This window comes from Quercus robur, chromosome 3, assembly GCF_932294415.1.
Source record: "Quercus robur chromosome 3, dhQueRobu3.1, whole genome shotgun sequence".
Lineage (NCBI taxonomy): Eukaryota > Viridiplantae > Streptophyta > Magnoliopsida > Fagales > Fagaceae > Quercus > Quercus robur.
The window spans coordinates 62,263,562-62,378,000 of record NC_065536.1 but is presented as its reverse complement, the minus strand read 5'-3'; the positions used below and the strand labels follow the sequence as shown (position 1 = coordinate 62,378,000).

At 34.7% G+C, this 114,439-nt stretch overlaps 10 protein-coding genes and 1 non-coding gene across 22 annotated transcripts; 7 read left to right on the top strand and 4 right to left on the bottom strand.

Annotated features, from left to right (window-relative positions):
* The first annotated feature begins 3,215 nt into the window (after window positions 1-3,215).
* On the top strand, window positions 3,216-5,356 carry LOC126719909 (uncharacterized). Its single transcript, XM_050422407.1, has 3 exons — window positions 3,216-3,579; window positions 3,670-4,515; window positions 4,863-5,356. Exons 1-3 carry the CDS (start codon window positions 3,216-3,218, stop codon window positions 5,354-5,356), a joined length of 1,704 nt encoding a protein of 567 aa, XP_050278364.1.
* A 218-nt stretch (window positions 5,357-5,574) lies between these two features.
* On the top strand, window positions 5,575-6,825 carry LOC126719908 (uncharacterized). Its single transcript, XM_050422406.1, has 2 exons — window positions 5,575-6,117; window positions 6,223-6,825. The coding sequence occupies exons 1-2, from the start codon at window positions 5,575-5,577 to the stop codon at window positions 6,823-6,825; spliced, it is 1,146 nt and encodes a 381-aa protein (XP_050278363.1).
* Window positions 6,826-11,783: 4,958 nt separating this feature from the next.
* LOC126718775 (probable methyltransferase PMT2) lies at window positions 11,784-18,459 on the top strand. The gene is made up of 7 exons (XM_050421125.1): window positions 11,784-12,141; window positions 12,996-13,650; window positions 13,782-13,992; window positions 14,182-14,464; window positions 14,795-15,184; window positions 16,698-16,775; window positions 17,948-18,459. The coding sequence occupies exons 2-7, from the start codon at window positions 13,000-13,002 to the stop codon at window positions 18,177-18,179; spliced, it is 1,845 nt and encodes a 614-aa protein (XP_050277082.1). The 5' UTR covers window positions 11,784-12,141; window positions 12,996-12,999; the 3' UTR covers window positions 18,180-18,459.
* A 3,127-nt stretch (window positions 18,460-21,586) lies between these two features.
* Window positions 21,587-23,839, top strand: LOC126718774 (protein PHYTOCHROME KINASE SUBSTRATE 1-like). Its single transcript, XM_050421124.1, has one exon. The coding sequence runs from the start codon at window positions 22,093-22,095 to the stop codon at window positions 23,605-23,607; it is 1,515 nt and encodes a 504-aa protein (XP_050277081.1). The 5' UTR covers window positions 21,587-22,092; the 3' UTR covers window positions 23,608-23,839.
* Window positions 23,840-27,646: 3,807 nt separating this feature from the next.
* Window positions 27,647-31,414, bottom strand: LOC126718773 (sphinganine C4-monooxygenase 1-like). Its single transcript, XM_050421123.1, has 2 exons — window positions 30,869-31,414; window positions 27,647-28,406 (listed from the first exon to the last, which is right to left on the bottom strand). The coding sequence occupies exons 1-2, from the start codon at window positions 31,088-31,090 to the stop codon at window positions 27,852-27,854; spliced, it is 777 nt and encodes a 258-aa protein (XP_050277080.1). The 5' UTR covers window positions 31,091-31,414; the 3' UTR covers window positions 27,647-27,851.
* Window positions 31,415-41,006: 9,592 nt separating this feature from the next.
* TRNAL-CAA (transfer RNA leucine (anticodon CAA)) lies at window positions 41,007-41,090 on the top strand. The gene has a single exon. It is a non-coding gene; the product is annotated as a tRNA-Leu (tRNA).
* A 3,600-nt stretch (window positions 41,091-44,690) lies between these two features.
* Window positions 44,691-48,435, bottom strand: LOC126718772 (origin of replication complex subunit 6). Its single transcript, XM_050421121.1, has 10 exons — window positions 48,174-48,435; window positions 48,016-48,062; window positions 47,823-47,927; window positions 47,658-47,738; window positions 47,225-47,336; window positions 47,053-47,115; window positions 46,864-46,948; window positions 46,674-46,744; window positions 45,147-45,243; window positions 44,691-45,045 (listed from the first exon to the last, which is right to left on the bottom strand). Exons 1-10 carry the CDS (start codon window positions 48,291-48,293, stop codon window positions 44,966-44,968), a joined length of 861 nt encoding a protein of 286 aa, XP_050277078.1. The 5' UTR covers window positions 48,294-48,435; the 3' UTR covers window positions 44,691-44,965.
* Window positions 48,436-50,635: 2,200 nt separating this feature from the next.
* Window positions 50,636-64,785, bottom strand: LOC126718770 (uncharacterized). 7 transcript variants are annotated; one of them, XM_050421118.1, is made up of 9 exons: window positions 64,614-64,785; window positions 64,375-64,497; window positions 63,757-63,954; window positions 54,872-54,950; window positions 54,237-54,382; window positions 52,823-52,936; window positions 51,889-52,020; window positions 51,132-51,245; window positions 50,636-51,018 (listed from the first exon to the last, which is right to left on the bottom strand). In XM_050421118.1, the coding sequence occupies exons 1-9, from the start codon at window positions 64,665-64,667 to the stop codon at window positions 50,968-50,970; spliced, it is 1,011 nt and encodes a 336-aa protein (XP_050277075.1). In that variant the 5' UTR covers window positions 64,668-64,785; the 3' UTR covers window positions 50,636-50,967. The 7 variants fall into 7 exon arrangements, with proteins under 7 accessions (XP_050277075.1, XP_050277073.1, XP_050277074.1 ...); XM_050421116.1 differs by lacking the exon at window positions 63,757-63,954 and adding an exon at window positions 55,184-55,381; XM_050421117.1 differs by lacking the exons at window positions 63,757-63,954; window positions 64,375-64,497 and adding exons at window positions 55,184-55,381; window positions 55,802-55,924.
* On the top strand, window positions 62,020-80,135 carry LOC126718769 (probable hexosyltransferase MUCI70). 4 transcript variants are annotated; one of them, XM_050421108.1, is made up of 10 exons: window positions 62,020-62,187; window positions 62,423-62,512; window positions 71,097-71,270; window positions 71,358-71,465; window positions 73,233-73,585; window positions 77,114-77,325; window positions 77,571-77,827; window positions 77,934-78,112; window positions 78,535-78,640; window positions 79,661-80,135. In XM_050421108.1, the coding sequence occupies exons 2-9, from the start codon at window positions 62,461-62,463 to the stop codon at window positions 78,601-78,603; spliced, it is 1,404 nt and encodes a 467-aa protein (XP_050277065.1). In that variant the 5' UTR covers window positions 62,020-62,187; window positions 62,423-62,460; the 3' UTR covers window positions 78,604-78,640; window positions 79,661-80,135. The 4 variants fall into 4 exon arrangements, with proteins under 4 accessions (XP_050277065.1, XP_050277066.1, XP_050277068.1 ...); XM_050421109.1 differs by lacking the exon at window positions 62,423-62,512 and having other exon boundaries at window positions 71,013-71,270; XM_050421111.1 differs by lacking the exon at window positions 71,097-71,270 and having other exon boundaries at window positions 62,423-62,674.
* A 2,180-nt stretch (window positions 80,136-82,315) lies between these two features.
* On the top strand, window positions 82,316-87,219 carry LOC126718771 (uncharacterized). 2 transcript variants are annotated; one of them, XR_007653047.1, is made up of 10 exons: window positions 82,316-82,488; window positions 82,735-82,851; window positions 84,065-84,147; window positions 84,927-85,010; window positions 85,115-85,190; window positions 85,308-85,380; window positions 85,603-85,707; window positions 86,451-86,544; window positions 86,775-86,881; window positions 87,026-87,219. XR_007653047.1 is itself a non-coding variant. In XM_050421120.1 (10 exons), the coding sequence occupies exons 1-9, from the start codon at window positions 82,374-82,376 to the stop codon at window positions 86,839-86,841; spliced, it is 783 nt and encodes a 260-aa protein (XP_050277077.1). In that variant the 5' UTR covers window positions 82,317-82,373; the 3' UTR covers window positions 86,842-86,881; window positions 87,013-87,219. The 2 variants fall into 2 exon arrangements, 1 of the variants encoding a protein (XP_050277077.1); XM_050421120.1 differs by having other exon boundaries at window positions 82,317-82,488; window positions 85,603-85,676; window positions 87,013-87,219.
* Window positions 87,220-89,434: 2,215 nt separating this feature from the next.
* On the bottom strand, window positions 89,435-96,730 carry LOC126718768 (cullin-3A). Of its 2 annotated transcripts, none has more exons than XM_050421106.1 (2): window positions 96,214-96,730; window positions 89,435-91,617 (listed from the first exon to the last, which is right to left on the bottom strand). In XM_050421106.1, exons 1-2 carry the CDS (start codon window positions 96,372-96,374, stop codon window positions 89,580-89,582), a joined length of 2,199 nt encoding a protein of 732 aa, XP_050277063.1. In that variant the 5' UTR covers window positions 96,375-96,730; the 3' UTR covers window positions 89,435-89,579. The 2 variants fall into 2 exon arrangements, with proteins under 2 accessions (XP_050277063.1, XP_050277064.1); XM_050421107.1 differs by lacking the exon at window positions 96,214-96,730 and adding an exon at window positions 93,410-95,050.
* Window positions 96,731-114,439: the final 17,709 nt, after the last annotated feature.

Sequence of the window (114,439 nt, the reverse complement as noted above, 5' to 3'; positions counted from 1 at the left end):
AAGGCGAATAGGGTGGAGCTCATTAGATATGGCAGATATCTTGCTAGGTCTATGACCAAAATGGTGGCGATATTGACGAAATCTAACTGAAATCTTGCGGAGGACAACAAAGAAACCCTTATATGTGCAAAGAATAGCAAATTTTAATGATGGAGATCAACAAGATCAATTTGAATTGGGTTTGGTTGCAACAAGTTGAAACTCGACCTAGAAGTTGTCGAATTTCGAAGGATAGGATTGTTGTAGATCACTAAATTAAGTAGATTAGGCCGGACGATTCTGCCGACTTCTTAGGTGCCGGTTAGCTATGGAGTATGGACAACCCTACCAACAAGTCTTGACTACACAAGTCACAATGATTACAAATATAACAATTATATGCACAAGGAAGTGTGGCAGAGGAAGGATTTTCCTAGACCAAAAAAATGGAGAATGAAGTAGGAGAGTAGGAGAATTTACAAACAGTGTTAAGTGACATTTGTGCTTAGAATGGATATTTTTTAAAAGTTTTGAAAGTACTTAGCATTAACCCAAACCTTCAAGTGTATTTTTTTTTTAGTTTACACCCCCCCCCCCCCCCTTCAAAAAAAACTTGCAACTATAAAAAAGAAAAGAAGAAAAAAGAGAATATATTGCAAAGATGACTCTTTTCATTTAACTTTTTTATAATTAATATTAACTTTCAAGATGAATTTAAGTCACAAATTCTGTTTTCTTAAAACAAGAGCGAGAAGGAATGATTTTAATTGATTCTTCTTATAGAAAGACCAAACACTAAACAATAATACCGGATCACAAAACTTTAAATTAATACAATATTAATTTTTTTTAAATACGCCAAGCTTATTTTTAAATAAATAAAATATAAATCCAAGCAATTAAACGAAAACCCACCAATTTAAGACAAATGGCACATTTCTCATTTTAAGCAAACACACATTTGATGCAACATTAACCAATATGATTGTGGTCGCTAAGAAATTTGTAACTCAATTGGCTAGTACATCATAGTGTTTCTAACAAAAACATTAGTGGTTTAAATCCTCATACCTAACTATCAAATTATTAAAAAAATAAATTCGATCATGGCTTGCATCCAATGCACTCGATACAATACAATTATTACATATGTCTAAAATTAGTCATGCATCTGTTTTGTGTTCGATCAATGCATTGAAACACTAAATAAAATCCTTATAGATGCAATAATTTTTACAACATTTTTCATAACACTCGAATTGACCGAATGATATTACTTCTGCTCTCTCTACTGAGGGAAAAGACTGTAGAGTCTCAATTATCTTCCTCGGAATGATATTCTTCTCCCTTTAATAACAAGGTTATTAGTAGGTTTGTGGGGTTTTTTTTTTCAGGGGTGGGGAAACACTTGTCTCTTGTCTTTCTATACAGTCTTTTCTAATTGTCTACACTATTCTCATACGCTTTTGCTCCCAGCAATGGAAGATGTCCTTGAGGATTGGAAGAAACTCACTTTAACAGAAGCTGAAGGAGCAAAAGTGAGTATTAAGAAATCCAAGAATCTGAATACTAAGGAGTATGTTTTAGCAACAAAATTTTTAACCAAGAGAGCTCTAAACGTAGAAGCCATTGGCAGAACGTTTAAGCCCCTGTGGAGGTCAAGGGGTGAATTTATGATCAGAGAGGCCGAGGATCATGTCCTTCTATTCGTCTTCGAGCAAGAGAATGATGCTGAGAGAGTTCTGGCCTCAGAACCGTGGGTGTTTGACAAACAAGAAAGGTTTACTACTTCAAAGTTTTGGGTCCAATTACATGGACTGCCAATGAGCATGATGGATCCTGAAATGGCGATAGAGATTGGTGAAACATTAGGTAAGGTGTCGGTGGCAGAAAATACTAAAGAGATGGTGGGGGGGGACATTCCTTCGCGTTAGAGTCGAAGTTGATGTCTCTAATCCTCTCTGCAGAGGTAGGAAAGTAGCTATCAATGAAGAGTCAGAAATTTGGGTCTCGTTCAAGTATGAAAAACTTCGAAACTTTTGCTACTGGTGTGGTATGGTCTCTCACGCAGATAAGGAGTGTGATGTCTGGCTTAGCAGTAAAGGGAAGCTTCGACAAGATCAACAAGGGTATGGGAATTGGCTTCGAGCTCTGCCTTTCAACCCAAGAAGAACTACGGTAACCACTGTGGCTGGAATGGGTGATGAATTGGGACGTCCTTCATCCCATACTAGTGCCTCGGTAGCTCAGTCACAGTAGCACACGGTGGTAGACAAACCAACCACCCCTCACGGCGATAGGGCAGGTGTGGGCAGGGGTAGTGCATTTAATCCAGATAATCAAGGCTCAGAGGAGGAGTTACAGTCATACACGTGCCCAGAAATTAATGCAATAATTGAGGAGAGTAATACCAAATCTCCAATGTCCCAAACGGTTCTCACCGAGTTGGACATGCAATTTAATGACATTGATTCGATTTGCCACAAAAAAGGAAATGGAGGAAATGTGCATGTTATTAGCAGCGAATCCTTAATAACTCCACGCCGCACAGAATTGAATGGAGAAAAAGTAGGAGAATTTAATGAGAGTAATAACTCTAACACTGATTGTGGCCAACTCAACGACCCTCATGCACCACGTAAATGGAAAAGAATTGAACGTGAGCCTCACGTGCACAGCCAACCCTCTAATTTGCAGAATTCCTCAGAGAAGAAAAGAACACGTAGGGATGAAGAAGCTGTCCTGCCTGAGTTACAAAACAAAAAAGTCCATGGTTCGAAGGCCGAAGTCCAGGAAATTTCAATGGTGGAGGCTGCAGGGCAGCCCCGCCAAGAACAATAAGTGTGTGTTTGGGTTGGCGTTTGCTGCGTTGCGTTTGAGTTTCTACGTTTTCTCCTTCTTTTTTTTTTTTTTTTTTTTTTTTTTTAAACGCGTTTTCCCCTTACAAGTGGCTACTGTTCATGTACTGTACATAAACAGTAGCCGCAACATTTGACCAGTTTTACGTGAACAGTGCATCTGTGCACTGTTCACGGACCCACAAATTTCATTTTTTATCAATTTTTTCATTAAAAATGGGTCCCACAGTACTATTCACACATTTAAAAATTATTTTGCTACAGTGTTTTCAGTTTTCAGTTTCAGCAAAATAAGTTCTATCTAAACACACCCTAAGTCTAATAGTGTGGAACTGTCGTGGGCTTGGGAACCTACGTACAGGGAAAGAGCTTGAAAGGATGGTTCGAGCAAAAGATCCATCCGCCGTGTTTTTAGCCGAAACATGGGCGGATGAAGCAAGGCTAAAAGCAATGCAACGTGATTTGAATTTTCATAATTTATTTTTTGTTGAAAGAAATAATGAAGGTGGAGGATTGGCATTGTATTGGAGTAATTCAATAAATTTAAATGTTGAATCTTATTCTAAAAATCATTTTGATGCTATTATTAACAAGGGTGAAAGGGATGCTTGGAGATTCATAGGTTTTTATGGCGAGCCAGTGACGCATAAGCGCCATAAATCATGGGATATGCTTCGTCAGCTCAACAACAGATTCAAGCTGCCTTGGCTCTGTTCAGGAAACTTCAATGAGATAGTGAAAAGTTCTGAAAAGCTAGGAGGGAGTTGCAGAAGTCATGCCCAAATGCAACTATTCCGTGACGTCATTGATTAATGTGGATTTATTGACCTAGGTTTCATTGGGTCACAATTCACTTGGCAGAAACACTTTGCAGATAGGCACTCCATTTGGGAAAGATTAGATCGAGGCCTTGCAAATAATGACTGGTTTATGAAGTTTGCAGGAACAAAAATCCACCACCTTACCACCAATTCCTTGGACCATTGCCCATTATGGATTGTTCCGAAGGGTCTAGAAATCCCAAGCATTACAAAACCATTTAGATTTGAAGAAATGTGGTTATCTGATAGAGGATGTACAAATGTTGTGGAAGCGGTATGGGCATCTCATGAAGAAGCCGATCCTAGCATCAAGGTGATCAAGAAGATAAAAAAATGTGGAAAGGAGTTACAAGACTGGAACCGAAAGCATTTTGGGAATGTGAAAAGGGAGCTTGAGAAAAAAAGAAAATTATTGAGGGAGGCTGAAGCAGAAGCGATGAGAACAGGAGTAAATTTTCGGGTTAGAGAGCTTAAAAAAGAAATAGATGAGTTAGTAGACAAAGAATACAGTATGTGGTTTCAACGATCTAAGGTTTTGTGGGCAACCAATGGAGATAAGAATTCTAAGTACTTCCACTGTCGTGCCACCCAAAGGAAGAGAAAGAATTCAATCCTTAAAATATGCAAAGCTGATGGGGAATGGAGTTCAGATATGGGCCAAGTAACAGACACACTAACTTCCTATTTCCAGGAGCTTTATACCTCGGCAAATCTACCACCATGTGAGCCAACCACAGACTCAATCAACCAAGTGATCAATGAAGAGATGAATGAACAACTATTTCGAGAATTTCAGGCTTGGGAAGTGCAACAAGCTATAAAACAGATGGCCCCACTAAAAGCTCCAGGTCCTGATGGTATGACTCCCCTATTTTTTCAGCATTATTGGAATTTAATTGGAGATGATGTTATAGATTCAGTTCTTACTTTCCTTAATTCAGCTTCTTTACCCGAGCATCTAAACCATACGTTTATTATTCTCATCCCAAAGAAAAAAAAAACCCCAAATTTGCAGCTGATTTAAGGCCTATTAGTCTTTGTAATGTTTTATATAAGATTTTTTCGAAAGTCTTAGCAATTAGGCTTAAATGCATTTTACCAAAAATTTACACTGAAAACCAAAGTGCCTTCACCAAAAGCCGCCTCATTTTAGATAATATTTTGGTAGCATTTAAATCCCTACATAGCATGCAAAAACTTACAGGAAAAAATGGTTTTATGGCAATCAAACTTGACATGAGTAAGGCCTATGATAGGGTGGAATGGCCTTACCTTGCAGCTGTCATGAAAAAATTGGGGTTCAATGATAGATGGATTAAACTACTCATGTTATGTGTTACAACAGTATCCTACTCCATTCTTGTAAATGGGGAACCCAAAGGTTTAATCCATCCATCAAAGGGCATCAAACAAGGAGATCCCATATCTCCATTCTTGTTCCTACTTTGCACGGAAGGCTTTCTTGGCCTAATCAGTCAAGCAGCAGCTCAGGGGGATATTCGAGGCTATTCTTTTTCTAGAAATAGTCCTCGCCTAACCCACCTCTTTTTTGCAGATGACAGCCTCCTATTTTGCAGGTCCACAGTTCAAGAATGCCAAAAAATCCTAGACATTCTTGACACTTATGGCGCTCGGGTCAGCAGATTAATAGAAATAAAACCACCATCTTCTTCAACAAATCCACTGATTAGAGAATAAGGGACCACATAAAGTATGCTCTGGGCGTAGAGGAAATAAGACAATATGAGAAGTACCTTGGCCATCCCTCACTTGTTGGAAAAAACAAGAAGGCCAGCTTTAATTACATCAAAGAAAGGGTATGGAGGAAAATGCAAGGATGAAAAGAGAAGTTATTATTACAAGCAGGAAGGGAAATTCTAATCAAGACTGTGGTTCAAGCAATCCCAAGTTACACCATGAGTTGCTTCAAACTCCCCTTGGGTTTATGCTCCGAAATTGAAAGTCTTATAAGGAAGTTTTGGTGGGGTCAGAAAGGAGACAGGAGGAAGATTCATTGGGTTAAGTGGGAAACTCTATGCCTTCCAAAATTTGAAGGGGGTATGGGCTTCAAAGACTTGGCCCTCTTCAATGATGCACTATTAGCCAAACAAGCATGGAGACTTTTGCACAACCAGAATTCCCTATTTTATCAAGTCTTCAAATCAAAGTTCTTTCCGGATTACTCGTTTATGGAGGCTTCAGATTCTCATTCAGGTTCCTATGCTTGGCAAAGTATCCTAAAAGGGCCTGAAGTTTTGTTGAAAGGTGCTAAATGGAGAGTAGGAAGTGGGGAGTCCATTAATGTGTGGCTGGATGCTTGGCTGCCATCATTGGATCACCCACGGATTCAATCTCCAATTGTTGAAGGTTTTGAGGATATCAAAGTCCACGATCTCATTGATCCGGTGACACACAGTTGGGATGACTCTCTAATACATGGACTATTCAATACACAGGAGGTATGTTTGATAAAGAGTATTCCACTATTGGTTACCCTTGTAGCGGACAAACTTACATGGCCGTTTAATGCATCGGACTCATATACGGTCAAGTCATGATACAAGTTCTTAGCAAGTGAAGGGCTCAACAATTGGTCTCCTAGGCACTCAGATCGTAACAGTGAGTTGTGGAAGCTGATTTGGGGTCTTGATGTCCCAAACAAAGTCAAAAACTTTGTATGGAGGTCAGGTAAGGATGCTATTCCAGTGAAGGCAAACTTGCGGAGGAGGAAAATCTTAAATGAAGGCACATGTGATCACTGTGGGCAAGAGGCAGAATCGGTCTTACATGCAATATGGGAGTGCTCAAAGCTTAACCCAATTTGGGACGCCATTCCAAAGTTCTCTTTCCGTCAAGTTCACTCATTTGCAGATATAAAAGAGTTGATCCTCTATGTCTCAAATGTAAGTAATAAGGTGGAATTAATGGTGGTCATTATGTGGAACATTTGGTTCCGCAGAAATCAGTTGAGAGTGAGCAACAAAGATCACCCAATATCGCAGGTGATTCCAACTTCTCATCAAGCCTTACTGGACTATCAACGGTCAAGCAACATGCAGCGAACTCAGAGGGTTAACCCACCACCAAACCGAGTTGCATGGACCCTTCCACCTGATGGTTGTGTAAAAATCAATTTCGACGGAGCAACATTCAATGACATAAACTAGGCAAGACTAGGAGTAGTTATTTGGGACAGCTTTGGTCAAGTGTTGGCTTCATTATCGAAGCAGATTCATCTTCCTTTCTCTTCGGACCCGGTGGAAGCAATGGCAGCGGCGAAAGCTCTTTCCTTTGCTGCAGAACTCGGCTTCTCAAGGTTCATCTTAGAAGGAGATTCAAAACTCATAATAAAAGCTTTACACTGCAAGGAAGACTCATTGGCTCCATTTGGTCACATTCTGGAGGCAACCAAAATCACAACAGATGTCAACCATGTTTCATTTACCCACATTCGTAGACTTGGCAATGCTATTACTCATAACCTTACAAAACATACACGACATGTTGCAGGTTTACAGGTGTGGATGGAGGATGTTTCTCCACACCTCTATTCTGTTTTGTTATCAGACCATATTTTGATTTAGTTAAATGAAATTCAAGTCTTGATTCTCCCAAAAAAAAAAAAAAAACTCTTATATTAACGTTATCAAATAGGGATGGCAATGGGGCGGGGCGGGGCCGAAGGATGGAGTCTTCATCCCTGCCCTGCATAATTTTGTCTTGCCCCATCCCCGCCCTATCCCGCATGACGGGGAATACTTTCTCACCCATCCCCGCCCCTTGGGGCCCCACGAAGCCCTGCCCCACCCCGTAAAACTCTACTTTTTGTTAATTTGTCTTACAACTAGTACAATTTTTTTAATGAAACTTATTTCATTAATAAAAATATACTTGAAATTACAACTAAATTTATCCCATCAAATCAAATCAATTTTTAGATAAAAATTGAATAATATATCAAAGTGTTTAATAAGACAATCATAAAAATTAAAATAAAATAAATAAAAATTTTATAGTATAACACATAACAAAATAAAGGTAGAGAATCACATTGAGTAGAATAAAATATACTAATATTAATATGTTTGTTTAAATATTAGAGTTTTAGGGTATAAAAAATTTACAATTATAATCCTTAATAACGCGGGGCAAGGTGGGTCTAAAAAGTCTAAACCCATTCCTGCCCCATCCCGTTGTACGGGATTAAAATCTTGCTCCATCCTCGCCCCACTGCCTTTGCGGGGCGAGAAAAACCTCCATAAAGCGAAGCGGGATGGGGAAAAATTGTCATCCCTATTATCAAATGTCACAGCCGTTAAAAAAGCGCTCACTGGTTCCAAAAAAAAAAAACACTTACTGAACAGCTAGAAGCCTAGGACACACGGTCATAAAATCACACTCACACGGGCAAGGGTGTGGTGGGACCCACATGTCCAGTTTTACCCAGCTGTTTTTTTTTTTTTAAATTATTGGCGCGTGGGTCCCATTACGATCAGAATCCCAGTACGTTAGTGCGCATTGCACACCACTCCACACACCTTTAGCAGACACGGAGTCTCTCATTATTTTATCTTTTTTCCCCTCAAAAAAAAAAAGATTTAATTTTTGTTTTAGTAAACAAATGTTTTTGATGAATTATTTTACTATTAATCGATTGAAAACAGAGATCCTTGTCTCGTACTTCGTGATGCTTGGATTTGGATCTTATGAATTTTTTTTTTTTTTTTTGGGGGGGGACGGTGGGGCGGGGGGCTAATTTGCTTTCATTCAATTATTTTAGTATAGTTGGTAAGATATCTTTTTTTTTTTTTTTTTTTTTTCTTTTTAGATAAAAATGTCAGGAGTTTTTTGGGAATGTTGATTTTTAGATTATTCCTAATTTAGCTTACGTAAATTTAGCTTTTTAAAGTAAGAAAGTTTTTCTTTTTACATGACTTACAGTATTTTTTTAAAGAGTTTTAATTTATAGTGTCTATTTTTTATGATTGTTAGGAGTATTCATAAAATCGTAAAAATCGCACTAAAATTACCTGCAAAATGGTATAACTGCACCACACCACAAGTAATAGTACACTGTACCACATTGTAATCTAAGGCTACAATCTTACTCAATATCTTTTTATTGAAGGTGAATTTTGACAAATCTACCATTAGATTACATCTTTTTCTTATATCATCTGTACTTGCAAAATTTCTAGAAAATTAAATATTAATAACTATGTCATCAATAAATTGTTTAAATTGCAAGTTTTTGTAGTTTAAAATTATGTATAAAATATAAGCTTATAGATCACATAGTAAATAACATCCGATTGACACAAAATTCGACATATGTATTAAAAACATAAAGAATATGTAATTCAATGATTAAATTTTCAAAATATGTAGTAATATTTATTTTATTAAGTAAGGTTGTAATCTTAGGTTACAACTAATTTTGTAACTAAATTTTGTCCTAATAAAAAACCACACAAACCATACTCCACCGCACCATTTCTATATATTGATATATTTATTTATTTCTAATATTAAATATATTATTAATAGTTTAATAAACCTATTTTTCTAAAAAAAAAAGTTTGATAACCCTAGCAAGTGTCGATTAGGAAAGTTAGCCCAAATTAAAGAAAAACTAGCTTAATAGTTTAAAACTTAGACCAAAATAAAGGAAAAAATTAGTTTTAGGTTGGGTAGGAAAAGCCCAAAATTTGAAAAATATACTAACTTCAAATTATTCAAATTGCATCTTATACACTGCATTGCACAAAATAAGGTATAGTGTGGTTATGGTTTTGGCTAAACTCTAAACCACATTGCACCGCACATATAACTGCAAAAATAAGGTGTGGTGTAATTATAGTTTTAGCTAAACTGCATCACAAAGTATGGTGATAAAATGGTCCAAAACTACACCGACAATACCCCATTAATAGCTCTTTATCATTAAATCAATATATCAATCGGTTTTTGATGTAAGCAGGAATTGAACTCTAGATGTCTTATTCAACTATCAGATACTTTACTAGTTAAGCTAACTGGAACTTACAGTTTTTTTTTAAGATCTAATAAACCAATGAAGTCAAAAAAAAAAAAAAAAAAAGTTTGCTCGTCCAATGTTCCAAACAAACATAAGTAGCGAAAATGTCAGAAGGAGATTGAAACAAAGTTGTCAATTTTATTCAAAAAAATCATTTGTTTTATTCACTAGAATGAAATATCTTGATACGGGTGTACTCCAATAGTCCAATGTGCTATTTTGAAGTTATTACTAATTTTATAATATATATATATATATATATATATTTAAGATTTCATTACATAGTTTTATATCATATCAAATTATCAATAGAAAATCAAATAATGAAAATATTTAGAGGCTCTTAAATTTTAAAACATATATAATAATTGTAACTGAAAATAGTTATATATATGTATATTGTATTGTCGATTATGCAAATAATTATATCGTTGAATTATATGTGTTTGAATTTTCTAGGCTATTTCGATTGGAAAGGAATTAAATGTATATGGCTTTGGATTCAATTTAATATTGTTCAACAAGAGATAATTAAAAAATACATTGAATTATAAACTCACAAACATGATTTCATTGGAACCGAGAATGGCCAATTTTTTTTTTTTTTTTTTTTTTTTTTTTGCCGAATAAGAATGGTCAAATTGATTGAAACTGAATAACAACTAATCAAATCAATCATATTCTCCTATCAAAGAAAAAAAACCAACCCTATTCAACAATTGGTTTGGATTGTCGGTATGGAGTAGGAATGTAGGATAGTACTTATTTGCACCGCTTATTACAAAATTGAATAATTTTTTAATCAAAAAAATTAACTCAAGCTTCTAATTAATATACTCCTATTTTTAAATATATAATCTAATAATTTTTTAATGTAATATTGGATTATTCATTAATAATGCTTGAATAAGAGATGTAAGGTTCAATCTCCATCTATACTAAAATCGATTGGTGTCTTATTCTGATAATAAAGAATTATCATCAGGGGACAGAATTATCATCAGGGGACGCCATAAGTTAAAACTCTCTTAAAAAGAAAAAACTCAATCTTTTTAATATTATATATCTATAACTAAAACATATATTAAAATAAATATTATATTGTTTCAATATGTCAAAACATTATGAATAAATTGCTTTATTTTACAATATTTAAAAATATATATGTATAATCTATTTCAACAATCATCTAAATGATAAGTCATAAAAGAAATGAGTTTAACTTATTAAGGAACTATATATAATCAAAAGATATAGTTGTGAAATAAAACTTAAGGTAGCTACTAAGAATGTCAACACAAATATAATTAGAAATAAATAATTTAGAGAAAAATATTTTTAAAAAATTGAAACGAAACTGACTCATGCCATTCTCAAAGTTTATAATTTTCTCCACAATAATTTTACATAAAGTAAGAGATACATTTATGGAAATAAGCATAGATAATTAAATAAGTGATTTAAGTATGATTATTTTTTCATTCTTAAAAAAAAAAAAAAAGTTTTTTAGTACATCAAAAGACCCCAAACATTCTTAAGAATTCATATACTTTTAGATTGATTGAACATTTAAAAAAGAGAAATGATATGTCCACAATATTCTTACAACATTTTTACAACAAATTATAAGTGACAGGTTGTTACTAGTTGTTATTGTTGGGGAAAAAAGTAATCTTAGTATTAGTTCCAAATTTGAACTAATAACAATTAATCACCTATGATTTATTATGAAGATATTGTAAAAATATTGTGAACGTAACACCCTTCTTTAATAAAACCTAGAGTTTAACTTTATAAAATAATTAAATAAGTAATTTTAAGTACATGAAGAGCCCAAATATTCTTAAAGAATCCATTTGGATTGAACATGTTATAAACAACCTATACCCATAGAATTTTTTAACTTTAAAAATTTCCAGAGGTCGTTGAACCATAGAGATTATTATTATTATTATTCACTTTTTTTTTTTAATCCTCATTGCAATAATAATTGTACTAAAATAAAATTAAAAAAAAAAAAAAAAAAACCAGTACACACAGATTGAGTGAGAAAAAAAGGGGTCACAAAGACGTGTTCTTTCCTCACTACATTATTTATCACCAGTCCACAACATGATCACACTGTGAAACAAAAGCAAAAGACACATTAATTCTCGGGGAGACTCCAAAATCCAATCCAACTCCAACACACATACCAGAAATTCCTTTCTGGGAAAACAAAACTACTTTGATTGAAAAAGCTTTTTCAAGGTTTTCCCAGAAGAGATTTATTACCAGACAACACGTTCCACTCTCATTGGATCCCCCCATTTCCACTTCTATCTCATTACTTTTAGCTTCCATCACTGTTTTTCTCAGAAAAACAGAACCCCACAAACTATATTTTAACACTCTGTGATTGGCCTGTGAGATCTTCCACTTCTGCTTGTTCCTCTTCATGCCATTTGTAAGAGATCTCTCTCTTTTTTCTTTTTTTTGATAATTAGACTTGGATCTATTGCTTACTAGAATGATAAAGTCTTTCTTTTTAACTAGTTAATCTTTTGGCTGCTTTGGGTGGTGAGTGAACTGAACTCTAGTAGTTGAATTCAGCTGTGTGGATGGAGGGTTTTGCTTTGTTTATTGGGGGATCTCAATTGGTGAAAAGAGTTTGAAGACTGAAAAGTTGGAAAATTTTCTCTTAGCACCCAAATGTTTTTTTATTATTTAAAGTATGGATTTTTGTTTTTCATTGCTTGACTCTGGAGCAAAAAGGGTTTTCCATTTTTGGGTTGAAGTAGATCTAAAGCTAGATTTTTAATTCATACATGTATGTGATTCTGGAATACTTGCTTTACCTTGATATTTAGGAATTGTGGGACATGGTGTATGTAATTCCCTGTGATTTTGAGTGGTTTTAAGGTTTATTGCACTTTAAAGTGACAATTGACTCATTAAATTGACAGTTTATTTATAATTTTTTATACATTGGTGCTGAACTCACTAGTTCTGGTTTCATGGTTTTCTGTAGTGCTTTGGTTTGTAATTAGTGTTGGATGGAAGACACCTAATGCTGATTTTGTGTTTCCCTGATATGGGTTTTTGTCATTTCTTTAATTTTTTACAGTAAACTTCTAAAAAGTAAAAGGCCATATGTGTGTGTATTAGTGTATATATATGTGTGTGTGTATATATATATATATATTTTTTTAAAATTTAACTGTGGAAGACACACACCGATACACATATTTACTTCCATACTTGTGTGCATGAGTCTGGTTTTTTCCATGGTACTAAAAAGAATGTGGGCACTTTTTCCAGGTGCATGATGGCAACAAAAACAAATTCAGCCGATGGTAGGACTAGGAGCTCTATACAGATTTTTATTGTAGTTGGTTTGTGCTGTTTTTTCTATATACTGGGTGCATGGCAGAGAAGCGGTTTTGGGAAGGGAGATAGTATTGCTATGCAAATCACTAAAGGTGAGGCAGAGTGCAATATAGTCTCGAATTTAAATTTTGAATCGCATCATGGTGGTGAAGTTGTGGCAGTTGATGAATCTGAATCAAAACCCAAATCTTTTAAACCATGTAATCCTCGTTACACTGATTACACACCCTGCCAAGATCAGAAGCGTGCGATGACTTTCCCAAGGGAAAATATGATTTATCGAGAGAGACATTGTCCTCCTGAGGGAGAGAAGTTACATTGCCTAATCCCAGCACCCAAGGGATATGTTACTCCGTTCCCCTGGCCAAAGAGTCGTGACTATGTACCCTATGCAAATGCACCATATAAGAGCTTGACAGTTGAGAAGGCTATTCAGAACTGGATTCAATACGAGGGAAATGTATTCAGGTTCCCTGGTGGAGGAACACAGTTTCCTCAAGGTGCTGATAAATATATTGATCAGCTTGCTTCAGTAATACCGATTAAAAATGGGATGGTTAGAACTGCACTTGATACTGGTTGCGGGGTATGTTAAGTTCTCAAAATTCTCACTTATTTTGTTACCTGTTCAATCCCTTTATCTGTTTTCTGGGAGGCTGATCAACTTATTTGTTTATCTGTGATTTAAAGATTCTAACAATAGGATGTTTTGCTCAGGTTGCCAGTTGGGGGGCATACCTTATGAGTAGAAATGTTCTTGCCATGTCATTTGCACCAAGAGACTCACATGAAGCACAGGTTCAATTTGCTCTTGAAAGGGGTGTACCTGCTGTTATAGGTGTCCTGGGTACTGTAAAGCTACCATATCCATCTAGGGCCTTTGACATGGCTCACTGTTCTCGTTGCTTAATCCAATGGGGGTCAAATGGTGAGAATTATATGTTGTAACTGTTTATTTGTGCTTGAAGCATTAAGATTTTATTAGAAAGGACTTGCAGTTTTGCCAATTTGTCTTCCTTTACCTCCTGTATCCTGCCCAATATAGGATCTCCACATTGTACCAAAGTTGTGATGGCAGCAGTCCTTGAAATTGTGTCTTTTATTTTTCTCTTTGTAGATGGAATGTATCTGATGGAAGTTGACCGAGTTCTTAGACCTGGCGGTTACTGGGTTCTTTCGGGTCCTCCAATCAATTGGAGGAATAACTACAAAGCATGGCAACGTCCCAAGGAGGAACTTCAGGAGGAGCAAATAAAGATAGAAGAGATTGCTAAGCTTCTTTGCTGGGAGAAGATGTCTGAGAAGGGTGAAATTGCCATTTGGAGAAAGAGAGTAAATGCTGATTCATGCCGTGGCAGAAAGGCTACATTTTGCAACTCAGTTGAAGCAGATGATGTCTGGTATGCATGCAATTAAGGAACAAAGTGTTGCAATTTATCTAACTTACACCAATATTCTTTTTATTTCTTTGAAAACTTTTGTTAGTAACCCAGGTTTGCTATCAAGTATCAACCAGACGAATGGCCTTGGGATTATTAACCTACCAATATTGTTATGATTTCTGAAAGAAGTGGCTGAACAATATTAACATTAAACTTTTGCTTCAATGGGCTTCAGGCTTGGTCATTATGAAATTCAACAGAATCTTAAACCTGAGCCATGCTAATGTTGTTGACATACTCACTTGGCTATTCTGTCATTAAGTTTTCTTTTAATTTGATGATATTTAGGTATAAGAAAATGGAGGCATGTGTAACTCCATATCCTGATGCTGGAAGTTCAGATGAAGTTGCTGGTGGTGAACTGAAGGCATTTCCAGAAAGGCTTTATTCAGTCCCTCCTAGAGTTGCTAGTGGATCTATTCCTGGAGTTTCTGTTGAGACATACCAGGAGGACAACAGTAAATGGAAGAAGCATGTGAATGCTTATAAGAAAGTCAATAAAATTATTGACTCAGGAAGGTATCGCAACATTATGGATATGAATGCTGGTCTGGGAGGTTTTGCTGCAGCTCTTGAATCTTCCAAATTGTGGGTCATGAATGTTGTGCCCACTATAGCTGAGAAAAATACACTGGGAGTCATATATGAGCGAGGATTGATTGGCATCTATCATGACTGGTACAATTTTTTCAATTTTCTGGTGCTGTTTGATTATATTAGCTGAAATTTTGGTTTTTTTGGAAAAGGCCTTTGCTTCTTATTCAAATATCCTATGCATTTGTTCTAAAGTAGATAGCTTTTAATACTCACCATAAAATGTTTGGTTGCTTGTGGAGATTTATTTTTGCCACATGTTTATTATGCAGTGGCGACTCCAGGATTTTTTTCTAGGGGGGTCAGTAGTGGTGGAGTTAGGAATTTGTCATGGGGCGATTAAAAAATAAAATGATTAATTTTTTTTTTTTTTTATACATATACTACTTCCATATTATATACAATAATCCAAAATAAATACAATTTAGTTTAAATAAATACAACTTCCATAGTCTAAAAAATTTATTAATAGTTTAAAGATTAGTAAGACAACAACCATTAAATGCATAATAACTTATTATATTTATATGTAATATTAATTAAATGAAGATATATGATAAAGAAGAATAATTTTTTTTTTTGGGATACAATATAGAAATTCTACTCTAACTTAATGTAAGTGTATATGTGTGTGGATAAAGAAGAATTATAACAAACCTAGGAGTAGGACTAGGAGTATGTGAAACTAAGAAATAAAAACTGATATAAATTTTTGCTTTTGAAGTGTATGACTTTTTAACCATACATCTGGTCACTCTCTTGGAATTGGAGCAAACAGAGATAAAAGCCAAGAAAACTACATGATCAAACAAAGATAAAAACTAAGAAAACATAGAACGGAGAAAGAGAGATAGAGAAAATGAGGAAATAATCACAGATATAAATATAGATATGATGGTTGGAGCAATAGTGTAATTTTTTTGCTGATGAGGAAGAAAAGTGCAGGGAAAAACAACTTCATTTTGCTGTCAATGGAAAAATAAGCTGAAGTCCCAGATAGGAGGTTTATTTATTTATTTATTTATTAATGAATGAGCAAAAATTTGAAACATTTTTTTATTATAAAATTAAATATTTTAAGAGTAGTGCTGTTGACACAACACTTACACAAAAATTTCACAACAAAATATAGGTGACAAGTTGTTAAAGGTAGGTAAAAAAAAAAAAAAGTGATGTTAGCAAAAAAAGAAAGGTAAAAAAGTGATATCAGTTGTGGGTCAAAGTAAAAACTAGTTAACTTGTCACTTAACCTCCATTATGAAATTAATTATTGTGAAAATATTGTGAAAGTAGTATTAAAATGATTATATTCAAGTTTATTTTAGCTGAATTTAAACAAAATTTAAGGTGAGGGTGAGTTCAAATATTTATTTTAGGGGAGTCAAAACAATTTTTATTTATTTTTAAAAAATTTATATATATATATATAATAAAAATAAAATAAAATTGCCAGGCCAGGGGGTTCAAATGAACCCCCTGGCCAGCACGTAATGCCACCCCTGTTATTATGGCTCATCTTGTGTAGGGTTCTAAGTAACTACAATGTGCCTAATGTTGCAGAGTTGGCTTACTACTTTTAATATCTTTGCTGGTTCAGGTGTGAAGGTTTCTCCACATACCCAAGGACATACGATCTCATTCATGCACATGGTGTTTTCAGTTTGTACAAGGACAAGTATGTTACTTCCTTAAATATTTGTGCACCCAAATCCCTGAATTCAAGTTTTCTGCTCACTCTTTAAGTGTGTAGTTCCAGCCTTCATTATGTATGAAGGATGTTATACACTTGCTAATTTATAGTTAGTATGGAGAAGCTTATTCTTATTCTCCAGATCAGGTCATGCGTAAACAATTATATTTTCCTTATGTGACGAAAAATATTTGGCTTTGGCTTTGGATGTGTTACTGAGCCATAAGTGGGACAATTCAAGCCTAGTAAGGTTGAAGTTGGACTGTGCCTAATAACGTCTTGCCTAAACCCTTCCCCCCCCCCCCCCCCCCCCCACCTTTTTTCCTTTTTCTTTCCTCTTCCATGCCTCCATACACATGCCAAAAAAAAAAGGAAGAAGAAGAGCATGTTGGAATTTGATGCTCTTATTGTAATCTATTATTATCAGAATATATCTGTTGAGTTTACTCAATTATTCATCACAACTCAATAGTCAAGTGGCTTCATGTAGCTTGTCTAGCAATTCTTATGTAGTGCCTTCTTTTGGCAAGACATCTAGTGGAATTATGTCGCTCTAACTGCATAAGCAATGCCTAAACAATTTCATGAGCTTGTATGTAATCAATTTGGGCTTTTTGATTATTCAAAGCTTTAAATGTGGCCTTCCCTTGGATACTTGTCTGAAAATAATGTTGTCTGGCCTTGGATGTGCAATTGGTGAGTTCTTATTCAAGTCTTTTAGTGGGATGAAGCTCAGTTGCTCCCTCGCAGCTTTGTTTTTAGAACAGCCCTTATAATTTTCCCTGTTTGTCAGAGTCTCTTGTTTGAGCAGAAGTGGAGTAACTCCCTAGCAACTTTGTGCTTAGTGCACCGTATGTAGAGCACTTCCAATTTGGTGCTTTAGTGGCTCTATGTAAATGCATTATGGCTGAGCATTTACATCTAAGACCAATCTTTGATTAAAAAAAAAAACCATTAAAAGAATCCAATTATGATGATGCATAATTATCCTGCTTGGTTTTAGGCACCTTTCAAATTTTGTAGATGAGTTTTAACTTTCCTATTGGATGAGTATTGAGTCAGACTTGCCATCAGTAGAATTAACAATTTTCGCTTCAGATTCAGTTTATTGTTCCCTGCGCTTCTATAACTTGTATTTGATGATTATATGAATGCAGATGTGATGCGGAGGATATTCTCCTGGAGATGGACAGGATTTTGCGACCTGAAGGAGCAGTCATATTCCGTGACGAAGTTGATGTGCTAATCAAGGTGAAGAAGATAGTCAGCGGGATGAGGTGGGATACTAAAATGGTGGACCATGAGGATGGTCCCCTTGTTCCTGAGAAGATATTGGTTGCTGTGAAGCAGTATTGGGTTGCAGGTGGAAACTCCACATCTACACATTGAGTTCTGAAGAGGAAAATGTTGAAGTTGAACCATGACATGGGTTAGGCTGGCAACGCTTTTTGTTATACTAGTCCTTAAAAATTTGTTTATTTCACAATGTGCACTTCCACTGCATGAGTACTTAAGCGTAGGGAAAGGGCTACAGGACTCCTGTTCAACTAACCTTTACTTGGCCCAATGTTTTTTTTTTTTTTTTGGTAGTAATTTATAAACAGACAAGCTACAAAGCTATGCTTGTAAGGTTTATGGCTTTGGGGCATTATTCATTTTTTGGCATCCATTAACTGTGTTGTTGTACGATGTTATAGTCAAAAGGACATACAGATAATGTCTTTCTAGATGGGTGTCAACATTATCATTCACAGCCAGTCAAAGTGCTAAGGTTAAAAAAAAAACTAAATTATACATTTGACCTTAAAGTTTGAAGTTATTTTTACTTTGGTTACCTTACTTTAAGATATTTTTTGGGTGTACCAAGTTCGATTCCGTTTTTTAAAGTGGTATTTTTTTTCTTTTTCCGTGACCAATTTGGCCACCGAGAGAAGAAATGATGTAGTTTTATTGGCACTTAGACTCATGAAGATGGACGAAATCAAACTTGAAAGATTAAAATGAAAACAAACCCAAAATTTAAAAGTCAAGAGTGTAATTTAGTTCCCTCCCCCACCCCTTCTGTGGCCAGAAGATTTGTTAGTTATTTATTTCCTGCCAAAATCAAGTAATTTGGGTGTATTCTTCTGGCTGAGAAAGCCTGTGTTTTGTTCAAGTTGTAGAATTTCCTAGCCTAACTTCAAGATTTACCATTACTATTTCTCTTTGCACATGTTTTAGAATCAAGGCAACAAAAAGGTGTGCTGAGTTGCTAACTTGTTTCCTATCAAAGTAGAGGCACAGCAATGAAAGACGTGAGAAAAGATCAGAGAAAGATTAATTAGAGGAAGAAGGTATAATCTAGTATCTTCATTCTATTGACAAATTTATGTGTAGAAACTATAATTGTGCAAGTTTAAATTGAACAAGATTGTTTAAGAGTTCATGTTTTGCCATGAAATGAATGCATGAGAAGATATGGGAGGTCAAGGCTAGACTATAAATGTCGAAACCAATATAATTACTGCACAATGTATATATATGTGTGTGTGTATATATATATATATATATATTGGGTATATACATATAAGAGAGTCTTGCCTACATGAAGAAAAAATAGAGATAGTAAGGAATTACTATAACATAATTGAAGTCAAATTTAAGCTTAAGCTTTTGGATTGGTGTCCTTATATCTTATATTAAGATATTAATTGAAGCCTCAACAGTCAACAATTTATGAAGTGCATAATAATAATTGGTGTGAGGTGACAAAATGCATGGCCTTACTTGGGAAAAGAAAATAGAAAGATGAAAACTGAGAGGGTGTTTTGTTTGAGCATCACTCATAACTTAGTTCCCATAACTCAAATCATATGATTCAAACTCAATTCTCATAACTCATATCTCTAACTCTACTTTTTCACTCACTCTAGAAAATATTTGTTTGGTTTCATATCTTAGTCGCACATCTCATGTCTAAAACTCTAATAATGCATAAAGTGGTGGGGCCCACTTAAAGAAGAGAAGCTGCCTGAAAAGAAAAAAGAGAGTAAAGAGCTAGCTCCCAATAGTCACACATTACACTAATTTGATTTGATAATACACTCACGCAAGCTCCACTATAACTAAGTTATTTACAATAATGCCACTGAAACACTTAACTCAAAATTTGGAAACATTCAAATTTTGTTTTCAGTTTTTGTAACTCTAACTCAAAATTCAATTTTGAGTTTTGAGTTATGGAAACTCAACTCAAAAATCAATTCAAACAACTTGGTTTTTAGTGGGGTACACGGTTTTTGAATTTTGGGTGATTAATAATAATCTGAGTAATATAATTCAGTTTTCATTCATCCAAAGATTCACTCTTTTTTTTAATATAATAATAATAAAAAAGTAATTTGCTCAATTGAGCTAGGCATTTCAGGTAACCACGGGCCTCTCTACAAGTAGCCATCATCCACCATGGACAAGAGCAGAAGCTAATCCCCAATCCGTAATGCCAGTTTGAGCCCAAGCCCCATGGCTCAAAACTCTTTGCTTGGATCTGGGGCCAGATAACCAAGCCCTGCCTGCTGAGCTAACCAATGTTGCATAGGATTTTTGATTGTCTATGAGTTACTTGAAAATTTTGCTTTTTCTATCCCTCTTTTATTTGATTAGCTGCCTTACATTGTGAATTTTGTCGTACTAAATGAATGCTTTGGACTTATATAGTCGACAGGAAGGGTGAGTCAATGCCATTGTTGTTTATGGTAGGGTGGGTTTTGTGTGGACAACATCTCTCTAAAATGCACAAAGTAAGAAGCCTGTAGATCTATGGAACACAAATGTGATTGGATGTGATAGTTTGTGGCTTGGAAACTCAAGCATGGATAGTTGGATACAATTTACGGGTGAAATGTTCTCAGCCTCTTATTTCTTTATTTCCCAAGATGACCAAGATACAAGTACTACAGTATTGGTAATTTGGCATCTCTTGCTAAACCAGCAAGGTATTAAATAAAGGGTAAATATAAGTTACAGGTTTGGGTAATGTACGTTAAATTCTCCAATTAAATTTAATCACATAGTTTCATTGACCATTATAATAAAAAAATGCCTTATCTTTTCTAAAGTCGTCCATGTGACATATTTACGAGATTAAGTTTAATTGAAAAATCTAAGTTTTGCCTATTAATAAAACACGCTACAAATTTGTTTGCCGTCTTTTCATTTTTGTTATTAGGATTATTCACATTTCACACGTCACTTTCCAGACAGATCAACATAGATAAGGGACATATCAATGAGGATCATATGAACAGAACAAAGGTACCAGAATTTCAAAAAGTTTTGCTTGTGTGACTAAACCATATCAAATAAACTACTCAAAATATATTATTGGGACCATGACACCAATCATATATTGCAGTTGTATCTGACAGAATAAAGCATCTTCAATTAAAGGGATAGGAATGTTTTGCTTGTGTAATAACCATTTCAAATTACCAACTCAAAATCAATTATTGGGGCTGTAAGAAAATGCTTGAAAGTGTTTGTGCAGAAATGAAGAATTAAATCCACATGTGGACCACCCACTCCATTATTTCCCCTTTTGTTTAAATAGCAGACTTAAGCGTGATATGGTAATCCAATCAAGTTATTTATCTTGTCAATATCCATACTCATTGTCAAGTTATCCCCAATTGAAAAGCAACATGTCAAAGATAGTTCCATTTTCAGGAGATCCAATTTTTTTAGCATAAAATTATCATATCAAAATAGGCTGGGTTGATCTAAGGATTATCATCAGATAATGTTAAATAAACTCAAGAAAAATTTCATATTGTGTGAAATTTTACCAATTTGTTAACATTGGTAGGCCTCAAAGCATATGGGCCTACATTATTAACATTTTGCATGCTGCACATGCCTTCTTAAAGAACTAGTTGTCAATAAGCAAAGCAGCCATGAGCCTAAAAATTGATTCAGACCCTCTTCTTCTATCTAAGTCTTCTCCATCCATCTGATTTCAGGTTTGGATTTCATCAAAGCACAGATCAAGTTTCTTTCAGCTAGTTGTATCATAGGGACCTCAGGTTTCTCCAAATCTTTTTTAAGTATTTTGTCTGCAGAGAACTTGTTCCTCTAGATTCTCCTGAGATTAATTTTCTTTTCTGTTCCTAGTGTAGGGTCTTTTTCATATTGTTTTTGTAGTTTTGTGCTTCTTGTCCAGTTTGTTCCAATCCCATTGAGAAAAGAACTCCTCTTTAGTCATTTTCTCTTCTTTTTGTTTTTGTCCTGCACAAGTTCTCTTTTAGACTAAAAGAACAGCCATTCCATGTCTATGATTACTTTAACTACAGCTTGCAATCCCAGCCTCTCACAAACTTTGCCCTTTGGAAACAAAAACAATAACAACCTCCGGGATGCCTCATTTTCTTCGTATCTGAACGGCTCAGAGGAAATCTTTATTCGTAAACTTGCTGAGTCAAGTGGAAGCCTCGTGCCTGTCATTACCACTGAAGAGCAACAAACTCAAATGGGAACAAAAAAGGAAGATGAAGAAGAAATTGGAGTATTTGGTGCTGAGAAGTACTTCAATGGAGTAATGGATGATGAAAGTGCATCAACTGCTAGCATGAGTAGTGCAAGGAAGTACCAACACAAGAAAGAAGAAGGAGATGAGATAGGCACCAGGAAGTACAAAGTTCAGCCTCAAACTCCGAGTGTTCATTCTGAATCAAGTTGGAATAGCCAAAGCGCATTATTGCAGGTTGGTTTAAAAAACCCTTCAAGGACTAAGGCAGAGAAGGTACGCAGAAAAAGAATTCTTGCTATTCTTTGCAAATGCTCTGATAAAGATGCTGTTGAAATTAGAGAACAAGTTGGTGAAATCAGTTTCAACAAAAGTGCTACCCCTAGTGTAGTACAAGGAAAAGCAAATAAAAGAGAGCCTAGGAAAACAGAATTAGAACTTGTTGATGCAGTTCAAGTACATACTCCTCACCTGGACAACAAGGTCGAGGAGGAGATGCACTCCCATGAATTGGACGAGTTGGGAATTGGGTTGAACAGAGAAAACTGTTTTACTTTCCCAACTTTAAATTCTGGTGTGGGAACTATGCCTATTAAATGTCAGGTTCAAGAAGAGCTAGAGAAAATACCACGAAAGTCACTAGAAGTGTTTGGCTCGCCTGTGTTGGAAAGGAGAAACAAGTCTTTAAGCCTTGAGAGGAGGCTAACAATGTTGTCTTGGGATGCTGCCCCAAGAGTGGAGGATCATGAATTTTCTGTACCGTCTGGTGTAAACTACAATGATACTGAGAGTGATGCAAGTTCAGACTTGTTTGAGATAGAGAGCCTCACAGGCAAAGCCAACCCTTTTCTTGCAAGGCAAGCATCAGATGCCACTTCTGGCTGTGTCACCCCAACAACTTGTTATGCACCAAGTGAGGCAAGTATAGAGTGGAGTGTAGTCACTGCTAGTGCTGCAGATGTGTCAGTAATGTCTGATTGTGAAGAGCTAAGGCCAACAAAAACTGTTTCATCAGCAATTATTGATGCCAAAACTAAGACTAACAAAGAGATACAGAAGCGGCGTTCAGGCATTTTGTTGGGTTGTAAGAGTCACAAAGCTGTGAGAGTTGCAGGAGATGCCTACAAAACGATTGAGAAGGCAAATGTTTACCCACAAATGCAACGCAGCTTGGATTCCTTCACACCAGTGACAAGGTTTCAAGCTGAGACCAAGCTAACAGGTTTCAATTCCAGTGTTGCCATTGCCACACGCACACGCTCACACTCACTCCCTCGGCCACAGTCACCTCATGCTACAAATGTTTTGCACATTTAGTAATCTAAACTTTCTTTGTAGAAGTATGCTTCAGTTCTATAATCTGTATTGAGTATGATGTAAGGTTTATCTCACAATTTTTCTTCTTTAGTGAATCTGACAAGGTGCTCTATGAGCCGTATATCTTTTCTGTCATTAGAAAGTTCACAGTCCAAAAGGAATAAAGAGAGCATCCAGGGATTAAGGCCACCTCAAAAAGCAATATATACCTACATTCCTCTGTTTCATTATCTTTCTGTTTGTGTAACTTTTTCTTTTCTTTTCTACTTATTTTCTTGAGCCACAAGCATGAGTATTAGGAAATGCATTATTTGGATTTATTATATATCTTTGTGTGTTGCAAATGTCTTTGTGTGTTTAGAGGTTTCCTGCTTTGTCCATGCATGCCTAGTTGGTTTTGAAGTGCTTCCTCTTTGCAGGCATGTTAACAAGGCTACAAAACTTGCCTTTTGTTTTGTGGCTTTGTGGATCTAAACCTGAGAATTGTAACATCTAACTGACTTAGAAAGTTCAACTAACCTGAACTTAAATAGTTAATCTGTCAAGCATTTTGTGGATGTTTTATGTGCTGGACCACCAGGAGGAAACATGAGAGAGCTCTAGGAACTCTACAATTTCCTTCGAATTTTGTCGGTTGAAAACCTGTGCATTTAACCACCATTAAAGTAATTGGACCCCCTCCATAGAAAACACCTGTTAGATCCAAGAGAAATAAAATTGACTCTCTCCATTTTCTTAAATATATCTTAAGTAGAGAAGGGATTTAAACCGTAAACATCTCCGTTAGGAATACTAGGAATTACCAATTGACCTAAAGGTCATTGAAATGGAGAGGATCATTTTTTAAGTCTAAGGGTAATAACATAATAAATTTTTGAGTTTGACCTTAATTTAATCCTAAAGTTCAATCACAACAATTTACACCCTATTGTTTCAAAATCATTACAATCTCAATCCTTTGTGAGCCTTTGTTAACCGAACATAATGATTAAGCTATACTTGAAACCTATTTAGGAACTAAAAACTTCTTCACATGAACATCAAGAGGTATTTTAATTCCAACCATAAAACCATGGCATCTTCATTAAAATGGTATATTTGTTAGGTTTTTTTTTTTTGGCATGAATAAGTTGTTTTGCAAGCCTTTAGGTTCCAAAATACAAATTGCGAATCACATAGAGTTATTCCAAACCATTACTATTACTTAATAAGAATCATTAAGGATTCAGTAATAACGATTTTGAAACTATAGAGTAAACATTGACTCAATTAAAACTTCTAAGTAATTTTATTTGAAAGTAAGATCAAAGTCTCAGGTTTATCATGTAATCATCATCCCTTAAATTTCTCTCATCCTTCACAATACCAAAATTGCGCACACAGAATAATTGCAGAGAATTCTAATCTAGTTTTATTTCAGGAAAACTCTGCAAATCACCACTAAATTGCACATTATCCTAATTTTTTTTCAGTATTCTGTACTATCATATCACTAATCACATGGTAATTGCTTCATCCCTGACTCAAAACCTCAACTAGTATTAATGAAGGGTATGGTGAAGGAGCATTGTCAATCCAGATGTTGATGATGAAATTATAATCTTCAATCAAGGAATGTCGATAATAGACCAAAAAAATTATATTTAGCAAAGGAATTTCCTATAAAATGACACGACCAACTTGCTACAATATGAAGAAATGGAGACTGCTCCTATCAATTCCATAACCGCTTAATAAATGAGGTGGTCCATGATCAATCGTAGTCCACATATTAGCACAGTAACTTGTCTCAGAATCTGATGGATTCAATAGAAAATTGATTTGGTCTGCTACAAGAAAATTTTGAATTTTTAGGATAAAAAACTATGAACAAGTCAAACTAATGGACAGAGTAAATAACTCATGCTGTTTTAGATTAAGAGTAGCATGCAAAATATGAAGCTACAGATGCAATGCTTTTACTACCTTTTAATGTTAGGCCACAATCTAGTTTTATCTGAATTAAGAAATCCATCCAAAAATTTTAACCAATCCCAAAAACTATTCTAACTAAAATGATCAAATCAATAAGAAAATAATTCAATGACACGCAAAACACCAAAATGTACGAGAAAAACTTTTTTTTTTTTTTTTTTTGATATATGCTCCCAGTTATCCTTCAGCCATATCCAAGCTGTTTTTCACACGCAAACGAACATTTTTTAAGAGAAGCATCATGGGACCAACCCTAAAAAAAATTGAACAATAACAAAATCAGGTACAATAATGTTCCAATTCTTATTTCTTGGTGGACAAGAACTTCAATACTTGGTAATCTTTTTTTGACAAGGAAACCCAAAGGTAACCAAGTTAATTTTTCTTTTTTATCAAGAAAACCCAACTAGCTAACCAAATCACCACAGAAATTTGAGACAATTTCCCAACATTTAAAGCAGCTTCACCACTCCTAAAACCAAGTGAAAATGGTAGCTCAAAAGGGTTCTAGGTTTTTGGTAAAAAGCATCATCTTCTTTAAATGTGTGACCATTTCAGTCCTTATCAAGTGGATGCTACTCTTTTAGAATTTCTAATGCTAACAAAGAAATTGAAGAACCATTAGCACTTAGCAGATAATGGCTGAGAAAGCAGCCATGTGCTTGATGGGGTCCAATAGTAATACCAAAAGGCCAAAGTTGATGTGCCATTAATAATATAAAATGGATATATTAAAAAACTAAAATACAAAAGAAAATCAAATGTCACAGAACTTATAGCTGTGGAGGAAAACACTAGTGTGAAAACCATGCAAAGAGTCGTATTAGGATATTCAGAATGGACAATCTAATAATGTCTCTTTTATGTATCTATCTGCATTATGATATTGTAGATAAGTTTTGTTCATAATCCATGGACCGCTTGACAAGATGACATTTAATGTTATCTAAATAGGTCACTAGCAACATAATTGGAGTAAGATGAGCCATCCAAGTTTTGTATAAAGTGATTAAAAGGAGAAAGCAAGATGAATGAGGACTGACAAATACGTACAACCCTATTCATTTTCTAATTTCAAAACCATCATGAGTCAAGAAATTAAGATGGTATGTTGGTTCTAATTATAATATGAATATGACATTCGTATTGTTGTTGTTTGGTTTGGTTTCCATATCATCATGAGCAAAGAAATTTAAATGGTACGTTGGTTCTAATAAATGTATGATTAGGATTGGATGGTCCTCCTCGTGGATTTTTTTTTTTTTATTTTTTAGTAAAAAGTTTTATTTTGTTTATGTATAAATAAACATCGGCTACATAAGTACATTTTAAGTGGGCTACACTTAGTTACAATTTCTTAGTTGTTGTACATTAGAGGTACGTTTGGTACACTGAATATAGATTACATTAGGAATAATAATCTTTATTACTTGGAATAGAAAACATTATAATGGAATAACTATTACTATTAATAAGTTTGGCTGGTACATATGAAAAGCTTGTAAATGATGATGTATAAGGAAACTTTATATTTTTTGAAATATATTAATTTTAAAACCTATTATATACACTAAGGAATAGCTATTATATCCTCCATTTTAAAGAGACGTGGCTATTCTTCAATTTAAAGAGTAGTTATTCCAATATAATAACTAATCCATGTAATAAAGATGCAACCAAATGACCAAATTGCTATTACACATGAATAACTATTCCATTACAAGAGCTATTACAACATACCAAACGTACCTTAAGTCCCTAATTGAAATCAACCACATGATTTGACTGACAATGCAACAAAAACAGTATTATTTTTATAAATAAATAAACAAAAACAATTCAAGTCAACCATGTGATTCATTGGCAATACAAGCAAATGGTTAAATTCAATTGAAGAACATAAAGATACAAAACCTAAGAAACTGTAATTGCATAAGATAGCATCAATCATTATCTACATTCTGCGTGAATAGGTCAACGGCCCCGAAAGAGTTTGGAACCAAGCCTCTCAGGCTCGGACCGAAGCCCAAACATCCAGCCAATCCATTGCCATTTGGAACCAATATTGAATAAAACCTCTAATAGAATGCCAATTTTATCTGGGTACACAACTTCTCAAAATGACATATAAGTTTTAAAACTTATATCAACAAAAAGAAATAGAAGTATAGGGCACAACAATATATGTATATACAAATCACGTAAACAGTGTGACTCTTCAAGGGGAAAAATAATACAGGTACAAACAATGAATGCTTATCACTCAACAATCAGTCATCCTTGTAGTCATTAGTAGCCTGTGCTTCAAAGCCTCCACCCGCTCTCTTCTCTAACGTGTAAGGCATATAGGTTCCAAGAATTCTATCCCACATAACGAAGAATGGCTGTGAGAAGTTGTACTTGCTGCCATACAGCTGATGATGGACATCATGATAAGCAGTATTGTTTTTGAAAAAGACGTGGAAGAGATTTCCAGGAAGCCATAATCCGCAGTGGTCATCTACTGTTTTGATGGTAGCAAAGGAGAAGAAGAAGATGGAGGCTCGAGGAGACATACCCGAGAGAAGAAAAGATAAAGCTCCACCAACTGTGTCAAGGAGAAGCCCCTCAATGGGGTGATTGTACAGAGCTCCAAATGAATAGGGTACAACAAGACGGTGATGTAGAGAATGGATATGCTTGTACAAGAACTTGTTGTGATGCATGTATCTGTGCATAAAGTATTGCCAAGTATCCAAGACCAACATAGCAGTGATGAATTGTCTAGCTAAAGCGATTAAGGATGATGGTGGAACAGTAGCATCACTGCCATCATTTCCCGTCACCTACATAATGCCATGACTACATTACAAATTGATAATAGAGTCTAAGCATAGTACTATATGCACAAATCAGCTGAAAATTATGGCAGCATAAAATGATGGAAAATGTATGGATTTACTAGCTGAATGATCATCAATATCAAAGGGAAACAGTGACAGGAAAAATAGGAAAGAAAAAAATGACAACAGAGCTCATGTTATAACAGAAAAAGAGACTTGGTGAGAAAACAACTGACTGCTGGTTAACATAAACATAAATACCATACAAGTAACAGTCTCCACATGATCATACCTTCAACAATCAGATAGCCAAGGTTTCCATAAAATTCTCCACATATCAGATAAATCAATAAAAAATTTCGTTCGACCAAACTCTTCTTAACCAAAGTTACATCATAATCAACTAAAACATATAGCACATTAATTTATAACCTTTTTTCACGATTAGTTTGCCCCTGTAATTTATTTATATAAATTTTTTATAAGTTACCTTGCCCCAATTACTTCAGGCTAAAAATACTTTTTCTTGCATTTCAAGCAATTCATGCAATGTTATTTTGATGGAAAAAATTTTCCAACATTTTCTAATGGTGCAACCATAAATCTTGGTTAATAGGAGCTTTTCCATAACCCAAAAAGGGCTTAAATGTTTTACGATGCTGAGGAATGTGGAATATTTTCCACATTATACAGCTTCCCTTCTCAATAGAATAGAACAGGGGGGGAAAACTCTAAAGTCTCAATAATAAGCTTCTCTCTTTCTCACACATTACATGCAATATTAAAGGTTTTCCATGTGGGCCAAACAGCAGAAAGAGTTTTTAGGATCATTTTCAAGGTTGCATCCTAACACAGTTAAACAAGTCATTTCCCTGTTGTTTTCAGGTATAAACATTTTCCCTGACCCCAGGAAATTAGTATATGTTGAAAGACACAGTGTCAATCAGTATATATTTATATATATATATATATATTTTTTTTTTTTGGATAATCGTCAATCAGTATATAATTAGTCATAATATATTACATAATAGTCGCATACAAGTGATGCAAAACTAATTAATCATCTAGTGGCCGTACTCACATTTGTCATAAGGTTAGTGTAACGCAACTAGACATAACTAGCTCAAGTGTGCTCCTTTATGACCTTATGTTGATCAATAGTAAGTCACAAACCATTTCCTTTTTTGTACCTGGATACAACCAGTTACCCACAATGCCTCATAGAGAGCTTGCACTATATCATGTCAATATAAAAGTAATAAAACTGAACTGTCCAGTAAGAATATTTCTAAAGCTATAAACACTTTGAAGTGCTTTCAGGAATTCCAAGTGACATGATTCTGGAACCACCTTATAGGATAGGTTCAATATAGAAGCGCATGGAGGTGCAAAGCCATAGTGAGGTTGGCTTATACTTATATATTGCTTCCTGACCCATGGAAACCATATTTAACATATGAGTCCAAATTTGGTATGGATGGGGTGTAAAACATTTACACCATCCAATAAGAGATTGCCACATATATTTTTTACTTAAAACTCAAAACACCTTACCACACATAATAACATCTCAATAAACTCACAATTAAGTTGGATTTTCAAATAGATATTAAAATTGATTGAGTGTGGTTGTGCCTATTCTATAATATGTAATATGATGATGTGGCATGTTGTGATTGGAGGGGTAAAACTTGGGTTTTACACATCCTTATAAAATTTAATCTCTTAACATATTAAGTTACAACATCCCCTATTCACAGATGAAAAAGTTCCAGAATTATATAAAGCCCTAGAGTATAATTAATCAAGTCATCCCATAAGGGAAAAATTCATACAATTTCAGAATTTTTCTTGAAAAGTGAACAGAAAAATGTATTACAAGGACACAATAAGTAGAGAAGAAGAAAAGGAAAAATAAACAATAAGCCAGCACCAAAACAATCTATGGTGAAAGGTTATAGTCAAGAAAGACATCAAAAGACACTAGAAAATCCAATAATTAAAAGCTATTATTATAGCCAGCAAAATCATTGTTATAAGAATAAGCTAGTATTAGTGTATTACACCGCCTAATCAAATATGGTAATCAACGATTATGCATATGAATGTCGTAAATTAAACATCCTGGTCAGCAACAAGAATAATGATATTACTTACCATAGCACAGACATCAATAACAATAACAAAACAATCAATAGAAACCCAACAAAAAAAAAAAGAAAAAGAAAAAAGGAGTGTCCTATCAACATGTGACCAATTTTCTCATACAAAAGCAACTACTTAACGTAAATTGTCAAACATTTCTATTAAAAAACAGATACTAAACACAATTTTTTCAAAACAAATCCTAAGTTATAAAGCCAATAACCCAATTGAATGTTTCATCTAAAAAAACCCAATGAATCAATATTTTTGTCCTAATAGACCCAAAACTCAATTAAAAGTAACCAAAAAAAAGTTACCTTGAACAATATGATTGCAACAACAGCCTGAATAGTTTGTTGAAGGAGGACTCCTTTGACCACAGTAGCCTTTGAAACCAAGTTCTTCTCATCCTCATCTTTCTTAGAGTGCAACCGGTAATTCTCAAAGCACCCCAACAAAACATAAATCCCAGAATACAACCAATAAACCAAGATTGGGACAAAAGTTCCCAACAAATCATCTGAAATCTCAAAACCCATTTTGGAAAACAATGAAAAGAGTTAGAATTTGAAGGAAAGATGGTAAATTTGCATGAGAATTTAAAAACCCCCCCGAATAAAAAATCAAACCCTAACTCTCTCTCTCTTTCTCTCTCTAAATGGGAAAGTGGGGACCTTTGACCTTTTCACACAATGCTAGGCAGGCTTTGTTTATATATTAGAGAAAATTGAATGTGTTTGAATGAATGATATTTTTAATTTTTTGATTATCCCACAAATTAATTTTGAATTTTTTTTTTTACTATAAAATTATGGGTTGTCAATGAAATTGAATTATTTTTGGTATAGAAGAAAAATCGGAGAGATCATTGATGAGAGAGAGAGAGAGAGACCCAGAAAATTCAAACTTTGTTGTTTGGTTTTGAATGTTGTGAGGGTTGTAATTAAGTGTGTTCGGTTTTGTATTAGATTGTGTGAAATTGGCACGTGGCGTGTTGGGATTGGGTTATATTGGAGAAACAGCGAGTTTAAGTTGTAGGGGATTGAATCAATTGTTGTTGAGTTTGTGTGTGTTTCTCTCCGCGTGTTGTCGTGGACTTTGCAAACGACGCCGGATTTGACTGGCCGACTTTGGCTTCCCACGAAGTTGTGGGCGGGACCGTGTCCGCGTGTGCATGTCGTTTTTCAGACACATGGTTTTTAACCTGCGGCTTGAACCTTTACATGAGCAAGTCTACTATCGTAACAAATTTCACAACTTTTTTCACAACTTATTTACGTGATAAATTGTAAGTGGTAAAAATAAAATGATAGGTCCATGTGGATCCATAATTCCACCACTTACTAGTTGCCATGTGACAAAATTATAATAAAATTGTGAAACTAGTTGTGGTACTAAACTTACTCTCCTTTACATTGACAACAAAGGAAGATCAATGCAAGCATAGAACGACAAATTCTAATTGACACATTATTATTAACCGTTACTACTTGAAAAAAAAATTTAATAGTGGACTTTAAAATTAAAGTCAATAACAATTTACGATAAAAATTGTGGGTGTATTTAAAAGTGACAAATAGCTTGACTGCCGCTCATAGAATAGTTTTGAAAATTAGTATAGAATTAGTTGCGTTCTCTAGAATAACTCTGCTGGTATAGATAAACTAAACTAACTTGTGTTGATATCTTCTAGAGTTTTCTGATGATATCAAAAGGTGGAGTTTTTTTATACTATAATTAATAATTATCTTATTATAGAGTTTTTGATGGTTTCAAAAGGTGGAGGTTTTTAAATCTTCATCTATTTAATATAGTTAATTGAAATTTATCTTTATCGTCACATTTTGAAAAATGGATTATCAAATTTTTAACATCGATTAAATTATTAATGATATAATAAAATCTAATTGAATCGTTTTAAAATTGATGTAGTCACCTTAAAAACTTTTAAGGTAAACTACGTATTTGGTCCTTATCTTTTACATCATATTTTAATTTGGTCCTTAGTTTTTTATTGCCGTGTCAATTTAGTCTCTTTTATTATTTCTTGGATGGAAATTGCTAACATGACAAACAATCAAAAAAAAAAACTAGTTCCTTGCCACATCAATGGAAACTAATTTTTTATTTTGGTTATTAAGTACGTTAGCAATTTCCCTCCAAAATATAATAGCAGAGACTAAATTAACACAATATTGAAAGGTTAGGGATCAAATACGTAGTTTACCCAAACTTTTATAAAGGATTCTAATCTTTTGGGTAATGTACAATAGATTTTTCAATCAAATTCAATTGTGTGGTTATATTAGCCAATAAATTATATAGTTAATTTTAAGTAAGGAACTTAAGGCAAAGTGCCTAAGAAATCTTACATAAGCTTTGTCCTGCTTTAGTTTCTTTACAATTTGGAAGATGGACGAGTGATATTTGGTATAAAATTGGTTTTAAATCAACAAGTTACTGATAAAAGCGTTTCGACAACTATTAAGGTACTTTATACTTGTAGGTGTGTGCTTCCATTACTCTTTTCACACAGTGCTGGGTTTCAAATAATATTTTCTCCAATACTATATCAATCTAAAATAATAATCACACAAAAACACAAATATTTACGTAGAAAAAAAATCACAGGACAAACTTCAAATCAATTCATTATTATCGAATCAATTACAATAATTCTCAAGTTTATGCATAACTTGAGATCCACCAAATACAATAAAAAAAATCCTCTTGTGTATGTCTTACGGCCTCTCACACATACTCTCTGTGTCTCACGACTAAAGAAAAACTCTTCTTATTTTTCTTTACTTTCACACAAACTAATTATTTATCTCGAAAGTGGCAATACTTTACTCTTTCCTCTCTGGCTATCTCTCTCTATATGCAGCACCTCTTTCTTTGGCATCATAGCTCTCCTTGGCTATCTCTCTCTATGCAGTATCCACACTAATTCTCCTTGATTCATGTGCTTGTTGTCTCTCTCCTTGCATTACCTCTCAAGCAAAAATCTTTTTTTTTTCTCTTGGTTTCACAATCTATTTTCCCTCTCCCATAGGAATAACTCTTGGGTCAAAACCATTAATTCTTTGTAGCATTGTTTACTTATAAGACTATTTTCCTATTCCCTTTTGGACAAGGAATCATTACCTATTTAACAAGAAATAAACTTTCTTTCCACACAAAAGAAACTCAAATTAATTTTTCCTTCTTCAACTAGAAATTAAACCCAATGAACATTCCCAATACATAGATCCATCAGTAATATTAGTGGCAGAGCCACACACAAGGGAGGGGGGGCATGGCCCTCCAAAATTTTTTTTAAAATAATTTCTTTTATAGTATATATATTATTTACATTTTAAAAATGTAGCTTGTAAAAATTGAAGTCCCCCCCCCCCCCAAAAAAATTGAGTCATTTCAATAGTGCTCTTAAAAAAGAGATAAATTATATTTAAAATCATATAAATTAAGAGGTGTAACAAACTAAACTACGTAGTTTCAAAAGCAACAAGTTTAACCTTAATATTTCAGAAAGTAACAAATTAAACTTTAACCTACTATGTTTGAAATTTAATATAAGTTGAGGGTTTATCATTTTTTGAAACCTAAGAATTTAATTTATTACTTTTGAAACTATAAAGTTATAATTTGTTAATTTTAAACTATAACTATTTATTATCAGATTAAGACACCAATCAATTTTTGATGTAAGCAGAGATTAAACTTCATATCTCTTATTCAATTATCAAAAATTTTACTAATTAAGTTAATTGGTCTAATAGTTATAGAGACAAAATACAATTTTTTTTTTAACTTTAATTTTTATTGTAAATTATGCTCTAGTATGTGTTAAAGTATTACTTTATTCTTGAACTTGAAAACTTCATTGGTTCTATTGAAATTTTGTTATTTACTTTAGTAGACAATTTAATAATTTATATTAAAAATGAAAATCTTCAAAATTTCATTATGAAGATGCTAAAAGATGAATTTTATTAGATGAAAGATCATCATTTAGCATATTTTTGATAGGAGAAACTATGATATTTTTTTACCATATATTTTTGTACATGTCAAATGTAAGAAGTACGCGACTTTTATATACTCATTAAAATTTTAAAAATGATAAATTTTCTTAGTAAATTAATATGTATAATATATAAATATATATATATATATATATATGTGGAGAGGTTTGTCTTAACTAATATATTATTATTACAACTTCACCCTCCAAACTAAAACTTCTTACTCCACCCTGAGTAACATCAGTTTTACGTGCATAAATTCAATGAACATGAAAACATCGCTCCATTGGCCATTGAATTTCCATCGTAACAATTTCTAACTGTCTTAAAATAATGATTAATAAACTGCTTTGCAGCTTTGGTATTTGATATATAAATATATATATATATATATTTTTTCTTTTTTTTTTCCTCTTCTTTTCGGGCAAGTTGGTCATTATCTAACAAGTGACAACAGTGATGTTCTATAATTTTTGTCTGCCTTTTCATTAACTCCATGTGGAAGAAGATTATAGAATATGCAAAAAGTAACAAAACTTATGGAAATGGAAACAATTTTTACCTCTTTGTAATTATATCATTATAATCATACCAAACAGTTCTTAATAGAATGCTTTATTAAAGTTGAAATAGTTTGACAATTAACGCATCATTTTGTGTAAACTGTAAAGTTGTTTTTCCAATCATTTTGACCATGTTTTCTAGGCTGCACACATTGCCTTTTTGTAGTATTGTTGATGGCAAATTCCATGTATCTTCTTCTAGATGAGAATTCAATTGAGATCATGTACAATATTTGCAAGCATCAATGGGGCCAGCTTTTAGGAATTTCACCATAGAGGAAGACCATAAAGTCAATGTGAAATTCATTGACCGAGTCCTTGGTTTAACAGTCAAATTTGGCGTCTGGGCTAAGCTCATTTGACAAATCAGCCTTATAGAGTCCACTCATTCTTTATCATTGGGAACATATAATTTTACATTATTTTGACCATAGATAGTAATAGAGGTGGACTCACCACCACACCTATACTACTTATAACTTGTCATGAGCAATGTTAGGAACATATAATTTTACATAATTTTTTGACCACACGTAATAATAGAGGTGGACTTACCACCACACTTATACTATTCATAACTCGTCATAAAGTTAGTTGTGTTAGTATTAGTACTATTTTCCTTATCATAATGTAAAAATAGAGAGAGAGAAAACTATTTACACCCCTAAAAATTACTTTATTTATTTAATTTTAAATTTTTTATAAAAATAATTGTGGGGCCTGATAATTTGTGGCCCAAGCCCACTCCTCGTTTGGGCCCAAGGCCTAAGCCGAGGAGAGCTGTCTCCGAGGACGCCTAATGAAAGCCCAAGAAGGGCACGAGGACATAGCCGAGGACGATCTTATGCTCAGCACCTCCCAAAACACCTGAATAAAAGAAGCAAACTCGGTACAGGGGCAGGGCAAGGGAAAAAGCCGCCAACACAGTAATACAGAATCCTGCATCTGACAAGCCCATACTCAAACTCATGCCCTTGTGCTTTTCCAGCAACCCCCAACCACTCTAGGTATGGGTTGACTGGACAGACCTGCACCCCAAAAAGTAAAACTAACACGTGAACACAAAAAGGGGAATGAAATACTAGTATAAAATGAGAAGAAAACAAAGCTAAAGGGGGGGCTGGTAGAGCCTAAGTCTTACAACCCTTGCTAATGAAGGGTTTAGCTAGTCAAGCCAAGCCCGTCCATACATAAATTCCCATAGGAACTATGACTAAATCGCTCACCTGTGGCCAAGGTCATGCCTTTCAGGCCCACTCTCTACAAATCATATTGTTGGGGCCTTTTACATACGAGCCCAACGTCGTCTATGGGTCGTTAAAAATCGAGTCCCTACAATTGGCGCCGTCTGTGGGAAGGCTTGCGCGTTGGCGCAGGTGGTGGTGGAGTCAAGTCTCTATCAAACAGAGGTCCGCGAAATTTCCTCCATTTCCAACGACATGCAGTTATTGCTCCGACATAAACTCCCGCCAGGGGCTGCGCCTTGCGGTGCCAATGGCACAGGAAGCTCTAGGGGCTTCCAACCTCAAGCTAACTCTCCCCACCTTGGTCGAGGGGCTAACCTTCAGAAAATATACAAAGTTTTGGACAGAACCAAGGCCTTGTATGGTCCTCGGACTCAAGCCTCTGGGGAAACCAACTACTTAGAAGAAAAACCACAAGTTTTGGACAGAACCAAGGCCTTGTATGGTCCTCGGACTCAAGCCTCTGGGGAAACCAACTACTTAGACGAAAAACCACAAGTTTTGGACAGAACCAAGGCCTTGTATGGTCCTCGGACTCAAGCCTCTGGGGAAACCAACTACTTAGAAGAAAAACCACAAGTTTTGGACAGAACCAAGGCCTTGTATGGTCCTCGGACTCAAGCCTCTGGGGAAACCAACTACTTAGAAGAAAAATCACAAGTTTTGGACAGAACCAAGGCCTTGTTTGGTCCTCGGACTCAAGCCTCTGACTCAAGCCTCTGGGGAAACCAACTACTTAGACGAGAAATCACAAGTTTTGGACAGAACCAAGGCCTTGTATGGTCCTCGGACTCAAGCCTCTGGGGAAACCAACTACTTAGACGAAAAACCACAAGTTTTGGACAGAACCAAGGCCTTGTATGGTCCTCGGACTCAAGCCTCTGGGGAAACCAACTACTTAGATTAAAAACCACAAGTTTTGGACAGAACCAAGGCCTTGTATGGTCCTCGGACTCAAGCCTCTGGGGAAACCAACTACTTAGACGAGAAACCACAAGTTTTGGACAAAACCAAGGCCTTGTATGGTCCTCGGACTCAAGCCTCTGGGGAAACCAACTACTTAGAAGAAAAACCACAAGTTTTGGACAAAACCAAGGCCTTGTATGGTCCTCGGACTCAAGCCTCTGGGGAAACCAACTACTTAAACGAGAAACCACAAGTTTTGGACAGAACCAAGGCCTTGTATGGTCCTCGGACTCAAGCCTCTGGGGAAACCAACTACTTAGAAGAAAAACTACAAGTTTTGGACAAAACCAAGGCCTTGTATGGTCCTCGGACTCAAGCCTCTGGGGAAACCAACTATTTAAGAGGAAAAGTGCAGGGTTTGGACACAGCCGGGACGTTATATGGCCCTAAGAGTCTACCCCAGATAGGGGTGTGCAGAAAACCCACCGACCCGCCCAACCCGACCCACCGGGTTGGGTCGGTTTTTAAGGCTTGGTGGGTTGGGTTGGGTCTAGGTCATAAAATTACAAACCCGCCAAACCCAACCCAACCCACCCATATATAATATATATTTAAAATATATTTTTATATTTAATAAATTTTTAAAATCAATTGTAGGGAACTTTTATATATATATATATATATACATTTAAATATATATTATATATTTAATAATTTTAAAAAAAAAACAGTTGTAGAACAGTATTTCCTCAGTTCCTTCTACTAATACTAATTTAATAAATATATATATAATATATTATATAATTAATAAATTTTTTTAAATAGTCAGTTCTTCCTATCCTATATAAAAGCCAATTAGTTCACACAAATCCTAATAAATTACTATTGTTGTTTAGTCATTAATGTTGTTTGCTTTTAAAGAGTTACCTTGATACTAATCTTTAGGTTTTTTTAATTTTTTAATTTTTTTTGTATACTCAATTTAATAATAATAATAAAAAATTTCAAATCCATGGGTTCAACCCGACCCAACCCAACCCATGTGGGTTGGGTTGGACTTATGTGATGGGTTGGGTTGGGTTGGGTCAAAAAATCCCCTCAACCCGACCCAACCCGACCCATGCACACCCCTAACCCCAGATGAGAGCTACCCATTGATAGTTGGGTTAATTCCTAGACCGACTGAAATCCGCAGTCTACCTTCGGATCCTCGATACCAAGGGAATGGGTGCAATTGTTATAGGGTCAAATGTTATCAAAACACGGCCAAAGCCCCTCACTGCTCGGCAACCCCCTCGGAGGGAATATTTTGTATTTATCGTTCTCGGACGGTCGCCGCGCATGCATTACGGGGCATTAAGCCGTTATCTCAATTGGTAAGATTCTGTTTCAAGGTTTCCTGCTTTAAGCATCACTAAAGGAAGATACATACATAGCGCACCCGTTCACAAAGTAATTGCTGCCGAAAGGAAAAGTATTTACAAAGAAATAAATTCATCTTTTATTAAGACAAAGAAATAGTACAGCGTACAATGAAAAGCTGGAATAAGCTTATACTAAAGCTAACTACATAAGCGAAAAGAAAGATACAAGAGAATAAAGAGAAAGCCGAGGAAGAAGTGCAGAGGAGAGTTTGGCTGCTGTTCCAGGACGTTGTTCAAGGAAACCATTCCTCAACACTTTTACATGCCTATAACTCAGGCAGCCAAAGAGCCCAACTTGGGGCCTGCACCGTTAAAGAAAAGGTGCCGAGAGCCGGAAGTTAAGGAGCCTCCGTATAACCGCGCCCGCGATAGAGCAGATGGCACTGATGGCGGAAAACCTTACTTCTGACGCGTCAAGAATCTGGCGCGACCAGTACCTGCTTCGGATTTTGGCTAAAAGAGGTAGAGATACCATCCCCACCTTACCAAGATGGAAGATCATCTTGAGTCTGTGTCTACCCTGTCTAGACCACCTCACCTTGAGTTTCGGAGGGACCCAGTGCCTCTGTGGCGGGTGTAGTTCCTTCATCCCTACACGTGCCTTAGGCATATTGCACTAAAGGTGGGAAGCACTAGATATGGAGACCCTAATTATGGCTGAAGGATTACGGTTGTGAAGAAAACCGAAGGGTTTGTATGTAAGAGGAGTAACCTTCTATCCTGCTTATTTAAAGGGAAAGGAGGAGATATTTGATTTACGTAGAGTTCCAAGGAACGCTACGGACAAAGAGGACTTGGCTCAGTCTCCAACGCCATCTGCAACCATAAAATTAAAAGATCCTCGTGAAGGCGCGTCTCGAGCACTGTAACATCAAAGAACGCCACGTGACTAAAAGTTAAAGGGGCGCCTCTTATAATTTGGTGCATCTTCTATGCAAATGTAAAGGCACAGACATCGATGAAGTACAGAATCTGAGCGAGTCATGATGAGAACCCAACATAATCAAAACCCTCCTCCCCAACTAAAGTCGGGCAGCAGGATTTTGAGGGGCTATTGTGGGGCCTGATAATTTGTGGCCCAAGCCCACTCCTCGTTTAGGCCTAAGGCCTAAGCCGAGGAGAGCTGTCTCCGAGGACGCCTAATGAAAGCCCAAGAAGGGCACGAGGACATGGCCGAGGACGATCTTATGCTCAGCACCTCCCAAAACACCTGGATAAAAGAAGCAAACTCGGTACAGGGGCAGGGCAAGGGAAAAAGCCGCCAACACAGTAATACAGAATCCTGCATCTGACAAGCCTATACTCAAACTCATGCCCTTGTGCTTTTTCAGCAACTCCCAACCACTCTAGGTATGGGTTGACTGGACAGACCTGCACCCTAAAAAGTAAAACTAACACGTGGACACAAAAAGGGGAATGAAATACTAGTATAAAAGGAGAAGAAAACAAAGCTAAAGGGGGGGCCGGTGGAGCCTAAGTCTTACAACCCTTGCTAATGAAGGGTTTAGCTAGTCAAGCCAAGTCCGTCCATACATAAATTCCCGTAGGAACTACGACTAAACCGCTCACCTGTGTCCAAGGTCATGTCTTTCAGGCCCACTCTCTACAAATCATATTGTTGGGACCTTTTACATGCGAGTCCAACGTTGTCTATGGGTCGTTAAAAATCGAGTCCCTACAATAATTATTTTACATTTTTATTTTAACAATACACTTTACATCTCATATTTAATTTTACAATACATCATATTAAAATCATTTTTGAAAAATTATACTTTTTATAGTGGGACCCACACTCAACTCTCCTAAAACAAAAACACACCCAACTCATGATTAAAAAAAAAAAGGAAACAGAACATCCAGTTTGTATATATTTTTGCATCTTGCTCTATTTTAGCTCCCCAAATTTACCATTTTGTGCATTTTTGTGAAACAGTGGGAGTCATTTTACATTTTGGTTTTCCTGATGGCAATGCATTAGCATTTTTAACTCAATCAAACATGGAGCATTGATGCTCCATCTTGACAAAAATATCATTTTGGTTAATACATTTTAAGGTCATTATCAATTAAATCTTAATTATTTTTAACTTCCAATCAATTTATAGTCAATTTTCGTTAGCAAGTCGTTGATAGGGATCAAAATGACGTAGGGAACAAAATGGTCTTTTCACGTACTATTTTCTAATGGAGTTAAGAGAACTCAAAAGTCAGTATAGGGTGAAGGCTAACCAATACCATTGAGAATACAAACGTTATGTTAGAAAATCAATATCTTAGAGACAAACAAGTCAGGATGGCCGAGTGGTCTAAGGCGCCAGACTCAAGTTCTGGTCCTCTAACGAGGGCGTGGGTTCAAATCCCACTTCTGACAAAAAGATAATTGCTTTTTATTATTTTTTGCTTTCCCTTTTTTTTTTTTTTTGTTACTATTTTGGGGAACATGGTCAGTGAAAATTTCATAGTGTTTGTTATAAATTTATAATTCCCGAAAACCACAGTTTCTATAAATAATTCAGTCCTCTTTAAATGATAAAATTCTAAGGGTGTGTTTGGATACCACTTATTTTGCTGAAACTGAAAAATTATTACTGAAAGTAGTGTAGATAAAGGTAAAAGTTAGTTAAAATAGTACAGTGAGACCCATTGAATAGTGCCAAAAAGTGCAGTGGACTCATGAATAGTAGCAAAAATAAGCTAAATAGTAACATAATTTTAATTTTTAATTCTAACCCAAAGGTACACTAACTCTTACATTTTAGCTGAAAAAAAGATATTTGCTTCTTATTTGTTTGGCGAAACTACACTATTGGTCCCTGAAATTTACCCTGTGTGCGTAATTAGTCCCTCAAGTTTGAAGCGAGCACAATTAGTCCCTTAAGTTTTAAAACTGAGTTGTATTAATCCTTTTACTAACTACTGTTAACGGTGTTACTTACATGACTAACAGAACAATGACTTGACATTTTTTTAAATGATGTGGCATGTTTTTAATTAAAAATTAAAAATAATAGTTTCCACGTTAGATGAAATTGAAAAATCACATTGACTGGATTAAAAACAAATCTAACGTGGAAACTTTTTTTTTTTTTCATCAGCATCGTAAACAGCATCTTTGAGCTCGTTGACCCAGTCTTTCACCACCAGATTCGTGATCTCCAACTCTTCTGCATCACTGATCTCTGCATTAACAGTCAGCAGAACCGTTTTCAGCCTCTCCAGGAGTGTCTCAACGAAATCCCAGTTTTGGAAAAGGTTAATGATCAAGGGAACAGCCAACCTGTCCAACAACACTTGAACCAATGGAGAAAGGCATGCCCCTCCCACAGTCTCCAAAAGCATTTTCTCAGATTTAGAAAGGAAAGATTCCACAAAAGGATGACAAAAGATCGGAATATATAATGGAATAAAATGCGTGGAAGGAAGTCTCTGCAGTCTGCAAATTGCTTCTTGCTATACCAGGCTTTTTTTTTTTTTTTTTTTTTTTGAGAAATCTATACCAGGCTAGTGAGTCTTTCTCCTCTCTTTTTCCTGATTCTTTACTGTGTCTATTTTTTAGATAGCCGCCAATGTGTGACAAACTGATAGAACCCACACACTTAGAGGTCTGACTTTTCATACCAAGACTGATGAGACTGAGACTCGATTGACACTTCATATTTGTTTTTAATTCATTCAATAAGATTTCTCAATTTCATTTAACGCGGAAATTATTTTTTTAATTTTTAATTAAAAATATGCCACATCATTTAAAAAAAGTCAAGTCATTGTTCCGTTAGTCACGTAAGTAACACCGTTAACAACAGTTAGTAAAAGGACCAATACAACTCAGTTTTAAAACGTAAGGGACTAATTGTGCTCGCTTCAAACTTGAGGGACCAATTGCGCAAACAAGGTAAACTTCAGGGACCAATAATGTAGTTTCGCCTATTTGTTTTATAGATAAATAGGAAATATCAATCATCACATTTTTTATATTCATAAAATTTATTATACTTCGTACAATTTTTGGCCCTACAATTGTTTGTATTTTGGTCCTTTATGTTTCAAAGTTTTTATTTTGAATATTTATGTTTGATTTCATTTTATTATTGGTCCTATCGTCCATTTTTCTTAATAATATGTCCATTAAGTGCTCTTCATATTTAAAACTTCATGATATACTACTAGCTCTAAAATGATGTGGAATGCAATAATTTCATTGGTCAAAGACAATAGGATTCGTTCAGTAGGCACTTGAAATATATATGGTCTTTAGTAATGAAACTAATGAAAATAGTAGAGGCAATGATTAGGAGAAGACTATACATAAAATGAGTAGACAAATTGAAGATACATGATGTTTAAAAAAAGATAAATCAGATTGGGATAATCAAAGATAAAAGTTTTATAAAAAAAAAAAGTAGTTGAGGTCAGCAAATTAGGAATAGAATTATGTTAATAAAACTTGTTTTAAGATACAAGACAATTAACATACTTAGTACATACACTCCTCAAATAGGGTTAGAATTAGAAGTATCCATTAATCAAAATTTACATGAGGAAATGGATGAACTGATTCAAGGATTACCAAACAAGAAAAAGTTTTTTCTTGGAGAAAACCTAAATGGTGATATTGGAAATGATAGTGAGGATTTTTAAAGAGTTCATAGGAGTAAGGGAGATGGAGTAAGGAATGAATTAGTGGATGATATTCCAACTTTGCAATAACATATAATCTTATATTAGCAAATATTTGGTTCAAGAAGTGGGATCTACACATAAAAGTGGGACAAAAGTTATTAGACAAAAATACCCAAGACTTAGATGGTGGGTTTTGAAGGGAGAGAAACAAGACTTGTTTAAAGATAAAATGGTCGAACAAGGCAAGTATTTTTTTTTTGAGAAAAAAGAAGGCAAGTGAAATTTATATAAAAATATTGATAAGATATAATATCAAGTCAACATTTTATTTGGAGAATCTAAAGCATGTGGGTGACCAACCGAAGATACTTGGCAATGAAATAAAGAGGTTCAAACTTCAAACAACAATTAGACTAAGAGAAAGCTATAAAAGCCTATCCAAATGTATGGACAGTGCTGCTTATAAAAATTACAAAGTAACAAATAAAGGAAGCAAAAAAAAGTTATCCCATAAACTAAATTTAAGACTTATAATGAATTATTTAGCAAGCTGGGAACGAAAAATAGAGAAAACTTTACTTATAAACTTGCTAACACATGGAAAAGAAAATAAGAGACTTGAATTGTATCAAATGCATATAATTTAGGATTGAATGATTGATTGTTATTGGCTATTTTTTTGGGTTTACTAACGGATTGTTATTATAGTATTATTTTTTTATGGAATTAAAAAGTGTAACACAATATACACTACAAAATTTTTGAAAATGCTTATTGTTATCAGTTTTGAATTTAGAATTAAAATTTAAAATGATATTTAAATATTTAAAAATATGGAGTAATGATTGAGGTTCGTAATTATTATTACAAAATTTTCTCTTCGATGTGGGACGCCTAGTACGTTGCAAAGCATGTCAAGGTCAGCCAAGAACGTTACCAAAACATGCCGAGGACGTTGCAAAGCATGCCTTAGGTACCCACAATAAAAGCTTATAAGGTAGAAAGTAGAGAGATTTCTCTTCGATGTAAGATGCCTAGGACGTTGCAAAGCATGCCGAGGACGGCCAAGGACATTGCAAGCATGCCTAGGATGTTACCAAGCATGCCTTAGGTACCCACAATTATTATTTGTGTGAGTTGGCTTGTTGCAATAATTTATGCCAGGCAACTCCATTTATAGGCCATTCAGCACACGCAATAGCAGTTATAAACTATAAATAAAATCCACCAGAATGATATGGAAATTTGAAAGATTTCTGTTTTCACATGTTCATTTTCTGTTTAAAAATTGGTCATTTAACGGAAAGTACAAAATATGCTTTGAAAATATTTAAAATTTAAACAGAAACCATTTAAAATTAAAGAAATGATATTTCAATATAGACAATAATGATTGCCTTTCTGTACAATGAGTTGTTGCAAAATTGTATGCAAGCCAATTTTTTTTTTTTTTTTTCATGATCCATGCAGCATATGAAACTGCATTACAATACAATGAACCAACCAACAAGGCTCAACACTTGTTTAGGTAACATTGACCAAAAATGTTAAATCTTCATCTCTTGGTCCCATGAACTTCCAGCATAGTAAACCCAAAATAAATCAGTATGACAACATTGGTGTCTCTTACATAGCCTCCAACTCCTGTGTCTCTGAAACTTCCTTGGGAAAGTTGAGGCAAGTTTGCTTGGTTCGCTTGCAAGGAACTGGAAAATTCAAATAGATAAAATTAGTTAGGTTGGAGTCCTTGGACTACATGATGTGCAATGTGTAAGCGTAACCACTGAGAAGGAAATGCTTTCAAAACCTTTTGCCTTGTTTTTGTCATTAGATTCAATGACAGAAGATTTCCACTTCTCATAAGCATGCTTTTCTGTTCTTTTGCGCTTCTTGTAACTTGAAACCTGCAAATGCCTCACATTGGTTTCATTTGACTGTCTACAATTCAATTTAGGAGTGGATTTAATATAAAATAATGTATACAGCACAAAGAAAACTTCAAAACTTATTGAAAGCTCTTGCATTAAACAGGTCACTTTAAATCGTAGTACTGAAGACTTTCATATATTTAGGCAAAACAAAATTCAAAGATAGATACATACAACAGTAATCTGAAGAGTGAAAAGGGCTAGAATGGATGATAATGACAGAGTATGGAGTTTAAGATTTTATAAGGAATTTAATGATTGAGAGTTAGCAGCTTCCTACTCCTTTCTTCATTTCATCCAAACCCGTATCCCTAAGGGTGGAGGGTGTGACAAGCTTTGTTGGGATCTTAATGGAAGTGGGAAGTTCAATATTCGGTCTTTCTATCATAAGATTCGAAATACAACTCCTTCCACTTTCCCTTAGAAGGGCATCTGGAAAGCTAAGGTTCCTAAAAAGGTGGTTTTTTTCACATGAACAACAACTCATAGTCAAATTCTTACCTTAGATAACATTATACTTCGTGGTTGCCCTTTGGCAAATCATTGTTGTATGTGCTATTGTAATGCAGAATTTGTGGATCACTTGTTACTTTTTTGTCCGATAGCTCATTCTTTATGGATGTATATACTTCAACTGTTTGGGATCGACTAAGTCATGCCAGGTTCAATAGTGGACTTATTATTTTGTTGGTATAATTGGCTTGGGAAGCATAGTTCTGATATTTGGAATTTGGTTCCAAGTTGTTTATTGTGAACCATTTGGTCCAAACGAAATCAACAATCTTTTGAGGATGAGGAGAAAACTGTAGTTCAGTTATTAGAGCTTTGTCAACGGACCCTCTTTGATTGGTCTCGTTGTTGGGGTTTCTCAAATTGCTCTACCCTTATGAATTTTCTTTCGTTTATTAGAATAGATTAGGGGCTGTTTTTATCTTTTTGTTTCTTTTTTCCTTCGTTCACTACCATGAACTTCTTGTATTTTTCTTGCTTTTCTTTTATTAATAATATTCTCTTCTTACTTATCAAAAAAAAAAGAAAAAGGGCTAGAATGGGAGAGAGGTAGTAAGATGGTTTTTAGCAGCTATTCCTTCCCCACTTTTGGATTATTTTTAACAGTCACTATCGCCCATTTGATATATGGGCACAGACATTGCATAGAACTACAGAAGTAATTCATATCTATGTCATACAGCAAAAGCAGAATTCCTTTTGAACAAGGCACTATCAATGTGGCAACAGCAAGGACAATGGCCCAACTGTTATCAAATTAATGAGAACAGATGAATGATGATTACAATGCAATTGAAGTTAGAAAGGTCTCACTCAACATCAGCATGATCTAGAACCAAACAAGATTGACACATTAACCAACAAAAAATAAACAATTTATGATGCTGTTATAGTACCTCTGGTCCATCATCCGATAAATAACCACCATCCTCAATTTTTCGTTTCTCAGGTAATACATCCAAAAGTTCTGCAAGTCAAAGAAGAAAGAATGTGCTTAACAATATTGAAAGAAAAAAAAAAAAAAAAAAAGAGATTTCAAGTAAAACACACTAAGAAGTGACAACATAAACACCTAAGGAGACAAACCTCGATTTCCCTTGACATCTCTAGGGTCTTTCTTCTCCTCAATTCCCACAACATCATGGCACAAATCCTTCATGGAAGTAGAAACCTGCAGTAGTAAACCATTATCAATATCAAGCACATTAGAAGTAAAGAATGAAAACTATAGTTGGCAACACAAGTCAATTATGTGTAGAAAAATGCTTTTCTTACACTAGAGAATTCAGTTTCAGATGCACCACAGAGCTCAATCAACTTAAGCTTGTCTACCTTGAGCTGTAAAACAAGCAAATCAAATCCCAATTAGTTAAAAACAAGAATAGGTCACTAATTTCCCTGCCTGAAAGAAACACAGATAGGGATCATTGTTCATTGATGTACCCACCTTGTGCTTTTTAGCACACAAATAGAATGCTACAGCAATAAACACAGGGCGAGTGAAGTCAGCACTTGCACGACGAGAAGCTGGCAGCGATGCAAGAAATCTGTTCCTATATCTGAAAAAACAAAACACCATAAAACCATGAGTGATGCTTACTATACTGCAAATTTTATTACATAAACATTACACACTGATTCATCAATTCTTTAACATTACACCATCATTGACATTGAAATATCAAAACACTAACATTCTAACAAATTTGTCAAAGGATACTAGACATTTAACAAAAGCTCAATTAGTGAACTATGTAGCGAAACATGTAACAAACTCAACTCTCTGAGGCATTCTGTCAAACATGTAGCAGACAAGACCGATATTTTTACACAAAAAGAAAAAGCCAAATGTGGACAACATAAAAGGAATTTGGACTCACAGAGAGAAACCCTTGTTCACAATAGGTATGAGCCTCACGCACCCAAACTGAATCGCCAATTCTCTCACATCCAAGTTGTTCCTGCAAAACCCAATTCAGTCTCAGCCACCATTACCATAACATTACAATAAAACTAACTAAATAAACAATAAATAAAAAACCCACTTGACACCGAGACCGTTCTGCAACAAATTGAAGGACCTGTTGTAAGCTTTCTCCGACATGCCACTCAGCTTTATAGCGCTTTGCCGATCAAACAAAGCACCATGCCTGTTAACCAAAGACAACCCATTCAACAAAAAAACGATAACCCAAAAACCAAAAACAAAAAACCCATTAAAGTATTATAGAAACGAACCTCGTAGCAACGATTTCTAAGCAGATTATAGCTTTACAAACCTCACCCTTCAAGAAAACAAAGAAAATAAAACAAACCCAATTAATATTTTTTTTTGTTAATTATTAATTTATTTTAACTGAATCGAAGTGAATGTGAATGTGAATTGTGAAACTTACGACGCCAATGATGGAAGAGTCGAACTGGACGTCGCAGAGGCGGCGGAGCTCGGCGGCTTTCCGGGTCAAGTACTTGGAGTCAGAGAGGTCCAGCTTCTTTGCTATGTCTGAGAGATCCATCTTCCAAGTCGGGTCGGGAGGGTCGTCGGGTCGGGTGTTAGAGAGTTGGGTTTGGAATTTGCATGGAAATGGGAAGAGAGAATGAGAATGGAATGGAGAAGAAGACACTTGATAGCAATAAAGTGAGCGGGGAATGTGAATTTCGGATTTTCAATTTTTCATTACTTTGGCGGGAATTAACGGGATTTTCATTTCACCGGGAAAATATCTTTTTTGGCGGTAAAAGTGAATTAATTAAAAATTATGGGATTCTTTCTCGGCGGTGAATTTGCATGCTAAATTTAAATTCTAATTAATAGATTTACCATAAATTTTTGGGGGGTGCTTGGGCTAATTAAATATTCCTAGCTTATTTTTTTGTTCGAGAAATTTAATATCATTATTTTGTGGACTCTGGAGCCATGATGTATGCCAAAATTAAAGAAAATATATAACATGCTAGAAATTAAATGCTTTGGTGAGAGATTCTAATTGGTATTTACCGAATGAGTTCGCATAAAAATAAATAAATAAAAATGAGTCGCAAAAATCTCCTAGCATCCACATTGGTGGTGTGAAATTGCTAAGATGCTATTTTTAGCCCCACAACATACAAAAAGTGTGCTACATTGATGGTAGTATAGGTAAACAATTTAACTCATTAGCTACAGTGCATAACTATTTACTGTTGTGCACTGTAGCTCAAATAGTAAAGCAAAAAAAAAAAATTTATGTGGTTGTGGTGATAGTTGTGGTTGTCATTGTAATTTATTATAGTAGATATATTATTTTATTGTGTTGTTTATATTATTTTAATGTGTTGAATGCTAAAATAAAATCATTAATGTTAAATGTTTTGTAAACTAAAAAAGTAAAATAAATAAAAGTAGTTTTTTATAGTGCTAAAAGCTAAATTTTTTGGCACCACCAATGTTGATGCTCTAAATTGACTAACTTTCTAAACAAAATAAGAAAAGAAAAAAAGGATTGGCTATTGTAGCTTGCTTTTTTTTTTCTTCTTTTTTTCTTTTTTTTAGAAGGAATTGGCTATTGTAGCTAGTATACCTTTTTGGGGGCAAGACCGCAAGTGTGTAACATTTTTTTTTTTTTGGTCATTGGATTATTAAGGCCTTGTTTGGGTAGAAAAATATCATCACTCATCACCCTCTAACTCATTTCCTATCACTTTAAAATCCCCAAATATCACCTAAACCTAGATTGGCACCTAAACCCGATTATGTTTTCAAATCCAAAAACTCAAAAATGTGGGACCCATGCTCTAACCTAGTGATGTGGTTATGCAAATGGGGTTGTAGTTGTGGAAGTAAATACTCATTAGAGTTGTTGGTGGGGAGTACGAAAAGGAGTTGCGGATTTGACTCTTCTCCGACTGTGAGGCTTGCTGATGTGAGGGTATTTATGAAATTGTCACCTGTTACTCATCACCCAATCTGGTATGGAAACAAAACCCATCCAAACAAGCATCTTCTCCATGGGACCCACTTATTTTGGGTGATAAGTGTGGAAATAGGGTAATAAGTGATGGAAACCCACAAATCCAAACAACCACTAAGCTCTTGACATTAATATATTAATGACTTGGTGGATTATAGCTTTTAGTCATACCCATCAAAAACAATATTAGTCATAGATTTATTATATTTTTTTAACATGTGTACGCCTTTATTGGTTTATGATTCAATATTTTGGTGTCTTAGTTGGGTGTCGAGGAACCAGACCATCTGAATTTGGTGGCTACTTGGTGGCTAAACTCTATTGCAAAGCCGATATTGCAATGGAGGTATTACACAAAAATATTTCTGACACCAAGATGATAAAACACTTGACACCTCTCATTCTCATTGCTTTCAATATGAAAAAGAGGGCTAAAAATGTGGTTTTATTAAAAACCCCCAATTAAGTATTTTTTGGAATATGGCATCCAATTTTTTATTTTTTTGTTTAATGAAATTAATGGACTCAATGGTAGTGAGGTGTTAAACTTAATTATCATATTGTAATGTTTTATGTATTATCCAACTCTTTTTGTTTTTGGGTTTGGGTCATAAGAGTTTGCCAGATTGGTATGACCCATTAAGGACATGGTAGGAGTAATGTTTTCAACTTGTTTTAGTCCATCCATTTAAACAACGTCAGGCAGAGTCATACCCGAACCCACCCAATCAGACTCACTTAAGTCTAAAGACAAATTGCACAAACAGCAGAAGCCTAATGGAGTCAAAATGGGCTGATTAGATGAGTGATGCCTGATCCAGACCCAAATCAGTTATAATAAGGCTGTAAATATGGCCGCAATGATTCTTCTTACTAATTGGGAATGGCATGGAAGAAAAGAAACCAACTGTGGCACCAAACCAACACAAATGCCTGTGGATCAAAATCTTAGATAGTATATAATTTAAACACCAAAAAGAAAACTGGGTTTGGTTTGAGGGGCAATACAAACCAATGTAAGGGGCAAACAAAAAAGACCTAACCAAAAAGAAACTGATTAGGCAGATTTCTTCAAAAGCTAAAAAAATGGCAATTGCCTCAAATATCTAAAATACATGTTGTGGACAACTTTCCTAACTGTTATGCTGACATCTATACCCATAAAATGACTGACTGGTATGAGTTGCATTACCCTTCAATACCAGCATTGAGTTCATGAATGAATGAACATAAACAGCTGCTAATTTGATTTCTCAGTGGATGGTTCCTCTGTGCCACTGTTATCAACCAGCTGGTAAACAATAAGAGGGCAATTAATATTAGTAGCAATATTGAAAATGCATACGAAAGAAGCCATAGTAATGAAAGAAAGGAAAGAATGTGTGGGGAAAGAACTTTGCATACCAAGGAGCCAACTCGCTCATAGGCTTCCATTACTTTCGGGTCTTGCTCGTCCTCATACCCCACTTGAAGTATTCTTGGTCCATTGACAGACCAAAAAGCTCTTCGACCTGCATCCTGAAAATATATGAAAGAATGGATTGAGCATTACTGTTTGCCAGTAGGTTGTAACAAGCTAGAAATCAGCAAGGACAATGAAACTAGCATTTCTTGGAAAGCATCCAGAATTCTCCAAATAAGGATGATGCCTAGATTTATAACCATTCCACATAGGTTGGTCATATAGAGCTCCAAGGATTCATATTATGTATTATCTTAACAAAAATAGCACAATAGAACCACTTCACTAGCAGATGCTGGGAATGAGCTTGCAACCAAAATTTTTGCCTAATCTTTTAAATTTAAAATGTCAAAATAAATATATAATAATGCATTATACTTGGGATTAAATTTTAAAAGCAAGTAATGAAAGCCATTTCAGATCTATTGATGATTTTTGTTAAAAAGCCAATAACCTGAGACTATTAAAATGTAAAACCAACTATATATCAGCTCTAATCTCAATAGCAGTAAGAGAAAAAAGCTCCACATATTCTTGTTGGAACACTGGAAAAATAATAATAATAATTTTTTCTTACAGATGTCCGAGTTTTATAGTTGAAGTGGTGTTCTAGACAATTTTATATGCTGGTAGAATCTATACAGATAAATATACTGAAATATTTCATCTGAAAAGGAAAATTGATGGTCCTTAATTGACCTGTAATGTGATCAAGTATATAGCCTCTAGTACTTGGACTTGAATTTCAGGATCCGTAACTGGTTCACGCTCAATCGAGAGTGCACTCCCAAGCTCAAGTGGCATTTTCGATGTGTCCTTCTCATTATAAATCTGGGAACAATTCACCAGGTTGATGGAAATAAAGCAACTTATTAGTATACTCAAAAAAGCAAAAGGGAGAAAAAGAAAAAGTTGAAGATTGCAAATGGAAAACACAAAGAAGAGTAAGTACTGTTTTGTAATTATAAAAGAAGTTTTCAGCAAACCCCATCAATTTAAATTTGTAGAATTAGCAAATTCTAAAAGAAATGACTGCAAAAGATAAAGCAAAATAAAGTGAATAACTATATGGTTTTTATCACTTTAAAATACTGTCATTCTTATGTTTTCTCAGTACAAAATATTCCATGTTGCAAGTTTGTATATCAATCAATCATGATCATCAAGTTTTGTTTTGAGTAATTACATGCTTCAAGTCCACAAAAACGGCATTAAGATACTAGAGGGCTTCTACTTGAGCAAAAAATACAAGAGGCCTTCTTTCTGTATCCATGGAACTTAGACATTGAAGATGAATTTATAAACAAATGAAGTAACCTGCAATTGGGTACAATTGGATATAAAGCAATACCACAGTAATTTTGAAAATTAGAAAGTTTTGCCCATATTTTAGAGCAAGACTTAAGTACAGTACTTAGGTGCTGTTTCATGGAAAGAAAGTGTATTTTTTAGTTAAATGGCCACATAGCTAAATCTTAAGAAGAGAACCTAAGGAACAACACCTAAGATACTGTATTTAAGTTTTGTCCCATATTTTAATAGTTAACTAATTAAAGAGTTAAGTGCTTCCTAACCAGTTTAATAAAATATGAATACTTTATAAAGTCAAGAAAAGTGAAAAGATAAAAATTACCTTGTTGCCAGCAACTGGTAGAAGCAAAGCTGGCCAAAGAAACTCTGATATTAAAAGCAAATTCTGTAGCTGACTCTCAGCTTCAAAACAACAGTTGCGAATAGTTCCAGAAACCTGTAAGCCAAAAAAGGAAAATCCTACTTCACATAAGCTGCTAAGAAGAGGACTATTAAAGCTAAATTTGGTTGAATAGGCATTGATGTTGGGTGCTCAAATGTGGCCACAGAAAACTTTGCTACAAACGCTTGCTCAAGTTCCACAAGCTGAACCAAGCTCACTATTCACCCAATCTATGATCTGCCAGAAGGATAAGAAATGCCCTCTCATAACTTACTAGTTCTATATATATATATATATATATATATATATCTGTCACTTATTGTTTTCTTGGAAACATTATCACAAAGGAGTTTGCTGTCACACTGTATGTATAAGCTATCTCTAATTAAGCTTGGTCTTTCTAAAAGGTAGAAAAAACCTCTTAATAAGCCAAGCCAAAGTTTTTCAGAAATAGCCAGGTTCATTTGGCCATCACACTTCAAAGTCTTCAAGAATATTTAATTCAGATCATTAATCATTGCTGGTCTTCAAGAATATCTAAGGCAGAGAGGTGTTATTCTAGTTAAGTGGTGGTGTATGTGTAAGCAAGATGGAGACTCTGTTGATCAATTATTGTTAGATTGCTCTATGGCCAGAGAACTTTGGGCCCTAGCTCTTTCTTTATTTGGGGTACATTGGGATATGCCTATGAGGGTGGTGGATTTATTGACTTGTTGGAAGGGGTGATTTGCTAGACATAATGGGGATATTTGGAATGCTATCCCTCTTTGTATAACGTGGATCATTTGGAGGGAAAGAAAGAAATGGCTGGACATTTGAAGACACTGAATGAACCATGCTGGCAGTGAAGCTGATCTCTTTGCGCACTTTATATGAGTGGATGGCTACTATGAGTGGTCATTCTTTCTCTAGCTTGCTAGAATTTTTAGGTTTATGTACTTTTACGTAATTTTGATTCCAGTGTGATGGTTGTCATTTCCTTTGTTATAATAAAATTTTACTTTAAGAAAAAAACCAGGCAACTTAAGACTATTTATTCTAAACATGCATCAAGTTTATCATGCACAAGTTCAAACTACAAGATTATAAAAAAGACAAGTTTGCTTATACAACAAGCAAGAGTTTCGGGGGGTCATGATTTGTTGTAACTATTATCTCTGCTTAGAGAAACCAATGCTAATTGGCTCTTTGCAAAAAGTGAGGATCTTCATTTTCTAGTTCCTGCTTCTTTCATAGTTAATTGTAACTAATCAAAAGGATTATCTATATACCTCCTAATATGCATGTTAAGAGTAAAAAACATTCCATTTTAAAGTTGTCAAGGAAAAATTTAGTCCTTTTGGATGGAACATACCCCTTTCTTTCTCAATGGACTACTTGAATCAAACTGTCTAATAATCTGCTTCAAAAGCCCTCGCTTAGGGTCCAGTAAAAGTTTCCTTGCTGCTTCCTGCTTTGATATGTTTACAAGTATGGAAGCAACATGTTCAAATGGATCATCTGGTAGATGTGTAATGAAAATCTCAGACCAACACTATGGGGTAAAAAAATGAAAGTTCAAATTTGCAAACCAATATAAACAAAAATTATAACACAAAAAGAATATATTAAAGACAATAAACTTTAGAACTTTTTTAAACACTTTTTCTGTGAACTTCAATGAGGAATAATCTAATAATCATGTAATCTTCAACTAGAAAGATAAAGCCCATAAAATGAGGTCAGAAAATTTAGAATTTTTAATACTTTCTAAGACATTGCCAATATTTAATTGGCTTAAAACAATAACCTAAGGTGGTCTCAGAACAACCTAGAAACCTTTTGTGGAAAAACCAGGTATGATTCTATGTATAGCTATGGTTATTCTCTTCCATTGTTGAGTACCAACTGGGAGTATTGCCAGTACTCAGATCTAGTACCACCATATGGAACAAAGTTTATTCATCTAAAATCATATATCTTGAGTTGAAAAAAAAAATGAACACAAACCGCTAGTTTCACTAGAAGATCTACAGAATGATCTCACAAGCTTCATAACATACAGTCCGTTCATCTTCTCATCTTCAGTCTAACAACAAGCAGAATTCCCACAATCAGTAAGAGATATTTCTATATCAAGGCACAGGTTGATATAATCATGCACTACTGACAAGAAAAATAAATAATTGCTATGCTTCGCCAAAAATAGCAGAAAATACTTTGGTAGACTGCAACTGCCTCGAAAACTATGCTTTACAATTTCTATCGATACAAACTGCAAAAACAATTGGCATATCACATAATAAACTACACAAAACACACCTGAAGCAATGAAGCAATACCAGCATCCAACTGTGTGAGATTAACTAGCAGCATAACCAGCAACTTACTAATGCCAGACTCTGGCTTGTACAAAATTTCCATGGCAATTTTAACCATTCCCATCTCAACCATCTTCCGCGCTAGATCCGTGTCTTGTGAAAGATTCACAAGAGCTTCTGCTGCAGGCTCTGACACTTCCTACATTCATATATCAAACCAAAACTATATCACTCCACTTCATTGCTCAACAAACACTAAAATACAAACACAACTAGTTATTCTTGGCACCAAATCAAACACTAAAATACAAACACACCCAGTTGAACTTGAACCCACAAACTTGCCCTTTATCCCATTATTATAGAAAACAGGAACTGGGAAGTGTAATTTGAGCTCTAGCTAATTGGCTAACAGCAATGCTTGGTACAAAAACCCTTTTTTTTTTGTGTCCAGTTGAGATTAAAACAACATAAACTCTTAGACCCACCACTAACATCACTTTTATTTACGCGCTAATCATAACAGGTCCCATCAAATCACAATATATAACATTAAATTATCCCTATAGTGGGACCACGATAATAAGATTTAAATTCATTCCATGATGATTGTTGATACCTTAGGTCCCGCTAAGAGTCGAGACAGAGACGGTAGCACGATGTTGGCATAGTGGGCAAGAGACTTCAACCCATCCTCTGAGCCTGTTAATCCCTGAACTATATCAACAGCTGCCTTCGTAATCTATACACACACAAACAACAAATACGAGGTTGTTACAAATTTTTTTGTGGCCTGTTTGGTTGGTTGGAAATTATTTGGGTTTTTTTTTTTTTTTTTTTTTCTATGAAGGGAACTTACTTGAGGAGATGGGGATGAGAGAAAACCGATTAATTCCTCCAATTCGTTCGCCATTTTTCTTCTGCTTTTCGCTCTCTGCGGAGACAAGAAGGTGTATCCAAATGCTTTTGTAAAACTCTTGAGTCGACGCCGTATTTGTTTTAAAAATCTGAAAAATTTTATGTAAATAGCATAATTTTATGAAAAATTTTTGTTGAGTCGACGCCGTTTTGTATGTAAATAGCATAAACTTATATATATTATAATAACAAATAACAAAAGTTTCTCTTCAAACGAAACTTCTCATGTATCTCTTTTTTTAGCGTGAATTTTGAAAATTCAACTGTTGTATTTCATATTTCTTATGTTCTTAATATTTATATCAAATTTCGTTCAAATTGAATATTATTTACTATTCGATCAATAAACTTATTTTTTATACACAATTTTATATAATAAAAATTTGAAATTTTAACATTTATTTAATGAGATAGCAATTGATCTTTGATCGTCTTGAAATTTTATATGCATGAAGAATATAGTAAAAACATGCAATCTTACGGTTAGATTTTCAAAATCCACACTCAATATAGAGATATATGAGGAGTTTGTAGAGTTTCTCTCCAAACAAGTTTGGAAAAAAAATTTGTACAATAACAAATGAATAAATAGCATTAAAAAATTCGATTAAAAAAAAGAGAATGATACATATATGCAATTAACAATCTTTGGTTATTTTACTAAAAAAAAAAAAATCTTCGGTTATTTCATAATTAATGTGAGGTCATTGAGCCCAATGATATACATCTACCTTTTGTACTAGGCCTGAGGCCCATACCGAGGCCCATAATCGCATATGAAAAAGGATCATGGCAACCCAGGAAACTGTGCCAAGGACAACTCTGTCCTCGGATAGCCAAAGCCGAGGTAGAAGAAAAGTGATTTACCGGCAAAGACAATCTTCCAAAGCACTCCAAAGAAAAAAGATAAGTACAACAAGTAAGCACACTGGAGCATGGTGGTAGAGCAATTCCAAGAAAAGCTGCTGCCTCTACGTTAAATACTGCACAACTAACACTCTGGTCACATTAATGTGGAAATGATACCTAAGCAGTGACTTTTCAAGACTCGTAGCTACTACCTAAGAGCTTTGGGAGGAAGTTGATGTGACAAAGACCAACAACAATAGATCTGATCTGCACGTGTATGGTGGAGATGAAGGAAGAAAGTAATATATAAGGAAGAAGAAGCTCTGAGAAAAAGGGATGGGAGATTTTACCAGAGAAAACACTGTAGCAATATGAACTAATTTTGTAACCATTGTCACTGTCACTCAAGAAATAATAAGTTGAAGCTCCTTAGACTAGTGACGAGGATCGAATTGCTTGCTCAAGTTCATATTTGTTTTACTTATTCATTCTTTAAATCATTTTCAACTGTTATTACACTCATTAAACCTCAGTTCTTCTACCCACTCTCTACAAATTTATTGTATTGGGCTTGCTGGGCTTGAACTCACTTATCCCTTTGGAATAATGTTCAAACCCAATCCCTACAATTAACATTTCAAACATGAAGAACTTTCGAATGGTTCATAATTTTAGCCAATTACTGCGACAAATTATAATCTTAATCAATTTCTTATATATTTTCTCAACAATAAAACTAACGTTTTAATAATAAAAAAATAAATACAAACAAAAATAAAAGTATGCAACCCAACAATTCTCTTATAAAAAATTTAATGATTGATAACAAAAAAAAAAAAAATTCAAATTGTTATGAACAATTTATCATCAAATTTATATCAAGACATGCTTAATAATAAGCTTTAAAAAAAAAAATTGTTCTCTAAATCAAAATTGAGAGGATGAAGCATATTTAATGATTCATTCTCAAACAATAATCATATAAATACAACTTAAGGAAATTAGATTAAACAATAGACAAAAAATACACAAAACCTATTCAATTTGCTATTTTCTTTTTACGTGTAGTTATATAATTATAGGATAGGAAGATTATAAAAATTATATATTTTAAAAAAAAATCTAAAATGTGTTACGTTGCTACTTTTTTTTTAATTAAGTTTTTTTTTATCAATTTATATATTATAATAAGAAAAAAATTAGATGAAGAATTTGAATGGTAATCAAATTAAGATTTTTATCAACTTAAAAACTATAGAAGAATAATATAAGAACAAAAAAAAAAAAAAAAAAATCTATTTATCAACTTAGAAATTATCAGAGAAGAAAAATTATATCTATTTCTTTAAAAAAAATCTAAAAAAATTTATGCTCGTGTAGTATCAAGTATGTTATTATTATTTTATTTTTTAATTGAGATTTTTTAATAAAGGATTAGATGAAGAATTTGGATCATAATCAAATTAAGATAAAATTTGGATTATAATCAAATTAATATTTTTATCAACTTAGAAATTATAGGAGAAGACAATTTATATTTATTTTTTCTTAATTTTTTTTTAAAAGTATGCAATTTGGTGGAGCCACTTGGCATAACCACAGCTTCTAAGCTCAAATTTTATTATGTAGTAATAATAATAATAATAATATATAGATTTGCTAAATAACACTGACTAAACTTATTTAGTTATATAGCATGTTTTTGGAAGTCAAGTTTGTCAAACTCGAATTCCAAGTAAAACTCGAGGATAAACTTGAGTTCCAAACATTATGTTTAATCAGATTGCTATAATGCTGGAAACTCGAGTTCTAAAAAACGTGCTACATAACTAAATAAGTTCATGTCTATGCTATTTTTCTAAATATTTTCAAAAATCATCCTGTTGGGCAAACAATGCCTCATTAGTCATCGTTTTCGAGTTAGATAATACTATATGAGTTTTACTAATCTATACTCTAAGGGCATACATTAGTAAACCATTTTAGAAAAAAATTTATGGCAAATTGAAAAGTTTCCTAAAAGTTTCTTAAAATTGATGATTAATTAGGGCATATATTAACCAGACCTATACTAACTTTCTTTTAAAGGAAAAAAAAAAGTTAATAACAATTTAGAAGGTTTAGGGACACTACTTTTGTACCACAACTATTGGAAATATGAGATACCATTCTCCTAGTTAAAGAGAGTGGCGGGCTTCTTTAATAAGATATATGTAATAAATGAGTCATGTTAATGGGCACAAGTTTGATTATTTTAAGTGGGAATCAAATCATATATGGTTTGAGTTGAAAATTGAATACCATACTTGGCAATGGGTGGTTGAATGGCGAGATATTGGTTCAAGACTCATTTAAGTACAAAAAAAAAAAAAAAAGACTCATTAAGTACATTTGTAATTTACCAATAAAAAAAATGCAATTCTTTTCACACTTACCCAACCGCTGATGGGTCAAATCAATTTGGTATGACTCACATTTTTTGTCACATTAAAAAAAAATTACTTTAACATTTTGTTTCATATTTCTCTCAATATGAATAAATAAATAAATAAATACAACACTCAACAATGATAATTGAACAACATTCAAGTCTTCATGTTTATACTTCAATTCTAGTAGTCTACTAGTCCAATAATTCCGCAAAATAAGAAGGTAAATACATACTCCTATTATACATGAAACTTAAAACAAAGTTAAATCACCAATCAAATTTAATAAATGCATATAGCTTTAAAAAAATAAAAATTGTTCTAGGTATAAAAATAAAAATAAGAAGGATATCTATAATAATAATAATAACATACAAAACATTAGTACTAGATTCAACACTTCAAATTTTACAATTTATAATTACACATAAAAAAGGAAGTAGAAATTACACATCAAATTTAGGAGTGATGTCATTAGCATTTTCTTATACGACATGACACATATGATATAACTTGAATGTATAGATATACATTGAAAATGAATCAATACAAAATTTAAAATGTTTAAATGTTTTTACAACTTGTCAATTGGCAAACAACTTGGGTCGGTCATAGTTTGACCTAGAGGTGTCCAAACCAACCTGCCAACCGACCCACCTGGTAGATCCGATCCGAGAACCGACTGACCCAATGCCAGTGATGGGTCGTCGCCCCCAGAACCCGAGACTGACAGGGTTGATCATGAAAAACCGAAAAAATCGACCCGACCGTATTATCACCGGAAAAAGTCGTTGTTTTCCGTCGATGGGAATGTTTCGCCGGTGGTTTTAGTCTGATTAGTGGAGAAATGGCTTGATATCTGCGTGATCCGGCGAGATCTCATCGAGTCTGGCCTGATCTCAGCATATGCAGCCCGATTTGGTACAGATTCGATGGGTTTCAACAAGATCCGATGGATTTCAGCAGAATTCGGTGTAGTTTTGCAAATTTCAACCCTGACTGAGAACCGACCGATCTCCGACGAGGTCCAAATGTCTGAACCGACCCCTTTTACTGGTCGACAACGGGTCCAGAAATGGTAGACCCGAAGTAATCGGGTCGATTCCAGGTTGGGTACAAATCTGACCTGGACCAACTCGTGGACAGCCCTAGTTTGACCCCGTAAAGTAAAGTCAAAACTAAGTACTTCATTTTTTATTTTATTTTATTTTTATAAAGTCCAAATGGAAAATCCAATCCATCATGCAGTAATTTACAAAATTAATCATGTGTACAAATTTAATGGTCATTTGACTTGTTTAAATTATTTAACGAATGGACAAAGTTTTGCACCAAGGTTTGTAGGATGTTCATAGGTTAGTTCGGGTTAAATTTATGCTCAACTTGCGATTGACCCGACCAAATTGGGTGGAAAATTTTCAGACTCGTTGCCAACCAATGAGAGTGTCAAATCAGATTGGCCAAATTGCGTGTCCAGTGCTGATTAGTTTGGTCAAAATTAGCAGAAGCAAATGAATGAAAAAATAAGTCATGAATTGGCGAGATCTCGCCAGATATGACGAAGGTTTCACCGAATATGGTGAGAACTCACCAAATCCGGTGAGATGTCCACCAAATATGGTGGAGATCTCAATGGATCTGGTGGTTTTCGACCGATCTCTCATTGCAAAATTATTATACTTCGCTGAATTGGTTGGTTTTCATGGTCGGGTCGATTAGCTCGAGTTTTGGAGGAGCAATTCAGATTTTAAGGGTGGGGACCCACCACCGACCACTATAGTAGTTGGTTCAGGTGGCAAGTTGGTTGAATATGGTCGAGATTGGTGGGTGGGTTAGGTCTTCGATTGGCCTGGACACCCTTAAAGGTTTGGAAGAACCTCCTTAAACTCACACAATTAATAAGACCATATAAAATTGTTATGTGACTACAAATATATAGATTTTAATTGTTATGCAGTGGGTCGAAAAGATTTTCTTCAAAAATGATCTGGAGGATTTTAATTATTAAGCAATAGTAAATTTTCCTTGTGAATGAATCATGTCATTTAATACAAGTGAATTATGTTATAATATTTTTTTTTAGTGAATCATCTTATAAGCTACTACCTATTGTGTCCATTTAGAACTTTCCTTGTGAATGAATCATGTCATTTAATACAAGTGAATTATGTTATATTTATATTTTTTTTTTTTGAAGTGAATCATCTTATAAACTACTACCTATTGTGTTCATTTAGTTAGAACTTTTTAGGCCAAAATTACATTGGTAGTGTATATGGGTGTGAGGAGGAAGTGTATACGGATGTGAAACTTCTTTCTAGATACTTGAACCTTGGCCCTTATCTAGCACTCTATAGATACCTATACTTATGGAGTGATCATCGCACTAAAGGTATGCTTTTCAATCTTGTAAACGTAATATGTGTGGTGTTGCACTCCATAAATAGCAAGCCACTTTATCTAAAAAGCCCAAAATAGAAAAGCTGAAACAATTATTATTATTATTTATTTGTGAAACAAAAATAGCTAAAACAAACTTAAATGATTCATCTATAGAATAGTACTTCAAAACCCAAAAAAGAAAAAAAACCATTGTTCCCCTATAAGTAGAATCGTATAAATACTTGAATCCATTATCCATAAATACTTGAATCGATACGCACCGAAGGCAACGCGGGATACGTAAAATAGTTTGCCGACAAAAGAAACAAACTCGACGCTGCATTACTGGCGATACACACTCGCTCGCCTCTCTGCATTTTGCTTTTTCTCACTTCCCTTCATTTTGGACCGTCTGATCTCCGATCAGGTAAATCCCCTTATTCCCCAAAATTGATTTTTTTTAATCTAAATTTATATAACCCTCTAAAAAATTTCCTTAATTCTTGTTCTAAATTAACGTTGTCAAGATTCAAAATTTGTAAATCAGTACTTTTGAATTTTGTTACATTCGAACCCACAATAAAAAACTAAAAAAAAAAAAAAAACTACTATTGTAAAAAGTCTCTAACTTTGTTATTATTATTGTCTGAATCCAATGTTAGAACAAAGTTTCACACAAATGAGAGTGTGCCTATGAAGAATGGGTCTGTATAGGCACACTAGTGAATTGTTACCTGAGAGAAGAGGTGGCGGTGGCGATGGCAGTGGCGGCGGCGGTGGTGGTGGTGTTTCTCGGCGAGGAAGAAGGTTTGGTGGTCGAATTACTAAACAAAGGTTGTCGCGTTGGGTCTTCGCGCTTGCATTGATCTTCATAGTTTATTTGGTAGTTTCCTGTGTAAGGATGTTCTTTTTTGGTGAGTTTTTAGGACTTAGAAGCTTTGTTTTTGCAATGTGCATTTTGTTTGTGTGTATAAATGTGTTGAAGAGTAAAAAACATTCCATTTTAAAGTTGTCAAGGAAAAATTTAGTCCTTTTGGATGGAACATACCCCTTTCTTTCTCAATGGACTACTTGAATCAAACTGTCTAATAATCTGCTTCAAAAGCCCTCGCTTAGGGTCCAGTAAAAGTTTCCTTGCTGCTTCCTGCTTTGATATGTTTACAAGTATGGAAGCAACATGTTCAAATGGATCATCTGGTAGATGTGTAATGAAAATCTCAGACCAACACTATGGGGTAAAAAAATGAAAGTTCAAATTTGCAAACCAATATAAACAAAAATTATAACACAAAAAGAATATATTAAAGACAATAAACTTTAGAACTTTTTTAAACTCTTTTTCTGTGAACTTCAATGAGGAATAATCTAATAATCATGTAATCTTCAACTAGAAAGATAAAGCCCATAAAATGAGGTCAGAAAATTTAGAATTTTTAATACTTTCTAAGACATTGCCAATATTTAATTGGCTTAAAACAATAACCTAAGGTGGTCTCAGAACAACCTAGAAACCTTTTGTGGAAAAACCAGGTATGATTCTATGTATAGCTATGGCTATTCTCTTCCATTGTTGAGTACCAACTGGGAGTATTGCCAGTACTCAGATCTAGTACCACCATATGGAACAAAGTTTATTCATCTAAAATCATATATCTTGAGTTGAAAAAAAAAAATGAACACAAACCGCTAGTTTCACTGGAAGATCTACAGAATGATCTCACAAGCTTCATAACATACAGTCCGTTCATCTTCTCATCTTCAGTCTAACAACAAGCAGAATTCCCACAATCAGTAAGAGATATTTCTATATCAAGGCACAGGTTGATATAATCATGCACTACTGACAAGAAAAATAAATAATTGCTATGCTTCGCCAAAAATAGCAGAAAATACTTTGGTAGACTGCAACTGCCTCGAAAACTATGCTTTACAATTTCTATCGATACAAACTGCAAAAACAATTGGCATATCACATAATAAACTACACAAAACACACCTGAAGCAATGAAGCAATACCAGCATCCAACTGTGTGAGATTAACTAGCAGCATAACCAGCAACTTACTAATGCCAGACTCTGGCTTGTACAAAATTTCCATGGCAATTTTAACCATTCCCATCTCAACCATCTTCCGCGCTAGATCCGTGTCTTGTGAAAGATTCACAAGAGCTTCTGCTGCAGGCTCTGACACTTCCTACATTCATATATCAAACCAAAACTATATCACTCCACTTCATTGCTCAACAAACACTAAAATACAAACACAACTAGTTATTCTTGGCACCAAATCAAACACTAAAATACAAACACACCCAGTTGAACTTGAACCCACAAACTTGCCCTTTATCCCATTATTATAGAAAACAGGAACTGGGAAGTGTAATTTGAGCTCTAGCTAATTGGCTAACAGCAATGCTTGGTACAAAAACCCTTTTTTTTTTGTGTCCAGTTGAGATTAAAACAACATAAACTCTTAGACCCACCACTAACATCACTTTTATTTACGCGCTAATCATAACAGGTCCCATCAAATCACAATATATAACATTAAATTATCCCTATAGTGGGACCACGATAATAAGATTTAAATTCATTCCATGATGATTGTTGATACCTTAGGTCCCGCTAAGAGTCGAGACAGAGACGGTAGCACGATGTTGGCATAGTGGGCAAGAGACTTCAACCCATCCTCTGAGCCTGTTAATCCCTGAACTATATCAACAGCTGCCTTCGTAATCTATACACACACAAACAACAAATACGAGGTTGTTACAAATTTTTTTGTGGCCTGTTTGGTTGGTTGGAAATTATTTGGGTTTTTTTTTTTTTTTTTTTTCTATGAAGGGAACTTACTTGAGGAGATGGGGATGAGAGAAAACCGATTAATTCCTCCAATTCGTTCGCCATTTTTCTTCTGCTTTTCGCTCTCTGCGGAGACAAGAAGGTGTATCCAAATGCTTTTGTAAAACTCTTGAGTCGACGCCGTATTTGTTTTAAAAATCTGAAAAATTTTATGTAAATAGCATAATTTTATGAAAAATTTTTGTTGAGTCGACGCCGTTTTGTATGTAAATAGCATAAACTTATATATATTATAATAACAAATAACAAAAGTTTCTCTTCAAACGAAACTTCTCATGTATCTCTTTTTTTAGCGTGAATTTTGAAAATTCAACTGTTGTATTTCATATTTCTTATGTTCTTAATATTTATATCAAATTTCGTTCAAATTGAATATTATTTACTATTCGATCAATAAACTTATTTTTTATACACAATTTTATATAATAAAAATTTGAAATTTTAACATTTATTTAATGAGATAGCAATTGATCTTTGATCGTCTTGAAATTTTATATGCATGAAGAATATAGTAAAAACATGCAATCTTACGGTTAGATTTTCAAAATCCACACTCAATATAGAGATATATGAGGAGTTTGTAGAGTTTCTCTCCAAACAAGTTTGGAAAAAAAATTTGTACAATAACAAATGAAATAATAGCATTAAAAAATTCGATTAAAAAAAAGAGAATGATACATATATGCAATTAACAATCTTTGGTTATTTTACTCAAAAAAAAAAAAAAACAATCTTTGGTTATTTCATAATTAATGTGAGGTCATTGAGCCCAATGGTATACATCTACCTTTTGTACTAAGCCTGAGGCCCATGCCGAGGTCCATAATCGCATATGAAAAAGGATCATGGCAACCCAGGAAATTGTGCTGAGGACAACTCTGTCCTCGGATAGCTAAAGCCCGGGTAGAAGAAAAGTGATTTAATGGCAAAGACAATCTTCCAAAGCACTCCAAAGAAAAAATATAAGTACAGCAAGTAAGCACACTGGAGCATGGTGGTAGAGCAATTCCAAGAAAAGCTGCTGCCTCTACGTTAAATATTGCACAACTAACATTCTAGCCACATTAATGTGGAAATGATACCTGAGCAATGACTTTTCAAGACTCGTAGCTACTACCTAAGAGCTTTGGGAGGAAGTTGATGTGACAAAGACCAACAACAGTAGATCTGATCTGCACGTGTATGGTGGAGATGAAGGAAGAAAGTAATATATAAGGAAGAATAAGCTTTGAGAAAAAGGGATGGGAGATTTTAACAGAGAAAACACTGTAGCAATCTGAACTAATTTTGTAACCATTGTCACTGTCACTCAAGAAATAATAAGTTGAAGCTCCTTAGACTAGTGCCGAGGATCGAATTGCTTGCTCAAGTCCATATTTGTTTTACTTATTCATTCTTTAAATAATTTTCAACTGTTATTACACTCGTTAAAGCCCAGTTCTTCTACCCACTCTCTACAAATTTATTATATTGGGCTTGCTGGGCTTGAATTCACTTATCCCTTTGGAATAATGTTCAAACCCAGTCCCTACAATTAACATTTCAAACATGAAGAACTTTTGAATGGTTCATAATTTTAGCCAATTACTGTGACAAATTATAATCTTAATCAATTTCTTATATATTTTCTCAACAATAAAACTAACGTTTTGATAATAAAAAAATTAAATACAAACAAAAATAAAAGTATGCAACCCAACAATTCTCTTATAAAAAATTTAATGATTGATAACAAAAAAAAAAAAAAAAAAATTCAAATTGTTATGAACAATTTATCATCAAATTTATATCAAGACATGCTTAATAATAAGCTTAAAAAAAAAAAAAATTGTTCTCTAAATCAAAATTGAGAGGATGAAGCATATTTAATGATTCATTCTCAAACAATAATCATATAAATACAACTTAAGGAAATTAGATTAAACAATAGACAAAAAATACACAAAACCTATTCAATTTGCTATTTTCTTTTTACGTGTAGTTATATAATTATAGGATAGGAAGATTATAAAAATTATATATTTTAAAAAAAATCTAAAATGTGTTACGTTGCTACTTTTTTTTTAATTCAGTTTTTTTTTTTATCAATTTATATATTATAATAAGAATAAAATTAGATGAAGAATTTGAATGGTAATCAAATTAAGATTTTTATCAACTTAAAAACTATAGAAGAATAATATAAGAACAAAAAAAAAAAAAAATCTATTTATCAACTTAGAAATTATCAGAGAAGAAATATTATATCTATTTCTTAAAAAAAAATCTAAAAAAATTTATGCTCGTGTAGTATCAAGTATGTTATTATTATTTTATTTTTTAATTGAGATTTTTTAATAAAGGATTAGATGAAGAATTTCGATCGTAATCAAATTAAGATAAAATTTGGATTATAATCAAATTAATATTTTTATCAACTTAGAAATTATAGGAGAAGACAAATTATATTTATTTTTTCTTAATTTTTTTTTTTAAAGTATGCAATTTGGTGGAGCCACTTGACATAACCACAGCTTCTAAGCTCAACTTTTATTATGTAATAATAATAATAATAATATATAGATTTGCTAAATAACACTGACTAAACTTATTTAGTTATATAGCATGTTTTTGGAAGTCAAGTTTGTCAAACTCGAATTCCAAGTAAAACTCGAGGATAAACTTGAGTTCCAAACATTATGTTTAATCAGATTGCTATAATGCTGGAAACTCGAGTTCTAAAAAACGTGCTACATAACTAAATAAGTTCAAGTCTGTGCTATTTTTCTAAATATTTTCAAAAATCATGCTGTTGGGCAGACAATGCCTCATTAGTCATCGTTTTCGAGTTAGATAATACTATATGGGTTTTACTAATCTATACTCTAAGGGCATACATTAGTAAACCATTCTAGAACAAAATTTATGGCAAATTGAAAAGTTTCCTAAAAATTTCTTAAAATTGATGATTAATTAGGGCATATATTAACCAGACCTATACTAACTTTCTTTTCAAGGAAAAAAAAAGTTAATAACAATTTAGAAGGTCTAGGGACACTACTTTTGTACCACAACTATTGGAAATATGAGATACCATTCTCCTAGTTAAAGAGAGTGGCGGGCTTCTTTAATAAGATATATGTAATAAATGAGTCATGTTAATGGGCACAAGTTTGATTATTTTAAGTGGGAATCAAATCATATATGGTTTGAGTTGAAAATTGAATACCATACTTGCCAATGGGTGGTTGAATGGCGAGATATTGGTTCAAGACTCAATAAGTACAAATAAAATAAAAAAAGACTCATTAAGTACATGTGTAATTTACCAATAAAAAAAATGCAATTCTTTTCACCCTTACCCAACCGCTGATAGGTCAAATCAATTTGGTATGACTCACATTTTTTGTCACATTAAAAAAAAATTACTTTAACATTTTGTTTCATATTTCTCTCAATATGAATAAATAAATACAACACTCAACAATGATAATTGAACAACATTCAAGTCTTCATGTTTATACTTCAATTCTAGTAGTCTACTAGTCCAATAATTCCACAAAATAAGAAGGTAAATACATACTCCTATTATACATGAAACTTAAAACAAAGTTAAACCACCAATCAAATTTAATAAATGCATATAGCTTTAAAAAAATAAAAATTGTTCTAGGTATAAAAATAAAAATAAGAAGGATATCTATAATAATAATAATAACATACAAAACATTAGTACTAGATTCAACACTTCAAATTTTACAATTTATAATTACACATAAAAAAGGAAGTAGAAATTACACATCAAATTTAGGAGTGATGTCATTAGCATTTTCTTATACGACATGACACATATGATATAACTTGAATGTATAGATATACATTGAAAATGAATCAATACAAAATTTAAAATGTTTAAATGTTTTTACAACTTGTCAATTGGCAAACAACTTGGGTCGGTCATAGTTTGACCTAGAGGTGTCCAAACCAACCTGCCAACCGACCCACCTGGTAGATCCGATCCGAGAACCGATTGACCCAATGCCGGTGATGGGTCGTCGCCCCCAAAACCCGAGACTGACAGGTTTGATCATGAAAAACCGAAAAAATCGACCCGACCGTATTATCACCGGAAAAAGTCGTTGTTTTCCGTCGATGGGAGTGTTTCGCCGGTGGTTTTAGTATGATCAGTGGAGAAATGGCTTGATATCTGCGTGATCCGGCGAGATCTCATCGAGTCTGGCCTGATCTCAGCATATGCAGCCCGATTTGGTACAGATTCGATGGGTTTCAGCAAGATCCGATGGATTTCAGCAGAATTCGATGTAGTTTTGCAAATTTCAACCCTGACCGAGAACCGACCGATCTCTGACGAGGTCCAACTGTCTGAATCGACCCCTTTTACTGGTCGGCAACGGGTCCATAAATGGTAGACTCGAAGTAATCGGGTCGATGTCAAGTTGGGTACAAATCTGACCCGGACCGACTCGTGGACAGCCCTAGTTTGACCCCGTAAAGTAAAGTCAAAACTAAGTACTTCATTTTTTATTTTATTTTATTTTTATAAAGTCCAAATGGAAAATCCAATCCATCATGTAGTAATTTACAAATTAATCATGTGTACAAATTTAATGGTCATTTGACTTGTTTAAATTATTTAACGAATGGACAAAGTTTTGCACCAAGGTTTGTAGGATGTTCACAGGTTAGTTCGGGTTAAATTTATGATCAACTTGCGATTGACCCGACCAAATTGGGTGGAAAATTTTCAGACTCGTTGCCAACCAATGAGAGTGTCAAATCAGATTGGCCAAATTGCGTGTCCAGTGCTGATTAGTTTGGTCAAAATTAGCAGAAGCAAATGAATGAAAAAATAAGTCATGAATTGGCGAGATCTCGCCAGATATGACGAAGGTTTCACCGAATATGGTGAGAACTCACCAAATCCGGTGAGATCTCCACCAAATATGGTGGAGATCTCAATGGATCTGGTGGTTTTCCACCGATCTCTCATTGGAAAACTATTATACTTCGCTGAATTGGTTGGTTTTCATGGTCGGGTCGATTAGCTCGAGTTTTAGAGGAGCAATTCAGATTTTAAGGGTGGGGACCCACCACCGACCACTATAGTAGTTGGTTCAGGTGGCAAGTTGGTTGAATATGGTCGAGATTGGTGGGTGGGTTAGGTCTTCAATTGGCCTGGACACCCTTAAAGGTTTGGAAGAACCTCCTTAAACTCACACAATTAATAAGACCATATAAAATTGTTATGTGACTACAAATATATAGATTTTAATTGTTATGCAGTGGGTCGAAAAGATTTTCTTCAAAAATGATATGGAGGATTTCAATTATTAAGCAATAGTAAATTTTCCTTGTGAATGAATCATGTCATTTAATACAAGTGAATTATGTTATAATATTTTTTTTTAGTGAATCATCTTATAAGCTACTACCTATTGTGTCCATTTAGAACTTTCCTTATGAATGAATCATGTCATTTAATACAAGTGAATTATGTTATATTTATATATTTTTTTGAAGTGAATCATCTTATAAACTACTACCTATTGTGTTCATTTAGTTAGAACTTTTCAGGCCAAAATTACATTGGTAGTGTATATGGGTGTGAGGAGGAAGTGTATACGGATGTGAAACTTCCTTCTAGATACTTGAAAATTGACCCTTATTCAACACTTTATAGATACCTATATTTATGGAGTGATCATCGCACTGAAGGTATGCTTTTCAATCTTGTATGTTTTTCAATCTTGTAAACGTAATATGTGTGGTGTTGCACTCCATAAATAGCAAGCCACTTTTTCTAAAAAGCCCAAAATAGAAAAGCTGAAACAATTATTATTATTATTTTTTTGTGAAACAAAAATAGCTAAAACAAACTTAAATGATTCATCTATAGAATAGAACTTCAAAACCCAAAAAAAAAAAAAAAACCACTGTTCCCCTATAAGTAGAATCGTATAAATACTTGAATCCATTATCCATAAATACTTGAATCGATACGCACCGAAGGCAACGCGGGATACGTAAAATAGTTTGCCGACAAAAGAAACAAACTCGACGCTGCATTACTGGCGATACACACTCGCAGTCGCTCGCCTCTCTGCATTTTGCTTTTTTTCACTTCCCTTCATTTTGGACCGTCTGATCTCCGATCAGGTAAATCCCCTTATTCCCCAAAATTGATTTTTTTAATCTAAATTTATATAACCCTCAAAAAAATTTCCATAATTCTTGTTCTAAATTAACGTTGTCAAGATTCAAAATTTGTAAATCAGTACTTTTGAATTTTGTTACATTCGAACCCACAATTAAAAAAAAAAAAAAAAAAAAAAACTACTATTGTAAAAAGTCTCTAACTTTGTTATTATTATTGTCTGAATCCAATGTTAGAACAAAGTTTCACACAAATGAGAGTGTGCCTATGAAGAATGGGTCTGTATAGGCACACTAGTGAATTGTTACCTGAGAGACGAGGTGGCGGTGGCGATGGCAGTGGCGGCGGTGGCGGCGGCGGTGGTGGTGTTTCTCGGCGAGGAAGAAGGTTTGGTGGTCGAATTACTAAACAAAGGTTGTCGCGTTGGGTCTTCGCGCTTGCATTGATCTTCATAGTTTATTTGGTAGTTTCCTGTGTAAGGATGTTCTTTTTTGGTGAGTTTTTAGGACTTAGAAGCTTTGTTTTTGCAATGTGCATTTTGTTTGTGTGTATAAATGTGTTGTGTGTTACTTGTTGTTTAGGTAATGTGGAAGATAAAAGGGTTTTGATATCGCAAGGAGTGGAAGAAGATGGGGTTTTGGGGTCTAATTCTGAAAGACCACCACCAAAAAGCAACCGTCGTAAAAAGTGTAAGAATTGTTGGCTTTGCATAGTTTTTGTGTTGGTGTTATTAGGTTCTATGAGTTTAATTTTTGTGTGTTCAATTGTTGAATTGAAAATGAAGCTTTAGGATGACCCCTGTTAATAGGAAATACTTGAATGAAATGAAAATTGTGCTATTATTTTCAACATGTGTTTATTATGTATGGCGATAGTGTTACTTCAAGCTGTACAACATCATTTTATTTGATCATTGTTTTTCTAATACGGCATCTTGCATAATAGGTTTTTAAGAAAAAGAAAAAGGAAAAAAAAAAAAAAAATCTTGCCATTGCAAACGAACAGCCACTTTGCCCTAACTGTCATCTAAATGCTGTCATTTTCGTATCACCCACATCCACACAGCAACAAAGCTAATTTTCGGAATTCACACATGCATGTGATATAAGATACATGTGATCTTTATAAGCATTCTGTCTCTCAAGTGCCATGTGGGAGAAGATATTGAATTGTAGAGGGGCCTATCAAATGTTAAATTACTTTTAAGGCAAACTCATTTGGGAAAAAAAAAGTACTAAATGCTTTTAAGTTTCTTAGAAAGATTTTTTGCGGACTAAAGTCATTAGATAGTTTTTGTTTTTTATTACATTTGAAAAAAGTGGATAATTTCAATCTACAAAGAGTGCAAGCGGGGAGAATCTTAAAAAGGATCATGAACCATAGGATCTTTACTGCCAATCACAGCTCACCTATAAATGAAAAGTTTATTAATCACACAAGAGGTTACCAAAGACAGTAGACACTAATTTGTTACTGTTGTATTATAATTATGTTACTTGTTTTCTATCAGAAAAAGAGAATCATTTAATACTTCTAGTCAAGAAATCTGTATCTCCATGTAAAAAGTAAAAGAAGAGGAGGGCTTGGCCTTAACAAGGGAGGAAAAAGTAAGGGAAAAGAAAAGAGAAGATACACAAACCATAATACATGCTTTTGTAGAGGTTAGGTTTGTGTCTATATCATCATTCTAAATAAGACCTTCAAATGACCCATATGGCCACAGAGCACCTGAATAAGAAGAGAATTGATACCTTCTTCTGCTCTGCTCATATTACTAGAATTGTTCTGCTGAAAACCAATAAAATTTATTAATCTTTGCCAAGTAAGGGATATAGGTTTAAGATGAGAACCAAAAGCGATGATTGTTAGCGAATAGTTGCCTTCATGAACTAGAGGTTTCCTTCTGACAGTTCAATTGGTGTATGTCCCTCCCCCCACCCCTTCAATTGTGTGCCTCTGTGTGTGTGCATGCAATTGTTTTCCTTCTTTTGAGTTTTTTTTTTTTTTTTTTTTGGGGGGGGGGGGGGGGGGGGTGGTGGTATTGGGAAATGCCAAAATGGTGTTGGAATGTGAGAATTAAGATGTAGCACCTGAAGGGATGGAGCTTGGTATTACACTTTTACCCATATGTTTCAGACTGTCCAGCTGCCTACAAATTGGCCAAAGTTTGCTGCATTAATTAGATAATAGATCCAATGGTACAACCTGACACAAAGTAAATCTTATCACTTGAATTTTTAATTTCTTTAAAAATCAAAAATACTTTATCAGCATTGACACATTTCCTCTTGCAGTCATATTAATATATGCCCATATTCTTATAATGATGCAAACGATGTCAAGCGGAATTAATTCAGTTATTTCTGCATATATATTGAGTTTTAGTGCTAGTGCCTCATCATTCCCTCTATTTGACTTAATCCTTGTGACTTTTCTTCCATTTATTCATCGTTCAGTTTTTCCTTGCGAAGTTGCATTTGCCGAATCAGTTGATGATCTTGTTGAACCCAAGGATCTTATGAACTTCACACAGTTTTTACTAGAGTATGTTGACAGAGAGGAAATATATCAGAACCATTCTTTGGAACCCAGATTTGGAGGTCTTCAAACTCTTGCAGAAAGAGAGAAATCCTTCTATGCAAGAAATCAGACACTTCATTGTGGTTTTGTCAAAGGACCACCTGGGTACCCAAGCACTGGATTTGATATAGATGAGATGGACAAGGCATACATGTATACCTGTAAGGTCGTAGTATCTTCTTGCATTTTTGGTAGCTCCGACTTTTTGAGGAGGCCCACACGCAATCTGGTAAATGAGCTATTCTTTTATTTTGTTTCTATCATGATAACATGAAGTTAAAACAATTTTTAGTCAAACACTTAGTAACTTATGTTTTTCTAGTAGCTGGTTGCTGCTTAAATTATTTTACTCCATTTAGCTATTTCATTCAACTAAGCATCATTTTATTTTCTTCTTTCTAAATCTGTAATATCATACAAACTATGTCCACCAAAATTATACATATTTTAATGAAAAACAACTACTCATAAGAAATGAGATTTGAGGCTCAACAACTACTCATAAGAAATGAGATTTGAGGCTCAACATTCATTTTTATCAATAATCATATTCCATTTAGATTTCACTCCTTTGAACCATTCTCGTTTTCAATTATAATTGGAAAAAATATATCTTAATGTACCCTTGTATGTGAACTAGGGTGTCCCCTTTTTGATATTAATAAATCTTATTACTTATCCAAAAAAAAAAAAAAAATCTTAATGTAAAGAGAGAGGAGTTAAACTTGAGGATGTAATCGTCTTTTTGTGGTCCACATGAACATACCTCTGCTTGGTTGGAACTGAGCTTAATTGAAACCATAATCTACATGATGTTATTGTTTGAACTTGAAAGATTATCAACATTGATGCAGTATGAAGTTGCAAGGATAATAAAAAGAAGAAGCAAAAAACAGAACAACCCAAGGCTTCACCACCTAAGGAGGCTTGGAATCATCACCAAGCTAGAGAGAAAATATCTCAATTCCATATTATTCATTAAAATCTTATATTCTGTGGAATCTTTATTTGAGAGACAGGAGGAGAGTGGGATGAGGAGTTGAATGTGGGATTTAAGAGAAATTTTAATGATTGGGAGATTGATGGGGTGGATTCCTTCCTTCATTTGCTAGAATCTTATATTCCCACTAGGAAGGGGGACGATAGGATCAGATGGAAACTAAGGTGTAATCGGAATTTTACTGTGAGATCTTTTTATGAGACCTTATGGGGGTCATCTTCTGTGTCTTTCCTTTGGAAAGCTGTATGGAGGGTTAAGGCTTCTCGTAGAGTTTCCTTTTTTGTGTGGACAACGGCTTTGGGAAAAATTCTTAATTGTGATTAACTTATTAAGAGGGGCTATAGAATGGTGAGTTGGTGTGGTATGTGTCAATGTAATGGGGAGACTGTGGACCACCTTTTGATACATTATAGTGTGGCTTTTGACTTATGGTGTTCTGTTTTTTGGATGTTTGGGATTTAGTGGTTATTACTGGAGAAGGTTTTTGATTTATTATGTGGATGGTGGATTGGGGGGTCTAATCATTTGTCAACAGTTTGGAACCTTATTCCCTTATGTGTGCTATGGACTATCTGGGGGGAAAGAAATCGACGTACTTTTGAAGATGTGGAGTTTACATCAACTCAATTACTAGCATCTTTCATTAGTTCTTTTTATTAATGGGCCTTTTGCTGTGGGTCTTATAGATAGTACTTTTGTTTAGATTTTCATAGAGTCAATTCATATGCAAATATTTTTCCGATTGTAATTCTTTAGACTACTTCATGCCTTTAATTCATGAAGTAGTATCTTATCAATAAAATTATTCTTACCTATCCAAAAAAAAAAAAAAATCAACATGACAATAATATTTCCTTAGGGGACTGTAAATAGAGTCCCAAATTACATTAGATAAGGAAGGGAAATCAAATCATAATAAGATAGAAATCAAATCCCGTAAAACTCTCAAAATAAATAAAATTCAAATAAATCCAAATCCCATAATTCAAATTAATTCAATAAGCTCGACCAGTGGAATCAATTTAACATTAATCTGGCATCTGCACCAAATGTGGTGGTTGATTTCTTTCGATTCTTGGCAGCCAATTTACCTTCAGGGATTGGTTGAGATGGAAGTTGACAAAAAATGGGGATTTTACTATCCGCTCATATTATCATAAGTTACATGGCTCTTCTTCCGTTGTTTTTCCGTGGAAAGGTATTTGGAAGGTTAAGGCACCCCCACGTGTCTCTTTCTTTGTTTGGACAGCCGCATGGGATAGGATTCTCATGGGTGATAACTTGCGGCTTAGAGGTTTTGATTTTGTTGACTGGTGCATTATGTGTCGTTGCTGTGGTGAGACAGTGGATCATTTGTTGTTACATTGTGGAAAGGCTTATTTGCTGTGGTGCTTTGTCTTTAGGATTTTTGGGATTTCATGGGTTCCCTCATGTACGGTGTCTGATTTTCTATTTAGTTGGTGGAATTGGTTGGGGAAGCATTCATCTTACATTTGGAACTTAGCTCCGTTGTGTTTGATGTGATGTATTTGGAAGGAACGCAATCGGCGAACGTTTGAGGATTTGGATAGATCTGAGGACCAAATGCTTGCTTTCTTTTTTGGTTCCCTGTTTGATTAGGCTACGGCTTGGGGATTCACATCTAGTGACTCTCTTCCTCTATTCCTTAGCTCTCTTTCTTTGTAATTAACGTATTTTTATGTTTTTGCTTTTCCATCTTTTTTGTACTTTTGATATGCTGGTGCTAATTTGCATCTAGCAGTTTTTTTTGAATATATTTTTTCTTACCTATCAAAAAAAAAAAAAAAAAAAAATTCAATTAGTAGCACCATCTTTAACTTTGAAACTGCATCAAAGATGGACAAAGAAAGTTTTTGTTCATACAAATTATGATAGTACATTTTTCTTCTACCAAATTTTTTTGAGATGAGTTCCCCTCCCCAAAAATAATCCTCAAACCCACAAAAAAAAAATCATTTTCCATTAAAGAAATGAGCGAATTCTACTTTCCTAATATCATGAAACTCTATTGTAAGATTTATAAAGTATTGAAATTTGGTTATGTTGAAATTTGTCTTCTTGAAATGCTAACAACAGCCACTTTTTCATCATGTTTCAACTACACCTATTACTTCTTGCTTTCTTTTTGGGTTCTGTTTTATTGGTATGGATTACAATAGGCTTTCCTGCAGTTTTATGCTTCTGTAGGCTTGTTTAGTTTATATATCCATTATTTTCAATTGGAGGTAATAACTAATAGGTAGACAGTTCAACATGTCTTTATGAAGCTTTACTTAATGCCATTCCAGAGAGTTGAAAAGTAGGATAGACATGCTACAAGTGAGATTTCCCTTGAAGAATGGAGATGGAAAGTTCATTTAACTTGAGATTTCCATTTCTAGAAACCTTTGATCTTAATTTGAACTTTATATATATATATATATATGATTCTTGGATAATTGATTTCGTTTTGGCTCTATACCTTCTCAGACGTTTCCGGTTGTGTGCTGGATGAAATCTTTATTTATTTACATTTTTATCTTCTATTTTATTTTCAAAGATTTATGAGCTCTAACGGTTGATATATGCTTACTTATGTGCTATAATCTTATTGTGCTGAGGATGTTGGGCAAATTAATGTTTGAGTATGTCATAATCATAAATGTGGATTCTATTTGGCTACTTTGTAGTAGATTTAGGTTAATATGCCTATCTTATATCCTTTCAGTGATGTTCAAATATTCTCTTTTGTTGCAGATCAGTGAATATTCTCAAAAAAATGTTTGTTTTGTTATGTTTGTGGATGAGCAAACGTTCAAAAAACTATCATCAGAAGGAAATACTCCTGATGATAGAGGATTTGTTGGTCTATGGAGAATTGTTATTGTGAGGAACTTACCATACGAGGACATGCGAAAAACTGGAAAGGTGCCGAAGTTTTTATCACATCGCCTCTTCCCTTCTTCTAGGTAATTTAAACCTAATAAGTCTTTGGACACAACAAATTTCACAATTGCTTTTCACAACTGTTGAGATGGCAGGTTGTGATTCCCATGTGAAAGTGATGTTGTATTAATCACAATTTGCCACTTCAACAAGTTGTGAATTTTTTGTTGTTGTTAGCATTGTTGATTTGAACTATGTTATAGCCATCTACTTTTGGTCCTTCTCCTCATAAATCCAAGTTTTTCTTATATTCGGAGTTTGTTTGAAGGTACTCAATTTGGCTTGACAGCAAGATGCGACTTCTGATTGATCCAATGCTGATAATTGATCACTTTTTGTGGCGAACAAAATCAGAATATGCCATTTCAAACCATTATGATCGCCACTGTGTCTGGGAGGAGGTACTCCAAAATAAGCGTCTAAATAAGTACAATCACACGGCCATTGATGAACAGTTTACATTTTACCAATCTGATGGACTCACCAAGTTTGACCCTTCAGACCCAAATACTCCTCTTCCAAGTTGTGCGTGTCATTGATTTTTCTATTCATTGGGAGATTGTCTTTTACCTTGATTTGCGATATCGTCACCATCAACCTGTGTGCTAATATGGTGTCCTTTACCTTGCAGATGTTCCTGAAGGTTCCTTTATAGTACGGGCACATACACCAATGTCAAATTTATTTTCTTGTCTTTGGTTCAACGAAGTTGACCGATTTACTTCACGTGATCAACTAAGCTTTGCATATACTTACTTGAAGCTGAGGAGAATGAATTTAGAAAGACCATTTTACTTAAATATGTTTAAGGTAACACATTTTCTTTTAGTGATTCATCGTAGTTGTCTCTGTATTATTATAATTTCTATGTCATAGATTAAGTAATTTATTTTTTCAGGAGCTGTGGTTAAAATGGTTCCTAGAACTACTCTAATCATACATTTGAAATAGGTTGATTTTGCTGGGATTGTAATATCTGAGCAAACGCTTAATGTGTATGAAATATGTTGATTTTGCCGGGATTGTAAGATCTGAGCAAACACATAATGATACATCTTTAATGTGATGTTTTCCCGGATGTGCTTGGAACTTGGAAGCAACTATAAATGAAAATGACTTCTAATTAGCCTCTTTAAACTTGTTGCTTTAATATCTTTGAAACTATAAGCATGCTAATATTGTATTTGGCTTGTAATGCATTTTGTTTTTTTTTTTTTTTAAAATGTATGCAGGATTGTGAGCGCAGATCACTAGCAAAGTTATTTCGACATAGGGCTGCACCATCTCCTCCACCTCCTTGATCAATTGAAAATTTGAAATTCTTTGAGGTTATGCCTGGTAAGATTGAGTTGATTTCCATTTACTTTTTGTAATTCTGATTGCTTCGAGACGTGTTTTATTCTGTTCTTATGTGTTGTCATAACAAACCTTTATGATTGAACAATAAGATTATTTTAATAGGATTATTATGATATGACTTTGGTGGAGTCTCAAGCATCATTTCAAGAATGGATTCCAACTTAGCACCACTATTTAAACTCAACTAGTAGAGTTTCTGCACATATGCACTTGTTATTAGTTTAATTTTTTTGACAAAAATTTGTAACCTTTAGTATGTTTAATAATGTATGATATAGTGATTGATGTATAGGCATGTTTCACGCTTAATCAAGAATGCAAATATCATTTTGATAAAATAAAAATGCAAATATTCTCTCACTTTTGTGGGGTGTAGAAGAGCCGAAGAGATAATTGGTAGGCAGCATTAACCCTAATTTATTTATTTATTTTTTTTGGGAGGCTAATTTCCAAACTTGAATATGCAAATTTTCGCTTTTGGTAAAAGGCAATTGCCATTGCACCAAGACCCGACCTCTTACACCCAAATAACTAGTAATTGTATCTAATAGGAATTTATGCCTTTATTGATGCTTTTGCATCACATGGAAATCAAATCTTTGCATATCGATTCCTTTAAAATCAAAGGCAACGGGGAAGGGAAGGAATAACAAACTAAAAAAAATCAAATATTCCAGTGGTTTGCTGATGATGAGAGACTGAATATTGTCTTCACATTCTATTTATTTAATCAGCAAAAACTGACTACTGGCTATTAGAACTACGAAAAGAAATAGAATATGAAAGAGAAGATCAGATAGTGAACTAAACTGGTAGGGGTATGAACCATTATATTATCTGCAATCCTTAGAAGCAACAGTAATGCGTGTATGCGTTTGAGATATCATGGCTGATGGATACTATTGCATGACTTCTTTATTTATTTTTTATATAGGCCCAAATAGTTTCTATTTACAGATTTTATAGAAGTTCATGACAGTATTTATGTTGTCTATGCAGGGATGTATACTGAATGTATATTGGGCTGTACCGTGGGTGGCTTTTTCCTTTTCCCACTTCCCAGAATCAACTTTGGCGCAGGGTGGACCATAACCAAGCCATATTCTCTAGCTTCTTTCCTTGCTGCCAATGAGTGTTTCAACTTTCAAGACTATCCTATTGTATAAGAATGTGATGGGATTCAATTTTGGCCTTACAAAATAGTAATATAACTAGTCAGGAGTTGTAGTTTGGGAGGATAAATATAATTGTGTTTGATTCCCATGAAATTCTTTAAGAGGGCAGGGCAGACTGTATTAGGTTTTAATTTGCTCTGAATTATCATAATCATGGGTCCTAAAAGGATAAAGGAAGGCTAACAAAAGTTAGGGAGCCTTTCCCATTCTACTTTGTATTACTTTTTGTGAATATATTTTTAAAAAATTACTCCATAACTGAATGAATACATGGCTTTATGCCTTCTCTTTTGTTTTTATTTATTTATTTATCGCATAATTATTGTTTTGATGTTTATTGATTGTGTGTGAGAGAGAGCCTAACGACTTGTATGTTTGCAAGTCATGCTTTTTATGAAGATTTGAATTCCCAATCTTTGATATGTATAGTGAGATTTGTCACTGTTTGTTACCATGAAAGTCATGCAATTTGCATGCTTTTCTTTATTCGTGTGATATGCATTATTGCTCCACCACCGAGACTATCTATAAATACCAGCTCTAAGCACTAGGTTGTTCGGTCAATAAAGCAAATTAGCCAATTCTCTCTAGCCATCTAATATATTTGCTCCACTAGTTTCCTTGATCTCTTTTAGAGTGAGTAAATATAATTATGAAGATTTGAACTCCCAATCTTTGATATGTATAGTGAGATTTGCCACTGTTTGTTACCATGAAAGTCATGCAATTTGCATGCTTTTCTTTATTCGTGTGATATGCATTATTGGTCCACCACCGAGACTATCTATAAATACCAGCTTTAAGCACTAGGTTGTTCGGTCAATAAAGCAAATTAGCCAATTCTCTCTAGCCATCTAATATATTTGCTCCACTAGTTTCCTTGATCTCTTTTAGAGTGAGTAAATAATTGTTTGTGTCAGTGTTGTATGTGAGAATTGAAGGCAACTAAATGGATTGGCATTGTTGACTGCTTTCTATTTGGTTTCCTCGAGTATCTCATGTCCAACATTAGGTTCATATGTGTAATCTAAGTCCTATTGGAGGAATGAATATGCAAATTGATAATGTCAAAGTTGTATGTGAAGATTGGAGAGAACTAAATAGATTGGCATTATTGGTACATTCTGTTTAGTTTTCTCCAATATTTCATGTTCAACATTACATTCGTATGTGTAATTCAAGTTCTATTGAAGGAATGAATGTGCAAATTGATAATGTCAAAGTTGTATGTGAAAATTGGAGAGATCTAAATAGATTGGCATTATTGGTACATTCTGTTTAGTTTTCTCCAATATTTTATGTCCAACATTACATTTGTATGTGTAATTTAAGTCTTGTTGAAGGAATGAATGTGCAAATTGATAATGTCAAAGTTGTATGTGAAAATTGGAGAGAACTAAATAGATTGGCATTATTTGGTACATTCTGTTTAGTTTTCTCCAATATTTCATGTCCAACATTACATTCATATGTATCATCCAAGTCTTACCAAAGAATAAATAAGCAAATTGATAATGTCAAAATTGTATATGAGGATTGGAGGAAACTAAATAGACTGGCATTATTCGGTGCATTATGTTTGCTCTTCTCCAATATCTTATATTCGTTAAATTGAGCCTTATTCTTATACACATGGATAAACAGATGAGGTGGATTATTTCATTAAAAACTAAATAATTATTTCAATTTTCACATTCAAGTTAATTTCATTTACTTCTCAAAAAAAAAAAAAAGAAAAAAAAGAAAAAGAAAGAAGAAGATGAAGTTAATTTCATTTAATTTTAAAAAATAAAGAACTTGTTAAAATTCATTGTGGAATTGAAAAAAAAAGGCATTATCAAAATGTGTCAAAAACAAGTTGATTTTTGGTATTGAGTGACCTATAGATGAGATTGATTTTTTTTTTTTAATTGAGAGATTAAACTAAAGTTTTGCCCAATAGTTTTTTTTTTGGGTTAGATATGATAGGATTTGGACTTATAGTGTCCACTTTATGATAATAATTCCTTTTCATCATGTCAAGATACTAATTGAAATTTTTTTTTTTTTGGGTATTATGTGAGATTTGAAGATAAGTCCCTTATTCGATGACATTTGAAGAATAAAGTTGCTTAATTAACCTTAACTAAAATGCTTTAATTATTTTTCTTACTTCATTCTTAGTTTGATCAACAAGTAAATTAAGGTACGATAACCAAGATCTCGTAACTTAGTGGTATTACTTGTTCGTTTTACGAGAAAAACTAGTGTTTGAATCCTTAGCCCATGTTTGGTATAACTTTCAGTATAAGTATCATTTAAAAAAAAGGAGAAGAAAAAAAAAAGCCAAGGTACCAAGATGGTGGCCATAGTCCACAAGGGCTCAGCCCAGCCTAAAATAACAGAACTTGGGCCAAGAGAAAGGGCCCATTAGTCTGGTATGGGCTCACATTCTAAGGGTTTTAGTTTAATTGGGCTGTATATATATATAGCAGCCCAGAACTTGAAACACCTAGGAAGATCCAAAATCTAACACACACAGCTCAGCTCTGTCAGCAATGGAAACATGTTTGATGAAATGCTCTCATGGAAGTGCTCTTTTCAGAGCCCTCAAACCTCTCAGTCTGAAGCTTCCCAATTCCATTCATTGCTCATCCATGGCCATCCACACTGGTTAGGCTCTCTTAAATTTCTCTCTTTCACCATTAACGAATTATACTTTATTATCTTTGCCTTAGTTTTCAAGCTAAAGAATTCTTCATTCACATACTGAATTATGCTTTAATATTAATAAATGGGACATGGGTATTTGTTAAATTGGTCTTTAGAGTGCTGATCCTTTATGTGATTTAAGGTTTTGGGGCACTATTTTAACATGGGGTGGTTGTATATTCTGATTTTTTTTTTTCCTCTGGGTAGATGGGGGAAGATGGACTAAGAGAGCATATGATACATTGTTGTTGGATGCTGGAGGTACCCTTTTGCAGTTGGCAAAGCCTGTGGAAGAGATTTACGCCACCATTGGCTGTAAATACGGTTAGTTTAGTTTCTTTATACATACATACATACATATATATATATATATATATATATAGAGGATTCATAACCTTTTTTATTTAGATGAATATTTTGAAAATTTCACCATTGGATTAAAAATTCTCTTTGTTCTTAATGTGCACCTCAAATTTTGTGTTAGCGGATGTTAATTACTATCTCATCCATAAACTCATGTTTTGCATATAATTTTTAAGTTAAAATACTAAGTGTAATATTTTATGATGAGATAGTTATTAATCTCCGATCACCTTGATATTTTGAAGGCATAGAGAGTATAACAAGGCAATGTAATCCAACTGTTGATTTTTCAACATACTTGTTCAATAAAATATTATGGAGCGGTGTAACATTGCAAAGAGTTAGATCAATTGTAACTTGAACCTTTGAGTTAGTTTTGGTAGGGGAGATAAATATGTTTCATGGGTTGTGGTCCCTAGCTGATTGTGCTACCTCTTGGGGTTGTGAATATGATTAGTATTTTCAATTTTGGTTATGATTTATTGAGCTTTGTAGGAATTCTAACTGAGCGACCAAGCAAAAACTCTACCCTTTAGCTCAAGTGGTGGAATTGTGTGATTTTGTTTATGTGACGTTTGTGTAAACTGATTACCAGACCTATAAAAAAAAAGGTGTAAACTGATTACCAGAACACTAAATTATTGTTGCAATCCTCATTTTAATTGAAGTGCATAACTTACTATTAGGGACGGTTAAAGTCAAAAGAAAAGAATGCATTTAGATATACAATATGTGTGAGAGCTTGGAGTGTGTTGATTTATGCTAGTTCTAATGTCTTCTAAGTTCCAAGACTTATAGCCGATGAACTAAAAGGCATTTGTAAGTTGTAACTACTTATAGGACTTCCAAGGCTCATAATGTTTGAGCAGAATTATGTAAATATTGTCCAATTGCTATAATTCTTGAGCTTTCAGCTTTCATTCAACCACTCTGGAAGTTGTAGGTCATAGTATTAGTGGTTGGGAATTTTTGGATTATTTACTGAGAGGCTCATCCATTGGCACTTTTGTTGGATGTGTTGCCCTGTTATAGCTTGCTTCTCTTACTTAGAGTAACCACATCCTGGTATCAATTGACTTTAAATTATTTTTTTACATAATTTTCATTAGTCTAATCATGATTCCAGTACTTTTAGTATCTTAAATTCTTGATCACAATTTTGAAACATTTCCAGGTTTGTCTGCAACATCAGCTGAAATAAAGCAAGGGTTTAGGAGAGCTTTTGCTGCTCCGTGGCCTGAGAAGCTTCGTTACCAGGTCTGTATGTGTCTTGACTCTTGAGACAGTTTAAGGTGTACAATCTTTTCCTTACTTTGAATGGGGGTATTCATTTTTCTAGACTGATCCTTAATAGTGCTACTCTAGTTAATGTTTGAATCATTTTTAGTTTCTCCATCGAGTTTTGTGTCTCAAATTAGTGCATTCTGACTATGCTGTTTCTCAAGCAACCACTTGATAACTTTCTTGTAATTACAACACATGAATACTTTTGATGCATACCGATTTTGATGATACCCCTCCTGCTGTAGTCAAACACTTATGTATTTTTCTCTAGAGTCCCTCTATAGGATTTATTTATTTTAAATTTTTTAAAAAAGATCTTAAAGAAGAGGATGTTGATGCTTTCAAATAGGAATGTATTTGTGTCACTATGAGTATGATGCCATAAATTATAAACCATTGAAGTACTTATATTGTAGAATACAAGTATACAACTGACACTTTAACAAGGAGCTTCTTTCATGGAAAGTAGCCATGTTTTTGCATAACATAAAAGGTGGATCATGTTTACTATCACAGTTCTATGTGAAGCAGAACAAGACCTTTACAGTCAGTAGTTAGAGTCACTCTTGTAATATTTCCCCTTTTCAAGGAATGATTTTCATATCTGTCAGACTCTGCATCTCTTTATATTTTCCTGATTGCCTTTTGATTAGATATCTGAAAATAATTCATTTCACTTGCTACTTTAATGAAGAAACCAGTTCTCTTGATATAGAAAAAGTGTTGATTGTAGTTATTTATATTATCGACAGGGAGATGGGAGACCATTTTGGAAATTGGTTGTTTCCGAAGCCACTGGTTGTGCTGATAATGATTATTTTGAAGAAGTTTATGAGGTGATATTTCTTGAGACCAATTGCTCAAAGTGCTTGTTTCCTAACCATAATACTGGGATTATAACGGACACTTTTATCTGAATTTTAGTAGTTGCTCTTGTCAGTACTATGCAAAAGGTGATGCATGGCGCCTTCCAGATGGAGCTTATGAAACAATAACCCTTCTCAGGGATGCTGGAGGTCATATTCATAAAGTATTCTCCTTTATCTTTTATTGCTAATACTAATGAAGTCTAGTGTTCTCAAATATGTTTTTCTTGCTATTTTCTATTTCTAATGTGATGCGCTATGATACAGTTAAGATCGCTGTTGTCTCCAATTTTGATACCCGTCTAAGGAAGTTACTGAAAGACCTGAATGTTTTAGATCTGTAAGTATTAGCACTTCTGTTTGCTGTTTCTTAATATAAACAATTAAGAATATTTTTTCCATAAATGGGTAGTTTACCAAATTTGGGTTATTGAATAAGTTTACTACAAATGTCTCCCCTTTGCTCTAAGAAAAGGTTGGAATGCTACCATGTAGGAAGGGACAGGGATACCTAGACAATTTTTAATTCTTATTAAAACGTTTTTCTTGCTTTTCTTGTCAGGTTTGATGCTGTTATCATATCTTCAGAAGTTGGATATGAAAAACCAGACATAGAGATATTTAAAGCTGCTTTAGGTACATAGAATCACCAAATCACCTTTTAAGTGTATGTGGTACTCACCTAAATTTTGACTTAGTCACCACTGTGTGTATCCATATCGTCTGTGCTTGGGAAACTTGGGAAATGATCAAATATTTGTTTCATTGTTGTATGGTAGTAAATCTGTTTGGGTCAAAACATCAGTGATATGGTTTTTGTATTCCCCCTGTAAATGAAATGACCCTGGTGCATCATGTAGGAAATTCCAACAAAAAATTTACTTATAATAGAACACTGAAGCCAATCTGAGCATCTTTACCATTGGAGTTACAATTCAAGAATTCACGGGGTGCCAGCCTATCATGGCCCCATTTACTATGATGCTATAAATCAAAGATTATATTAAAAACAGTGTGAATAATTTCATGGGCCCTTATATGCTGTTAGTGTCACCTTTCATGAACAACTCCCCCCCCAACTCCCCCCAAAAAAAGAAGAAGAAGGGAACTATCTTTATAGAAGTTGATTTTCTTCTTTTCTTCATGAATATTGTCAAGTGTTGCTAAAAGAGAAAATAGCTTAATTGTACTTTCATAAAGCCTAACAAGAATCAACTAGTTATGAAATATACCATTCATTAAAAATCATACCAAACTACATGCAGATGAAATCAAGCCTATGTTAGTACCCTTTTTTTTTTGTTGCTTTTGCTGTATATCTTTTTGTGTCTGAGTCTGAGACAAGATCGTTTTATCTTGTGCAAATGCTTAAACATATCAATCCATTATCACAATGTGCCGTTTCTGTAGATCAAGTTAATGTTGAGGCTTGCAAAGCAGTACACGTTGGAGATGATCAAAAGGCAGATAAGGAAGGGGCCAATGCCATTGGGATTGATTGCTGGTAAGCACCTTTTGTATTCGTATGCAATCACTGCTCAGGATAGAAAATCTTTTTGATACAACAGCCCCATATTTGCTGTTAATTGGCTGCATCCCATAACATCCCTTCTTGTTGTGAGTCAAAGTAATAAGATTTTATTTGTCGTCAGCATGGGAGTTGTAAATGCATGGCATTAAAAATAATATTATCTTGGTTTATCCATAATGCATTCCATTGATCTTGATATGCAGGTTATGGGGAATTGATGTAAAGACATTCTCTGACATAGGAAACCGAATACTCATTTCTGAGCTGTAGCTTCCGCGGATCTGAGTACCAGACTGCATATTTGCTAAAAGTAATATAAGTTTCTTTGATCCTCTTTTACTCATTGTCTTTCTGCGTATTATGAATGCGGCATTGATGTCTTCAGTGCTTAACATTTACCATTGCTTTGATAAAAATCGTGGACCTGACCTGAATGTTTAGTAATATGTTGCAGGAGTGATGGTTGGACAACTTCAATTGCTTCCAAGGACAAAAACTAAACGTATTGGATACTTTGAGGAATGATATAGAAATTTCTGTATTGAATAAGCGAATTGTAATATCTCCCAACTATTAATAGATTTGTGGATACACAATGGATTTTTTTCCTGAGTTAGGATTTGATGGATTACATTTCTGTCATTTTCATCCAGTCTAGTGCTATTACTTGTCAACTATTCTTGAAATTTCTTCAGGAATCATCAAGAATTGAATTAATCAAGTGCAACAAAATTCATATTCTTTACTGGCAAGGTAAAAATAAGCCCAAATGAGATGCTGCATCTCTGAAAATGACAACGTTAAGTCTATTTTCTTAGGCTTTCTGGAAACAGAAAGTCCAGGGATGCACATATTTTCGCTACTATTCGATGTAGCATGTGATTGGTGTATAATAAAACTGTGTCAATAGCTAGTCCATGTGAAAGTGATGTTTCAATTACAATTTACCATCTTAATAAGTTGTAAAAATGGTCGTTAAAAACGCTGCCCCTAGACCCTAGCTTTGCTCTTTCAGAAAACTGCTATATAGCATATTGCATCCACTAAGGGACCAGTTTATTGGTGTTTTACTAAAAGTTGGTTAAAATATGGTTGTAATTATAAAATATGAGGCTTTAAAAAGTTTGGTGAATAGATTCTAGTTGTCCATTAATAAAGCTTGAAGGCAGAAACGTTTTAGTATCATGCTGGCTGCAACAGTAAGTTTATGGCCTTTACTTTCTGTACCTTTGGTGGTTGGTTTCCATTAATACCACTTTCAATAACACCAGCTCATAATTTCATACATCTGGGCACATTGACCGGTGAAACATATTTAAGTTCCTTTTCAGTTTTGATTGAATTATAATATTAGGTTAAATTGTTAAATAAATTGCTCTGGGCGCATAGAGGTTGCCACCTCCCCTCCTACGCAATTTTAAATTAAAAAAAAAAAAAAAAAAACTGTTAAACAATTGGAAAATCATTTCTCTTTCTACATCTCTATCTTACTGTGGACTGAAAATAATTGCGTTGCGACATGCTATTTTTGGTGAACGACATGTAGTGGTCGATGCCTGTAGTGCCTTTGCTCCCACAAGGAACCCAACGAACCACTAGCCCAAATTGTCCCCAATCTCCTTCCTGATACTTAAAAGGCCACAAAGTTGAAACCATACAGGAACGCAATAAGAATTTACGATTTTCTGAAATTAGCTTACTGGCTCATTTATGATACATGGGTCCACTAATATTGCAATTTTTATTTTCTAAAGCGCATGTATGAGATGATAAGCTAATTTGTGAATATTATGAATGACAAGTGTCGAAGGAAGTAGGGGCCTGGCTGGAAACAAATCTTCATCTGGATAGGCTTATGCAAAAGCAATAAGTGATCCTGGTATGTAGAGATAAGACTAACTTGCTTCAGGACGTTTCTAGTCCCATCCATCTCTTCCTCGGAACCATTCTTCGTCAACGTCAGCGTCTGGGTCATGATTATGGTAATAAGGGTTATCGTAACCAATAAGAGGATTTGGCAATTTCTAATGATTTTCATGTGGTCACTATTGTCTACAAACCTTTGGATTAGTTGTACTATTTCAGATAAGATTCCCTTATTAAAGGATTTTGCCTTTATAAGGGCTTGGTGACAAGATATCCAAGAGGTGTCTATGTGTGAATGGAGAGTATCCTTTGGCTTAGTAAGCCAATGGATCTCTAATGGGTGGAAGATTCATTCTGCTCAGATATCATTTTTGGAATTGAGCTTTGCAATTAAACATCTATATAATGACATTCCATACTTTTGTTCAGGTGAAAGTGAGTGAGGAGCTATCAAAGTAGATGTTAGGTAAGGGTTAGAGCTTTAGAGGTGCTTTCAAGGTCTGAGGACGGACTCCTCAACCCCACAGTACACGAGGAAAAAATATTGAACGGAAAAACATCTTCTCAAAACCTTAGGTTAATAATATACGTACTTCTAGGTTGGACTCTTCTCAAAAAGAAAAAAAAAAAAACTCAGATAGGTTGGACGACGAGTCAGTAAAAAGAGCCAAAAGAAAAAACAACCTAGACAACGAACCAAAAAAAAAGGAAGACTCTGTAAGAAACGAAAAATAATGTTCTCCATTTCATGCTTTAGCGAACACTGTTAGATACATAAAATAATCCTTCAGAGAATTGGAGAGCAGGACCTCCCAAGTAGACTTCAAAGTGTTTTGCTGTGAGCCTCTAACATTTGGGATCATTAGCTGGGTGTTTACACTAGTGACCATTGAGGAATAGAGCCGAGACTCCTTGCAATTTAATACGAGAGACCTATGCTAACTATCGAGTATTTGAGTGTTTATCAAGAATTGCCAGGATGAAGTAGTACAACAAATGGGGAAAGCAGCAATGACATTTCATTAAAACCAATAGAACAGAGAAGAAATTTAAAATGAAAGGGAAGAAACAATTTCCACTTACTAAAAAAGTTACAATAGCAATCGCCATGCTATTTTTCTAACATGAGATCAAGCCATGCTTCAGGCAAGATACCGATACAATTTCCTGTCACTATTATCCCTCTCCAAAAAATCCCGCTCGATTAGGGACTCAATCCGTTTCTTAATCTCTGTCGGATTTGCCAGGAACCGGGATTGCAACTGCTTGGTAACCTCGGCTATTATATTGTTATGGTCCAGCTGCCTCCTTGATTTCATGATCCTAACTATTGCGGCTTCAATCTGGGGCTTCCTGTCCTCCTCCACCCTCTGCCGCGTCTCCTGTTTTTCGGGTTCCGATTCCTTCTGTGCAACTACAGTTCCTATCTTCACCTTGTAGAATTTGCTTGTGAACTTGTCATTAACAAAGAACGCATCATCCTCGCCAATGTCTTTACTCATAGGCTCTTTTCGAAGTACATTCTTTCCCTTCACACAAGCCATGGACTGGAGACACCTCTTCAAATCTGAAGCAGGTATCTCAGTAGCCTGCTCAATCTCCTTGTAGTTAAGCCGATCAGCATTGTTAAACAGCATTAGTACACACATCTGATAAGTGGAGACATTCAACTCATGCTTCTGCCCCTTCCCAAAGGTCGCTTTTATATCTGCTGTACCCATGTTAGTTTGCCAGGACAACCTCCGACCAGTATGAGTCCCCAGATAATATGCCCGAAACTTCTCACAAAGTACTGACATTTCAGCTGGCAGGTTGCATGTAGCACTAGGCTGTGTTGGCCAAGACCCTGTTGTCAGAACCTGGACCGTCAGTGTAGGGCCATCCCCAAGCTCAGGGTGGCTGGCATAAAACCCATGCATTGTATCCTGAGAGGTTTTCATGTCTGTAAACATACCCTCTAATTTTGAAGTAAATTGGTACCCACATTCCGTCTTGAGCTTAACTATCAAGCTTCTCTCTGCATCATCTGAGACAGTTTTCCCAGATAAAAGCCGCTTTGCCAAATGCTGTTTATAATACTTTTCAAAAACATCTTTCTCCTGCAAGTAACGAAATAACATCATCACCTTGTCAAGTATAATCTCTACATCCTCCTCGCTAACCCCCTTCAGACCTTTGCGTAGTTTTTCGTCCACAAACAATGAAATAAACTCCGGAGAACGAGCATTCAAGTTAATAAAGTATTCGAAGGATGAATTTAGGCCATTCTGGAAAGTCTTGTCATTGTTAAATGATAACGTAATAATGTTATCATACTTGTCTTTCTCGTCCAAGAGCCGCTGGACAAATTCCACTGGATCCTTGAGCCTTTCCGGGTCAGTAACTAGCTGCTTACCGGTCTCCCTGATGTGAGAAGTCATTACTTCTCTTATTTTTAAGAGGCCATCCTGAACCCGGCGGAACAAAACATACATTCTTCCCAGGTCTTCATACTTATCGTCGAGAAGCATGTTTACCAAGCCAGAATTCTCCATTTGGATTAGTCTCACCATGTGGTTAGCAATCATCTCCTTCTCCACTACATTAGTTATCTTTGTTTCACTTTGGGCATCCAAGTAATGTGTCACTCTCTCCATTTCCTCATTTAGACGCCTCTCAGCTTTCTTTAGGTAATCTCCACAATCACAACACTCGATGAACTTCTGTGATTCACCCCTGTAAAACTCAGCCGAAACCTCAAGAAAAGGCCTCTCGAAGTCTCCTTGGTAAACAGAAGAACCTAAATCCATTAGCATCTTAATTATATTCCTCATCAGCCCCCTGTTAATAACTTCCCCAGTCCGTTCTATAAGTACTAGTTCAAGAAGTGTGTTCAACAGTCTAGTCTGAATCTTGCCGGAGTGGATTATGTTATCTCTCCACAGGTTCATCCCAAGCTCATGAACAGGGGTCTTCTGGGTACTTGGAATGTAAGTTCTGTCCATGTACATAAGTATATCCCGGATCATCTGCAATGCCTTGTTATGATCATCCCATTTCCTGTGCAGTTCTTCCAGAAACAAACCTCCCTGTGCATCTTCAATCGATTTTGATATTTCTTTGAGATGTGAAGTCATAGTTGTAACCAATCCTGAGTACAGCTTATCGCCAAATTTGTGAAGCACCATGTTGTACGCATTTCTAAACCCATGAAAATTAAAAAATAACATCAAAATACAGGTCAAATTTCTCTGACAAAAAAAAGAAAAAAAAAAGAAAAAAGAAAAAAAGGGAACACAAAATCCCAGAACTGTGCCTTATTTTGTGGGGGGGGGGGGGTTGCAAACTTAAAGGCTGTCAACAGCATATAATCACTGTGTTTCATTCATAATCGTCAGTCCAATGATATAGACATATCCTAAACTTCCACATTATTGAACTGCTTATAGGGCCCCGAGGGCTCTTGGCATGGCCAACACTCCACTAATACCAAAATTACACTAAAAACATAATTTCAAGACCAGACCAATGCACCTCTGTTATATTTTCCTGCTTGCCTTTATTAAAAAAAAGAAAAGAAAAAAAAGAGAAAGATAAACAAACAATACAAACACTAGGGGAATGCCTTTCAGGCAGTTGGCTTGTTAAAAGAAAGTAACAAAATTGCCATAAGTAACAGAGATTAAAAAAATTGTTTGTAATTGCAAATTCTGTTCAGTTTACTTGTAGAGAGAAAGCGGACTAAAGAAAAGATGATGAGGAAAGATTTGTGAGACTTCAAGTTGTGTACAAAATCTCAGACACTCATGCACCCGGGAAGATTTAACCCCCACCATACCCACCATCCCATACTTATGGGGGGTGGAAGGGCCACTTGCACGATATCTCAGACATTCATTCTAGCAAGAAACTCTTGAAAAAATGATAAGTACGCAACTCCATAGAGAAACTTTATGGCGATGAAAAATCGTTTTTGCTTTGAAAATAACCTTTAAGCATCAGGAAAAATAATGCTATTTTTTTATTCTCTTTCTAACCATACACCCTGTGCCCTTAGTAATCTTGCAGCCTGGACATTCTACCACTATATATAAAGATTTTTTTTACCAAAGCATGCCACTCTGGACAAGAAGAGGTTATGTTGCCATTACCACTTCAGCAAAAGAACCAAGAAACTTAGGGAGAAGGATAGACATGGCTCTGAAATAGCCAGAACAACACCATGGAACCTGGTAGAATCTTAAACACAATAATGCATGTATCCTGATTGAAGATGCAGAAATTTGATGGTCCAGTGTTTTATTTTAACTTCCCAACCAGGGAAATATAACAAATGTAATTTGACAACGATGCTCCAACTGACTGACAGATTATGGCAGCAGCACATCATCTAAAGATATCTTCTAATCACTTCAGCAACGTTTTCTCTCTCCACGATGCTCACATGCTATTGAAATCATTTTGCAACCAAATTCAGTTCAGAGGGTTTTGAATAGAAACATTATTATCAACTTACTGCTATCCATGTACACTTCCAGTGTACCTGGGTATTTTGATTAATGAACTTTCGTTATTTATCCAAAAAGATATATATCAATTCAAAACCAAATCATCATTCAATTAGATTTCACACTTTTTATTTATTTATAAAGCCAAAGTTGAGAGAAAATCCAATTAGATTTTTCAATTGGAGTCCAATTTTGCTCCACTTGTCTCATCTAATTTTTTTTAAAACTTTTTGTGCCAATTGAGTTAATACGGTGCTAAAATCAAAGAGCCCAATATTAATCAACCATTGAAAAATCAATCAACCTACAACTAAACTAATAAGAAAAAACCCTCAGTCCTCTCTCTCTCTCTCTTCCAGCAACATTTGCATTTGTTTTATTGCCATAGTTTTTTGGCCATGGAAAATGCAGAATTTCAAAAGCTTCCAATTCTTCTAAAGAGTGTTAAGGAACCAAAAAATTATGAAACATAATAAAGAAATCACCTTCCTCAATGAAGACAGACAACCTGAAATCAGTTGCTTTCAACATTGCCCCTTCATCCTTAGAAGACATCATGGAAAATTCTTAGGCTTAAGATCTCGATGCATCACACCCATGAAATGGCAAATATTGACAACATTCACAATGGCCTACAAATACCTGAGGCAGCCCTCTCAGAATACCGACCTTGTGCTATTATTCTATCAAAAAGCTCATCCCGCAGCACAAAGTTCCATCACAAGGTGCATAGAATACCTATCCTCATAAGCACCCCCGAATTCCACAATGTTTGGCTGACCAGATGTGTTGCAAAATCTGAACCTCTCTCTTTATATCATCCCTATCATTCTTGGACACAAGCTTACGTTGCAGAATGGATTTGCAGGCATAAGTTTCACCAGTTGAGTTCTCAGTGCATAAATATGTGATGCCAAATTGATCTCAACCCAATTCTTTTCCAAGAGATCACAAGATTGAAAATCATCCTATGTGATGCTGTCCTTTTCTTCTTCTTATTTCAAGATTTGAATAAAAGCTATTTTTCTTTAGCTTCATAATCTTGGCATGTCGGATTGTGCTCCACTTATTTATATGGGTGAATTGAAGTGTCCTCTACATGCTTGAGCATTTGGTCTTGCTAAAGATGTATTGATTTCATAGAGTGGTCATAACCTCCTGCCCCACAAGTTTTTTTTTTTATAGTTTCTTTTCAAATTAACTTTCATACTTGGTCATATTATGGGCGTAGTTCAATTCAGTCATATCATATGAAATATGAGGCTTTAGTCTCAATTATTTATCAAGTTCTCTAATGTTATATCTGTTAAAAGGTGTTTCTTTTATGTCAACATTTTTGTGATAATAGTGGCCGAAGGGACCAAGAATGGACATCCCAGAAAAAAAATTTCCGACCTTGCTGTCATAAAGATAGACTCTATCCATTTGTTGTGTTTTGAATTATAAGGCTTTCTACTGATACTGATGAAGCTGTTCTAAAGGATGCTTTTGGATGGCATGGTGAGATAATTGAAGGTAATGTGGTAGATTATTTAGGTTGTAACTTACTTTCAGGTTTAGATGACCTTAGATTTACTTGAGGGTAATATGCTGTCATATTTGGCAATTAAGATTGTATGTTAGCACATTAATAGGAGATCAAAAGGGCATGGGCTTGTGCGGTTTACTTCTAAAACAATGGTCACCACAGCTCTAAAAGAAATGGATGGTCAGGTAAATTTAGTTTGGCATGATATTATTATTTTTGCCTTACAAATAGCCCTGTTAAGCGCCTAATCTTAAATAAAAAAATAATGTGAATAACTAAACTTATGTTTGATGACCCTCTTCAGGTGTTGGATGGCAGAAATATTCGTGTGTATTATGCACACAAGGGATAACAACTTGGATCTCGGGTACAATCACTTTCAGTCATAGAGGAATTTGATGTAAGGACCAAGTTTCACCTTCTTGGACACTATACTGAATTAGTTCCTCTAACATTTCTTGGCTCTTACCGTGAGATCATTTGATGAAGCTCTTAGCTATAAGCTATCTGGTAGAGTTTATATATCTTAACTCCAAGAGGTGACCTAACCTTACTTCTATGGCCATTCTTTTGATGTTATGATGGAACCTAGAGATTTAGATCACGCTGTCTTGAGTGCAACCCCCCCCCCCCCCCCCCCCAAAAAAAAATTCATGCACACAAACATAAATATGCAAAATTGCAATTAATCTATGGTTTAAGATTGCAGGAGGTAGAAACTTATTATAAATTCCTTTAATTTGAGCTTATGTGTCCTATATATTTAATAACCCATGTTAAAATCAATAGTACCACTACAACTAAAAGTTTCATGCGTAAGCACGAGTTACAAGCTAGTAATATTAATAGAAGTAGTAAAAAAAAGAAAGAAATGTCAATTAAAAAAGGAACAGAGGGTATGGTTTAGGATAGAATTAGAATGGTGGAAAAGTTTACTTGTGGCTGACCCTAGACTAATTTGTTGTAGATTCATAGCCGACCCAAATCTTGAGACTAAGGCTCGGTTGTTGTTGCTATAAGGCATGTGGCATTTAAAAATCTAACGGTCTTGGAAAACCACACAAAATAAAATAAATATCACGTGTCTCACATCTAGTTAAAAATGAGAGGGGATCTCTTAGGACTTAGCGAAACATTGAAATTTTAATTTCTTAAGCATTCAAAAACATAGTCGGGGAATCCTAAATTCTCAAGAATAAAAAAATCTAATTAAAAAATATAACCAACCAAACAACCCTAAGCACAATATTAACAACAACAACAACAAACCCTTACTCCTAAATTTTGTGGACGTCGGCTACAGATTCTCAACAGATTAGTCAGGGTTAGCCACACATATTCTTTTCCTCCATTCCATTCAATCCGGTGTCATATTCTCTGTTACTTTCTTAATTGAAAACGTTTCCTCATTTACACTACACTCAATTTGAAAATGGCCAAAATTCTTTTTCAACAATGTTTTACCTAAGTTCAAAATTAAGTCTCATTTAAACAACATTTAATCATTTGGGCTTAAAAATTAATACAAATTTAATTAAAACACAGTCACATTAAATGGTATTTATTAACCTCAACTAATTTTTCCTCTATTAGAAATCAATCTAACAAGCTAACCTAAAATCAAATTATTCAATTCCAAACACTTAAAACAAAAATTGAAATCAAACTATTCTCAAATAAACCTAATATTAAAAAAGAAAAAAAGAAAAAAAAAAAAAAAGGCAGCTTAGAATTGAATTGAATCGAAAATTTTTGAAAAACCTGTAAAGCTCTTCGAAGCTAAGGCCACTAGCATTGTGATTGTAAATCTCGTGGATTGCATGTTCTAGAATGTTCCATGTCTTCTCAGCGTATTTCGGATCCACCACAACCCGATGCTTGAACGCCTCTATCTGAAAATTCCTCTTCTTCTGATTACTCATCTTTTCAAAATCCCCCAAAAAAATCCGAAACAGGAAAAAAAAAAAAAATGAAAACTCCGATTTTTCCTCCTTTTTTATGAATCGGAATCGGAACCGGAATTCGAATTCATGGAATCCAAAATCCGTGAATTCCTTTTTCCTTTTCCTGGGTATAAAAAAAAAAAATTGTCAGATCGATGAGAAGCGGGATTTGTGGGGAAACTGGAAACCGGGAATTTACCGGGAGAGTTTTTTTTTTATATATTTTTTTAATTGTTGGAGGGAAATGAAATAAATTGTGGAATTTGGGTTTTATAAAATTTGGAGGTGAAGGAGGCTAAGGGAAACAAAGCAGGAGAGTTTGGTCTTTGGCTTATAAGTTATAACTTTATATAATAGAGATGATGAAGGTGGATTTGTTCACAATTTTTGTTTTTGTTTTTGTTAATATATACATAGAAACGTTTCTTTTGAGACCTTTATTACACGTTTCGAAGTTAAAATTCTTTTTTTTTTTAGTCATGTATGTTTCTGTGATAAGATATTGAGAATGGATTTTTTTTTTTTTTTTTTTTCATTTAACCTTATCATTAGAAGAATTTTGTTAGTTAACAAGTTGCGAAAGAAAGTGGAAAACTAGTATCTCGAGTTTTTAAAACTAGAGTTCAATAGAAAATTGAGTTTTAAAAACTCGAGTCCCAGAGTTCTGAGATAGCTGACGTGAATAAGAATTTCACATGGAATCCACGTGGAGCTCGAGTCTTAGAGACTCGAGTTCCAGTGCGTAACTACGGGATACAACCCCACAAACATACTTGACTTTAGAAAGAAGAAGCTCAAATCAAGAACTAACCCACCAATCTCCAGCAAATGTTCAACCCTTCAAAACCCAAAAAGCAACAAGACCCTTTTCAATACAAACCAAGACAACAAAAAGTAAGCAATGCCCACATAGGCATTAGATCAGCTGAGGCAGTTTTGGTTGAAAAATCAACAAAAAGTCTCAATCTTGTTCATCTCTCTTCCATAGCTTTTTCTTTTAAATCATTCACATCTTTAAGAGTTGTGTATAATTTATTCAGATCGTTTGCTTGGTGATGGAGATCATGAACTGTACCGTAGATCGATGATCGGGATGTGCTTGATGGAAACTAGATTTGTGTGTGCTGTGTGTCTTTTTCTTTGCTGTGGATCTTCTTCTTCTTTCTTTCTTTCTTCTGGTTTTTTTTTTTTTTTTTTTTTGGGGGGGGGGGTTTTCTTTTTTAGGGGTTTGTACTTCTTTCTTTCTTCGGGTTCTTTCTTCTTTTTCTGAGTTTATACGTTTTTTGTTTTCTGTTTGAAATCGAGTGTAAAAAACTCGAGATTCATGTTTTTTTGAACTCGACTATTAAAAACTCGAGATCTATGTGGCACAAACCTGTCCAACTCAGTAAACTTAACAAGTAGGAAACAACAAACTCAGCAAGTAGGAAGCGAGTCTTTAAGCCTCGAGATTTATATGGAACTCGAGTTTCTAAAACTTGAGATGATAGTTTGTAATATTCTTTCAAACCCATATTAACTTACTATATTCTATCCAATCACAATGTTAGTCTACAAATATCCCCATTGAGAATGCTTGGTTGGTTGAGTGAATGGACTTGAAGAAGTTGCCGTAAATTCAGAGATTTCAAGATATTCATTATACTATCAGTTTTATAAGTCTGTACAGTTTGATTCTATATAGGGCATGGCCTCAGGCCCATTGGGCCTTGGATTATATGAGGTATGGCCTTAGGCCCGTTTGGCCCGAACATTCAATAAGACCAAAACTGAGCCCGAACCTCTTAGTAAGTCCACATCATTTTGGATACATGATAGGCAAACCCATGTTTGGTCCATTATGACTTGCTTGGGAATGCGTTTGCTCAGGACAACCCGCGTCCCCGGTAGCTTGGTATTGCCTTAGGGAGTATTGTTGCCGGGTGACATTTTGGAGGTAAAAATCAGTTCTAATGCCATTACCACTATTTCCAATAGGGCATATTCCTTGTCAGGAATAATCAAATCAAACCCCACCTACATGAGTGAGACCAGAATGCAATCATGAAACCTCCACCAACCTTAAGCTATAAATAGCAGAATTGAGTGAAGAGTGGAGTTTGGCAATTCGGAAGAGAAAATGAGGAGAGAGAGTGAGAAAGCTAGCGATATCAAGGGGGAGAGCAACATAGGAGAGAAAGGTAAAGGTGTTCACTGGAGATAAGGGGTGCCATAGGGTCACTTGGGGAGAAACTGCCCTTAGTAGGAAACACTAGGCCCACTCAACAAGTAAGTTGTGAGCCCAACCCTAAGTCCGGTCTGTTAAGAAGAGGTTGGGTATGCACAGATTCTTTTTGAGTTATGTGTATGTGTGATGCGTCATCGAGGACGCTTGATTGGTTGGCTTAATGGATTTGAAGTACTTGCCGTAAATTTGAAGATTCCAAGTTATTCATTATACTATAGATTCATAAGGTTTCACAATTTAATCCTTTTTAAGTTGTGTGTGATGTGTCATCGAGGATGCTTGATTGGTTGATTCAATGGACTTGAAAAACTTGCTGTAAATTCGAAGATTCCAAGTTTTCTACTATACCATTGGTTCCGCAAGGTTTTGTAGTTTAATTCTTTTTAAGTTATGTGTGATGTGTCATCGAGGATGCTTGATTGGTCGACTCAATGGACTTGAAGAACCTGTTGTAAATTCGAAGATATCAAGTTTTCTACTATTCTAGAGGTTCATAAGGTTTTGCAGTTTAATTCTTTTGAAGTTATATGTGTGTGATGTGTCATTGAGGACACTCAATTAATTGATTCAATGGACTTAAAGAACTTACCGTAAATTCAAAGATTTAAAGTTATCAATTTATAAGGTATTTATGGTGTCTCGTAAGTAGGCAGTTGAATAATTGACAAAATACTGGGACACCATTTTAAGTCTATATATATTTCAATGAGTTTATGTACAACTTTTTTTCCTTTTACAAATGACTTGGTAATATGGGATTGGTGGACATTAAAAATGGTGTTAATTGTAATTCCCTAATTAGTAAAAAAATTATACTCGTATAAATTGTCTCACATACTCAAAAAGAGAATCAATGTGTGTTTCGATTAAATTTCTATTGAAATGTTTATTTCTTATTTGCTCAAGGCTTACAAAGATCCAATTGTACCAAAAACAAAGCAAGATTTTAAAATATTGAACATAAACAAACAAGTTAATAGAAGAAAAGAGTTAACTCATATGAAAGTAACATTGCTTTAATAGTCCAATCACAATTTGTTACCTAAAAGAAGATATAGAAAAGATTCTGAAAATTTAGTAGTTTTTACTTTTTAGTATTTCTTAAAGAAAATGGCTAATTTTCATTTTTTTTAATAATAATTTTAAATCTAGATTTAAATTATTTACAATTACACTGTTAACACACTTTTCAATAGTTTACAAAAAATGATAGATTGTGATTGATCTATCAAAACTTTCACCTGAATTAATTATTGCTATACATTTGTACATCAATAATAACTTAACACATCAATGAGCTGTGAAATGCAAAAAATATGTGTTATAGACTTTCTTATTTTGTAAATAATATGTTTTGGATTTTGGTCACTTGTAGTATGGTGTTACTAGAGTCTCTTTTTTTATTTTTTTATTTTAAGAAACTGGTGTTACTAGAGTCTAGAACCCTCACCAGATATCGACATGTTTCGTATAAGCTTATAAGTTGGTTAATTTTTAAGCCCGATTTATGTAAAATTTTAAGACCTTATTTATCTTAAATACAATTATGCTATAAATAAATAAATAAACCCACTTAAAAAAAAAAAAATCATATGTCAGGGACCAGGAGGCCAGGGCCCAGTAGTTTTGGGCTCCATTGGGTAAATATAACGATAAGAGACACACCTCTTTAACTTTTTTATAGGTGAATTTTGGCCCAATGATTTTGAGCAGTTGGTGAGTTCTTACACGTAGTAAACAACATTTAAGTAAAATGATGCAATATATTGTCAAATTAATAGTCAGTTGAATTGACATTTTTAAGCTCAATTATCTCATCAATGGAGATTAGCCTAATGAGTTACAGTTACTCCTACATCAATTCAATGGCCGCGATATATCCCATCAAAAACTATGGCAATTATTAGCCCAAGTACTCGATGGGTTGTCACTCTGAAGATTATTAAATGCCAAATCTTTGAGATAGCTTTTGAGATAGCCTGCAATCATGCTGTTTATGCTCATAATGTCAAACATGTCACAGTTTTTTTTTTTAATTAATATATTAGGCACATAAATTTTGGTACAATTTTGTCCCACAACTCATCACATGACATGTTGTGATTAGTAAGACTGTGTTCCCACATAGCTCTCTAACATATTCTTACCAATTACAACTCGATATATGGTGAATTGTGACACAAAATTGTGTCAAAAGTTATATCTATAGTATAATTCACTAACCCTATTGAATCTCACAAAGTATTGCCTGAACTTGATTTGAAAACATTCAAAAAAAAAAAAAAAAAAAAACTTGATTTGAAAATGTCATTATTAACATGCTACTAACCCGGTTGAATCTCACAATCACAAAGCTTTGCCTCAACTGTTACCTATTGGCTATTGCAGGTTTCTTATTACGATGTGATTCTCAAACTTAGATTTTCCTTTTTTGAGACTAATTATTTGACCTTTTTGGTATAGCAAAAGATGCAACAAATTCTTTGACTTTCTTGTCTATGGACTCTGATAGCCAGTCTCAACGGGCATCCAAGCGTTTTGTTAAACTTTATCTGAACATGAATTAATCCTTTTTACATTAAGGATTAGTGCCTATTTGGTAAGATGATTTAAAACCATATATATATATATATATATATATATATTTTTTTTTTTTAAAAGTAAATCACTTTAAAACCTCACTTTTGATTATTATATATAACATTTTTCACATCAATGAAGTAACAAGTCACTGATTTTCATATTGTAGACAAGCCAACAATGGAAGGGTGTAGCTTTTGATAAAGTGTACCTATTTACAGCATTTGGCTTCAATTTGAGGGCAAGTATGCTTCGGATGAAAGTTTCCAAGTGGATGTCTTCCTTCAACATTCATTACTTGCTTACATGAAAATGAAAAAAATAATACATAAATTCTTAAATCGCCAATTCACCATCCCCATGTTTGTCAAGTTTTGCAGGAATTGCTTTTCAAGGGGGCAATTGGGATGAGTTAGGAGCTGAGATTTTCGGTTCAAATTTAAGAATTGAATTCTTTAATTAAAGTTTTGGCAATGTGGTGGATGGCAAAAAGGAAAGTGGTGATTCCATGTTGTGGACCTTTTTGTGTTGTTGCATATTTAGCATAAATGATTTATTACAAGCATATATTCCTTCACGTGCTGTCCATGACAAAAATAATGAGAATTAGTTCACATCACCTCCTCCGAACTAAGCACAAGGCACAACTTCCTCAACTCTCTTTTTGTCAAAATGTGTTTCCACCAAACAATTGGGATTAATGCTTTTCTAATTCTGAGTCTACAGCAAGGTGAGGCACATTTTTCAGCATTGTTCCCCAATCACATTATATACGGTGTTAAAAAACTTGTTTTCCTCTTTCTATTAGGTTTCATTGCACGGCCTTCTGTAATCAACCAACAATAACAAGCCTTAGTATAAATGTCTTTAGCTTAAATAATTTTAATCATTTAAGTTTTAGATTGAATTTCTTTAGGAGTAGCTTCATAGACTTCCGTGTATTTGAGTTTTCTCCTCATATCAAACACATAATGTGGGGAGCAGAATTAGAGATGACTCTAGAAGATTGCCTAATAAACTCTAGTTGTACAACAACAACAAAAACACATATCATTCCTGCAGTTGTAGTTTAATGATTCAAACATTGTGCCACATTGGCAATAAGGGTTGAACATTATTTTGATTGATTTGTCTTGCTATATGGCATATACATGAAGAATGCGCAAATATTAGTGCTAGACACAATAGAAACATTAACTCTCCATCATAATTTATTACATAAAATTTTTAAATCACATTTACAGAATTTTCTCATGGAATTATAAGGGTAGTAAGAAACTTGGTAGGCTCTGAAGCAGTTACCTTGTAAACTTCCTTATTGAATGCTCCAGTACCTTTTATGCCTTGCAGTGGATCATTCTCCAAAGCTCTAACCTTAATGAGAAGCTTTCTAACATGTTCCAGTGCTTGTGCCCACTAAAGACTTAACCATTATTCACCTTATCTGCTTTGCAACCACCAGTTGCATCAGATTGGTTGTGTCCAAGTTCAACAATTAGAAACATTTTTGATACACCGTGCTGAACCAAAGATTTGCTTTGGAGCCTCTGCACACAATTGAGAATCACAGAAATTAGAGCACCACTATCAAATAAACTTCTTAAACTATATAAAGTATATTTAATATCATGAAGCAGAGACCAAACCCAGATTTTACCAAAATGAAAGACATACAGACATTGTGTATATTAATAACAGTAAAAAGAATGGAAGAAGAATTTATAAATATGCCATCAGGAAAAAGAGATAGAGAGAAAAAAAAGGGGGAAGCAAACCAAATAAATAAATAACTAACTAATTTGTGTGGCCATCAAGAACCTTTAGTCATCTAAGTTCAACCAAATCAAAGCTAATAGTTTTATAGTTAGATTTGACCCAACTGCACAATAGTTTTATAAAGCAGATTGCTTATCCACAATCTTAATCACAAATCACAGAATGAGATATTCCCATGATGAGATTGCAGTAAATTATTAGGGGAAATAAGCATCAAAAGTTTATTGAATCAAATATTCTAAAAATCAATAAATAAAACATTTATGCAAATAAGTTACAGAACAAAAGGCAAGCCTTTTATCAGTATATTTGCTTCTGTTCCAGCCATTCTCTCATTAGAGCCACAAAGAAATACATCATCACCTCGCAGACACTACAAAACTTTGCAACTCTCTCAAGGCCAATGATCTCTGCAGATTTAGGGTTACCATACATGAATGAAAAACTTAAATGTACACCTATAATCAAGTTCCTGCCATGTAAGTTCATCAATATGGGAGCATGTCAAGCATGGTTTTCTAAACATAAATCAAGATGTTTGTGCCTTTCTTCCTTCCCTATCTGAACATAGAACTTAGATTCTGCAACATCAAAATTAGGTTCTACAAATGCTGCCTCCTAGTTCACCTAGTAGCACTTCTTGCAGTTAGCAGTTAAACCAAGTCAAAGTTCTCCTAGTAATAAAGGAATAACCATTTATAAGTTTCACCTCAAGTTTCTTAAACGATAAAGGTTCCTCCAGGCCCGTAACTTCAAGAAATATCATGATAACTCCCAAGATGAACAAGTAGAACAGATTAAGTGGAGTATATGACACAAAAATTCCTTTACTTTTCTTCTCCATACTTCAACAATAGCGTCAACCCATGTCACCAGTTGAATCTGTAGGAAGCTTTAAGCTAACTGGCTATCCAGTAGGACAGCAATAATTCATGAAAGATTTGTCAACTACCTTCCTATATATTCTTACAACCTTTGAGCAAACCATCTGAATCTTCCTCACTTTGTTTGCTATTGTTCCCTTTGACCAGAAGAAAACCACTTCCAACAATCCATGATTTTGAAATGTCAAATCTATTATTTAAGAGGTTATATTCTGAACAGGCATGTACCCCATTAAGATGTTCTATTGCACACAAATTATGCATCTAGTCCAAATCTGTCCTGGTCAAACCACTTCACAAGTATTTAGAATTCAATATCTATCACTGAGAAGTTGTCAACTGTACAAAGATACGTTAGTCTAATACTAAAAAAAGTAAACGAAGTTTCCCAACACCCTTATCCCCTAATGTAGCATATATGGTTCTTGAATTACTTTCAGCTTGCAAACCTGAGTAACCCCAGTCTCAATGCCTAAAGAGAACTTTTCAAACTTTCTTAGCAGCTTTCAAAATTTTTGGCTTCATTCTGGAATAAATATACTCTAGTCTCCCACATAAATTCAATCTCTGCACACGAAAGCTAACCTATCACTTGTGCCCCCAGGTTATATGGAGTAGCAGTCCAACACCAACCCAAGATGACAAGTAACATCAAACACAAAACCACTTTTGGATTCTGACATGGTATCTTATGCAGTTTAGTATTGCTACCTAAAGCCTTTCATTTAGTTTGGAGACTGTCTCTTTCAGTAAAATTTCCAGCAAATTTCAATGTTTACGGCACCATATGTTTAATATTTGATCTAGCAATATGTCTCACTCAGAAGTCAGAAGATCAAATTCATTCCCCACATAATGGACCGGAAGGGACTGAAGTGGACCTAAAAGGGCTGAATGTTTAATATTTGATCTAACAGTATGTCTTACTCAGAAGATCGAATTCGCTCCCCACATAATGGACCGGAATGGGCCGAAGTCGACGACTAGACCGATGTGGGCTGAATGGACCAAAATGGACTGAAGTAGACCGAACTGGACCAAAGTGGACGGAATGGACCAAACTGAACCAAATGATCTGTAAAGCTCACTTTTGATTATCCTACACCACTGTCTTGTAGGATTTCTAATTATTTGGTTGAAATGAGATATGCGTGAAGGAATTTGTAGGTTTAGATGAGAATTTGGTTATTGCTCTATGGAAAAATAGGGATTTTTATTATTATTTGTGTTATTGTTATCAAAGTTAATGAATTTTAATAGTAGGCTGATCACAAGGAAGTTGTGATTACGGCACTGGATTCATCAAATGAACTGGATTTGGATAGGGTCCAATGCCTTTGCACATTTTGATGTGATCTCTCTACTCAAACTTAGATATTCTTTTTGTGAGACTAAGGACTTGTTTGGTAAGAGATTTCTAGTAACGTTGTTTAAGTGTTGTGAAAATATATGTGTGTAAAAATACGTGTTGTAGTGTTTAAACAACGAAAACTGTTGTTTAAACAACGTTACTAAATAGACCCTAATTATTTTACCTTTTTGGTACAGCAAAAGATGCAATCAATTATAATTGACTTTCTTAGTCTATGATAACCGGTCTAAATGGGCATCCAAGTGCTTTGTTAAACCTTTTTTTTTTTTTTTTTTTTTTTTTTTGTGAAACTTGTTAAACTTTATTCGAACAAAAATCAATTAATCCTTTTACATTAAGGATTAGTGCCTATTTGGTAAGGTGATTTAAAACCATATATTTTTTTATATGTGATGGAGAACAGACTCCACGTCACCACTTGCGGCTCTACATTCAAGCTAAGGTGGTCACAGGACCACCCTGACTTGTAAAAAATGGCATATATACACTTGCCAAAATATATATATATATATATATATATGTTAAACTAACCTATTGTGACCACCTTAATAAAAATGTTAAGCACCTTGACTTGAGAATTATAAAAAGTTGGGTTCAACAAAAATAAGAATAATGCTACCTACACAATCTTTTTACAATAATTTTACAATAAATCCAATGTGGTAAGTTGTTATTGATTTTAATTTGGGCTCAATACTGATATTATTTTTTACCCACCAATAACAGCTTTTTAAATAAGATTTATTGTAAAAATATTGTGGACGTAGCATTAATCCAAAATTAGTTCTGCCCCCAAATATAACCCTTAATCCCTTTTATAATTTAAAAAAAAAAAAAAACTTAAATAACAACAATTAATATTAGCTCAAATAACAACAAACATAAACCAAACAAAAACAAGATAAGATTAAACAACAACAAGTGATCTAATTATTCAACAAAAAGCCTACTATAAAACAAAAAGATAAAAATCGCTAAACATTCAAATTTGTAGTTTGTTCAACCTATTCAATAAAAATAATCTCTAATTTCATTTTTCCCTAAAAAATGATATCAAGAAAAATATTGTGGTTGTTAGTTCTCCTTGGTTGTGAAGACAGTTATATTCTTTTTGGCTTTGAAGTCGTAATAATTTTACTCTCTTTAGTAACTCGACTCACAATTGTAACAAATATTGCTATTGCATCTTGTGCAATACCTAATATATTGTATAGGATTCGAATCTAGCTGCTACATTATTCATAATAAAAATAGAGACACATCAATAATTAATTAAAAAAGATAATTTAATTTATTTGCATAATTAATTACAAAGGCATTAGGACTAATGGACTATATTACATGCCTTCCTTATCTAGATTTAACAACAAAGAGTCCCTGAAGGGGGTTTCAAAAGTGAAATAAAGTTTTTGGGTTGACAACAATTATGTTTGCATTTGTGCATTGATTGACTTCTCCAAGAGTAAGACAATGTTAAGTTTATGTAAATTTTTTTTAAAGAAAGTTGAAATTTCATTTTGTTGGTACGAAGGATAACAAAAGTCAAAATGAGAAAACTTACACTTGTTTCTAAAATTTGGCTTGAACTAAATCTTTACCCCTAGTCTTAGAGGGCAATAAAAAAAATAAAAGAGTTAGGAATTAGTCATGGCCATCTTACTTCCATCTTGAGGAATAAATGCTAAAGGGTCTCAAACTCAACGGTTTGAGTTCAATAAGGTGGATTAAGCCATAATCTAACATCATGTTCATCAAAGTAATGGGAGTTTTACATAATAAAAGACAATACTTATTAAGTTAAAATTAATATTGTATTTATCAAGAACTTTGTTACTAAATTAGCATATTATGGTATTTCTAACGGAGATTTTCAAGATTCAAACCTCCCCCTCCCCATTATAGCTATCAAATTATCAAAAACATTAACATGATGTCTTTTCTGTGAAAGTTGGAACTCAGGACTTGTCTCATATAAAAATCTTAAGAACTACGTTATAAAACTGCACTTTAGGTCATGAGACTTTGCCCAAAATTTTTGTGGCATTGAGTCAACCAACCTAAGCCCATGGAAACGAAGCAGTAAAGGGTAGCATCCACATCCAGATCTCATATCTCATCTTATTTTACTATCCCAAAAAACTACTTTATCAATTATACCATACCATTTTACAATACACCCAACATCTCAACTTTTATTTTCCTATTCTACTCATTAAAATAATATTTCTACACAATAAAATAATATATCCCACAATTACCATCATTTACAATAAAACACATTATTTATTCTCTCTCTCTTTATTTCTGTTCAACAACCACAATCACCACCACCGCCGCACTACACACACCTGACACCACCACCGCCACCACCAGTAGCAACCCATAATCTACCGTCAACACCAAAAAAAAAAAAACTCATGCCACCACCCACTGACCCAAAACCCACTCCGACGGAGCCACAAACACCTACCCCACCGTTGGCCCACCAGCCACAACCACAAACCCCAGTAGCTGAACCAAAAAAAAAAAAAACACAATCCAACGCCAACACAGCACCACCAACACAGCATAGCCAAATCCAGCCAAATCAAAATCCTAAATCAAAATCAAAATCCAAAATCAAACTCATCTGTTCTCACCAAACCCAAACCCATCTGTTCTCATTGGCAGCTATGGCGAGAGAGAGAGGGTCGCCCGTCGCCATCTCTATTCATCCCAAACCCGTCATCATCATCATCATCATCATCTTCGACCCAAATGCCAAACACCACCCAAATGCCAACCCAAACACCACCCAAATGGCACCCAAATTCGACCCAAACGCCGGAAACCCACGACCTCCACGCCTCCACCACAGCTTTTCTGATTGAGCCTCCATGCCGTTGCCTCCATTCCGTTGAAGAAGAGAGAGCAGGAAGAAGAGAAGGCAGAAAGAAAGAGAGAGAAGGAAGAGAGAGAAAAGAAAGAGAAAAAAATGAGAGAGGAGAGAGAAATGAGAGTATTAAAAAATTATTATTTTTTTATACCATTCAACTACAGTACCATCTCAAATGTAAGATGGTACTGTAGCTAAATCTCAAATTTTTTTTGGCATATGCGATATGGCCTTCCCATTGTTGAGCAGTTTTGGGGCTTAAATGCCAAATGTTCCTAACATTTGGCATATACAAGCCCCACTGCTGATGCTCGCACTGGTTTCCTCGAAAATGGAATAAACAAAATGGTGAAAAAAGCATTGATATGGGCCCTAATTGGACTCAAACACAGAATAAGCAAGTTGAATCAATAGCTTGCATAGTATAAGGCTAGCCTTGATTTCACTCATTTTTCACATATAATTATAGCATGTTAAAATTATTAGCTATCAAACTATAAAAGTGTACAAATTCATGTGCTAATGAATGTGGTTTTTTTTTTTTTTTTAAATTTTTTTAGAGAGAGTTTCAACTTATATCAGTTTTTGGTGTAGGCTCGCCCCAAGGGGAGGGGAGGATTGAACCCCAGATATCTTATTCAACCATCAGAGATTTTACTAGTTGAGTTAACTAAAACCCACAATGAATGTAATTAGTATAACATCAACAAATTTAACACTATAATAAATAAATAAATAAATAATATTTTCTTAATGTTATAAAAGTTTACACATCAATTTATAAAAGGCGAAAAACACATTTTGGTCCCTACATTTTCAACCGATTCCCGTTTTAGTCCCTAAGTTTTTTTTTTTACTGCTTTTAGTCCCTCTCCTGAAAAACGGTTCCATTTTGGTCCCTATCGTTACATCATAAACGAATATTGCTGATGTGGCAAACGGCATTGATAATCAATAATAAAATAATGTCTACAGTAACCTGACTTGCCACTGTTAGTTACTCCCGCCCTTAGTAGTCACGTGCCACTCACGTGACAGTCCCTAACCCAAACAAAACCCCAAATCACCGAATTAGACCTAACGGCGAACTTGCTGAAAATCCCTAATCTCTTACCTTACCCGTTGCTCATCACAAGACCGATCAAAAAACCCACAAATTGGCAAGCACAAAAATCCCACAAATCGGCAAGCACAAAAGACCCACAAATCGGCAAGCTTCAGTGTGTTTGTGTTGAGCAGATTGTGAAGGTTGTATTTCTCTCCAACTCTCTCTCTCTCTCGTTATGTTATGAATGCCATTTTAAGTGCTGGTAATCGTTCTGGGTTTGAATCTCAGTTGTTGGGTTTTGAGAATTTGGGAATTTTGAGATGTTGTGTTTTGTTGTTGCTCTGGAATTTCAATCTATCTCTGTTTCTCTCTCGTTGTGTCTCACTCTCACTCTCTCTCTTCCTCTCTCCCTTTATAGCTTTTGTAGTGGACATAATATTGACCGTGATAGTGGAATATTGTTGGGATTTGCATTGTTTGGCTGTTGTGTGTTGCTTTTGTTATTTGCGGCTCTGTTTGTTTTACTTTTTGTTTTACTTTTGTTTATCAGGGACCACAATACTGACTGTATTTTTGTTGGCAATTGCATTGTTTGTCTGTATTATGTGTCACTATTGTTTATCAGGGACCACTATATTGACCTTTGATAAACCATGGAATCTTTGTGTTGGTATTTGCATTGATTGTCTGTATTGTGTCTTGCTTTTCAAGAAGTGGCTGGGTCCATGTGATCCCTTTGTCGGTATTATATGCATTTTTATTTGTTTATTAGCCTAACAAAGTATTATTAATGTCTGTTTTCATTTTCATTCTGTTTTCTTCCCGTGACTTGCATGCAGGATGAATGAGCTTTTTACTCTGCATGTCCACCATGGTGGGCATTTCATGTGGAACCCTCAAGTGTATGTGGGAGGGACAATTGATATAGTGGATAATTGTGACCCAGATAGGTGGTCAAAAGTAAAGATTGAGAGTATATGTAGGGATTTTGGCTACTCTGAAGTAGATAAGCTATGGTATAAAATGCCTGGTGTGAACCCAGAGCGGTCAAATTTCCATCAGGTGGTTGATGATGATGCTGCTATGTTCATGACTGACTTGGTGAAGGGATATGGGGAGATTCATGTCTTTGTGGAGCATCCAGTGCATGAACCAGTTGAGTTACCAATGAAGGATTTTGATCCCTTAGCTACTGGAGTACCTGGTAGTGAAGTAGAAGGTGTAGGTGTAGGTGAGTATGATAATGAAGAGTACAGACCTGATTTTTCACAATTTAGAGGCCATGATAATGCTAAATTTGTTAATGTTGACCATGGTGAGCCACATGAGGTAGATGATGAGCAAATTTGTGCTAGGAGGGCTGACAAAGCACCAGTTGTTGATGACCAAGTTGAGGAGAGTAGTGAGGGTAGTGAGGATGAGAGGAGTGTCTTAAAAGAAGAGCTAGAAGTGCAACCAATGAATATTGGTGAAGATAGTCCTGATAGTTGGGATAATCAAGCTGAAGATGCTGAGGTTGAAGCAGGACAAATGGGTGGTGGGGTCATGAATTCTGACTATGAGAGTGAGGAGTTGGTTAGCCTTGATGAATCATCATCAAGCAGTGAGGGTGGTGATGATTCAAGTGATGATGACATCCCTGTTGCTGAGGTTGACAATTCTATTAGGAGCAGCAAATATCCAATCTTTAGGCCAGTAGCCAAAGTTGAGAACCTTAGGTTTGAAAATGATATGTTGTTCATCTTAGCTAAACAATTTAAAGATGCTATAACTGATTATGCAGTCCATGGTGGGTGGGGTATAAAATTTGTGAAAAATGACTTGGTGAGAGTGAGAGCCCGATGCCAGCCAGGGTGCAAGTTTGTTGCCTACCTTGCAAAGGTGCCAAGGGAGAAGAGTTTTAGATTGAAAACACTGAACATGGAACACACATGTAGCAGAAGCTATAGAAATCCAAGGTGCACAGTATCATACATTGGGAAGAAGTTAGTGAAGAGGGTTAGGAGATAGCCTGGCATAAAGTTTAAGGATATTCAGGATGCTGTGCATGAGAAGTATGTGGTTAACATAAGTGCAGGTAAGACAAGTAGGGTTAGAGAGAAAGCTCAACATGCTGTTGATGGGACCCACACTGCACAGTTCAACCAACTATGGGAGTACTGTGATGAGTTGAGAAGGTGCAGTCCTGGGAGCACAATATTGATGAAGGTGCATACTTATGATGATGGTGATTTGGCAGCTGAGCATGGATTGGCAACCGGGCTGCCATATTTTGAAAGGATCTACATCTACCTTGAAGGTTGCAAGAAGGGCTTCTTGGCAGGGTGCAGACCAATCATTGGTCTAGATGCATGCCATCTGAAGACCAAGACAGGTGGTCAGCTGATGTGTGCTGTTGGCAGAGATCCCAATGATGAATACTTCCCATTCGCATATGCAGTAGTAGAGGCTGAAACAAAGGACACTTGGACCTGGTTTCTTAATTTATTGCTTGCTGACATAGGAGATGACAAGAAATGGGTGTTCATATCTGACCAGCAGAAGGTATGATGGTAGCTTTATTACTTGTTGAATTAATTGTAGTTAATGGTAGCTTCATTGCTTGCTGAATTAAATGATTGTGCTTTGCAGGGGTTGGTGAACACCTTTGTTGACAATTGGCCACAGTACGAGCACAGGATCTGTTGCAGACATTTATACCAAAATTTGAGAAAAAATCATCCTGGTGTCCTTATTAGAGACCTTTTTTGGAAAGCAGCCAAGGCTACCTATCGGCAAGCATTTGAAAGGGCAATGAATGAGCTAAAGGAGGTGGATGAAGATGCATTCAAATGGCTGCAATCTCAGTCAACAACTATCTGGGCTAAGCACATGTTCAAAAGTGATGGCCAGAGTGACACAGTCTTGAACAACATGTGTGAAAGTTTCAACAACACGATAGTTAAGTTCAGGAGCAAACCTATAATCACCATGGTATGCATAATTCTCCCTTTCATTTGCATTATGATCCATAGACCTATGTAATTCATGAATGATTAATTCTCCCTTTCTCTCTATGTGCTTGCAGCTTGAGTGTATTAGGCTATATCTAATGACTAGATTTCAAGCAAACAGAGAAATGATTATGAAGGTGGAATCTGAGTTGTGTCCTAAGATAAGGAAGAGGCTGTACAAGGAGAAGTTGGCATGCAGCAAGTGGATAGCATGTTGGGCTGGTCGTATGAAGTTTGAAGTGAAGAATGGGCTTGAGAGTTTCATTGTGGACTTGGAAGAGAAGAAATGCAGCTGTAGGAAGTGGGACATAGTTGGCATACCATGTTGCCATGCCATTTCTTGTATATTTTTCAACAGAGAAGATGTTGAAAAGTATGCCAATGCTTGCTACAAAAGGACTACCTACATTGATTGCTATGAACCCATTATAGAGCCCATTAATGGCCAGAATATGTGGGGGCCTAGTGGATTGCCACCTATGCAACCCCCTATCAAGAGGAGACCTCCTGGCAGGCCTAAGAAGAAAAGGGCACTGGAGCAGGATGAACCTAGAAGTCACAGAAAAAATAGAGGCCTAAACATCTCAAAACAATGCAAGTTATGTGGGAAATTAGGACACAACAAGAGGAGTTGCAAGGGAGAAGTAGGAGGGAACTCCTCCTTGCTTGGGAGTGCATCCCAAGCCAGTAGGACCACTAGGAGGGTAAATATACACTTTGACTTAGATATCCTCATTGTTTTGTTTTTCAATTGGCAAACTATTAATTGTTATTGTGCTTGTGCTTGCAGGCAGCCAAGGATGCTTAGCCAACAGTACATAGGGCACAACCAAGCTCTAATGATGATGTAACCACAAGTGCACCTCCACCCCCCACTGATAACCAATCCAATCCAAGACCAAAAAGACAGAGGAAGAGAAGTGCAGTCACTACTGAGACCTTGAATGCAATTGGGAATGCAGCAAGATATATTGCAGCAATGAGATCTGCTAAAAGATAGCAAACTGAAGCAGGACCTTTTTTTTTTTTTTTTTTTTGTGCTATATGTTGAAGCACTCTTCATATGTTTATGTAACTGCTAGAACAATTGGCATATGTTTATGGGCTGACCAAGTCCTTTTTTATATGAATGTGCTTGGTAGACTTTATCCCATATTTTGTAATTATTGTGGTACACCAAAAACTATCATTGGTGTTAAATATTTTGTAATTATTCTCCCATTGTTATGATGATTCAGCTTCCATTATTCAGATTTGCTGGTTTTTAGCTTTGGTTTTTAAAAGGCTTAAACTCAAATTTGCCAGTTTTTAGCTTTGCTGGGCAGTTTGGTGATTATGCAGGTTTGGTGAGCATTGGAGTTTAATGTGCTGGGCAGTAGCCAGTTTAATGTGTAATGATGTATGATGTATGAATTAATGTGTAATGATGTATGAATAAATGTATATTATGCAGGTTAGGTAAGTTATGCAGAAATTATGCAGGTTTGGTAAATTATGCAGGCTGCTGGTGTGCTAAATATGTTACAGTCAGCTCCTTCATTTTGAGTGATGCTAAATATTTTGTAGCCAGCTCCTTTAATACATAAAGAGTTGCCTCTTTTATTTTGCAACCAGTTGCTCTCTAAATTGCTGTCAAATTGCAGTATCAAATTCCTGTGTCAAATTGCTGTTTCCATTCAAAATTGCAGTGTCAAATTGTTGTGTCAAATTGCTGTCTAAAACAGGATGCTTTCTCAAATTGCACAGTTAATATCAAAATTGACAGTTGATGCACAGTTAATATCACAAACTGCTTTAGCACAAACACTCAACAACAATGTAATAAATTGGTACACAAATCATAGATTAATTAAAAGGACCATATTCCATTGCTAAAGTCTTGGATTGCAAAGAGAATTACACCAAAAAATCAGACATTTTCCCACTACTACATACCAACACATTCCAACACAAATTATGGCATTTTTCCACTAATACATACACCAAAATTCAGGCCTTTTGCCACTAATACATACAACAAAATTCAGGCATTTTTCCACTAATACCTACCCACCTAATGACCCATTTCCTCCCCACCTATTTAGCCAACCAGAAGAAGCATCAAACAAAGTAGCATCCCATTTATCACCAGAGACAGCCCCAGGCAAATGAGCAGCCTCTTCTCTCTCTTCCTGTAGCCTACAATGACAGCTTCAAGGGTCAAAATCCGTTGCCTCTGCTCCGGAATCAGCACCTTGCCATGCTTGCAGATTTCATCATCAAGCCACTGAAAAAATTTACACTTGTGTC

What these genes read in the sequence shown, in the direction of transcription:
- LOC126718769 (XM_050421108.1), top strand. Translation starts at nt 62,461, where the DNA reads ATGGGTCTGTATAGGCACACTAGTGAATTGTTACCTGAGAGAAGAGGT. An exon ending in TGTAAGGATGTTCTTTTTTG is followed by an intron (nt 71,271 to 71,357) that starts GTGAGTTTTTAG and finishes CTTGTTGTTTAG; the next exon opens with GTAATGTGGAAGATAAAAGG. An exon ending in CGCCTCTTCCCTTCTTCTAG is followed by an intron (nt 77,326 to 77,570) that starts GTAATTTAAACC and finishes GTTTGTTTGAAG; the next exon opens with GTACTCAATTTGGCTTGACA.
- LOC126718768 (XM_050421106.1), bottom strand. Translation starts at nt 96,374, where the DNA reads ATGAGTAATCAGAAGAAGAGGAATTTTCAGATAGAGGCGTTCAAGCAT. An exon ending in AGCTTCGAAGAGCTTTACAG is followed by an intron (nt 91,618 to 96,213) that starts GTTTTTCAAAAA and finishes TCATGGGTTTAG; the next exon opens with AAATGCGTACAACATGGTGC.
- LOC126718771 (XM_050421120.1), top strand. Translation starts at nt 82,374, where the DNA reads ATGGAAACATGTTTGATGAAATGCTCTCATGGAAGTGCTCTTTTCAGA. An exon ending in ATTTTGAAGAAGTTTATGAG is followed by an intron (nt 85,011 to 85,114) that starts GTGATATTTCTT and finishes TGCTCTTGTCAG; the next exon opens with TACTATGCAAAAGGTGATGC. An exon ending in GATATTTAAAGCTGCTTTAG is followed by an intron (nt 85,677 to 86,450) that starts GTACATAGAATC and finishes CCGTTTCTGTAG; the next exon opens with ATCAAGTTAATGTTGAGGCT.
- LOC126718775 (XM_050421125.1), top strand. Translation starts at nt 13,000, where the DNA reads ATGATGGCAACAAAAACAAATTCAGCCGATGGTAGGACTAGGAGCTCT. An exon ending in GTTGAAGCAGATGATGTCTG is followed by an intron (nt 14,465 to 14,794) that starts GTATGCATGCAA and finishes GATGATATTTAG; the next exon opens with GTATAAGAAAATGGAGGCAT. An exon ending in ATTGGCATCTATCATGACTG is followed by an intron (nt 15,185 to 16,697) that starts GTACAATTTTTT and finishes TTGCTGGTTCAG; the next exon opens with GTGTGAAGGTTTCTCCACAT.
- LOC126718770 (XM_050421118.1), bottom strand. Translation starts at nt 64,667, where the DNA reads ATGGCGAACGAATTGGAGGAATTAATCGGTTTTCTCTCATCCCCATCT. An exon ending in GACTCTTAGCGGGACCTAAG is followed by an intron (nt 63,955 to 64,374) that starts GTATCAACAATC and finishes ATATGAATGTAG; the next exon opens with GAAGTGTCAGAGCCTGCAGC. An exon ending in GTATTGCTTCATTGCTTCAG is followed by an intron (nt 54,951 to 63,756) that starts GTGTGTTTTGTG and finishes GCTTGTTGTTAG; the next exon opens with ACTGAAGATGAGAAGATGAA.
- LOC126719908 (XM_050422406.1), top strand. Translation starts at nt 5,575, where the DNA reads ATGAGTTGCTTCAAACTCCCCTTGGGTTTATGCTCCGAAATTGAAAGT. An exon ending in GACTATTCAATACACAGGAG is followed by an intron (nt 6,118 to 6,222) that starts GTATGTTTGATA and finishes TCATGATACAAG; the next exon opens with TTCTTAGCAAGTGAAGGGCT.
- LOC126719909 (XM_050422407.1), top strand. Translation starts at nt 3,216, where the DNA reads ATGGTTCGAGCAAAAGATCCATCCGCCGTGTTTTTAGCCGAAACATGG. An exon ending in CTTCAATGAGATAGTGAAAA is followed by an intron (nt 3,580 to 3,669) that starts GTTCTGAAAAGC and finishes TTATTGACCTAG; the next exon opens with GTTTCATTGGGTCACAATTC. An exon ending in AAAAGCTCCAGGTCCTGATG is followed by an intron (nt 4,516 to 4,862) that starts GTATGACTCCCC and finishes AAAAACTTACAG; the next exon opens with GAAAAAATGGTTTTATGGCA.
- LOC126718773 (XM_050421123.1), bottom strand. Translation starts at nt 31,090, where the DNA reads ATGGGTTTTGAGATTTCAGATGATTTGTTGGGAACTTTTGTCCCAATC. An exon ending in TTGCAATCATATTGTTCAAG is followed by an intron (nt 28,407 to 30,868) that starts GTAACTTTTTTT and finishes GGCATTATGTAG; the next exon opens with GTGACGGGAAATGATGGCAG.
- LOC126718774 (XM_050421124.1), top strand. Translation starts at nt 22,093, where the DNA reads ATGTCTATGATTACTTTAACTACAGCTTGCAATCCCAGCCTCTCACAA.
- LOC126718772 (XM_050421121.1), bottom strand. Translation starts at nt 48,293, where the DNA reads ATGGATCTCTCAGACATAGCAAAGAAGCTGGACCTCTCTGACTCCAAG. An exon ending in TTAGAAATCGTTGCTACGAG is followed by an intron (nt 47,928 to 48,015) that starts GTTCGTTTCTAT and finishes TTTGGTTAACAG; the next exon opens with GCATGGTGCTTTGTTTGATC. An exon ending in TATCGGATGATGGACCAGAG is followed by an intron (nt 45,244 to 46,673) that starts GTACTATAACAG and finishes AGGCATTTGCAG; the next exon opens with GTTTCAAGTTACAAGAAGCG.